The sequence below is a fragment of the Schistocerca serialis genome, chromosome 7 (assembly GCF_023864345.2).
Source record: "Schistocerca serialis cubense isolate TAMUIC-IGC-003099 chromosome 7, iqSchSeri2.2, whole genome shotgun sequence".
Taxonomy (NCBI): Eukaryota; Metazoa; Arthropoda; class Insecta; order Orthoptera; family Acrididae; genus Schistocerca; species Schistocerca serialis.
In genome coordinates this window covers 516,144,110-516,288,288 of record NC_064644.1, presented here as the reverse complement: position 1 = coordinate 516,288,288, position 144,179 = coordinate 516,144,110, and the positions used below count along the sequence as shown (strand labels likewise).

Here is a 144,179-nt window from a genome sequence, read left to right as displayed (position 1 = left end):
CTGAAGAAATTATGCAAAAGTGGAGACAGAACCCTATAAAAATGCGGTATACATCTACCTTTCTCCTTTAACATGATTATTACATGACTATATTGACAGCACTGAGTTTGGAAACACGTTTGCTTGTTGGTTCAAGTATTGCATTTTAGTATTTATTTTTATCGTATTTTGTTGCATAGTTTTAAACAGTGAATCTCTCACTCATTCCTGTACCCCCTTTAGCCAAAAATCCAACTCACGACCTCAAATTTTATCACCAAAATAGCAAAAACTGTTCAAACGTGTGCGAATTCCTCAGGGACTAAACTGCTGAAGTCATCGGTCCCTAGACCTACACACTACTTAAACTAACTTAAATTAACTTACGCTAAGAACAGTGAGCCGTGTCCGGCTTGCGTTCATGCCATTTCTTCTTTGGCATTTTCTCACAATCGAGTGGCGTCTTATTGCTCCCTGAGTGACTACCGTAACGAGCCGCTGACTTGCCTCTGTCAGTGGCAGCAGCAGCGTTTATCGATACTAGTACTGCTTTACCATCTTTGGTGTGACCGCTATATTTCCGTGTGGTGGTGAATGTGAGGCAGTCAGTCCATTGCAACAGAGCAGGGAGGAAGTCTTCACGGCGCGAGGTCAGGCTGGCGGCGTGCATGCGCAGTCCGATTTGTGAGGCACTAGCTGTGAGAGCTGCAAAGGTCGCGCCCACCGAATCTGCATACTGGAGTTGAGTAATCAGTTAACCTGTCATGAAACCTCAACTGCTGTGACATATCTTCGTTCATTGCCATTTGTTCCTTCCTGAGCCATTCCTGCAAGCAGCAACGTGTGGTGTGCTGGAGTCGGCAAAGTTTTGCAGCCGTCTTCCTGTATGGTGTTTAACTAATGAATTTATTGTAACTTATTAGTGAAGTGAACCAGCGCTATCTTCTGCCTTGTGGCCGTTAATGTTCCAGTTACCTGCCCTGGTCGTTAGCATAGTTTTCTGGCTGTGTGTTTTCCTCGCCGTGTTGATGTTGTCTGGCACAGAGTGTACTTCGACAGCCTTGGTGTTGTTCATATTTTTTGAGTGGTTATTGTGATTTGACTGTATTTACACCAGTAACGATGAATAATTTGCCCATTTCTTAGTCATAAATATGGCCTATATTACTAATTTTCATGGCCCGTATCTCAAAAATTCTTAAGGCCAGTTGAAACCGTTATCAGATTTCTTCCAGTATGCCCTTTCATTATTTCTAACGAAATTCTTTCCATAATTGACAATTATTTGTAATACACGCAAAAATGGAGCAGCATAAATTACAATCTATTCTTACCTTTGCCTCTTTTCACTGTTTCCTTTCCAGTTTTCAGTTTGCCGAATTCTCTTCCTGCTTTTTCCTTCTGTAACTGGTAAAACATTTTGTTGCATTTCTCTCAATTAACTGTTAATTATTGGTAGCAATACTGTAAAAAGGATTCAGAAATGAAATATGGGTCAGCACGTTTATTATCCGGCCAGGTCAGTCGCATGTCTGATTTTGGATTTCATGTGGTCATATATGGTCTTACCATTGATTAAAATTGGTTTTTAGTCAGCAAATGTCAAATTTTTACCAATCTGTTGTGTAGGTGTCCATTCTTTAAGTGAACAGTGAAATTCAATGTGTAATTTACCATTCTTGTGTCCATTTCTGAAACATAAGGACTTCCTTACGAAAAAAAGGGGAAAATTCCCTGTCGGAATCCACTGATAACTAAATTTCGACCGGGAGAGCAGATGTCTGGATTTGATACTAAGCTCCTCAGTCAATCATATATAGTCCTGTTAGAAACAAATTCATGATTATTGTGAGACTTCTTCTACGATTTTTGTGAAGGGCTTGGACCAGGAGGCATGGTGCACTTTGTCATATTGTCTGCTTAGTATTCTGCAGGAAATTTTCGATCGTTTTTAATAAAACAATACCCCATCGCCTTACGAACCAAGGATTCCTGCAACGATGAAGCAGCTTGCGTGCATCAGCGATACAGATAGCCATACCGTAGGTGCAACCACATCGAAGGGCCGACCAACCTTTGCTTCCTGGATACCGGCCGCTTCGGTAGCCACGGGGCGAAAGTCTGTATGATTCACTTCACTGGCCTTTTTACATTAGGCAACAGGGTCAATCTGTGTTGGGATCAATAGCTGAAACTAGGGGAAACAACAGCCGTTATATTTCCCGAGGAAACGTTTATGGTATCCTCTGTGGTGAAATATTATCGTGGTAAGATAGCACCTCATTCGGATCTTTGGGCCGTGACTTCTCAGGGGGATGTGATCGTAGGGGAAATCAAAACTGGATTTCTACACGTTGGAGCATGGCATGTTCAATCATTTAAACGTGTAGGTAAGTAGACGACTTGAAATGGGAAATAGATAGACCGAAGTTACATACAGTGGGGATTAGTGAAGTGTGTTCATAGTAAGAACAGGACATCTGGTCAGATGAGTGCAGAAGAACCAACACAGAATCAAATAATGGTAATGGAAGAGCGGATCATCTAATAAATAAGAAAATAGAAACAAAGATAAACTACTACGAACAGTATGGTGTATGGATTATCACTGATAAGATAGGCAGAAAAATCATGACGCTTACAATATTAATGGGACTATCAGTTCCGCAGACGAACAGATCGAATAAATACATGACGAGAGAAAGGAAACTATTCAGTACATTAACAGATACGAAAATTAAATTGTGATGAGCGATTGGAATTCGACAATAGGAAAAATAAAAGAATAGAAATTGTGAGGAAATGTGTGTTGGAGGAAGGAAATGAAACGGGAAGCAAGTATTTTACACACAGCACAATTAAATCATAGCTTATATTTTGTTCAATATTTGATGAAAGGGACACAGTGACAACGAAAGGTTGTAGGTAGGCTACATAATGGCATGACAGAGATTTCTGAACTGAATTTTAAGTTACGAAACATTTACAGGAGCAGAATGTGAACTGTGCTCCATGTCTCACGCGGTGAGATGCCTCACAGGTTCCATATCAACAAGAGAAAAATGTGTAAAATAACTGGACATTGACAAACCAAAAAATTAATAAAAAAGCTCTCTCAGTTCTCTATAGGCATGTACATGGAAAACATAAAAGTGAATTAAGATTATGGGACGTAAGGACTAGTCCAACGAAGTTTCCTATGGGAAGGAAATAGATTTTACTCGGAGGAAGCTGGCCGAATATACTTCTTAGGGGGGTGATGGTGGAGAGATACAAAGTCCCGCTGCAGTGGTTCCTACCGGACTCTGGTTGAGCAGCTAGAATTAGCCGCACATCAGTTGGTCCAGAGCGTCGAAGGAGAATTGACGGGAACAGCGCCGCCATTAGTAGACGGAGTGTGGTGGTATACGTGTGGGTCTATTTCTGCCCACATGGCCCGACGGACGGAAGTAGTCCTCAACGAGGAGGAGTCGTAGTGGTGCTTGCCCTGCCGTCCATCGGTTTCGATGTGACTATCTCCGGTGGCTGAAGTCCTGGGAGGTGACGCCTTGGAGTTATGTATGTATGCAATGCGCCTACGTTCGGAGGGCTGCGGTCCATCAGGTGCATTGGTGGTACACGACAAAGTGATTACAATCTGTTAGTTACGTAACGCAAATTTAAGCTGAAAACATTGCAGAATGATAGGAAATCAAGTTGGTGGGACATGAATAGGTTGGAAGAACAAGGGGTTGTCTGTACAGTGGTAGCATTTGTCGAAAACTGATTGAAATGGGCGGAACAAATAAAATGAAATATGAATGGGAAGTTTTGAAGGATGAAATTGTCATCTCAGCAGAATAAGAAATAGGACAAAAGACACAGTCCAGTATGAATTATTGGATAACACAATGGGCGTTAGATAACGAAAGGAGAAATATGAAAGTGCAACAAATGACACAGGAAAAGGGAAATACAGACGTGAATTGACAGAAACTACAAAACTGAAATTGAGAATTGGCTAGTGGCGAAGTGAACTGCTGTTGGAGCATGCGTGGTCTAGAAAATCAGATGCTGAATGTATGAAACTAAAAACCTCGGAGGAAACAACAGTAGCAGTATGAAAATCAAGAGCCCGTTTGTGAAGCTAGTATTAAGCATAGAAGGTAAAACTGAAGAGTGGAATATATATACTGAAGTGCTCTATGAAGGAAGACGGTATTATAGAAAATGTCTTAATTGTTGTGTCTTTCTTGCACGCTATATGGTTTTTTAGTGGATACTGCAGCGAGAGAAGATGCGGTTCATGAACAGAGAATTCAGATAATAATTTATTCTACATGAATTATTATATAGTAAAACAAATACATAACTTTGTTGCTGTATTGAAAGCGTCAGTTGCTAACAGTAGATTTGAATGTAGAAATATATAGAGATATAAAAGATTTATAAACATGTTATTGTTCAGTACAGTTTCTTTTCAATAAATGGTGAGGCCAGGGCACTAAGAAAGTCTTTAAATGTTATTCAGCTGGCGAACCCACAAAAAGGACTCAGTCCACGAATGTTAGAACTTAAGTACACCCGCTGCTGGAGATCCGGAGAGGGGATGCTTGCATCTCATTGGCAGCAGCGTAACCGTTCCTGGCAGCACTCCAGTGCCGCTGTGGCGGCTGCAGGAAACGCGGTGGCATAATTGTCGGCGAGCGTAATTGAATGTACGGCCGACCGGAATAGCGGCCCATACCATACTATCCATTCGGATCAATTCGAATCACCATGGTGAGAATGCTCAAAATTAAGATGTCATCAGGAAAAACATAACTTCTACAGGTCATACCACAGAATGTTAGATCCCCTAATCGAGAGGATAGGTGGAGATCTTAAAAAGAGGTATGAATACATTGAAGACAGCTATAGCTGAAATTAATGAAGTGCGCTGCAAGTAAGAACACAACTTTTGGTCAGGTGAGTATAGATGAATAAGAAAATACTAGCTAGTATGTTACTCTAAGCAGCTTAGTGAACGCATTATCGTAGCCAAGATACACACGAAACCAACGTCCCCACAATAGCAAAAGTATTTGTGGCTAATGCTGAAGAAACTGAAACAATGTTTGACGAAATAAAAGTATTACACAGATAGTAAAGTCTGACGACAATTTATTGTGATATGGAACTGGAATTCGAGAGTATGAAAAACAGGAGAATGAAAAATAATAGAACATCGCCTGGAGGAAAGGAATAAAAGATAAAGCCGCCGGCTCAGAGCACAATTCAGTCATCTCTAAGACCCTGTCTAAAAATCGTAAAAGAGGAAAGTATAAGTGGACGTGGAGGAATCGGTAGGTTCTCATACGTTATGTAATGGTAAGACAGAAATTTAGAAACTGTAAGATATTTTCAGGGTCCGACGTGCATTCTGAGAATAAATTATCTTTTATCAACTTGAGATTTCACAGAACCCTGAAAGACCTGAGTAGAAACAAGTAATCTAGAGAAGACGTCATTTCCCCAAAATTATTAAGATCATTGGAAGAACATGAAAAAACTGTTCCAGATTTGTAGAATACATCAGACGAGAAATACGGTCAACTTACAAGAAGAACATAAAAATCGTAATACCAAAGAAGGCAAATCCCGACAGATGTGGGTATTAATGAATGATGACTTTAGCAATTTCAAGGTTGCAAAACATTAACACGAATTATCTGCCTGGAGAACGAATGACTCCTAGACGCCGACCTGGTAGGATGTCACATTGGGTTCCAGACAGAAGTCGCAACACGTCGGACGATACTGACCCTACGACAAACCAGAACTCTGAAGTTATCGAGAACAAAATATATGGAACAGAGGTCTACCTGCTGCCTGTGTGGAAACTTAATTGCTGTTTTAAAGAGCCGAAAGACATGAAAGACACAGAAAAATTGAGAATGGGGTGAGATAGGGTTGCAGGCTGTGCCCAGCATTATTCAGTCTGGGCCCCAAGCAAGCAAGGAAAGAAATCAAGGAGAATTTTGATGCTACAAAAGAATGCTGAAGTGTCTGCTAGTAGTTTGAATAACTAATAAAGAGATGCCGAATCGAATTATAGATGAAAGTGCTGTATGGCATCACTAAGTGGAATGATCATATAAAATTAATTGTTGGTAAGGCCATTGCCAGGTTGAGATTCATTGGGAGAGTCCTTAGAAAATGTAGTCCATCAACAAAGGAGGTGGCTTACAAAACACTCGTTCGACCTATACTTGAGTATTGCTCATCAGTGTGGGATCCGTACCAGATCGGGTTGACGGAGGAGATAGAGAAGATCCAAAGAAGAGCGGCGAGTTTCGTCACAGGGTTATTTGGTAACCGTTATAGCGTTACGGAGATGTTTAGCAAACTCAAGTGGCAGACTCTGCAAGAGAGGCGCTCTGCATCGCGGTGTAGCTTGCTCTCCAGGTTTCGAGAGGGTGCGTTTCTGGATGAGGTATCGAATATATTGCTTCCCCCTACTTATACCTCCCGAGTAGATCACGAATGTAAATTTAGAGAGATTCGAACGCGCACGGAGGCTTTCCGACAGTCGTTCTTCCCGCGAACCATACGAGACTGGAACAGGAAAGGGAGGTAATGACAGTGGCACGTAAAGTGCCCTCCGCCACACACCGTTGGGTGGCTTGCGGAGTATAAAGTAGATGTAGATGTAAACGAAGGTATTGATTAACAGTACACATCGTAAGGCATCGAGGTGTAGTTAATATGGAACGTAACGAAGTCAGGGGCGGGAGCAGTGAGTTTGGAAAATATGTTGTTGTTGTGGTCTTCAGTCCTGAGACTGATTTGATGCAGCTCTCCATGCTACTCTATTCTGTGCAAGCTGCTTCATCTCCCAGTACGTACTGCAGCTTGCATCCTTCTGAATCTGCTAAGTGTATTCATCTCTTGCTCTCCCTCTACGATTTTTACCCTCCACGCTGCCCTCCCATACTAAATTGGTGATCCCTTGATGTCTCAGAACATGTCCTACCAACCGATCCCTTCTTCTATTCAAGTTGTGCCACAAACTCCTCCCCAATTCTATTCAATACCTCCTGATTAGTTATGTGATCTACCCATCTAATCTTCAGCATCCTTCTGTAGCACCACATTTCGAAAGCTTCTATTCTCTTCTTGTCCAAACTATTTATCGTCCATGTTTCACTTCCATACATGGCTACACTCCATACAAATACTTTCAGAAACGACTTCCTGACACTTAAATCTATATTCGATGTTTACAAATTTCTCTTCTTCAGAAATTTTTTCCTTGCAATTGCCAGTCTACATTTTATATCCTCTCTACTTCGACCATCATCAGTTATTTTGCTGCCCAAATACCAAACTCCTTTACTACTTTAAGTCTCTCATTTCCTATTGGAGAATATAAACAGGTTCAAATGGATATAACTGGCACTACGTGTGCAGAGATGAAGTGACTTGCACCTATACACTAACGTGGAGAGCTGCTTCATACCAAAATTCGAACTGAAAACCACAAGAATAACAATATTAGAGGAGGTGAATATGAAACAACTCGATGAAGGGCAAATGCTGTAGCTGCTTAAATTTAGCGTAAAGGGGAATCATATATGTCAACTTTTTAGGTTCTGTTATTATCCCTTGTAAACTACAAGTAACTGTATCGACTTCCTCTACAACTTAATTGGGCTGATATTGTTTTGGCTTGGAACTTTAATCTGACTGACGGCAGACGTTTAGCATCTACAGGACATTTAATCACTGTATGTCAAACTGGCTTGGGGCGTGTTTGCTACGGATAAAAATAAAACATATGTAAGATTTAGAAGGTATAGCTATTTTTAAGGAGTTGTTGTTGTTGTTGTTGTTGTTGTTGTGGTCTTCAGTCCTGAGACTGGTTTGATGCAGCTCTCCATGCTACTCTATCCTGTGCAAGCTTCATCTCCCAGTACCTACTGCAACCTACATCCTTCTGAATCTGCTTGGTGTATTCATCTCTTGGTCTCCCTCTACGATTTTTACCTTCCACGCTGCCCTCCAATGCTAAATTTGTCATCCCTTGATGCCTCAAAACATGTCCTACCAACCGAACCCTTCTCCTAGTCAAGTTGTGCCACAAACTTCTCTTCTCCCCAATCCTATTCAATACCTCCTCATTAGTTACGTAATCTACCCACCTTATCTTCAGCATTCTTCTGTAGCACCACATTTCGAAAGCTTCTATTCTCTTCTTGTCCAAACTATTTATCGTCCATGTTTCACTTCCATACATGGCTACACTCCATACAAATACTTTCAGAAACGACTTCCTGACACTTAAATCTATACTCGATGTTAACAAATTTCTCTTCTTCAGAAATTATTTCCTTGCCATTGCCAGTCTACATTTTATTTCCTCTCTACTTCGACCATCATCAGTTATTTTACTCCCTAAATAGCAAAACTCCTTTACTACTTTAAGTGTCTCATTTCCTAATTTAATTCCCTCAGCATCACCCGATTTAATTTGACTACATTCCATTATCCTTGTTTTGCTTTTGTTGATGTTCATCCTATATCCTCCTTTCAAGACGCTATCCATTCCATTCAACTGCTCCTCCAAGTCCTTTGCTGTCTCTGACAGAATTACAATGTCATCGGCGAACCTCAAAGTTTTTACTTCTTCTCCATGAATTTCAATACCTACTCCGAATTTTTCTTTTGTTTCCTTTACTGCTTGCTCAATATACAGATTGAATAACATTGGGGACAGGGTACAACCCTGTCTCACTCCTTTCCCAACCACTGCTTCCCTTTCATGCCCCTCGACTTATAACTGCCATCTGGTTTCTGTACAAATTGTAAATAGCATTTCGCTCCCTGTATTTTACCCCTGCCACCTTCAGAATTTGAAAGAGAGTATTCCAGTTAACATTGTCAAAAGCTTTCTCTAAGTCTACAAATGCTAGAAACGTAGGTTTGCCTTTTCTTAATCTTTCTTCTAAGATAAGTCTTAAGGTTAGTATTGCCTCACGTGTTCCAACATTTCTACGGAATCCAAACTGATCTTCCCCGAGGTCCGCTTCTACCTGATTTTCCATTCGTCTGTAAAGAATTCGCGTTAGTATTTTGCAGCTGTGACTTATTAAACTGATAGTTCGGTAATTTTCACATCTGTCAACACCTGCTTTCTTTGGGATTGGAATTATTATATTCTTCTTGAAGTCTGAGAGTATTTCGCCTGTCTCATACATCTTGCTCACCAGATGGTAGAGTTTTGTCATGACTGGCTCTCCCAAGGCCATCAGTAGTTCTAATGGAATGTTGTCTATTCCCGGGGCCTTGTTTCGACTCAGGTCTTTCAGTGCTCTGTCAAACTCTTCACGCAGTATCTTATATCCCATTTCGTCTTCATCTACATCCTCTTCCATTTCCATAATATTGTCCTCAAGTACATCGCCCTTGTATAAACCCTCTATATACTCCTTCCACCTTTCTGCTTTCCCTTCTTTGCTTAGAACTGGGTTGCCATCTGAGCTCTTGATATTCATACAAGTGGTTCTCTTCTCTCCAAAGGTCTCTTTAATTTTTCTGTAGGCAGTATCTATCTTACCCCTAGTGAGACAAGACCCTACATCCCTACATTTGTCCTCTAGCCATCCCTGCTTAGCCATTTTGCACTTCCTGTCGATCTCGTTTTTGAGACGTTTGTATTCCTTTTTGCCTGCTTCATTTACTGCATTTTTATATTTTCTCCTTCATCAATTAAATTCAATATTTCTTCTGTTACCCAAGGATTTCTATTAGCCCTTGTCTTTTTACCTACTTCATCGTCTGCTGCCTTCACTACTTCATCCCTCAGAGCTACCCATTCTTCTTCTACTGTATTTCTTTCCCCCATTCCTGTCAATTGTTCCCTTATGGTCTCCCTGAAACTCTGTACAACCTCTGGTTCTTTCAGTTTATACAGGTCCCATCTCCTTAAATTCCCACCTTTTTGCAGTTTCTTCAGTTTCAATCTGCAGTTCATAACCAATAGATTGTGGTCAGAATCCACATCTGCCCCTGGAAATGTCTTACAATTTAAAACCTGGTTCCTAAATCTCTGTCTTACCATTATATAATCTATCTGATACCTTTTAGTATCTCCAGGATTCTTCCAGGTATACAACCTTCTTTTATGATTCTTGAACCAAGTTTTAGCTATGATTAAGTTATGCTCTGTGCAAAATTCTACAAGGCGGCTTCCTCTTTCATTTCTTCCCCCCAATCCATATTCACCTACTATGTTTCCTTCTCTCCCTTTTCCTACTGACGAATTCCAGTCACTCATGACTATTAAATTTTCGTCTCCCTTCACTACCTGAATAATTTCTTTTATCTCGTCATACATTTCATCAATTTCTTCATCATCTGCAGAGCTAGTTGGCATATAAACTTGTACTACTGTAGTAGGCATGGGCTTTGTGTCTATCTTAGCCACAATAATGCGTTCGCTATGCTGTTTGTAGTAGCTTACCCGCACTCCTATTTTTTTATTCATAATTAAATCTACTCTTGCATTACCCCTATTTGATTTTGTATTTATAACCCTGTAATCACCTGACCAAAAGTCTTGTTCCTCCTGCCACCGAACTTCACTAATTCCCACTATATCTAACTTTAACCTATCCATTTCCCTTTTTAAATTTTCTAACCTACCTCCCCGATTAAGGGATCTGACATTCCACTCTCCGATCCGTAGAACGCCAGTTTTCTTTCTCCTGATAACGACGTCCTCTTGAGTAGTCCCCGCCCGGAGATCCGAATGGGGGACTATTTTACCTCCGGAATATTTTACCCAAGAGGACGCCATCATCATTTAATCATACAGTAAAGCTGCATGTCCTCGGGAAAAATTACGGCTGTAGTTTCCCCTTGCTTTCAGCCGTTCGCAGTACCAGCACGGCAAGGCCGTTTTGGTTAATGTTACAAGGCCAGATGAGTCAATCATCCAGACTGTTGCCCCTGCAACTACTGAAAAGGCTGCTGCCCCTCTTCAGGAACCACACGTTTGTCTGGCCTCTCAACAGATACCCCTTCGTTGTGGTTGCACTTACGGTACGGCCATCTGTATCGCTGAGGCACGCGATATGATGTATCGCGATTAGGGAGTTAAGCGTCCTGAAAGGTATTCACTCGAAATGTATTTTCAACGATAAATTTAAAATCGCTTCTGACGAAGCTAAGAAATGCGGCAAAGGTTCACAAGACACGTCTCGAGACAACACGGTACAGCAGAGACGGCATCTCATTCTCAGAACAGAGATTCACAGCTGGAAACTGTGTGTAACCTTGTAACTGTAGAGCTAAAACGTTTTTACACAAAGTTTTAAGAAGTACATAAGAAGTAATATGAACGCACTTGTTTCGTGTGTGTGTGTGTGTGTGGGCGTGTGTTTTAGCGAGGACAAACATTCATGATTAACACATAGGATTCACATTTTTTCAGTTTCAGATCGAATAGAAGTCAGCCTGGGAGTTAGGCAGGCCACTCAACTGACGTGGCTGACGTGTGGACTGATAACCCGGCTAATGTTCCTAAGCTAAGGCGTCATGTTCAGAAACAGGAAAGTTTCCTTCACGATGCTGAGACTTGACATTGCAGTTGCCGAGAGTGGCACTAGACGGTGAAGAGTCCGTGGGTTTCCTGCCCAACAGGATGACAGGTTCCGTCACTCTAGCGTTGCAGAATCACCCAAGCATCTTGACACTGCAGCCGCCACACACTGCCAGTCAGAATATGAATCAAAGTAGATAACGACCTTATAAAGAGTTAGACATTTTTGTCGTTACTCACCGTCTACTGGACAGTATTAACCATCGACATATCACAATTTACTGTAAATTTAACAATGATTTAATGCTCCAATGCTTCAATATAGAACAAGCACGTAATGATAGCCTAACCTGTGCCCAATGTGACGAATTCCAGAAAAGCACCCCGATCGGCTAGTATCTACTGCTGTTACACGGTACAGTTTAATAGGCTCGCAGTAGTCTTCGTAATAGATCGCGTAGCCTCGATGTCATCGTAAAATAGGAAGTTTTTCAGTTATTTTAAAAACAATAAAATGTTATCGTTAACTACAGGAGGAGTTCTTCCTCATTAGCGCCTGGCGGTACTACTTCGACAACCAGAATCTCTGTGGTAGTCGCTTATCGACTACACCGCGCTGGTATGTAGCACAATAATACTTTGTTCTTACCCCAGATAGGAAGTCAGCGGTACCAAAGTGATTTATTATTCCCAAAATTTTTGTCTTATTGACTTTTTTAATTATAATTTGCCTCTAAAAATTTCCATCCAACCTGTAATTAGTGTCCTGCACTTGCGCACCACGAAAGGAGTATATACACTGCTTCGGAGGTGGGTTACTGTTGGTTATATGTGTTTATCCTTAAATACCTCCGGGGTTTTTCAGAGGAGGACTGCGTGAAGACAACAACACACACAGAAAAGTAACACATATCAAAGTTTCGATTAGTAAAATGACCATGGGGTAGTTGCACCAGGGGGAAAATTTGTCAGAACACGTAGACAGTTCATCGGCTCCGTAATTTTGCATAATATTACTTCGCATATGCCAGCGGCTTCAATGTAGAACAAGCACGTATTGACGTTTGCGCGTCACAAACCAACCAGTGCCCATGTTGAATACCTGTAATGTGAGTCAAAAAGTTGGACAGATGCTCTATCCACTGATATGTGCCTATTCCAGAACGTCTTGTAATTTTCTGAAACTCCGGAGCTACTTACGAATAACTCTATACATGTAACAGTAGTTTGACTGTGTACTTTCAACGTTCATCTTCTGAGCTCGGTCATCAATGCTACATTTACTACTTTAAGTTCATAAAATGTTATTTCCTCTCAACCATATTTGAAGAATAAACATTCAACATTAGGTGTAGTTTAACATTCGTCTCAACCACATTCAAGATTAAACATTCCACATTAAATGCAGTTTAATATTCGATATATTTTTCTATCTTTTAAATATACACATGAACAGAAGGTTTGCTTCATCTCGACATGTTGTGTAAGTGTGTTGTTATTGTGACTGTTCCCGTTTCGATCTGGATGTCACCTCCGTAGTTCCTTGCAAACACACATATTGTTATCATGAGCGTTACGTACGCGTAGAAGGCCTCATTCGAACGTTTGCAGCATTTCAGTTGAGGACTTACACCATACAGACCATCGACGTTCGACAGGTGCAGAGAATGGCCGACACCTGTGACTTTTGAGGCAAAGGAATAGTGAGCTGAGTGCTCCGTAACTGAATTCGGCGTCCAAAGAGGCTACAGGACATCCGGTATCGCGTGACACTGGTAGGAGACGCTTGCTTGACGCAAATCCGCAGTCCCAACAACCGTGACGAGCCGCGTGTCGTACACCAAACCAACATGGATTGCGTTGTAGAAAGGCAAGAAATCATGCAGAATGGCATCCGGTATTGTCAACGCATGAAACTCCGGTCTGTTTGCACATTGGTAACTGAACTGTGGGAGGTTCGCAATCGATTCCGCGTGCCTCCATTATTGACTTGTGCTGCTGTTGGCAGTGCGAATCGATTGCAGCTTGTCGCTCATTATATCTGGCAGAACGAGTACTAAAGTAGGTCTTGAGCAGCGTTGTTCGGGCAGTAAGAGCAAGGCAGCGAGCGACAGCGAACTACAGGGCATCAACAGCCGAGTTCGGGATGTAGTGTGACAGTCGGCCGTTAGCTCTGTTCATGTCATGACTTGGTGCAACTGGTGAAGTCGGATTTAGGAGACTGAGTCCGGGGCCTACTATCGGCGCATGCTGATTTGCCCGGCTTTCATATTCCATGCTGTGCGGGACCAGATGCTGGGAACCGCACAGGATACTCCCATTATTAGCAAAGACCTGCCACAGCCTACGTTTATGGTCAGTATTTCTCCCACTACGATAAGCCCACCCCTACTGGCTTACTGAAATATTTGCTTGAGCGTAATTATCTGAACTAAGGCTCTGCTGTTTCACATTGTTTATATTTCCGATCAGTCGAATATATTGGGGATTCTCGTGTACCACTAAGAGCTTCATTGTAGTATATTTGTGTTGGCGAAATGCAGTGCGAAAGCATAAATTCAGTGGTTGATCTTAATGTTAGATTTTCCCATTGATATGATGGTCAACTTTCTTGTGTCATAGTACACCCGAAGTGTGTTTTGACAATAATCCATAGCAAAAATTTAGCAGGTTTATTGTAATCTCAAATGTTTTAAGGACTTTACGTTTAACCTTTTATATTTTGTTTGCTTTAAAAGAAATTTCCTGTATTTAATATATGTATTAAAATTGTGCTGTAGATTTCCATATCTAAATACCACGGAAGGAAGCATTGCTTGTTATATCTAGTTATTAAGTACCGCCTCGTAGAGGTAAGCTTGTCATCTTTCCTTACATAACTGTTTCACTCAAGGTTCCTTGCCATGTGTTTTGACTAAATTACTGTCAGATCTTATTTTCTGAGCATTTATTCCCTGTATCAAAGTTTATTCAGCTAAATGGTTTAAGAGACATTACCTTCCCCACGCCTATGCATTCTTGACATTTTGTAAATACGGTTAGAAATAAATTTGATGGCATATTACGAGGCCTTATGCTGCTCTTTCTCGAGAAGGTGGCCATTAATGTTTGCTTAACTTATTTGTTTGCCCTATGTTTCGCCTACTTGGTGTTTGCTAACAGCCCTACCCAGTCTTCTCAGGTTCGCGGCCGGTTTTACAGCGGCTGGTGTTTAGCGGCTGCCTTTGAAGTGCGTTCATGAGTGCCTTAGCGCTCTGGTTCGCGCTGCTTGCTACTAAATTTTAAGCCAAGTAGTGGCGACATTAATTAATGTTCTGATATGTGGAGCCTTATTTAAAGTTGTACAGTTCCTTTGGAATATGCTTGCATTGCCCATGTTATGAATTTCGGGTAACTAAGCTTTTTTTGTAAATTTGCTTAATCACAAGTATTGTCTTGATTATTACGTTACGCGAATATTTCCAAATCATTTAGCCATAATTACGGGTTTGAATCCAAATTTAGATTGTATTTGCCTCACGTGTGGACAAAATTAAACTGTTTTGCTATTTTTGTATTTGATAAAATTTTCAGTACATTTTACGCTTGTTTTAGCAGTGTGTTTGGCCTCCTGTATGGTAAGAGGCTATTGATCCTTCGAATACTTTGAAGCCCTTAAGTGACCTTTTGTTAAACAATCTTAAAGATATCTTTGCTGCTGCTCTTTGAGCAGCTTCCGTTTTATAAGGAAAGAAGTTTAAAAATAATTAATGTTTTATATTTATTCTGGCACTGTATTTTGTGGCTTATTGAGGTAAAACCATTTGTTATAGCCGATTATTGCTGTAAGCAACTAATTAGCATTACCTTGTCAGTTATATTTATTTGCGATTATAGTATTTACTTATTCATGCTATTATGTGGTGCTTTAAAAAATGTAACCATTCAAACGACAAATGACGCTGCTACCCTGGGTTCGCACTTCCAAGCTTTCCTTGTCCTGCCCATCCTGTGTTTAGGGACACAGACAACGTGTTTAGAGACAATCTGGTAACATTGAACGCCTGCAACACTATGTCCCTCACCTGCAACAAGGTGGTGGTGGAGTGGTGTTCTGGGATGACACTGCACGGGGCCACCGTACATCTCTCGTGGTTTTTGAGGGCATTTTCACAGCTCTACGGTACTCACACGAGATTATGCAAGCAAACGTGAACCGTACCGCGAACATTTTGGTGAGAATTTCATCTTGATAGATGGTATCTGGCGTGGGCGTGTTCATCCCGCTGTTGTCGTGAACATGTTCTTTCAGCATGTTGTCATCACCAGAGTCAAATGACTTACTTGTTCCTTGGACACGAACTCAGTCGAACAAGTGTGGGATCGGTTGGAACGGGCTGTTTTCTGGATGTCGACACAGTCGCTTGCTCTGCGCGACTTATGCAGAATCGCCATTGAAGAGTGGGGCAGTATAAACCAGTTCGACTATCCCGTTGACGGTTTCGGATTTAACCCTGCATCCGAGCAACGGGACGTTCCATCAAGCAATTACCTTACTGCGAACCCGCCTTCCATGCGGAAACAGAAGTTTCCTTAGTTCCAAAATTGTTTGCTTTTTGATTTGGTGATCTGGACACATTGCAAATTGATATTTGCGGATGCCTCACAGCCAATTTTTTTCCCCTTGCAATGAATTTCGAAATTTAGAGATGATGGAAACCGTTTGACATTGTGGGTACAATGACAACTCAAACAAATCTAGTATTATAATGTTTCAGCTTGAAAGATGATTCTCATTTGAAAATTTTTTGTACCGCCCTATACAACACACATGTAGTGTATAGCTCTTGGAAAGTCTGCGAAATTTCGGGTCGGTATGGTGATCCATGGCGTTTTTACTACTGCACCGGTACAGGTGTTTCCTGTTGTTAAGTTGCCACCATTGCCGTCCCACGCTAAAGTCTAGTCGTCCCTCAGTGTTTGTCTCCACAAGAACACTAAAATAAAACCATCGCACACTATCTGAATATTTATATTAGTCGAAATATTTTACGTTTTTTTTATTTTCTCACTATATTCTCGTAATTACTTTTGTTTGCAAATGTCACTCGTCAGAACGGATACGTAGAGATACGTCTCGCTAGCCCGTCTATCATTACAAATTCGTAAGAACTCTAATTGCTATTGAAATGTTCGATTAGTATGATGATCGTTCTCTTAGCGAAGGTGCTGAAATTAACAAATAAGGCAATACCTTTAACAGAAAATATGGAAACCCCATAGTAAACGCCTGAGAGAGAGGATTCTCTTGATGTTTCCAGAATGAGATTTTCACTCTGCAGCGGAGTGTGCGCTGATATGAAACTTCCTGGCAGATTAAAACTGTGTGCCGGACCGAGACTCGGGACCTTTACCTTTCGCAGGAGAGCTTCTGTAAAGTTTGGAAGGTAGGAGACAAGATACTGGCAGAAGTAAAGATGTGAGGACGGGGCGTGAGTCGTGCTTGGGTAGCTCAGTTGGTAGAGCACTTGCCCGCGAAAGGCAAAGGTTCCGAGTTCGAGTCTCGGTCCGGCACACAGTTTTAATCTGCCAGAAAGTTTCTGTTCTTCTCTTGATGTATTTGCAAAACGTAAAACGACTGTAAATGTTCGGAAAGTTCGCAAATGATATCGTGGGAATTACTCTTGTATACTCTTGTATTTGATAAAAACAATAGCTCATTGATAGATGGCATGATAATGCGCGAACTGCTAGAAACTGTCATGGCAAGTAAAACTCTCGCAAACCGAGTCTAAGCCTTCGATACTAAGAATGGGGTTCTAGAAGCGAAGGGGTTTTCCATTTCTACCAATGCGATCCAAATTCATCTGATTATGAATACAATTAAGCGAAAAATATCGACAAGGAAATATCAGCAACATTTCGTATAAATCTTTGAAGAGGTACATACCTGCATACAATAATTAATAGTAGGAAACTGGACAAAAGATTGTGCAAGTACTGAAAATTCCGGTATTATTATTGTTATTAACATGCTGACTTGCTCACAGTAAAACTAAATGTGTTGGCTTACTTAATTGGAACTTTTGTTGTATGCATAAAAAAGGCATTTCAGTCATGGCGTAATTTATCTTACAACAGTTACTGTTCTAAAATTTGTGCAGTTCCTTTGTATTTGTGACGGAAATTCACACATCTGGAAATTCTGCTCAATTCATACAAGCCTTTAGAAGAGGTGTATCAGTTAACTCTTGCTAGCTTCCAGTTCCCACATTACGTTATTATAGTTTTCAGTTGTCTCTCAACGCTGCTACATTCCAGTAACATGTGGTCCACAATTTGGTTACCTCTACTGCTTCGAATCATGGCGTCGTGGGTTTTCCTGAATCGGCAATACTAAGTCTTCGGTTTTCCACGTCTGGTTAACATCGCTGTGAAATTAGGAGAGATGGGTAAACTGATCGCCAGTGTTTCGTGCACCGTTGGAAAATATTCTTTAGTAATGTTTTTCTTTTGTGCCCTGCTGCCGTTAGTCCAGAGTTGCTTCACATGTCGTTTGTTCATGAAGGTTTTGGGATATTTCGTACAACTGATATCTTCTTTTTATATACATGCCTCTTTGACACCTATTCTAACACTGTAACCCAGTTATTCTTAAGAAACATTATAAAGTTACTCCTCGTTTCTTAAATTAAATACCGATTCTGAAAAAGAATATTTCCACCATCATTTCCTAACGCAGCTCGAACCTTAGATCCTTTAATAACGTCTGGAACAAGAAACCAGTGACGATGACAGTGCCATGCAACCGGGAATGTAGTTTCATTGAGTAAACTGTACGGAAGATACACCTATATTGCAAAAATAATATTTCCTGGAGAACGCGTAAGTGTGTACAGTACTCAATATTATTTATAAGTGACCTGTTATTGTTTCTCACATCTCACAAGCATGCTGTATGCACGCCTATGCAGTATTACTACAATGACTCTGATATTTAGAAACAGACAGCCCGTGCAGTCCTTCCCCCCTTCATCAGCTCTTGCGCACCGCCTCTGTCAACAAACACCATCGTCCTCCCCTACCCCCTCCTTGACGGTAAAGCTGTGCCACACAAACTACACATGCACCCAGCACTATTAACGATGTTTTGTCAGGCAAACACTAAGTTCTGTTGTCGATTTGGCCGCCCTAAGAAAGTAGATGATATGGATTGCCGAGCTTTAGGCGGAATGTGTTGGCCAGTCACAAGACGTTAATAACAGTTACGCAAAGGTCTCCCAGTTCATCCCACGTACAGAGAACAATGACACAGCGATAAGCCATGAGCCAAAAGAACTTGCGTATCGCGCTCAGAAGACTACTCTCGAGAAGAGTGACCGGGTTACGTCTCCAAGAGACGTGCACATGGTGTCGTCACTGGTCTGTGGAGCTGTCGAAGACCTTCTCATCTAGTGGTGTGACATACATATCTAGACCTGGCGAACGGCGTTTCTGAATGTCTTCTAGCGACAGTGATAGGTAGTTGGACAAATGTGATGGTGGGACTAGCACGTAAGGGACATAAATGAAAACTCGGTATTTTTACACGATCGGTTCCTTCATTAAGAGAAGCGCATGTATAATGTAACCAGGAAACTTTCGTTAATCAGTTCAATGCACATACTGCATTAGTAACTTTGACTGTAAATAGCGTAGAGTACGTTCAAACACAAAAGACATTCAAAATGTAAAAACATTTTCCATCGTGGGACTTACCTCTGACACAAATCTTATTTATCGACTTTTTTCCCTTTGGTCAACAGTTTCTTGTTATTCTTAACAACTGAAAAAAAAATCCTGGCAACTGTAAGTATAAGTCACCACAACTTAAAATTTAGCTTGGAGCGAATTATTAACGACATGTATTAATTACGGATATTTTTTCCCTCTTCCTAAAACAACACTGAGCAGTGTAACCAGCTTAGGAGGTTAGACGTTGTTAATAGTCCAATAAACGATTAATATCTCGTAGCGACTGCTCACCGCCGTATGTTACGTAATTATTGCCGTTAATTCGGAACTGCGGCTGCTATTGAGCCGCGGCGCCATTACGTTAGTTCACTGTTCTGTCTGAAGCCACTAGCCCAACGGTAGCATCAACTATCCCTCATGCGGCCCCGTTGCCAATGTCTATGTGGAAGACTTGGTATCAGTGGGTTGTGTTCTCAGAAGCTCTTTGCTTGCCGATATATATACGGATGGAGGCACCAAGTCGGGGGATTGGCGGTAGCGTCGCGACAAGAGGCGGTCACGAGGTCCGAGCGGCCGAAGCCACGAGCTGCGCAAGGAGGGCCTGCGCAGAACAAAGATACTAGAGTACTTCATCGGGATCAGCGTCGACTACAAGCAGCAGGCCGACATCCCGTCAGTTGGTTGACAACATTCGTGTCGGACGACCGCTCGTGGCCTGGCTGCCCCATTCTATTGTATCTGGCTGCCATCGGCACCACTCAGTAACCGCCGCGACGCATCGTGTATCCATGGAGCTGCTTGCTGATAAAGGGGAGTAACATTCTGTAATCCTCGTGGTGATTGGTGTCATTTTCTACCCGACCTCCTAATTATTGTCTGGTTTGTACCAGACCCTCAGAGTTTTACTCGGTCGTAAATGTAGACCGTAGTATTCTACTAGACACTAGTTTTCGTTTGAAAATTTGTTCTGATATTGTATTGCCCTTCCTTTCTGTTTTAATGAATCAGCTCGAGGTCGGATATACAGTCTGAACAATTGTACCAAGACACAGGTTGCCGTTAAGCAAACAGGGGTCTTGTGGTTAGGTTTAGAAGTTAACCGGTTTAATTTCTTGAATGAAATTTTCACTCTGCAGCGGAGTGTGCGCTGATATGAAACTTCCTGGCAGATTAAAACTGTGTGCCCGACCGAGACTCGAACTCGGGACCTTTGCCTTTCGCGGGCAAGTGCTCTACCGTCTGAGCTACCGAAGCACGACTCACGTCCGGTACTCACAGCTGTACTTCTGCCAGTATCTCGTCTCCTACCTTCCAAACTTTACAAAAGCTCTTCTGCGAACCTTGCAGAACTAGCACTCCTGAAAGAAAGGATACTGCGGAGACATGGCTTAGCCACAGCCTGGCGGATGTTTCCAGAATGAAATTTTCACTCTTCAGCGGAGTGTGCGCTGATATGAAACTTCCTGGCAGATTAAAACTGTGTGCAGAAGAGCTTCTGTAAAGTTTAGAAGGTAGGAGACGAGATACTGGCAGAAGTAAAGCTGTGAGTACCGGGCGTGAGTCGTGGTTCAATTTCTTCTTTGTAATTGCGTTTGGGATAATCTGAACTACCTGTTGTACTAAGCTGTGCGTTCCCGTCTTTAAAAGACCGGGTCATTATTGGTGTATTTTTAACCGGATCTTGTGGTTCTACCAAGTGAGCCCTCTTGTAATAAGTGCGCTTACGTAATGTTTCAAAACGTTCCTTCTGAGCGGCCTTAATAACTGAAAAGCAATTTAACTTTTGACATTTTAACAGCCAAGTGTCAACAAAGCTTTAGTCAGAATAACATCGTCAAAAGGGACGGGTTGGGATCCAATCGCACATCGGTTGCTGATTGGAATGAAAAGATTGCTCGCTTCGTAGAAAGCCTTATGATTGTCATAATTGTTTCCTAATTTGTTTAACCTTTAAGCATCGGTGCGCATCTTAACCCCGAATCTTTCGACAAACAGTGTCCAAATTAAAAAAAAAATTACGTCATCTCTTTGGGTAACTGAAGCACTCTTGTCATCAATATTACTTACACGTTTGCATGTGTTGCCGAAGGGCATTGAATAAGAGAAATTGTGTCCAGGGTGGTAGTAAACACCGCTGTTTCACCCAATAACGGGCGGGCGGCAGGTCCGGGCCCTTGTAATTATTGTCATGTTGTTCTTGTTTCGATTTCGTTCGTAAAAGCTTATTCATTTCACAAATTTGTTAATTTGTAAAGACAACAAGTTTATGATTATACATTGTTAAATAAACAGGTTGTGTGAGAAGAATGTTACATTGTTGGATCCTCCCTTCCGCGTTTTCCTTAATACCAGTAAATACCAGTATCAACTATAGTCTTGTCTACATAAAATGTATTTCATTGTTGTTAAAAGTTTTCAAACTTATAAGGATTCTTGAGTGATACATAAATTGCATTATTTAAGTGACTTTGACAACTGACTTAGACTTCAGTTTAAATAAAGGAAATTCGAACCTAAACGAACTGCCTAATAATAAATAATGTGATGCAGCGGCTGGTCCCGACGGAGGTTCGAGTCCTCCATCGGGCGTGGGTGTGTGTGTTTGTCCTTAGGATAATTTAGGTTAAGTAGTGTATAAGCTTAGGGACTGATGACCTTAGCAGTTAAGTCCCATAAGATTTCACACACATTTGAACATTTTTGTAATGTGATGTACCATACTGTAATCCTGACAAAAGTGCTATAAGACAAATTCATACATCATTATGTCGCTGAGTAATATACAAATCTATAATTGATGTAATTTTGACAGAATTCTTACACAAGCAAGATAGATTACTGGGAAAACATTAAATACGTGCAAAATTTTAACATCAAATATTGCAAATTTTTTCCAATATGGAAACAGTTGGCAACCCTCTCTGGGGCTGACAGGTGGTTTTCACCAGAACCATTAGTTTGGTCGACAGAATATTCAAAAGTACATGATATCGCTGTAGACAATACCATTTTCTTCACCCTCGGGCTGCAATTTGTAATCGACCTTTTCTCTTTTAGAACGGTAATTTTCCTTTCATAACATCAAGAATCCAGCACGAAAGAAAAAACTATCCTGAATTTGGTGATCTGGATAGAAATCTTGTGCCAAAGTAGAAACCAGGCAGCAAATATTACCCTGCTTCTGCAAGAATGGAAAGCAATTCAGCCTTCAGTCCAATGAAAATAGTTGAAATGTCTTCCCAGCAGTTAACAGCTGCAAACTGAGCTAAAAGAGTTCTCACGTACTACAAGTAATAAAACACTTTTCTCAACGGGCAGAAACATTTAGGAACATAATATACAATTACCGAATGAAATTTGTACGTCCTTTTAGAGATTTCCGGTTCACTCAAGATTTATTGATGCTTCAGTGCATATGGTGTACATGAAGTGATTACACTTACAGGTCAGTAGCACAAGGGTTCTGACCTGCTATGTATCGGCCAATGCTGAAATGCCCATTGATGGCGTCAGCGGTCGGAGATTAAGGCAGCAAAGTTCTTATAGATTGGCAAATAGGGAAGGCATTATTTCGAATGGTCAAATGTAATAGTAAATACTGTTCTTCTGTAAAAATGAGTATTGTAAGTTAATATGGGATTAATATAGAACGTATGCGTGCTGCTAGTGTGAAATTATTTTATTTTTCATTTTTCGTCAAAATGTTATCCCGAACTTGCATACTAGTCGTATTAGGTATGCGCGGCGTACCGGATGGTCCCACCGACCCACCCCCTACACGTGGTGTAGGTTCCATGGGCGACAATGCAGTCGCTGACTCTGGCGTCCAGTAGATCATAAAAATGGCGAATACTGTTCGCGGACACATTATACCACGCCTGCTCGACCTGTTCACGTAGTTCTGTAAGAGTTGTTGGTTGACGAGTACAAGAGTCACTTCTCGTCCCATCATATCCCACATGTGGTCGACTAGAGCCCAGTTCGTAGATAGTACAGGCCAGGGAAGTTTCTGCACGTCTTTCAGGGCACTTTGAGTTTGACGGGCAGTGCGAGGGCGAGCATTATCCTCTTGGAATGACTCATCGCCTTCGAGTTGGCAAAAGAACGGTCCTAGCAACATTTTTCACGTACCGAGCGCTGGTTAGCGTCCTCTCCAGAAACAGTTGTAGCTTCACGCATCACAGGCCATAAGGCCTAGTTTGGGGCTAGTGTGTCTTGGACGAATGAAACCTATGAGACAGCGCTCACCAGGTCTACGTCGTCACTTCCATGAAGGCAGAGTTTTCTTTCACAACTGAAGACCTCCGAGTGCTATTCCCAGCGATCCTATGGCGCCATCAGTATAGCCTTGCACGCCGATGCTGTGGCGTGAGTGTAAGACGTGTGTAAGAGGTGTACGTGCGCGATGTCCCGTGGCTGATAACCGGCTCGCTACAGTTCGTGCTGACACGTCTATGCTCACAAGCACTGTCATCCGTGCTGTGGTAGTAGCTGTACGATCTGCTACTGCTTCACTTACAAAAAGACGATCCTGGCGGCCGTCTGTTTTTCATGGTCGTCCAGAACCTCGTCTATGGGTGTAAGAATGTTCACGTGACCACTAACACAAGATTCGTTGCACAACTGACGCAGCACGTCCAATTTGTGTGGTGATTCTCCAAAAAGACCATCCCAGTACTCGTCAGACCACATTTTCACCCCTTTCAAATTCGCTCAGTTAGTTGTAGGAGCACGAGTGCGTCTCTAAGGCGTAGTCGCCTGCTTGCTACGCACGTTTGCATCACACTGAACCTATGATGTGTTTAATGCCAATGTATCGCAATTCCGACAAAGAGCATGTGTTTCTTGTGAAAAAATATTGGATTATTGCGTCAGCGAATGTCTGTTGAACGGTTTGGTGACCAACGTACAATATACACTCCTGGAAATGGAAAAAAGAACACATTGACACCGGTGTGTCAGACCCACCATACTTGCTCCGGACACTGCGAGAGGGCTGTACAAGCAATGATCACACGCACGGCACAGCGGACACACCAGGAACCGCGGTGTTGGCCGTCGAATGGCGCTAGCTGCGCAGCATTTGTGCACCGCCGCCGTCAGTGTCAGCCAGTTTGCCGTGGCATACGGAGCTCCATCGCAGTCTTTAACACTGGTAGCATGCCGCGACAGCGTGGACGTGAACCGTATGTGCAGTTGACGTACTTTGAGCGAGGGCATGCGAGGGCATGCGGGAGGCCGGGTGGACGTACCGCCGAATTGCTCAACACGTGGGGCGTGAGGTCTCCACAGTACATCGATGTTGTCGCCAGTGGTCGGCGGAAGGTGCACGTGCCCGTCGACCTGGGACCAGACCGCAGCGACGCACGGATGCACGCCAAGACCGTAGGATCCTACGCAGTGCCGTAGGGGACCGCACCGCCACTTCCCAGCAAATTAGGGACACTGTTGCTCCTGGGGTATCGGCGAGGACCATTCGCAACCGTCTCCATGAAGCTGGGCTACGGTCCCGCACACCGTTAGGCCGTCTTCCGCTCACGCCCCAACATCGTGCAGCCCGCCTCCAGTGGTGTCGCGACAGGCGTGAATGGAGGGACGAATGGAGACGTGTCGTCTTCAGCGATGAGAGTCGCTTCTGCCTTGGTGCCGATGATGGTCGTATGCGTGTTTGGCGCCGTGCAGGTGAGCGCCACAATCAGGACTGCATACGACCGAGGCACACAGGGCCAACACCCGGCATCATGGTGTGGGGAGCGATCTCCTACACTGGCCGTACACCACTGGTGATCGTCGAGGGGACACTGAATAGTGCACGGTACATCCAAACCGTCATCGAACCCATCGTTCTACCATTCCTAGACCGGCAAGGGAACTTGCTGTTCCAACAGGACAATGCACGTCCGCATGTATCCCGTGCCACCCAACGTGCTCTAGAAGGTGCAAGTCATTTACCCTGGCCAGCAAGATCTCCGGATCTGTCCCCCATTGAGCATGTTTAGGACTGGATGAAGCGTCGTCTCACGCGGTCTGCACATCCAGCACGAACGCTGGTCCAACTGAGGCGCCAGGTGGAAATGGCATGGCAAGCCGTTCCACAGGACTACATCCAGCATCTCTACGATCGTCTCCATGGGAGAATAGCAGCCTGCATTGCTGCGAAAGGTGGATATACACTGTACTAGTGCCGACGTTGTGCATGCTCTGTTGCCTGTGTCTATGTGCCTGTGGTTCTGTCAGTGTGATAATGTGATGTATCTGACCCCAGGAATGTGTCAATAAAGTTTCCCCTTCCTGGGACAATGAATTCACGGTGTTCTTATTTCAATTTCCAGGAGTGTATAAATGCTGCACGCAAAAGTTTGTGAACAAGATGCAGAGCAGTGGAACGGAGTTGGATCTTCAAGGACGGAAGACGGCCGCTGTTTTTGGAAGATTAGGTGACTGACGTGAAACGATTGTTGGCTTCCGCTAAAAAGTCTGTTCTCAGGAATGTGGAATGTCACACAGTACATGTCACATCGCTGCAAAGAAGGCTGACATGTATCCATATGGGTTTATAGTTGATCAGAAGCTGAATGTCAATTACAAAGACAAACTCATTACATTTTGCCATTGGTTTCAGCAATTTATTGCTCAGAGGCCTCGAATATTGCAGTACACATGGTTCAGTGATGAGGCTTGGTTCCACCTCCTTAGCTATGTAAACTCTTAGTGTGGTGTCACGCCAGACACCACACTTGCTAGGTGGTAGCCTTTAAATCGGCCGCGGTCCGTTAGTATACGTCGGACCCGCATGTCGCCACTGTCAGTGATTGCAGACCGAGCGCCGCCACACGGCAGGTCTAGAGAGACTTCCTAGCACTCGCCCCAGTTGTACAGCCGACTTTGCTAGCGATGGTTCACTGACAAATTACGCTCTCATTTGCCGAGACGATAGTTAGCATAGCCTTCAGCTACGTCATTTGCTACGACCTAGCAAGGCGCCATTATCAATTGCTATTTATCTTGTGATGCATGTACCGTCAGACCGATGTTCACCAATTATGGATTAAAGTTAAGTATCCCAGCAGCTACGTACGTTATTGGCTGTATTAATTACCTTGTGCTGTTCCAGACCTCACGCCAGCCTGCGTGAGCTTAAACGCGTGCCTTTCGGCTACCCATCGCAGTGGATTGGCTGTCTTGCCAGTCCACAACACTCAGAATACACGTTTGTGGTGTAATGAAAATCCACACGCTCTTATCGAGCAACCCCTGCACTCACAAGTAATTGGCGTGTCCTGTACAATACCACAGCGTCGCATCATCGCACCAATTTCTTTTTCCGAGTCTGCTGTGAGTAGTGCAGTTTACATTGAAATGTTTCAGAAATCTGTGAAGCAGTTGGTCAATAAAGAAGTTACCAACGGCTAGTACTAATAGTATGGCCCCACATGTTTCATATTCAATCGTTTTTCCTAGGCAGAGTGCCTACGAGAGGACTTTGGCCCCCACGTTCACCTGATTTAACACCAACCGACCTTTTCCTCCGGGTGGGCTAAAAGGCAAGGTCTGGAGGAGCAGCCGGCCGCTGTGGTCGAGCGGTTCTACGCGCTTCAGTCCGGAACCACGTGCCTGCTACGGTCGCAGGTTCGAATCCTGCCTCGGGCACGGATGTGTGTGATATCCTTAGGTTAGTTAGGTTTAAGTATTTCTAAGTTCTAGGGGACTGATGACCTCAGATGTTAAGTCCCATAGTGCCTAGAGCCATGTTTTCTGCAGGAACAAACCACACAACTTGGAAAATTTACGGCAGAACATCATCCGTGAAATCCAGGCAGTGATACAAGAGGTTCTGGCAGCAACGTTGGAGAATCTGCAGCGCCGTGTTCAACTGTTTTTGCAAGTCGAGGGCGGTCACTTCCAGCACCTTTTGTGACACACCTTTATTTCCGAATGAACAAGGTATGATATGATCATTTCATTTCCTGATTTTTGTGCAATACCTTTAAGTGTAATTTAAGCAAATGTTTGTTTGTGGGGCCTCTTTCGAGTTCGACATGCTTCACAAGAATCTGCGGGAAATGACCACCGTTGACGTCCCTGCAGCGGTGTGTTCAATTGATCAATCTGTGAGACACTGCTATAGTTATTCCGGTGTGAGAGGTATATTTACAGACAACTGACCCTCCATTTTGCGCCACACGAAAAATCACAGGCAGAGAAATCAGCGATCGACGTGGCCAGCAAATTGCAGTGCTCTTTCTGATTGTCATCTCCTCAGGTTGTCAAGGATGCGTGTGCTGTTCCTGCATCCTTCTTATAATATAAATACAGGTCTGTGCGTTTATCTACATATGAATTAAAGTTTCTGAACCTACTGGGTAGCACAAACAGTTTGGTTAAATTATGATACGGATACAAGACACTGTGCACCAAACATCGATCTTGAGATAATGCAACGGCTCTTCCAAGTACAGATGGGATTTTCTGATGCATAACGGCGTATTTCACGGTTCACATACCCTGACAGGTTCCATCACTCCTCACAAAAATTTTGGATCCGAAAATCCTGATTGCATTTCACTCAAAAATCACCGGCGGAATCCAACACACGTAATTTCGTATGCATGCTTTAACTCATTCACAACAGTGCGTTTGTAAGAATACAGATTCACGTCCCTTTTTTGACAATGAATCCACACGACGATCTCTTAACAGCGATTTGCGCTGGTAAACGGCGTTAACACTTTGTCGAACTTAGTTCCACGCGTTCCTTTACTGGAGCAGTGTTTTCTGCTGTCCAAATTGTTTTCGGAAAGTTACGGTTTCTGTTCGCTGAAGACACCATTTCATGCTATTTTGGCAATAAGTTTTTTATTTCACACTTTACTACAGGTTTTTCCAAAACCGATCTTAAACTCGTGCGGAAACAGTTCCACATACATTTACCATAAATTGTGCATTGCATAATACTCAACAACAAACTCGGACTGTTTCATCATGAGCGTCATTTTGTGTTGCATTCACCTGATCATCAAACACTTCTACTCCTCTCATTCAAAAGCAATGATCCAGCGAAATACTTGGGACAGGGTAAGCAGAACGGTGCAAGAGCTGTATTACAAATATTTTCCGAGCCGGTTTATTTTGTCAAACTCGTAGTAAAATTTAAAACTCTTATTTCATCTGTGACCATCCTCCTAAATGTACTCTTGTGTAAGTTACGTTTTTAAATTCCTAGAGAGGTGCATACATCTGAAAATAAACACTAAATGATCTAAAACTAACTTTTCTTTGGTGTTTGTGTTTTTCTTCTTCTTTAATTAATATTATTTATGTTATGTGGAATACGCACATTTTATAGCTGTGCAGCTGTTTTTCATGTATTTGTTTTATCATTTAAGTATCAATGAAAAATTAGAGAAACAGGAATATGGAGACTGTTAATGAAAAAATAAGTCTGACTTCTTGTTAGACTGGTGGATTCACGATGCACACAACAATCACGGAAAGTTACAGAAGTCAATAATAGGTATAGACGGTGGTTTAAAGTGAATTAGACTGTCCAAATTCATAGTGTTCGTTTAAAAAGAGCTGTTGAATACCGTAAGTATTACAATGCTGCCATCTGGATTTACTATGAAAAATATTAATTTAGTGAAAAGTTGACTGTAAAGTAATCGGACTTATGAGTATATTTCAGTACGTTTGTTAATATCATTCCACTTTTCTGTTCAATCACTTGGCAATTAGCACGAAACAAAACAGCTATGATAGATGGAAGGTTGATACGGAGTAATTAACAATGTGTTACATTGGATCACATAACGATCCACTAACTTAATAACTACAGTAACCTCTCACACCATCAGGCACGCAAATTAAAGTACTGTTCATTAACTAGTCAATATAATTACTGTTGCAGAGAATACAGAGAAAATACTAAACTAAATAATTCACTGGATTGCCGGAATCAGCACGTTCGTAATGAAAATTTAAATGCCAAAATAATTTGTAATGAAAGGTTGCGAAAATAGTTAATAAAACAAGTCAGTTATTTACGCTGCATTTAATCTTTCAGTTTCAGAATGTGGACGCAAACTGTTAGTGAGAAACTGCACTTTACGATTCAATATCACTTACCTGGACTGTGAAGTAACGTCGCCGTTCAGTGGAAGATAAATAATTTCCACATCCTTTTACTGGCTCGTCACGCGAATTACTACATAGTGGTACATCTCCATATGTAGCCAGATTACAAATATCTCTCCACGTGAATTTCATTAATCATCACAGAATGCTCACGCCGTAGCCATAATGGATGAACTGTCACAGACTACCACCCACAAAGTTGTCGCGATAGAGGAAGTCTCTGCCTAACAAGGGCACCCACATCCGGTTCTAGTGTGCCCCACCTCCCTCCCCCTCCCCCGCCTCATCTCTCAGGGAAAGGTAAAAATGTAGCGTAGTCAGGTGTTTTTCTTTCAAGAAAATGATTTAAAAGGCACTATTAGGAAGGTCTATAACAGCGTCGGAACTGGAACTTTTTATAGGTACTTAATGTCACCCTTCGTCTTCTAAAATATCAAAAATTCTCCGCACCCCCAGTTCTTGCCTATCCCCCAACGCCTTACAAACTATTGTATAGGCGCTGTTCCTGCCTAATTAGTGCAGTTTCTCGTACAAGGACAATCAATGTTGTACATACATTGTTTCATTTGTTTTAAACACCCATCCTGCTTTTCAGTACACTTTTAACTGTTGCCATATTTGATTACACTAAAAATATTACTCCCAAATATTAAAGTTCTAAGTCATAAATAACAGCATTTATACAAAAAATTCTTTATGCTCCTAACAGATGGCGTTACTGGTTACAGGTACAGAAAAGTGGCACATACTTTGAATTATTCCAGATCTAACTATGAATTGAAATCAATAAATTCACAATAGGAAATTATGCTGTGCTCTTACGTTTCAGAAGTGAGTGACTTTATGCTAATGTCTTGACATAATTTTGCCATTGCAGTATCCAATGTTTCACACTTAAGTAATGTTAGTTGAGTGATTGTTTATACAGTGCTGTGGATGGAAGAGTATGTGCAACCAGCTAAATTGTAAGACCTTTGTATGTCCAAGTCATCAGGATCTATCATCAATAAATCAGCGTCCATCATTTTTTTCCAATAGAAAACTCAGTGTGTCATCTATAAAAATGAAACTGGTGGTTGTGCCAATTTAGCATCTTACCATTAACTGCACTACATCAAATCGATTTTCAGAGACACAAGTTAAAGTGATTCGTCATTCATTTGCAAGACATCCAAATTTTTTCAACTACTATTAGATATGAGCAAAGATCGCCACGCTAGCTAACGAAGTGCGGAAGCATAGGTAAGCGGCCCAGAGAACGCAGCACCCTAACCATCTACATATGTCGTCAATTCGGAGAAATTTCCTTACCTGCTTCTTTGGTCGCGAAAAATAATAACACTGAACAGAAGCAAATGAAACGAAATGTGTCACATAGTTATAGTGCAGCAGGCGTTTGTATTTTCAGTCGAAGTGCAGTTTAAAAACTTTCTTTTCTTATTCAATAAAACAAACCATTACTTTACAACCATCCTTAAGCAAAGTTACAAGATCGATTGTTATATTCAACTGGTTGTGAGGAGTGTGTGTGAACAAACAGTGTAATAAATCCGAAGTCCGAAAACTGCATGTAACCTTGGAGTTGGCCGTAATATAACGATAAAGTTCATAATAAACAATGTGCAAAATTCCAACTTTACTGGGAGAAATTGTAGCTAAATTATACCTCTGACAACTTCGTGCACTTTGTTGAATATTATTGTATGTTTCGAATTCAGTTATACGCTGAAGTAAAAATTAGCAGTGGGAAGAAAAAAGGAAGGAAGGAAAGTACCAGGAAAGAAGAAGCGCACAAATATAGTACGGAACAAAAGTGACTGAATTTACCTAATGTCTGACATCGGATACTGAAGTACATCACCATTCATGCATGCAAAATATTGAAAACAGAAAGACATATACTTACCTTTATTTTATGTATATTAACCTGTGAGTCATTATAGTCATAAGAACGTAATTTATCTATGGATGTCGTAATGTCACTAAAATTAGTTGTTTGTCTTGAATTCAGCTTTTCACTGTCATCAGGATATGTTGATTCTCCGGGTACACAAGAACAGGAGTGTAAAATCGATGTAAGTTTATCTCATTCCCAGACGAATCTCCGTATATGCTACCCACATAATGAAATTTAACGTTAGTTTCGCACAGGACAATTCGCAAATTATCTGCCTTTTACGAGTAGTGTTCTTCAGGTATGCATATCTCTTATACATGAGCTGCACAAAGACAAACCATGTCGTTGTACACTGACCCTCCATATTGCCTTCACATATGAAAATCACAGACTTAACAGCCAAGTTATTAAGCGGGGCACTCACGTCATCTTGTTACGTAATATGTCAGTACATTTTAATTAAAAAATGAAAATAACCGATGAAGACACTGCATTGCCAATATTTGTAGTCACATTCACCAGAAAAACTCAAAAATATCATCAATATAATTTGTAGGGCAGACCGGGACATGTTCAAACCTAGGGCACGTTTACGCAGAAAACTTTACTGGAACGATTCTTGTTAGGGCGCTAACGACGATGAAAGATTACTACTGCCATCTACTGAGGTCTCTCACAAACTTCACGCCACCAGCCGGGCGAAAGTTTTATCGCGAAGAACATATTTGTGCTTTTGTACAATATGATTACACTTAGTTAAATGTTCAAATGTGTGTGAAATCTTATGGGACTTAACTGCTAAGGTCATCAGTCCATAAGCTTACACACTACTTAACCTAAATTATCCTAAGGACAAACACACACACCCATGACCGAGGGAGGACTCGAACCTCCGCCGGGACCAGCCGCACAGTCCATGACTGCAGCGCCACAGACCGCTCGGCTAATCCCGCTCGGCTACATTTTGTTACTCAAATATCGAAGCTCCTTGGCAACATATCTTTTAGAATAGAGAATACGTAAATACAATGTTCGTTTACAGTAGATTATTCTACTTTTCAAAGTACATTTGCATAATTTGAAAGCCTGAATGTTACTACTGTAGTTTCGACATTAATTCAGTCATGAAAATAGGGCACGTTTTCTCAGTTCGGTTCGGGTACGTCTACGCACTGTTTCACATTGCCATCGTAACTACACTCCTGGAAATGGAAAAAAGAACACATTGACACCGGTGTGTCAGACCCACCATACTTGCTCCGGACACTGCGAGAGGGCTGTACAAGCAATGATCACACGCACGGCACAGCGGACACACCAGGAACCGCGGTGTTGGCCGTCGAATGGCGCTAGCTGCGCAGCATTTGTGCACCGCCGCCGTCAGTGTCAGCCGGTTTGCCGTGGCATACGGAGCTCCATCACAGTCTTTAACACTGGTAGCATACCGCGACAGCGTGGACGTGAACCGTATGTGCAGTTGACGGACTTTGAGCGAGGGCGTATAGTGGGCATGCGGGAGGCCGGGTGGACGTACCGCCGAATTGCTCAACACGTGGGGCGTGAGGTCTCCACAGTACATCAATGTTGTCGCCAGTGGTCGGCAGAAGGTGCACGTGCCCGTCGACCTGGGACCGGACCGCAGCGACGCACGGATGCACGCCAAGACTGTAGGATCCTACGCAGTGCCGTAGGGGACCGCACCGCCACTTCCCAGCAAATTAGGGACACTGTTGCTCCTGGGGTATCGGCGAGGACCATTCGCAACCGTCTCCATGAAGCTGGGCTACGGTCCCGCACACCGTTAGGCCGTCTTCCGCTCACGCCCCAACATCGTGCAGCCCGCCTCCAGTGGTGTCGCGACAGGCGTGAATGGAGGGACGAATGGAGACGTGTCGTCTTCAGCGATGAGAGTCGCTTCTGCCTTGGTGCCGATGATGGTCGTATGCGTGTTTGGCGCCGTGCAGGTGAGCGCCACAATCAGGACTGCATACGACCGAGGCACACAGGGCCAACACCCGGCATCATGGTGTGGGGAGCGATCTCCTACACTGGCCGTACACCACTGGTGATCGTCGAGGGGACACTGAATAGTGCACGGTACATCCAAACCGTCATCGAACCCATCGTTCTACCATTCCTAGACCGGCAAGGGAACTTGCTGTTCCAACAGGACAATGCACGTCCGCATGTATCCCGTGCCACCCAACGTGCTCTAGAAGGTGTAAGTCAACTACCCTGGCCAGCAAGATCTCCGGATCTGTCCCCCATTGAGCATGTTGGGACTGGATGAAGCGTCGTCTCACGCGGTCTGCACGTCCAGCACGAACCCTGGTCCAACTGAGGCGCCAGGTGGAAATGGCATGGCAAGCCGTTCCACAGGACTAAATCCAGCATCTCTACGATCGTCTCCATGGGAGAATAGCAGCCTGCATTGCTGCGAAAGGTGGATATACACTGTACTAGTGCCGACATTGTGCATGCTCTGTTGCCTGTGTCTATGTACCTGTGGTTCTGTCAGTGTGATAATGTGATGTATCTGACCCCAGGAATGTGTCAATAAAGTTTCTCCTTCCTGGGACAATGAATTCACGGTGTTCTTATTTCAATTTCCAGGAGTGTAATATCCCAGTCAAGGTGACTTGAAGACAACAGCAGTAAGAAACGCAATTTAAAAAATGGAGGCACAGAGGAATAAAAGATAGAAATTGCTGAAAAAGCTATTTACAGCTAATGAATCTGAACCAGAAAGAATTAATTGTATGAGAGCAGGCACTGATAACGGCAACATATTGTTAAAAGCGAGAATAAGAAAAAATGTTGGTAGGCCTACTTTCGATGTTCTGCCCAAAGGCAGGTTTTCACGGGGTAACTCTCCGTGCTCTACTGTCGTCTGCCATCCTCTTTAGGTCCGCATAATTTCTGCTTCCCTTTATGTCGTCTATCATCTTGTATTTCCTCCTTCCTATCAGTCTCCTCTCACAATTTCTTCCAAAGCGTCTATTATCAAGCACTTCGATCTCAATGAATCTGTTATACATCTTTCTTCCTTTCTCTTATAATCTGCAACAGTCTCCTACAGAGGATGAAAACTGCCTTTGTATTTACTGCTTGAAAAGATACGAGCAGTCAAAAGAGAATCAAGAATGGGTCTGTGCTTTAGATGTAAAAGATGGGCTCATGACGACTGTGCCACAAGAAACGCAATATTTTTTGTGTGCATAAATTGCTACTCGGACAATGATGATGAATAGGCATTTAATGCACATTAAAACTTCTATGTAGGCTACATTGTGTTAATAGGCAGAAATTCGCCAAAAAACTTTGTTCACGGCCAGAAAAATGGTTGTGTTTTTGCATGCTGTTAGGTGTAAGTAAGCCTGTAATTTTGTGAGTAAAACATATTTTGAAAATTTAGAAGTCTGTTTTATTTATTCGTTAATGTATTCTATATGTGTAAATGTGGCTGCCATAAGTGCATAAACCTACCCCCATACCTGGAGCCGGTTTACACACTCGAGTTGAGCCTAAATAAAATTATTCTGCAATCCTAAATGTAATGTTGAGTCAGATGTATGCATACCAACTTACATTATGTTACGAAACCAAACAATACTAAACACGATAAATCTAACCAAGAAAATTTAAAAATTCCGAAAATAAATCCGCGTAAATGTACCTATGTATTGCAAAAACTCGCCCGATGTAGGTGTAACGACAAACCGCATGAACATTAACTGATCTGCTTAAACTGAACCAGTGAGAAGGTGGTATTTTAAGAAAGGGATAATATACGTGGGGATACTTTTATTTATCATATTCCACATATTCTAATGCTTGATTTTACAGACGTATGTTGGGAGATATGTACATCTGTGTTAACAGAGAAACGCCATTCTTACTAGTCTTCTGTGACCCTGGTAAAATAGGGTAAGACATTGAGTGGTGCCGAGTAGTTGGTGAGCCAGATGGGTCCCTCTATGACTGGATGTTCGGGGTCCACCTCGTCCGTCCAGTTACCACTGGGCAGGTAGATGTCGCGGCTGACGGCGCCCTCCTCCAGCACTGGTGCCACCAATATGTCCTCTCCCAGCAGGTACTCTGCACACAAAATATTAAAATACGACAAATATGTAAAATCCTGTTCTATCTGATATTGCAAAACAATGATATTTGACTCATCCCATAGGGGCCAATACTTCATAGCGATTCATCGTTCCCGCCAGCTTTCACCACTAGGGCGGTGCACCTTCACTTTGTGTTGTGTTACATCAGCGAGAGTTTCTTTCGCAGTTAGTTTGATGCCCCATACGTATAAAGTGTCCACCGTTCCCGACAGAAATTGGTTATTACAACATTTAACAAGCGCCTTTCTCACCTGCAGATGGTGGCCAGATGGATCGCACAACGTGGTGTCGTTATGAGTGTATGATCGTGCTGCAGACCCGACCAGCATGTGAGCAAGGTATTCTGTTAAATTAGTAGTTGTAATGGAATCATAGAAATAATTTTGACTTGTATTTAATAATGTTGATTATTATATGACTTACTGAGCGCGTCCGAACAGATCCCGGAACGGCAGCAGAGTCACCCTCAGCCGATAGGTGTTTACTGAATGAGGATACCTACAAGCCTGTGGTCAGCACACAACTCTCTCGGCCGTTGTCGCTTTTCGTGAGTTGAGCTGCTACTTCTCAGTCAAGTACCTCCTCAATTTATTTCACAAGGACTGATTGCACCCCGCTTGCCAACTGTGCTCGGAAGATCGGGGACCGGTGTTGCCACAGCGGCAGCACCGGTTCGGGTCAGATCACCGAAGTTAAGCCCTCTCGGGCTTGGCTAGCACTTGGATGGGTGACCGTCCAGGCTGCCAAACGCTGATGATGTGGGGTGCTCTCAGCCCTTGTGAGGTCAATTGAGGAAGTAATTGAGAAATAGCAGTGTGCTGACCTCATCGTGTCCGGTATTCGCAACCAGTGACGCCTATCGGCTGAAGGTGACAAGGTGGCTGGTCCTTGCCTTTGGGCCTTCCGTTGCCTGTTCGAATGGAGTTGTATTGTATTGTATTGTATTGTATTGTATGTTAACCTGGGACCTAGAAACGACGGAGTGGCTCCGTCCCCGCCACAGCCGCAGTGGTCCACAACCCCACGACGACTACCGCAGTCCACTTCAACCCTCCGCCGCCCCACACCGAACCCAGGGTTATTGTGCGGTTCGGCCCCCAGTGGATTCCCCAGGGAACATCTCACACCAGACGAGTGTAACCCCTATGTTTGCGTGGTAGAGTAATGGTGGTGTACGCGTACGTGGAGAACTTGTTTGCGCATCAATCGCCGACATAGTGTAACTGAGGCAGAATAAGGGGAACCAGCCCGCATTCGCCGAGGCAGATGGAAAACTGCCTAAAAACCATCCGGTTCACCGGACCTCGAGACAAATCCGCCGGGCGGATTCGTGCAGGGGACCAGGCGCTCCTTCCCGCCCGGAAAGCCGTGCGTTAGACAGCACAGCCAACAGGGCGGGCTTCGAATGGAGTTAGTCACATAATAGCCCTAATCAACATAGGTAACAGGCGTTTTGGTACCGCTGCTCATTCCTTACATTGCAAGTAAATAATACAGCTTTAAAGCTTGTAATTTGGTTGGAAACCTGAATGTATAACTATAACCATTAAAGAGCAAACTTCAGCAATATCTAAGTACTTGACTCTTTACAGTGGACATACTGCTTCTGTCACCAAAGATATTTCAGCCAAGAATATGAGTGTTTCAGGAAAAAAATGATAACAATATTTTAAAATATGGTTTATTTTAATTCACAACTGAGTTACGAAACTTTAATATTTTGTAATATCTCCTCCATAAGGTCAACATTCTTAGAGATATGAGGTGTAAAAGTAGGTCTATATTATTTAGTACCTAGCAACAACACTATGTTTCCAGGACAAGGGCATTCTTTACGCATGAAGGCATATCATAAACAATGAATAACTGAGACACATTAAAATACATAGTAGCCACATGACATTCCCAGTGATGGCTGAAGGATATGATGTAACCACAGGATTGTCTTTTGGCGTCAGAGTAAACGTTTGCAACTACACCATAGCGTCTCTGCGGTTAAATAGAAAGCTGTTGTCCATTTGTTTCACTGAGTTACTGGGTTCGTTTCCTCTTTTTTAAGTATCTTCAGTAAACTGTTTTGTTTCTTACTGAAAACGCATGCATGTTCGTTTGTAGCAGCTTTTTCTGTGTTGCCTTCCTATAATCAGGTTAGGAAAAACTAATTTGTATAGAATTTAATCAAGGTTTTCACGTGCTTTGGTTACACTTACTAATTTGTTTGGTTCTTTTTTCGAACCTGTGCCGCACTGAGTTATCCAGACATCGCAGGATGTCCGTGAACATTTCCTCATGTACACCTCACGTTTCACTAGCGTGCTGTCTAAAACGTTTCTTTACTCTGTGTGTTTGTTGCATGACGTATTCTCAACCGATAACACTCGTCCTTCTATCCGGTTTTATTCCAGTGGCTGTAAGCAGTTCAGTTTTTGTTTGTTCATAATGTACTGTACAGTGTGGTGGGAGGGGAGGGGGAGGGGCGAGTGGAAACACAGAAAGAGAAGGACAACTTTGTATGGTGAATACGGGTTATATTAGTTTGTGCGTTTTTAAATGGAAGAAAGCTGAGACGGAGGGGTGATTGGTTGAGTTCTGTTTTCTGTGGTTTTATGCTATGCTTCAGCTGTGTTGTTTCAGTGGCCACAGAAAGAGATGAGTTCCTGCATTCATTCTTTTGGTCATTCATGAATTTCTCATTCATTGCAAGGCCTTTATATGAGGAAATTTTCCCGTACTTTAGTATCTTTCTGTTACGATTTTCCATTGTTATTATTTATAACTTGTTTCATGTTTCTTGGTTCTTGCACTTGTGTTGTAATGACCAAAGTCTGATAGCTGTATTTATATTGCAGTCTTCTTAATTGTACCTTCTACCTTGTTATAAAATTACTGTGTGCCATCCCCGACCATACTGCTTTGCTGTCTACGTCTGAGGCGTTGCGAGCCATTCCAGTGGTGCCATTGTGAATCGTTCTCGGAATAAACCCGATGTACATCACTATTAGCTACACTGCTGCTGCAAACTGGCTGGGGAAACGAAGTGTAGAAAATTTCCAGAAAATAAATGATGTGGAAACGACCACATGAAGGCTCACAAGTCTACTCCTCCCCGAAGTTCAGAGGTAGGTTGGAAATGCATCATGTCAACCCTAGTCGAGGCATGATACATCTTTGGACAGGACACAGTCCTTATGGCATTTATCTCTTACAACTCGATCTTACGCAGAGTGGCGTCTGCGAAGGCGAAAATGAAGAAGCTCCAGAATACGTTGTCTTCCACTGTGCATTATTTAACACCTCTAGATAGAACATCCCAGATACATCCTATCTATGCACAGCTGTAAGAGCACCCCGAAGTAATTTTCAGTTGACGGTCTAGCAAAAATATCTCAAAGCGATAAATAGCTAAGTACAGGAAACAATGTCACCACGGACTCCCCAGGGTGGAATGGATGCAAAATAGAGAGAAGGACTATAAAGTGAGTGCGAATTAAGAGAGAGAATCAAGCATCGATGATGACGTGTTCAGTCGCGACGTGAGACAAGTCGAGCTCACACCTCAATGGTTAGGTGTCCACATCCACAGCGACACCCTATCTGTTCCTACAGATCAAACTCATAGTTTGCTAAACGATACATTAGTGATACATTTATAATACCAGTAGTTTTAAGATGATATCAGTGCAAAATTCAATTGAAACTTTACATATAGTTCACCTTTGTTAGCAGCAACATCAACCCTGCAGGGGTAGGAAAAGGCTTTAAATCTAAAGAGCCTGTGTCACACCTGCAGGCTCACTTGGAAATGGAAATAATAATAGTATGTTAGTAACCTGTCATAGGGTGCACACTCGTTGTGTATTCAAAGACCAAAACCCCAGTCGGCTGCAAAGGGACGTGCTCAGTTTCATTTCACAAATTTTATTCTTTATTTTCGCGGTTTATCTTTTACTTAGATCTCTTATATTTTTCACATTTTTCATATAGAAAATGGGCTACACAAACCGCTAGTAGAACTGTTACTCTTCATGGTTATTGCACTTTCCAACATTTGACCTTGCCGTTGGTGGGGAGACTTGCATGCCTCAGCGATACAGGTAGCTGTACCGTAGGTGCAACCACTATGGACAGTTGTCTTTTGAGAGGCCAGACAAACGTGTGGTTCCTGAAGAGGGACAGCAGCCTTTTCAGTAGTTGCAGGATCAATAGTGTGGATGATTGACTGATCTGGACTTGTAACATCAACCAAAACGGCCTTGCTATGCTGGTAGTGCGAACGGCTGAAAGAAGGGGGAAACTACAGCCGTAATTTTTCCCGAGGGCATGCAGCTTCCTGTATGGCTAAATATTGATTCCGTTCTCTTGGGTAAAATATTCCGGAGGTGAAATAGTCCCCCATTCGGATCTACAGGTGGAGGAAGTCGTTATCAGTAGAAACAAAACAGGCTTTCTACAGATCGGAGTGTGGAGTGTCAGATCCCTTAATCGGGCAGGTACGTCAGAAAATTTGAAATTGGAAATGGATAGGTTAAAGTTAGATATAGTTAGAATTAGAGAAGTTCGGTGGTAGGAGGAACAAGACTTCTGGTCAGGTGAACAGAGGTTATAGCTACAAAGTCAGATAGGGATAATGCAGGAGGGGTGTAATAATGAAAAGAAAAATAGGGATGTAGGTAAGCTACTATTAACAGTACAGTGAACGCATTATTGTAGCCAAAGTAGACACAAATCCCAATCCTACCACAGTAGTACAAGTTTATATGCTAACTAGCTCCGCAGATGCTGAATAGATTGAAGAAATATGTGATGAGAAAAAAGAAATTATGCACACAACTGAAGGAAATGAAAACTTAATTCGATAATAGGAAAGAGAAGAGAAGGAAAAATAGTAGGTAAATATGTACTGCGAGGGGGGGGGGGGATGAAAGAGGCGTCTGCCTGGCAGAATTTTGCACACAGCGTAATTTAATCATCGGTAACACATGGTTTAAGTATCACAAAAAAAGATTGTGGAGGGGGAAGAGACCTGGAGACTCCATAAAGTTTCGGATTGGTTATATAAAGGTTATACAGAGATTTAGGAACCATATTTCAAACTGTCAGACACCGCAGAGGCAGATGTGGACTCTGACCACAATTTATTCGCTATTAACTGTAGATTAAACTGAGGAAACTGCAAAAAGGTAGGAATTTAAGAAGATAGGACCTGGACAACCTGAAAGAACCAGAGATTGCAGAAGGCTTCAGAGGGATCATTAGGGAACGATTGACAAGAACAGAAGAAAGAAATACAATAGAAGAAGAATGGGTAGCTTTGAGAGATGAAATAGTGAAGGCAGCAGAGAATCAAGCAGGTAAAAAGACGAGGGAAAGTAGAAATCTTTGGCTAACAGAAGAGATACTGAATTTAATTGATGAAAGGAAAAAATATAAAAATGCAGTAAACGAATCAGGTGAAAAGGAATACAAATGTCTCAAAAATGAGATCGAGAGCAGTGGAAAATGGCTAAGTAAGGATGGTTGGAGGACATATGTAAGGATGCAGAAGCATACATCACTGGGGATAACATAGCTGCCTACAGAAAAATTAAAGAGTCCTTTGGAGAAAAGAGAACCACTTGTATGAATATCAAGAGCTCAGATGGAAAACCAGTCCTAAGCAAAGAAGGAAAAGCAGAAAGTTGGAAGGAGTGTACAGAAGGTCTAATACAAGGTCGAAGTACTCGAGGGCAGTAGTATGGAAATTAAAGAGGACGTAGATGAAGATGAAATGGGAGATATGATATTGCGTGAAGAATCTGACAAGTCACTGAAAGACCTAAGTCTGAACAAGACACCGGGAATAGACAACATTCCATTAGAGATACTTATAGCCTTGGGTGAGCCAGCCATGACAAAACTCGTGCATTGGTTGAGCAAACCGTATGAGACCGGCAAAATACCCTGAGACTTCAAGAAGAGTATAATAATTCCAATCGCAAAGAAAGCAAGTGTTGACAGGTGTGAAAATTACCGAACTATCAGTTTAGTAAGTCATGGCTTCAAAATACTAACACGAATTCTTTAGAGACGAATTGAAAAACTGGTACTAACCGACCTAGGGGAAGACCAGTTTGGTTTCCGTAGAAATGCTGGAACACGTGAGATAATACTCACCCTAAGACTTGTCTTAGAAGATAGATTAAGGAAAGGCAAACCTACATTTCTAGCATTTGTAGACTTAGAGAAAGCTTTTGACAATGTTGACTGGAATACTATCTTTAAAATTCTGAAGGTGGCAGGAGTCAAATACAGGGAGCGAAAGGATATTTACTATTTGTAGAGAAACCAGATGGCCGTTATGAGTGTCGAGTGGCACTGAAAGGGAAGCAGTGATTGGGAAGGGAGTGAGACAGGGTTCTAGCCTATCCCGAATGTTATTCAATCTGTATATTGAGCAATCAGTAAAGGAAAAAAAAGAAAAATCTGGAGTAGGAATCGAAACCCATGGTGGAGAAATTAAAAGTTTGAGGTTTACCGACGGCATTGTAAATCTGTCAGACACAGCAAAGGAACTGGAAGAGCAGCTGAACGGAATGGACAGTGTCTTGAAAGGAGGATATAAGATGAACATCAACAAAAGCAAAACGAAGATAATGGAATGTAGTCGAATTAAATCGGGTGATGCTGAGGGAATTAGTTTAGGAAATGAGACAATTAAAGTAGTAGATGAGTTTTGCTATCTGGGAAGCAGAATAACTTATGATGGTCGAAGAAGAGTTGACATAAAATGTATACTGGTTATGGCAATGAAAGCGTTTCTGAAGAAGAGAAATTTGTTAACATCGAGTACAGATTTAAGTGTCAGGAAGCCCTTTCTGAAAGTATTGGTTTCGAGTGAAGCTATGTATGGAAGTGAAACATGGACGATAAGTAGTTTAGACAAGAAGAGAACAGAAGCTTTCCAAACGTAGTTCTACAGAAGAATGTTGAAGATAAGATGGGCATATCATGTAACTAATGAGGAGGTACTGAATAGAATTGGGAGAAGAAGATTGTGGCACAACTTGACTATAAGAACGAATCGGTTCGTAGGACACATTCTGAGGCATAAAGGGGTCACTAATTTGGTAATGGAGGGTAGCAAGGAGGTTAAAATCTTAGAGAGAGACCAAGAGATGAATACAGTAAGCAGATTCAGAAGGACGTAGGTTGCAATAGTTACTCAGAAATGAAGAGGCTTGCACTGGATAGAGTAGTATGGAGAGCTGCTTCAAACCAGTCTCTGGACGGAAGACCACAACAACAAACAGAGTATATATATGTGTGTGTGGGGGGGGGGGGGGAAGGGGGGGTGGTGGGGGGGTCTTGGCACACTACTAGACATACACCTGTTCTTTATTTGTGTAAATGGCGATGGCGTATCTTTCTTGTTCTGTGTGCTATGTGAAGATCTTATTTCCTCAATATATTTCTTATGTCATGTGTTGATTTGCGTGGTTAATGTACACCATTTATCCTTATTAGTCTTCATAACAATGTTTCTGCTTTCTGTGCTTGTGTGTGCTGAAGTGTCGATGTTTGTTGGTGGGGTTTTGTGATCCTTTTACCTTCTGCACCATTTCTTTTTCTTACAATAGTGTTTTGATTTTATTATTTAATCAATATACTACATCAGTGTTATCTTCATTGTTTATGGGTATCTGCCGTTTCTAGTTTTGTTTCATAATTTTTCTGTGAAGGGCAATTTTATTCAGTGTGCCATATGCTGATGAACTGCTAGTTTGTGGTTTTGTGGCTGGGTTCATGTGGGTTGTATAACTGTATCTGTTGCTGCTGGTTTTATTTAGATGTCATAGTTGATATCTCCCTTCATTGTTATATACAGAAAATGTAGTTGTTTCCATAAGGAAATGAGAGTTTTATTTGTTCCGTTTATGTCTGCAAATTAATACAATTGGCATGTACAAGTCATTCATAGCACAAAAAGCAAAATGTATAAAACATGAAACAGTGCCTCATAATTTGTTTCATAAGTACCAGCCTCTCGCCAGAGAGTGCAATGGATTTTGTTGACACTGACTTAAATTGACGCTTGAGAAAGTATGACTTGTGAGTACAATCATTTTCCTTTTAAAATTTTGTTGAATTTATTGACGAAAGTACAAAACATAAAAGTGCAGGCAAAAGGCTATAATGGCGCCTAAAAATAATATCGTCAAAAACTTTATAATGGCAAACCGGGAATGGTTGAAGAATAAGTAAAATATTGTAGAAAGATGTGTGGGAAACATAGACGCCATATATAGAAAAATTAAAGCAAAGAGAAACAGTTGTATGAGTATCAAGAGCTCAGATGGCAATCCAATGCAAGTATACAAGAGAAGACACAGAGGTGGAAGGAATAGTAGAAGGACTATAAAAAGGAAACAAAATTGAAAGTAGCATTATGGAAAAGGGAAGAGAACAAAATGACTATGAGATAGCAGAAATCATAATATGAGAAAATTTGTTAGCTCACTGATAGACCTAAGGCACCTGATCTGGAAGACATTCCCCTCAGATTATCCTCAGGTGAACATACCATGATGAAACTATTACAGCATCTGCACGATATATTAGACGGGCGAAATACCTTCATATTTCAAGAGATACATTCTTTATAATTAAGATGGTAGAATGGATCAACTATAGGAAACGAAACTTTATTTATTGTTTGTAAAGAAACCGGAATACAGCTAAAAGAGTCGAGGAAAAGGAAAAGGGGAAAGTGGTCTACACATTATGTCAACATGAGAAATCGTGTAAGAGAAATGATTTACATTATATGTATCAATTTGTAATGCCCTGTGGTGGTCTCCTGCAAGACACATTGCAAATCTGCTGCAGATCTGTTACATTTAACAGGGAGGGAGTGATGAAATTCGCCTGTTTCTTTTCAGTTTCATTTTTATTTCACAATTTTTTTTTCAGTCAAGAGTTGTCTTTGAAATGCTTTGCAAGTTTATGCTATAGTCAGCTTCGGACAGTCAAATAAGCGCCACTGATGCATTTCATATCTGTCTAGGACCTGTATATCTAAGCGTGGATGTTTATTCACTGGAACTGCAACTTTCCGATACAGTATAACTTGAATTTGTTTTTTAGTTTCAACTTTACATTTTTGGAATTAGGGTGTTCTTTGTCAGCAGGTCGTTGCACCATAATATAGCAAATTGTGTAATTTTGTTTGATGATTGATTTTTGTAATTTGAAGTGTAGCGTAAAGAAATCACCTACACTGACTACCTGTGCCCCTTTCTGCATATGTACATGCTGAGGAGGAGTTTATTAAGTCAGGCGTTTTCATCTGATTAAAGAGTGCTCAATATGTTACGATACATGCAAGCCACGGACTTAGAAAATTTTGTGAGTGGAACATATCCGGTGTAGTGCTGAGCATACTAAAGGGAGTTGGAACTTTCTGTCCTTCTGTGATCATTCAGATGATTTCATTTCTGTGGCACTATTTTAATAAATTCTGAGTACTTCCCATACCACATTTTCTTTAATTAAAATTCTGGAGCTTCTATGCGGTACTGAGAAAAGATTTTGAGCAGTGTTATTCTTTGTCTTGGTGATCTGGTAGAGTAGTGGGAGGTTTAGTGGACAATGTTTCACTTTTTCGTATAAGTTGTGCCTGTTAAATTTTGTTGGAATTGACAAATAACGAGTCAGTTTGAAGTTTTTGCTTAGTCATTGGTGGTTTTATTGTTCATTGTATGATTGGAGAACCCTACAGGTAGTCAAAGAGAGGCAAAAAGTGGTCGTTTTTGGAGACATCAAGAGAGAAGGGAGAAGTGTCTTATTCTGGAGCTCTGTGCAGTGTTATTACTCAAGGAAATGAAGGTGTGTCTTATAGTAATTAAATCAATATATCAATTAGTTATATAGAAAGTGATGCAGCCAGTGACACCAATGTTGTAACTCAAGAAGTCAGTGGTGTTGCCATGAATGAAGATGCAGTTGTTTCTGGAGTGGTCTTAGCAGGTCCTTCTTCAGCTTCTGCAATTTTCTCCATTCAAAATGAACAATAGAATGTTAGTTCAGTATCAAAAGCTATTTGTGATATAAATAGTATACAGATGTTACAAGTCATACAGAAGAAATTGTAATCTGGTGCAATGTCACTGGAGACTGAGGTAAAGAGACTTGGTGAGCGATTAGAGGCTAATGGAAAAGAAAACAAAGATGATAACAGAGAAGTTGATGAGAGAATAGAAGTGAGTGTAATGGAATTAACTAAGAGACTGGAAGAAGATGCAAGAGAACAACAATCCAATGTTATTACTGCGCAGGGACAGATACAAAGTTAAGCAGAGAAATTTGAATCCATTGTAAAAGACGCTGCAAGGTAATACAATGTGCATACTGCACAAAGAAAAAGTTAACGGAAAACTTAACTTCTGGTATAGATGAGAGGGATTTTACTGTTGAGAAAAACTTGCTAGTGCTCAGAAAGGCCAGGTTAATTTTTAGACGATTGCCTCTGAACAGAAAAAGTGAGGAATATGAAATGAATAAGACAGATTTCTGAGCAAGGTTAGTTTTGAGGTCTGTTCAGAAGTTGAAACGAATTAAGTGAGAAGGTATCTCAAACCGAAGAACAACTAGGAATTGTATCTGAAGTTGAACTAATCAATGATAAATCATGCTTAGGTGATATTGTGCCAACAGATGATCAGCAAAATGCTGATGGAGATATACATAATGATGTAAATGAGGCTGTGCCTGATGATGTTTAAATCAGTTACTAATGCAAGAAGTAGAATATGTAGTGACAAACCAAGACTTGGAATTAGGTTTGCAACATGGTAAGGACAATTGTTGAAAGTGACATGAATACTGTAGAACCTAACTGGTAGGGAATCATGCATAAGACTGATGTTATACAGTCTGGGAGCAGAGATGTCCTCAGTGTATGAGTCATTGGCACCAATAAAGTTCTTAAATGGGTGTACACTGCAGGGGGTCTCCAGTGTCTTTCATTTGTACACTAGTCCATAGTTTTTCTTTTGTGAGTGGAACCATGCAGTTTACATGTGGTTTTTCTTGAAGTGTTTTCAATTAATATTTTATGTGAGTAACCAGCCAGTTATCCAATGTATTTCTTGTTTTACCTTTCTTTGTGTGGTAAGATTTTTGTGGATGATAAGGCACATATCATGTGGGTGATGCTAAATTTACAAATGGAGCTGCCACATTTGGGGTGAAGAGTGCTGGTAATTTTCAGATGATGATTAGTGTTCTTGTGATGGATGTAGTTCTCATGTATTTTTGTGTATTTCCTTGGTATTAAAGTTATATTCTTTGATAAGCTGATTTTCTGTGTAATTGAAATCATTTTTTCGCACTGCATGTGAAATCTGGTATGTTGAAGATGAGTAATACTCTATATGGTGTCTAAGGTTTTCATAAGTTTGCCACAGATGTTTGATTCTTGATGCATGTATTGATACAGTGATAGATTATTTGAGTATTGTGTGAGCCAATGATTTATTACACAATGGTTTGTTTTGATTTATGTTTCTAAATTACTGATAATCAACCACAGTAAAGAGTGCTTTCTGTACACTGAGATGTCATTCATGGTGGATGTTGAATAATAAAAAAGAGTACTAATAACAGTGTTTATTGACTGACTTAGTGTGTTTGTTTGTGCATGAATGTTGAGCAGGATCTGACAGTGTATTGACTGAAGCGCAGATATCAAATTGAACTCTCAGAGGGCCATAGACATGTTTGGCTAGCAGTAAATTTGTAACTGTTGAAACAGGATAAACTTATTTTATTTGCTCTTTCTTTGGTTTGGTTCTATACCTTTATGACAGTGTTCCTTTTTCTATAGCATCGTTGACGCAAAAGTTGTATGAGACTTTATATAAGTGTGTATCTGCATAAGTGTTTGGCAGGCATGGGAGGTTTTGGTTTCCTGATGTGGTTTATGATTGAAACTTTTGAAATGATTAATTGGTTTGAGAGTTCTTGTTCTGTGGTTTTATTGTGTTGTATTGTGTCATGGGTGTTCTGTACAGACTGTGGTGGAACAATGAATGAAAGTCTGTAAAGTTGTTTTCAAAACTGGATTTTATATGAGTTTTAAATGATTCCCTCCTGGTGAGGACAGTATTGTGTTTTTTTAACTGTATTGTGTTACTCAAGAGATTATTTGAGATGCATATGGATTAATAGAATCCCTCCAGAGGTAGAGAACTCTTAGTTTTCCTCAGGCAGATGTGCTGTGGAATGATTTTGTAAACGGATAGTGAGTAGAGTTGGGCAGTAATCACAGAGGGCTGTTAAAGACTTCCAGTTGTCAGCTGAACTGATGATTGCCAGTGCTTAATGAGAGGGTTGTGATTAATTGAGTAATGTTGAAGTACCTGAATAGCTATTGGCCGGAAATAATAGGATCATGCCTAACTTTTACATTTTTGTGTAGGTGTTTGCTTATGAAAGTTGCATTATAGCACTTTAAGATAAACAAGGAACAGTGAAGATGTGACCCTTTTTCTCATGTAGATCTTTAAGGAAATTTCTAGATGGGGGGAGGCTAATGATATTTGGTATTCACACTGAGGCCACATTATAATATTATTTGAAGGACTGCAAGTTTTGCAGCTTAGTATATTAAGAATACTGAAGACAATAATTTGAAAGTTTTGGTACATGATGACCATGGTGATTTCTTGGGATAATATATAACCCTCTATGATGACACAAATTCAAGTTTTTTCGGAAGATTTTGTGAGTATTTTCAGTGTGCTGTGGCTTATGTGCAACTATGTTATTACAGGAAATGTAGAAGGCATGGAATGTTGTGTTGTATTAAGTGTAATTTGAGCCATTAAGTATGTAGGTCTGTGTGTACACTCCTGGAAATTGAAATAAGAACACCGTGAATTCATTGTCCCAGGAAGGGGAAACTTTATTGACACATTCCTGGGGTCAGATACATCACATGATCACACTGACAGAACCACAGGCACATAGACACAGGCAACAGAGCATGCACAATGTCGGCACTAGTACAGTGTATATCCACCTTTCGCAGCAATACAGGCTGCTATTCTCCCATGGAGACGATCGTAGAGATGCTGGATGTAGTCCTGTGGAACGGCTTGCCATGCCATTTCCACCTGGCGCCTCAGTTGGACCAGCGTTCGTGCTGGACGTGCAGACCGCGTGAGACGACGCTTCATCCAGTCCCAAACATGCTCAATGGGGGACAGATCCGGAGATCTTGCTGGCCAGGGTAGTTGACTTACACCTTATAGAGCACGTTGGGTGGCACGGGATACATGCGGACGTGCATTGTCCTGTTGGAACAGCAAGTTCCCTTGCCGGTCTAGGAATGGTAGAACGATGGGTTCGATGACGGTTTGGATGTACCGTGCACTATTCAGTGTCCCCTCGACGATCACCAGTGGTGTACGGCCAGTGTAGGAGATCGCTCCCCACACCATGATGCCGGGTGTTGGCCCTGTGTGCCTCGGTCGTATGCAGTCCTGATTGTGGCGCTCACCTGCACGGCGCCAAACACGCATACGACCGTCATTGGCACCAAGGCAGAAGCGACTCTCATCGCTGAAGACGACACGTCTCCATTCGTCCCTCCATTCACGCCTGTCACGACACCACTGGAGGCGGGCTGCACAATGTTGGGGCGTGAGCGGAAGACGGCCTAACGGTGTGCGGGACCGTAGCCCAGCTTCATGGAGACGGTTGCAAATGGTCCTCGCCGATACCCCAGGAGCAACAGTGTCCCTAATTTGCTGGGAAGTGGCGGTGCGGTCCCCTACGGCACTGCGTAGGATCCTACGGTCTTGGCGTGCATCCGTGCATCGCTGCGGTCCGGTCCCAGGTCGACGGGCACGTGCACCTTCCGCCGACCACTGGCGACAACATCGATGTACTGTGGAGACCTCACGCCCCACGTATTGAGCAATTCGGCGGTACGTCCACCCGGCCTCCCGCATGCCCACTATACGCCCTCGCTCAAAGTCCGTCAACTGCACATACGGTTCACGTCCACGCTGTCGCGGCATGCTACCAGTGTTAAAGACTGCGATGGAGCTCCGTATGCCACGGCAAACTGGCTGACACTGACGGCGGCGGTGCACAAATGCTGCGCAGCTAGCGCCATTCGACGGCCAACACCGCGGTTCCTGGTGTGTCCGCTGTGCCGTGCGTGTGATCATTGCTTGTACAGCCCTCTCGCAGTGTCCGGAGCAAGTATGGTGGGTCTGACACACCGGTGTCAATGTGTTCTTTTTTCCATTTCCAGGAGTGTATATGCTTGTGTTGTCCTCCATTGGTGTATTGTTTGTACATGGATGATATGATGTTTTGATGATGAGTATTTATGTGTATTGGAGCTAATGATGTAATAAAGTTTTTTCCCAGATACCTAGTTACCTTAGCATTGTACATATTTAATGTCAATAATTTGATACTTTTATATTCCTTGGAATGTGCTCTCTGATTCACCTGTGCTGTTATACATGCTTTATACTTGTGTTTGATGAGTTCTGTCATTGAATTGCATAGTTTATTTCTAGTTTGTTTGTGCATTGTGATCACTTTCAAATCTCCTTTGTGTGGAGCTCTTTATTTAGTGATTATCCTCGTTAGCTGCTCTTTGTGTGGTCATGTTTCTTTCTTATTGCCTTATTCTGTATCCAGGGAACAATTAATTTTGTGTATGTATTGTAGACACTGAGGCTGTGCCTAGGAACCAACCAATTTTGTGTGTACATGTACTAAGCAATGTTAAGGAATTCTTTTGTATCATATTTATGTTAAAATATCCATTTGTTTGGTTTATATAAGTACAGAGGATGTATTTATGACCCTTCTCTTTTATTTGTGACAACTATAGATTATGAGGTATATTTTGCTGTGTCTGTGTGTTGTCATTATTTATGGTGTCAGTGCATGTGATATTCTTGCTGTTATAGCTTGACATTGCGAATGATGGAAAAGGACGAGTACTGTTACTTAGCACTTCATTTTGTTTACTATGTTAGCTTTTTGTTTGCTCTACCACTGAATATTTGGTATAATTTATTGTTTTTCTTGGTAATACATTACAGAGGGAGATACCATGCAATGATTGTGATTTTTTTAAATGAAGCTGAGTTGAAGGCTGGGACCAATAATGAAATTAACTTGTTCAATAATCCAATCTTCGTTTGGACTGCTGTCAACAGGAAAATTTGTATCTGTCTGATCTTATCTGTTTTGTGACATTGTGTGATCAGGTTGATTTTTCTTATGTTCTTCAGGCAAAAAGGAATTTGTAGGGAGAAGATATTTCTTGCAAAATTAAATAGAGATGTTGCAGATGATGTTATGAATAGCTACAAGTAGTGATATTTAGTAGTTATATAGTATTGAAGAATGAAATGATATTCATTTAGATTTTTTGTTGAAATAAAGAGCTATGTGTAGTCAGTAAAAGAATGACTAATCAACCCATACATACATGACTGATCATTTTCACCTTGAATTTTAATTATTGTTTCCATGTAATATCACAGTTTTGTACTGACGAGTCATGGAACTTGCCTCATACCATTGTTGACATCACTTGTCTGTCCATACGAGGTACTAGATTTGTGATTAGTACAAACACAAGAAAATGTGATTTCTGATCCCTTTAAATGCTTCTGAAAACATATAGTACTTGAGACATGTTAAGAACTGCCCAACCAACAATGGCATGTTCTACCAGTTCTGAAAATCAGCCACAAAGGTCAAAAAGATTTTCATGATCCACTGTGTATCACCATAACTACAGTATTGGTCTATGTGAGAAACAATAATTGTGTGTACATTCCCATGCACACTGTACAGCATCAATACATAGTGTAGCCTGAATGCAAAAAGTTTTTGGCAAAACAGTCCCCAGAAGAAAATGTTTTTGTTAAATTTTTTTTGCACTAATTTCTAGGGAAAACTCATGCAAAAAATGTAAACATAACTTGACATTCACAGCATGAATTTGTATCACTTTCAGAGAAATTAATGAAACCTTATATTACATATACTACCTTACCACAAATTTCTAAGACTGAAAGTAATAAAAAAAGAGCTGATAATTTGTGTCCTGTAACCAGTTTCTGTGGTAAAAAATACATATTATCTTCTTACTTTTTCTTCTTACTTTTCTCATCATTCTACTTGAATTTTGTGTTATTCTGTACTCAGTTTCATGTGTTGTGCTACAACTGATATATTTCATTGGGAATAATTAATACGTTTCAACATATATATGGACAATATTCAGGAAATGTCAGGAATAATTATTCGAAACAAAAACGTCAAGTAAACATGTGCTTAATACGTACATTAAGAGCTGTGAGTAATTCTTGATCTCCCATACTGTGAAACAAATATCTTCTGCTGCAAGGTCTTTGCTTTCCATATTTTGAGGAATGGTGGTATGGACCAAAACATTAAACATGTGCTCTAAAATGCGTACCTTAAAAGTTATGAGCACTTATTCATTAGAAGGGTTGCATATCAAAGTATTGAAGATAAACAAATGCTCATAACTCTTAATGTATGCATTTTAGAGCACTTGTTTGACAGACATTTTATTCTTGTTTTGCTCCACACTACCATTTCCTAAAATATAGAAAGCAAAGAGCTTGCAGTAGAAGATATTTGTTTCACAGTATTGGAGATCAGGAATTGCTCATAGCTCTTAAGATATACGTTTTACAGCCCATGTTTACTTGACTCTCTTTCGAATGTTCGAATGATCATTCCTGTCACATCCCTGAATACTGACCATCAGTTCTGAAACACCCTATATATATATATATATATATATATATATATATATATATATATATATATATATATCTGTGTGTGTGTGTGTGTGTGTGTGTGTGTGTGTGTGTGTGTATAGGGTGTTTCAGAAATTACATATATATAGAGCCAAGAGGGCCGGTACCTCTACTTAATTAATTTAAAAATCATTTTCATTAAATTTGTTACCAATTTCCATTTTTTAATGTGCTCTGGCGGTCTTCTCTGGAACACATTACAAATCTGTTCCAATCAACAATGTGTGAGCGATGAAAGTGACTGTTCATTTGCAGTTTCATTTTTTGCTCACAATATTTTTGGTTTTCTTGGATTGGGATTGTGTTTGAAGTACTTTTCGTCTTTGTGTTATAATCAGGTTTGATTACTCAACATTAGCTCTTTGAGCAACCTCTCTGTGCCTCCGCTGATGCATTTCCTATCTTTGGAGGCCGATTTAGGCCATCAGCTAATCGGAGATGACTGTTTCTGGCACGACGAGGTGCTTTATTTCAATTTGTATTTGCCTTAGTAGTATTTATTCTCATTAAATTCTGTTCTGCTTCATTTGGGAGACAGTGTGGCTTTGACTGGTGTCGATGGGAGCTAGTTTTGAGTTTCTGAAATGATGACTGAAACTGATGAGTTCTTTTCTTCTACATGCCATGGTGACCAATCAGCAAATGTATAGGTTATTACCGAAGTGTATTCCACCTATTTCAAAGTTAACTTATGATTACTTCCCATTCATGCCTGTGATAATACTCTTCTGCATGGTGAAATGGAAGTGCAACAGTTGCTCACTTCTTGTTAAATGTGTGTTGATTACAGGACCAAATATTATCTTTCAGTCCACGATGCCGTAGACTAAAAATTATTATCCTATCCTACATTATAAAACAATTTTTTTTCTTCTCACATGTTTTGTATTGACAGCTCATAACTCTGTTTACGCTTTGCAGGAATCTTTTTAGTATTTCATATTTTGAAGGTCCATGTGGACTTTCTAAACCAGTATCTTTCTCAAAATTATTTCACTCAGTTCAAGTCACTTCATTTATTATTTGTATTTGATGCTGCTAAATGCAGCCACGTTACCATATTTTGTGTATTTATTACCACCACCTTCGTCACATAAATGCTCTAAGATGGTACAGACAGTTAATCACAGTCTGCATTTGCAGACCATCAGTAATAAACTCACTTTTTTTGTATGGAGTTTGGTTTCAGATGGGGAAAGGTATGTCACTGGCTCCTGTTTTGGAAGATTTCTGATTTCTGAATGCAGTGTGAGAGGCTCTCTAACTGCTTTATTAGGAGGATTTTACGCTCTGATGCAAGAAAGTATGGGCTTAACTGAAGTCTAGATTCAGCGAGTGCAGATAAGATGGGACATCGTCATTTCTACTGCTTGGGTCTATAAGCCAAAAGCAGACAAAGTCTATCGTAAAATTACTTATTGTTTAATTTTGGGATAGTCAGCTATGCAAAATTCATTTCTGTTGCGCGTGCATTAAGTAAATGAGTATCTGTGGCTTTTCGTGGTCAATTAGCATTTCCAGTTAGTTTTCTCGACCATGCAGGTGCATGTATTACAGCATAGCTTAACAGTTTTTACTTAGTAACAGTTCATGGAAGTACGTTAGTTTTCATCATAATCACACTCGTGTTACAAATTGCAGATTAAATTTTAAAAAACTGCATAAAAATAGTTAATTAAGGAAGTGAGGTCTGTATAAGCTGAAGGAAATGGATGTTGTTGAGAATTTCAGAAGGTGGATTAGGCAATGTTTGATTGAAGCAGGAGAAACAATACAGTAAAAGATGATTTGGTAGTTTTTAGGAGTGAAATAGTGTAGGCAGCAGAGAATCACATAATTAAAAAAAAGAAGGTCTAGTAGAAATCCTTCGATAACATAAGAAATATTTAATTTAATTGACGAAAGAAAAAAAAATGTAAAGGCATCGAATAAAGCAAGCAAACAAGAGTACTAACATCGAAGACATTAGAATGGCAGAAACGGTAAAATTTGTAAGGAGGAATATCTAGAGGACAAATGCAAAAGTAGGATTCAGTAACTATATGAAAAATAAATACCGCTTGTAGTAAGTTTAGAGAGGCCATCCAAGATAAAAGACGTAACTCTATGAATTGAGTATCAAGAGCCTCGATGGTAAAACAGTAAAAAGCAAGGAAGGAAAAGCTAAAACGTGAAAGATACAAAGGTAAATGAAGACAATATCACAGAAAGGGAAGAGGAAGCATATGATGACGAAATAGGAGACATAATACTGGAAGAACAATTTGGCAGAGCACTGAAAGAGCTAAGTGCAAACAAGACTCCTGGAACAGACAACATTCCCTCAGGATTTCTGAGATCCATGCGATATCCAGTCATGAGAAAACTATTGAACGTAATGTGCAAGAATATGAGAAAGCTGAAATACCCTCACAGCTGAGGAAGAATGATTCGAATTGGGAAGAGCGCAAGCAGTGACAGGTGTGAATACTACCGACCGTCATTTCAATACGTCACGTTTGCAAAATATTGACACGAATTATTTCCAGAAGAAAGAAAACATTGGTAGGCGCCGACCTTGGGGAAGATCAGTTTGCGTTCTGTAAAAATGCAATACTGATTCTACGAGTTATCTTAGAAGATGGTTTGAAGAAATTGAAACCTACGTTTACAGTATTTTTAGATTTAGAGGAAGTGTTTGACAGTATCGTCTGGACTAGACCCTGTGGAGTTTTGAAGATAATAGAGGGTAACGTACGGAGAACGAAATGTTATTAGTAACTAATAGAGAAGCCGGACTGCAGTTGAAAAAGAAAGACATGAAACGGAAGCAGTAATCGAGGAACAAGTGAGATTGTGTTGTAGCCTATCCACGATGCTACTCATTGTACATTGCGCAAGCTTTGAAGGAAACGGAGAAGAAATTTGGGAAAGGAATTAAAGTTCAAGGCGAGGAAATAAAAACATTGCAGTTTTCCGATGACACCGTAAGTCTGTCAGAGACAACTAAGGATCTGGAACAGCAGATGAACGGTATGGACAGTGTCTTGAAAGTAGGCCATAATATGAATACCACTAAACGTAAAAGTATGGTAATGGAATGTAGTCTAAGTAAATCGGGCGATGCCGAGAGAATTCGATTAGGAAATGAAACACCAAAAGCAGTAGATGAGTTTTGTTATTTGAACAGCAAGATATAAAATGCAGACTGGCAAAAGCAAGAAAAGTAGTAATAATATTCTTCTCGGGTATGCAGCAGGATCGTAACGTCTTCATGACACCATATTTCCGCGGTCCAACTGGCCGCCATATTATCAGTTATTACGCCGGGAAAGCGTTCGTAGTCGCAAGAAAAGTAGTTCTGAAAAAGAGGAATCTGTTAACGTCTAACATAAATTTAAAAGTAAAGAAGTCGTTAGTGAAGATATTTGTCTGGAATGTAACCTTGCACGGCAGTGAAACGTCAACGATGGACAATTCAGGTCGGAAGAAGACAGAAGCTTTTGGAATGTCATGCTACATAAGAATGATGAACATTAGATGAGTACATTGAGTAAGAAATGAGGATGTACTGAATTGAATTGGGGAAAAAAATCTATTGTACAACTTGAGCAAAAAAAGCGGGTGGTCGATAGACACATCGTGGGTCATCAAGGAACTGTCAGTTTGATAACTGAAGGAAGTAGGGTGGGGTAAACGTTGTAGAGGGAGGCCAAGAGACAAATAAAGTAAGCAGGTTGAAATGGACGCGGGTTGCGGTAATTCTGCGGAGATGAAGAGGCTTTCACAGGATAGGGTAACATGGAGAGCGGTATCAAACCGCTCTTCAGACTAGAGACCACAATTATCCTTACTGCAAGACTTAAATAGAGCAACAAGGTTCGCGTGGGATTATAAACATGAATGTGACAGCTAAGGCTCGGAGATAAAACCACTGCAAAAGGAGAGAAATAAGAAAAAACTCGGCAGATGGAGAAAGAGAGTGGAACTCGAAAGACAGCGTAGAACAACACGTGCGACGGGGGAAAGCTGTACACACGGTACCTGAGTTAATGCCCTGGGCGGTGGTGTCGTTGGCGGCGATCCACCAGATAGGCGGGTTGATGAGCGTGCCGTTCTCCACGGCGGCCTCCATCAGCTCGACGATACGCGGCGCGTAACGGGCGTGCAGCTCCGCCAGATCCCGGCTGATCTCCACCGTCTGAAAGACAGGTCGCCCAGTACAGAACGTACGTTACCTCTGCAGTACAATGTTCAAAGAAAAGAATGTTTGCCCACAGAGACAGCATTTTAATCTACACTACTGGCCATTAAAACTGCTACATCAAGAAGAAATGCAGATAATAAACGGGTATTCATTGGACAAGTATATTATACTAGAACTGACATGTGATTACATTTTCACGCAATTTGGGTGCATAGATCCTGAGAAATCAGTGCCCAGAACAACCACCTCCGGCCGTAATAGCGGCCTTGATAGGCCTGGGCATTGAGTCAAACAGAGCTTGGATGGCGTGTACAGGTACAGCCGCCCATGCAGCTTCAACACGATACCACAGTTGATCACGAGTAGTGGCTGGCGTATTGTGACGAGCGAGTTGCTCAGCCACCATTGGACGTTATCAATTGGTGAGAGATCTGTCCTGCTGGCCAGGACAGTAGTCGAACATATTCTGTATCCAGAAAGGTCCGTACAGGATCTGCGACATGCGGTCGTGCATTATACTACTGAAATGTAGGGTTTCGCAGAGATCGAATGAAGGGTAGAGCCACGGGTCGTAACACATCTGAAATGTAACGTCCACTGTTCAAAGTGCCGTCAATGCGAACAAGATGTGACCGATACGTGTAACCAGTGGCACCCCATACCATCACGCCGGGTGATACGCCAGTATGGCGATGACGAATACACGCTTCCAATGTGCGTTCACCGGGATGTCGCCAAACACGGATGCGCCCATCATGATGCTGTAAACAGAACCTGGATTCATCCGAAAAAATGACGTTTTGCCATTCGCGCACCCAGGTTCGTCGTTGAGTACACCATCCCAGGCGCTCCTGTCTGTGATGCAGCGTCAAGGGTAACCGCAGCCATGGTCTCCGAGCTGATAGTCTGTGCTGCTGCAAACGTCGTCGAACTGTTCGTGCAGATGGTTATTGTCTTGCAAACGTCCCCATCTGTTGACTCAGGGATCGAGACGTGGCTGCACGATCCGTTACAGCCATGCGGATAAGATGCCTGTCATGTCGACTTCTAGTGATACAAGGTCGTTGGGATCCAGCACGGCGTTCCGTATTACCCTCCTGAACCCACCGATTCCATATTCTGCTAACAGTCATTGGATCTCGACCAACGCGAGCAGCAATGTCGAGATACGATAAACCGCAATCGCAATAGGCTACAATCTGACCTTTATCAAAGTAGGAAACGTGATGGCACGCATTCCTCCTCCTTACACGAGGCATCACAACAACGTTTCACCAAGCAACGCCGGTCAACTGCTGTTTGTGTATGAGAAATCGGTTGGAAAGTTTCCTCATGTCAGCACGTTGTAGGTGTCACCACCGACACCAACCTTGTGTGAATGCTCTGAAAAGCTTATCATTTCCATATCACAACATCCTGTAGGTTAAATATCGCGTCTGTAGCGCGTCATCTTCGTGGTGTAGCAATTGTAATGGCCAGTAGTGTAATTACTTCGAGCTTTTTGACAAGTAGGATAGATTGAGTAACATGTAGGTCAAAATAACATTCTATCCCATACATATACGGTGGCTAACTAACAGGGAGGGAAAAGTTTACTTCTTTCGCACCGCACATTTAACCATTTCGGGACGCGAGGCCCCCAACGTGGTCCGACGTGGCGGTCGCTATGGGACACGAGGCCCTTATACGTGGCCCGACTGTCGCGTGACACACCCAGCGCTGTACCTTAGGGACTGGCTTCGAGTATCGACAAGGGACCGGGCGCATCCTGACAAAAGGGTAATTGTTCTGACTAATTTCAGGTGAGGATTGTGGTGTCACCGCCAGACACCACACTTGCTAGGTGGTAGCTTTAAATCGGCCGCGGTCCACTATTACATGTCGGACCCGTGTGTCGCCACTGTCAGGGATCGCAGACCGAGCGCCACCACAAGGCAGGTCTCGAGATACGGACTAGCACTCGCCCCAGTTGTACGGACGACGTAGCTAGCGATGCACACTGACGAAGCCTCGCTCATTTGCAGAGCAGATAGTTAGAATAGCCTTCAGCTAAGTCAATGGCTACGACCTAGCAAGGCGCCATTAGTAACATCGCATGTATCTAAAGAGTCTCACTTGTATCGCCACAATCTCCAGATGTACCAAAAGGATGGATTAAAGTTAAGTATTCCAGAAGCTACGTACTTTTCTTTATAGCATTCATTACGTATCCTGTTTCAGACCTCACGCCATCCTGCTTTAGCTTAGCGCGTGCCTTTCGGCTTCCTCTCATTGTGTCTAGGCTGTCTTGTCTAGACACAACAAGGATCGTCAACACTTTCTTGTTAGATGTCGTGATAGCAAAGAAATGAGGAGAGACACCAAAGAGTCATTTGCAGTTTCGGAAGAGTCTCGTCAAGGAGCTTGTGGGCGACGTCAGGGCTCAACCAACCCATCGAGGAAGAGGCCACGCTCTGAGCATGGTGACCTACAGAGCATGGACGGCCTGTACCATGTTATCGCAAGAATAGACACCGGGAAATAGGGTGACTGTGTTGCTGCATTTCATGCCCCTCAACTCTTATAACTGCCATCTGGTATCTGTACAAATTGTAAATAGCCTTTCGCTCCCTGTATTTTACCCCTGCCATCTTTAGAATTTGAAAGAGAGTATTCCATTCAACATTGTCAAAAGCTTTCTCTAAGTCTACAAATGCTAGAAACGTAGGTTTGCCTTTCCTTGATCTTTCTTCTAAGATAAGTCGTAAGGTCAGTATTGCCTCACGTGTTCCAATATTTCTACGGAATATGTACATATACAGAAGACAAAAATATGATGTTCATATGTAGATTTAATGACGAGAAATAGTTTCACAAATTGAGCAAAACAATAACTCGTTAGTCCACCTGTGGCCCCTGTGCGGGCAGTCATTTGTCATTGATTGACAGAGGTGTTAAGTGTACTGCTGAGGGATGTCGTTCCAAATTCTGTCCAGTTGGCAAGTAAGACTGTCAAAACCCGAGACGATTGGCAAGCCATGTCAGTCCGGGACGTCTTCAGACATATCTCAATGATTGGAGTTGGACTGTCTTCAGTGATAAGTCCCGCTTCGAATTGAGTCCCAATGAACGGATTTCTCCCCAAGTTAGAACGTTTGGAGAAAATATGGGCAGGGACCTCCAACCATCTCAGGAGTTTGACGATCTAAAGCGCCATTTTTACAGACTTTGGCACAATATCCCTCAGGAGGACATCCAATAACTTCATCATTCAATGACAAGCCGAATAACGGCTTGCATAAGGGTCAGAGGTGGACCAAAGCGTTATTGACTTGCTCAGTTTATGTAGCTCTTTCTCTTGAAAAAAAAATCCAATTTTTCTGAAATTGTTATCATTTGGTTGTCGGTACATGTATATTCCATCATAACACACTCTTCCGTCTCATTCATATAATTTCTTCATCGTGTGTCTTTGCTTTTATAACACTAGCCAGCCTATATCATTTTGTTATCTTTTTGATTTGTATCAGTTATCATATTTTGTAATAATGTAATTATATAAAAATATTTGAAATGCATGTATCATCATCATCATTGCGCAGTTCCAGTTTCCTGGGTACTGTTAATGAGCTTTTCCCGCTACCTTCTGTCCATGCATAACCTGTCACAGAGAGATCAGCACCATTCTTCCTCTGGTGGCGCTGTCATACTTTATCATCTCTGTCCAACGCCTTTTGATCAGGACGTTTTACTTCCACTTTCTTTCTAAATTTATTATGGTTGCTTCTGTTGACTACAACCTCAATACACCGTACCACGTGGATAAAAGGAATGAATGATCCCATGTTTCTTCCTCACCTCTTTGACTCCTCAGCTTACCCCTCTTTGTCTTTTGGAAGGTGAACCTAAGTAATTTGCTAATGCCAGTGGTCTTTCTGACTCTCTGTTCATGAGGATGCTTGTTTCCATAAGATAGATCAATACTGGTATGAAGTTTCAATGGAACGTCAGTGATTTTGCTTTTGCTGGAATCATGTCGTCTCAAAACAACGTGTCAGACTCATATATCTGACCAAAACTCTTTTTGATGTATCTGTATGTACCATTGTTATAACAGAGCGCATTTCGATTACCTAAAGTGAACATGGAGAGATGCGGTTGAGTTTGGACTAGTTGATTATTGTTGATCTAACGACATGGCTAGCTGGTTGGCATTAGGCTGAACGACAAGGTTAAAACATTCAAGTTACTATGTGAGCCAAATCAGTGTGAACAGCAGAAAGACAGTTGCAGTTACCGAGAAAACTCACAACTCTGCGCTGTGCACCACACTGCAGCTGCCACAGTATCATTCCGTGGAAGACGTACGTAACGAGTCTGGATACATTATTTTTAACGTAGAATCGTGAAATACCGGCTCTGCACATCTTTGTCGTCAAACTTCTCGGAATCCCATTACGCGCTGAAGTGCAGCCAGGGGAGAGATTTTTGAAACAGAATGCTGAATAGGATCAGCCTTTCAGTTACATAAAGTGAGTACTGTCTTCTGTTTCCGCGGTGGCGCACGGGCTGAAGCTGTTGAAATCAGTAAAAGCTGTATTTTGTATAGAACGAAAAATGGTCCTCTATTTTAGAATTGCATGTAAGACAACCAGAGAATGGGTAAATAAAACTTCTATGGAACTGATACAGGAGGAGAAGATCAACAGGACGAAGGGGGCGCTGGATGAGAACTTCTTGGGATGTTCTGCGCCTCACTGGCTGCAGTTTCGCCTCACATGTGACGTCATGGTGCTGTGACGGCAGGGTGCATGGGCGGTCGGGGTGGCACGGTCACATACCGTGCAATAGGAGGAGCAGGCCTGACGATCCCCAGTCGTGATGAGAAGGACTTGTAGAAATGGCTGGTTCTCTCCCCAGATCCACGTTCCATAGGGTGGATAACGAACACAACTTTCTGTGCAGGCAGTATATAAATTAAAAATGAGGACACGCAGCAAAATCTCGAACGATATCAGTAATTGTGGTATCCTAGGAAAACAGGGAGTTTTGATAGCTGTACTATCAACACTCTGCATCATTTTCAATTTTGTTATTTATTTAAGCATTTTTCATCATATCGTTTACCTTTGTTAATTTTATAGTTATTTCGAAGCAAAATTGTGAAATTATTTTTACTCTTAGTGAGAAAGAGATCGAAACGGCAGCTTCCCAAAAAGTGTTGTAGTTGGACAGAGAATGTTATGCACGTAATAAAGAAAGGACACGTTTCATGAGCATCTCCACCACCTGTCATGAATATACCCCGTCGACAAGCAAGATGCACCGTGCCTCAAGTACTGTACAATGCTCCTCGCAGTCGACGCACCAGTGTGGACATCGATTCCTCATTTATGGCCACATTTATCCAAGTTTTTGTATGCCCATCTCCTTGACTGGAGATCTTGGGGACTACAGCCGTTCACTATTGTAAGAAAATGAGACACCTACAGCTGCCCTTATGATGTCATTTATTGTACAGCTACCAGAATCGGCGCTTCAGTGCACCATCTTTAGGACTTAGCTGACGCTGTGATATTGTCTCTCGAACTGTCAACAGTCGATGGTCGGAGAGACAACACCACAGTAACCGGTAGCCTACCTAAACCAAATATGTTTGCCACTGATGCATTGGTTTGGTGCTAACCCCTTCAGCATCAGCTCTGAAGATGGTTCACTGAAGGGCCGAAACTGGTAGCCGTACAATAAATGACATCATAAGGATAGCTGTGGGTGTTTCATTTTCTTCACTTACCCAAGTATCGAGCGATTTAGATTTTTCTGGAATCCTGCTAATCTGTATGCCCTGATCGGTAAGCAAAGTCATGCGAGTGACGCTGTGACACCTGGACCCCGCAACGAGAAACTGGTGTGGCAGCTCACCGGTTGCTGTTGGTGTTCGTCATTGATCCGGCAAAAATTTGTCGCTCTGTGGACCGTATATTCGCTCACGCAGCCCACGAAAATCCTCAGAAGCCTCTGTCGTCAGCACGTTGTTGACTTCGGCAGTCAAGTCTGTTCGCGTCGGTTGCTCCCCGAATCGAGGTGGTCGCAGTGGGAAATGAAAAGCCCATCGCATCCGTCGAGCAGTCAACATTGCAGGCCGCCTAGTGCGCTGAGGTTGGGCGTCTTGCAATTCTGCGGCCGACCGAGCGAGGTGGCGCACTGGACTCCCATTCTGGAGCATGACGAGTCAAATCAGTCCGACTATCCACATTTAGGTTTTCCTTCATTTCACTAAAATGCTCCAGGCAAGTGCCAGGATTGAGCTGGCGGGGTTGCTGGCGTCGCCTTTTGAATCCCTGGTGCCACTAGCTCGATCTGTCATGTGATGTCCATCTGGTCTGAGGCCAATAAGATCTTTCGAGAATGAGATTTTCACTCTGCAGCGGAGTGTGCGCTGATATGAAACTTTCCTGGCAGATTAAAACTGTGTGCCGGACCGAGACTCGAACTCGGGACCTTTGCCTTTCGCGGGCAAAGGTCCCGAGTTCGAGTCTCGGTCCGGCACACAGTTTTAATCTGCCAGCAAATTTTCAATCATCTTTGTTCGAGGTTGTTGCCTTTCGCGGGCAAAGGTCTCGAGTTCGAGTCTCAGTCCGGCACACAGTTTTAATCTGCCAGCAAAGTTTCAATCATCTTTGTTCGAGGTTGTTGATGGGGGACGGGGCGTTTTATGGCGTGGAGAGATTGGGAGTGGTAACAGAGCTAGGAGGGCGGTGTGAGAGGTCCACCCGGCGACTAAGGCGGGAACGAGTGGTTTCTGGCCATATTTGTGGGCCGATTTGAATCCTTGCCTGACTGCTACTGCCGTCTCCGTGACTAGCCTTGCCAGCCAACTCTGGGAGTGGCACACCGATCAGAGAGTCGAAGCCAGTTTCGCTGTGCTGAATCCCGGGCCCCCTTTGGAACCGACAAGTCTTCAGGTAAATTTTGGATTTTGAGATCTGGACTGTTATTAAAGAAGGTCTGCCTGTTTTCCGTTTGGTGACTTCATTTAACAGGAGCTGTTATTATTGAAGGCCTGCCTGTTTTCTATTTGGCAATTCTACCTAACTGAAGCTGTTAGCATTGTAGGCCTGCCTGTTTTATATTTTGTAATTCTACGTAACTGAAGCTATTATTATTGAAGGTCTGCCTATTCCCTTTTAATTAAATTAAAAGCTATTTCATAATTTTGGTTAGCTGAAACTTTTATTAATCAAGGCCTACCTGTTTTTATTCCCCCCTATTGAGAGCTGGTATCTTACTCAATCTGTGTTGTAATTAACTGAAATTGTGATTGCCAAAGGCCTACCTGTATCAGAGGTATTTACGTCAATAAGGTAGTGACAGGGAATGAAACATGATGGTACATGGACCCTACCCTTTCTCGTCATATGCCTTCATCCATAAATGTAGGTTTCAAGCGTGGTTGCTCTGAAAAGGCACGGACGATTTCCTTCCCCATTCGTCTCTAATGACCTCGATGTCAACGGAACATTAAATCCTAGTCTTTCTTTCGTTCTGCGGTAGGCTGTCTGTGGCTGCCACATAAACCTCCGACCGCATCCCAGCACAAGTCGAGCCCAGTCAATACATTCCCATTGCTAGCAAGTCACCACCTCTTCACTTCATCCAAGCAGGTATACATGTACAGTGCGAACACACAGTATACCGAGGATGTTTACGCTTAGATACGAATAACTGAGCACAAGCCAGGAAGACTTGGAAAACAATCTTACACCAGTCAACAGAGTAAGGACTTGAAGAGAGGTGGAACAAGTAACAAAAGATGTCTGATATCCAGAAAGCTACGTACCTCTTCGTCGAAGTCCCAGGGCACGTAGGAGAACTGTATGGCCGGCATGAAGACGTTGGCCTGCAGCCAGCGAATGAAGAGCTCCTTGGTGAGGACGTCACTGCCGTAGCCGTTGCCGCCCACCATGTCTGGCAGCACCAGAACGTAGCCCACCATGTTCATCTGCAGCAGCGTCGTCACCAGCGTGGGCAGTCCGTTGTCGAAGGTCCACTTGGTGTCCTTGTCGATCATGCGAATGTAGACTGGCAGGTTCTGCGTTCGCTCGCCCGTGCGCACCTCTATCATGGGCCCGAACTGCGAGACCGTCTGCAGGTAGTCGACTGAGAACTGTATGGGGTTCAGGTCAATGGGCTGAATGTCGGGCAGCTGGGGCAGCCAGCTGGTCTCGCCGGCGTCGAATTTGTACGAGTCGATGCCCGTCTCCGCGAGAAGAGCCTTGAAAGAGAAGGCAGAAACTGATAAAAGGTGTAGCAGTAGTTTTCACAAACCACGAACACCACATACGAGGGCTGTTCAATAAGCAATGCAATACACTTTTTTCTCTAGCAGTTTCGGCTGAAAAAATGCTGAATTGGTTGTGGGACATCGTGGAATATTCCAGCTTCAACCCCTATAGTGTCACGAATTGTCGATAGGTGGCGGCGCTACGTGTTGCCTTAAAAATGGCGTCTTCAACGGAGGTGCTTTCCAAGAAGAGGGCTGTCATTGAGTTTCTTTTGACGGAAAACCAGAGTATCGCAAATTTTCATAGGTGCTTCCAGAATGTCTACGGAGACTTGGCAGTGAACAAAAGCACGGTGAGTCGTTGGGAGAGGCGTCTGTCGTCATCGCAACAGGGTCGTGCAAGCCTGTATAATCTCCCGAGTGCCGGCAGGCTGCACACAGTCGTGACTGGAAAAATGCTCAAGTCACATCAATACCCAAAAAGGGAAGTCGGAGTAATCCGCTGGATTACAGGCATATATAACTAACGTCGATTTGCAGTGGTTGGGAAGGGAGTGAGACAGGTTTGTAGCCTCTCCCCGATGTTATTCAATCTGTATATTGAGCAAGCACTGAAGGAAACAAAAGAAAAATTCGGAGTAGGTATTAAAATCCATGGAGAAGAAATAAAATTTTTGAGGTTCGCCGATGACATTGTAATTCTGTCAGAGACAGCAAAGGACTTGGAAGAGGATTTGAACGGAATGGATAGTGTCTTGAAAGGAGGATATAAGAAGAACATCAACAAAAGCAAAACGAGGATAATGGAATGTAGTCGAATTAAGTCGGGTGATGCTGAGGGAATTAGATCAGGAAATGAGACACTTAAAATGGTAAAGGAGTTTTGCTATTTGGAGAGCAAAATAACTGATGATGGTCGAAGTAGAGAGGATATAAAATGTAGACTGGCAATGGCAAGGAAAGCGTTTCTGAAGAAGAGAAATTTGTTAACATCTAGTATAGATTTAAGTGTCAGGAAATCGTTTCTGAAAGTATTTGTATGGAGTGTAGCCATGTATGGAAGTGAAACATGGGCGATAAATAGTTTGGACAAGAAGAGAATAGAAGCTTTCGACATGTGGTGCTACAGAAGAATGCTGAAGATCAGATTGGTAGATCACATAACTAATGAGGAAGTACTGAATAGGATTGGGGAGAAGAGAAGTTTGTGGCACAACTTGACTAGAAGGAGGGATCGGTTGGTAGGACACGTTCTGAGGCATCAAGGGACCACCAATTTAGTATTGGAGGGCAGCGTGGAGGGTAAAAATCGTAGAGGGAGACCAAGAGATGAATACACTAAGCAAATTCAGAAGGATGTATGTTGCAGTAGGTACTGGGAGATGAAGAAGCTTGCACATGATAAAGTAGCGTGTAGAGCTGCATCAAACCAGTCTCAGGACTGAAGACCACAACTGTGTTCGAACTTTATGAAGTACCCCGATGAAAACGATTTATTGACATATAGTCAGCACGGATTCAGAAGATATCGTTCCTGTCAAACACAACTAGCACTTTATACTCATGAAGTAATAAGTGCTACCGACAGGGGATGTCAAATTGATTCCATATTTTTGGATTTCCAGAAGGCTTTCGACACCGTTCCTCACAAGTGTCTTCTAATCAAACTGCGTGCCTACAGAGTATCGCCTCAGTTGTGCGACTGGATTCATGATTTACTGTCAGAAAGGTCACAGTTCGTAGTAATAGACAGAAAGTTATCGAGTAAAACAGAAGTTATATCCGGCATTCCCCAAGGAAGTGTTATAGGCCCTCTATTGTTCCTGATCTATATTAACGACATAGGAGACAATCTGAGTAGCCGTCTTAGATTGTTTGCAGATGATGCTGTCATTTACGATTTTGTCATCAGTTGATCAAACGACTTGCAAAATGATTTAGATAAGATATCTGTGTAGTGCGAAAAGTGGCAATTGACCATGATTAAAGAAAAGTGCGAAGTTATTCACGTGAGTACTAAAAGAAATCAGCTACATTTCGATTACACGATAAGTCACATAAATCTGAAGGCTGTAAATGCAACTAAATACAATTACAAATAACCCAAATTGGAACGATCACATAGATAATATTATGGGTAGAGCAAACCAAAGACTGCGATTCATTGGCAGAACACTAAGAAGCTGCAACACGTCTACCAAAGAGACTGCTTACACTACGCTTGTCCGCCCTATTCTGGAGTACTGCTGTGGGGTGTGGGATCCACATTAGGTTGGGCTCACGGATGACATCGAAAAAGTAAAAAGAAGGGTAGCTCGTATTATCGCGAAGTAGGGGAGATGGTATCACAGACGTGAATCGAAGTGGCAATCATTAAAACAAAGGCGTTTTTTGTTGCGATGGGATCTTCTCATGAAATTTCAATCACCAGTTTTCTCCTTCGATTGGGAAAACATTCTGTTGGCACCCACCTACATAGGGAGAAATGATCATCACGATAAAATAAGAGAAATCAGGGCTCGCACGGAAAAATTTAAGTGTTCGTTTTTCCCGCGTGCCGTTCGAGAGTGGAACGGTAGAGAGACAGCATGAAAGTGGTTCATTGAAACGTCTGCCAGACACTTTATTGTGAATAGCAGAGTAATCACATAGATGTAGATGTAGGCTGCAGCGCAATTCGATCGTGCGAACACTCTCATTGGAGGTGATCGACGGACTACATTCAAACACCTCGCTGCTCAAACGGACGTCACTCATGCACCAGTTTGGGTGCTCAGAAGTGTGTGCCCGCTGTGCTGCCTAACAGAAAACCATAAAGTGCAACGGAGGACCATCTGTGCGGAACAGCTTGCGCTGATCGTGACAATTTTTTGTCGAACATCGTCACAGGCTGTGAAACATCGGTTCATTACTTCGAACTGGAAACAAAACGGCAATTGATGGAGCGGCACCACACCTCTACTCCTCTGTAGAAAAGGTTCGAAGCCGCATCCTCAACCAGTAATGTCATGGAGACGGTGTTCTGGGGGTTACTCTGTTTGATGTCCGCCCACATGATGCAACATCAAATATGAAGTGTATTGTGCTATGCTCAGGAAATTTAAGAAGTGACTTTAGAGTGTTCGTCGGCACGAATATGAAAAAGAACTTCTCCTTCCCCATGAAAACGCAAGGCCTCACACAAGTTTGCGCACCCGAGAGGAGCTCAACTGCATTAGACTGTTCTTCTTCTTCATCCACCCTACAGCCCGGATCTTGCATCTTCCGACTTCCATCTGTTTGGAAAAACGAACGAAACACTCCACAGGAATCAGACGTTCACTGGGACGTTATTGATGCAGCAAGGCGTGGCTCCGACATCGACCAGTAGAATGGTACCACGAGGGCGTACAGGCCTTCCCGGTAAGGTGGGTTAAAATGGAATGTCCTGTGACTAGGGCCTCCCGTCGGGTAGACCGTTCGCCGGGTGTAAGTCTTTCGATATGACGCCACTTAGGCGATTTGCGCGTCGTTGGGGATGAAATGATGATGATTAGGACAACACCCAGTCCCTGAGCGGAGAAAATCTCCGACCCAGCCGAGAATCGAACCCGGGCCCTTAGGATTGACATTCTGACGGCGAACCACTCAGCTACAGGGGGCAACGGTAAGGTGCGGTAAGGCAGTCGCACTGGAAGGACATTATGCTGAATAATAAGATTTTGTAGCGAAAAGAGTGGGGAATAATAACGTGTACTGGATTCCTGAATAAAACCAACTTGCTTTCAGAAAAAAATTGTGTTGCATTACTTATCAAACGCCCCTCGTATATAATAAAAGTGAGACTTTCTCACATAACACTAGCAACTGATTGAAGCCATCCGCCGCCTCTACCTCTACACGAATGATAGTTAACAGAATTAGCAGTTAGTAATACAGCATGTAGTTGCAGCTGTAGCTGTTCTAAAGCTAAGTATTGACAAAGCTGTTTGTGCACTGTATTCGGTTTTTAAATTTAGTAGTTTCCAACGGTGCCTCGTGCTGTTTCTTGTGATACAACGGTTTAATAAACTTTCGGAAACTATTCCTTACTGTGTTTCATACATTTTTTTGTGCGTTGTAGTCATTTATTAAATTTGGTACGGTAGTTTTCAGTCGGTGTTTCTCGCTGTTTCTAGTGAAATACTTCAGTAAAAAGTTTCGTTCGTTGTGTTTAGTTTCGTTGTGTGTTGTATTGGACGCTTGAACTTTTGGTTTTGGACAAGAAATTGTGTGTACTTTTGTGCTATCGGTATTAATCGTGGTTTAGCAATATTAAGAGAAGGTGTTTGCTTTCTTAGTAGAGAGAGAAATTAGACATCACCATTCTTGATTCTTTACATCGTTCAACTGCAGTAAACCGAGCGAGGAGCTGTAGTGGTTAGCACACTGGACTCGTATTCGGGAGGACGACGGTTCAATCCCGCGTCTGTCCATCCTAATTTAGGTTTTCCGTGATTTCCCTAAATCGTTCCTGGCAAATGCCGGGATGGTTCCTTTAAAAGGGCACGGGCGATTTCCTTCCCCGTCCTTCCCTAATCCGATGAGACCGATGACCTCCCTGTTTGTCTCTTTCCCCAAACAATCCAATCCAATCCAACAGCAGTAACTGATCTTAGTTAACTTACATGCTTAGTTTTTTGGTAACTGTTAATATTTTACAATGAGTGAGAAGTGTGGGCTTTGTCGTAGGTTTGTATTTTCATCGGGGGGGGAGGGGGGGGGGGGGTTGCAGAGGAGAAGCCAGGGCGTTCTAGCGAAATCCTCCCATGGAAGTGCAAAAATTTGTAGCATAAATAAACTAATAGAGGATCAGGAGAGTAAGGTATGTGTCCTGCAGCTGCAGTTACAAAACGTAAAGGAGGAACTGGATAAGATGAGGTGGGGGAGAAGGATGCTGGAGAATGGAAACTGGCAGCTGGTAAGAAGACAGCTAGGAGGAGGAGATATTCAGACAGTTGTACTTTGCATATCACCAATGGCTTTGATCAACTATCAGTGGAGAGGAGCCTCTTGTAGCTTTAGGTGTAGGAAACATGCAGCAGACCTCATTAATTAAGTAGCGTAAGACAGTTTCAGTTTCAAACAGAAAGAAGGAGGTTATGCTGTCAGGTAGTCCACATGGCAGAGGTGTGGGCCAGCAATTGCAGGAAGTGTTAGGGGATGAGTACCAGTTCACCAGCATTGTGAAGCCTAGTGCATGGCTGGCTCAGGTGACTGTTAACTTAGCGGAGTTACATACGAATTTTACGAAAGAGGATCAGGTAGTGATTGTTGGTTTAGCTGGGAATAGTCTTGAAAGGGACATGGAGTGTAATGTAGATGGTGACCTACTGCATTAGTGCACTTCGTGCATCTGTTTCAGCGTCATGATCAGCCTCGCCTTAGTGTTGATGTTAGGCGTGTCAACATGGGGCTTCAGTAGGTATTGATGGCGTTGGGAGTGGCTCATATTGGAGTAATGCCAGTTGCGTCTATCAGTAGACTGGGTTTCACTTGGCTTGGGTTGCACCTCAACAGGTATGGGAAAGGGAGGTTGACAAAGCTTATAGATGACAGTGTGGTGGTATAACTCATGCGAAAATTTTATACTGAAGTCAGCTGATAGGTATCCATGCTTAAAGGAAGTCTCCCTAACAACGGGACCACCTTCAGAAAAGACCAGGTATCCAAGCAGTGAAGGAATTATCATGGTTTATCAAAATATAAGAGGTATTAGAGATAAAGTTAGTGAACTGACTCTGACTTTATTGGTATATCAGAACACCACGTAAGTAATGTGACAATTCAGACTCTTCCTTTACGAGGATACAGACTAGCTGACTGTTTTTCAAGGAGTTCTTTGTGAAGTGTCCATGTGCATAAAAACCGCTATTCCATTTGGTTCCATAAACGCGTCAAAGCACTGCATTGAACAGGCATTTGAATGCTGTGCTGGGGTAGTTGAATTTAGTGAAACTAAATTTCTAATTGTTATTATTTGTAGTTCCCCTAACTCCACCTTCAGAGAATTTCTCCAGTTCTTGCTTCACTTTAAATGAAATACCAAAAGTTAGTGGTGCGTGGTGACTTAAATATTAATTTTGTATGTGATTGTGGAAGAAAACGTTGGAAAATCCCCTAAATTCACATAATCTGATGTAGACTGTATTTTCACAAACAGGGTGCACGGAAACAGTAGCACAGCCATAGACAATATTTTTATTCTTTCATCATTATTGCTTGTTCATTCTGTTCATAGACGTATGAAGGGTCTCTCAGACCGTGATGCACAAATTTTAACGCTAACAGATTTTTGTACTCAAAAAATGTTATATATAATTACAAATTATGCAGAAGAGCTAATCCAACGGCAATAGAGAGTTTTCTAAACCTCGTCAAGGAACAAGAGTGGCAGGATGTTTATAGTACTGATAACAAAGATGACAAATACAGTGCTTTCCTTAACACATTTCTCATGCTCTTAGAAAGTTGCTTTCCATTAGAACGTTCAAAACAGGATACCAGCAGTAAAAGACAATCTGGGTGACTGACTAGTGGGATAAGGATATCATGTAGAACAAAGCGGAAATTGTATCAAAATGTTAGAAGTAGTAACAATCGAACTACAGTAATGCAACATGCTTAAAAATTTTATTAGGAAGGCAAAGAGTATGGAGTACACAGATAAAATATCTATTTCCCAGGATAAAATTGAAACCTTATAGTCATTCGTTAAGGAAGTGTCTCGTCAGCAGCACAAGCTCGAGGGTGTAAATTCGATACATAGTAAAAATGTTTCTGTTGCTGATAAGCCATATAAATGTACAGTATTTAACAATCTGTTTTTCCTTTGGGAATGGCCAATTTCCTGAACGATTAAAGTGCTCAGCAGCAAGGCCGCTTTATAAAAATGGGGAAAGGGATAATAAAGACAATTTTACACTTATTCCTATGCCATCAGTGTTTGCTAAAGTTACCGAAAAGGGTGTATTTGTAAGTATAATAGATCATTTCATATTAGATAATTTGCTGTCAAATGTATTTGGTTTTAGAAGTGTTTTAACAACTGAAAATGCTGTATTCTCTTTACTCTGTGAGGTACTGGATGGATTTAACAAAAGATTTCGAAAGCTACGTATTTTTTTTTTTTATTTAACTAAGGCGTTTGAGTGAGATGGCCACAAAATGTTGCTCCTGAAATTGAGCCATTATGGAATACGGGGAGTAGCTCACAAATGGTTCACATCTTAATTTAAGACAGACTACAAAAGGTCATTCTCCAAAGTATCGGAATGGCTATGGTGTGGTGTCCAAGTGGAGTGCGGTTAAATGGGGAGGGGTGGAGGGGAGCGGGCGGGTGCTCTTGTTCCTTATTTATGTAAAGGACATGCCTTCTAATATTACAGTTGATTCTAAAATACATCTGTTTGCTGATGACATTAGCTTGGCAGTAAAGGATGTTGTGTGCAACATTGGCACCATTTCAAATAGTGCAATTCAAGACACGAGTTCATGACTTGTAGAAAACAAACTAACGTTAAATCACAGAAAGGCTCAGTTTTGTATAGTTTCCAACACACAATCCAACAAAACCTGATGTTTTAATGACACAGAATGGACATATGATTAGTGAGACTGTTTGACAGTTCGAATTTCTTGGTATTCAGGTAGATAGTAAATTATTGTGAAAAGCCCTTGTTCAGGATCTTGTTCAAAGACTTAATGCTGCCGTTTTTGCTGTTAGAGCAGTATGTAACGTAAGTGATAGTTCGATACGCACTGCAGTCTAATTTGCTTGTTTTTATCAGCTTATGACGTATTGTGTTATATTTCGGGGTAACTCTTCCCATTCTCAAAGGGGCGATTTAGGCAATAAGTGGTGTAAATTCACGACCTCTTGTCGATTCCTGTTTATTAGTCTCGGTGTTCTGACATTGACCTCTCAATATGTAGACTTTTTAATGTCGTTTCTTGTTAACGGTGCCCGCTTATTCCCAAGAATTAGCTGCTTTCGCTCACTTAATACTAGGCAGAAATAAATTTGCATTTGGATAGCACCTACTTGACTATTGTGCAGAAAGGCGTGCAGTATTCTGCTGCATCCATTTTCAGTGAGCTACAACAAGAATTCAAAAATCTTGGCAGTAATCCATACGCGTTCAAATCGGAAATGAAGAGAATCCTTATGGGTCACTCCTTCTATTCTGTCGCCGAGTTCCTTGAAAAATTAAGCTGATTCGTGTGTTAAATTGGTGACTGCATTTACATTAACTTATAGCATTTCGTCTTTTAGGGACTCATAATCATTTTAATTTATGCACTACTATATATTTCTGTTGTAATTTCATATGACACGTTCCATGACCATGGAGATTTGCTTCTCTATTTGGTCCTAGGGAACTAAACGTGAAGAGTAAAAATAAATAAATACTCGAATGAAAATTCTTTTCAGAAGCAACAGTAGTGTCGGTATTCGTCAAAATATTATTAAAAATATTAGCGGTATTGTAGGAGTCTACGCTATTTAATTATTTGTAAACAATTTAAATTCGGAAAACTTCGGATGCTATCTTACATCTAATAAGACATCTTTAATGTGTAACATTTTAACATTCATAGCAAATAATAATAATAATAACAATACAGTAACATTTACAATATGCATATTTTATTAGCAGCAGATTAGGACATTACTAACGATAATATTCGTATTATTCATGATAGATCCCACAGTTGTGTTGAAGCTTATATGTTTCCTTCATTTTTATTTTTATTTTTATAGTGACTAGTTTCAGTCAGTATGTGGTCATCTTCAGATCTGTGTGGTTACATAACTACACAAGTCATAAGATGTTCTAATACTGATCAAAACTAGTCACCCTAAAAATAAATGTGCAATTGGGACGTTAAGATAAAGGAATACATTTTAAAATAATGCTTATAATAATAGTAATAATAATAATAATAAAGAAGAATGAATATTGGACGAACATATATGTTCAAATGAGAACTAATTCAGGTTGTGACCAGCTCCTTAGTTGGCCAAAATGGAAGTGCAAAATAATAATAATAGCTATAGTAATGAATATATGGAGTTTAAGAAGTTTCGGTTCTGCTAACACTCATTACGTTCTTGTCGACTGCGAGTATTTATATCTAACAGAAGCACATATCAGCAGTAAGCAAATCATCAAATGTCGAGAAAAAGCTGACTGGCCAGATGAAAAACGAGAAATAAAATTTGTAAGGTTGGTAGATGAGGCTGAAAGAAGAAAACAGTAAAAGATATAGGTATCGACAATACAACAGAGCTACTGGTTCACTTCTGGTTAGAACAGAACAGCTGGGATATTACGGGAGGGCAGCTAAGTGGAAGATAACAGACAGCTCTCCTCTTGAAATGAGAATGGTTTCGAGTAACGACGCAGGTTACTGTGTAGTTTCTTCCACAGTCGTATGGCTGGAATGCAGAAAGAGATACAGGAAGATTTAGAGTTAGGACTGGTAAAGCCAATAAGCAGGATTTGTCCGGTTCGGTATTGTAGTAATGGAATGATGGTAAGTTTACCGACTATCGCTCCTACCAAACGCCAATCGCGACTGGAACATGGAAGGATGAATCAGACAGTGATTTCAGAAGTACCCACCGCCACCCACCGTATGGTGGCCTCAGCAGTATAGATGTATGTACTGGTATGCGAGGAGCCGTGCTGAGGACAGCACGGTCTAAGAAAGTTATTACGGAAACAGTGAGTCGTTCAAGCTGTCATATCCACCACAACAGAGCAGAGAAAGGACGGATGTGCTCAAACATCCGAAGGGTCACGCATTTAGAGCTAGGTCGAGTCCGTTGAGCTGCATCACATCAGTAAGGATTTGGCGTAGCTATAGAAAGTCTAATTTTTGTTTTGTTTGAGGTGGAAATACTGTAAATATTTAGAGTTCATAGAGGCAATAGAGAGATTTTTCCTACTTGCTGTGAGATTTTGTTCTCGCTAATTGTGATTTTAATTCAAAATTATGCTGATATTCTGACGCAAATTTACTGTTTGTTGATAGCGTGAACGGATAATACCATAGAAGTAACTGAGAAACTGTTTCACAAACATGTCCGCTGGCCAGTTTCCGGTGTGATACGGATACTATGTGATGTTGGTTGGTTGGTTGGTTTGGGGAAGGAGACCAGACAGCGTGGTCATCGGTCTCATCGGATTAGGGAAGGAAGTCGGCCGTGCCCTTTCAGAGGAACCATCCCGGCATTTGCCTGGAGTGATTTAGGGAAATCACGGAAAACCTAAATCAGGATGGCCGGACGCGGGATTGAACCGTCGTCCTCCCGAATGCGAGTCCAGTGTCTAACCACTACTATGTGATGTCTTAGAGTTTAGTTTAAGACCTGGGTTTCGTGCTCATTGTGATAAGGAACTGAATGTTCTTAGATCTGCATCTCTAGATACAACTCTACGTCGTTAGCATACATACAGAGTTAAAGGAATGTTGAACTTGAGTGGAAGCTGTGATAGCAGGTATGAGTGCCACAAATGGTATTTTATTCGAGGTCGATTTCAGCTTGCAACGAAGTGACCCACAAAACATGATCTGGGAACTACATTCCGTAGCACCAATGAAGAGAGGTGCACAGGTTCTAGTATCGTGACTACAACGGACTGTCGCAAACTCGAAATGGCATTTAGTTGCATCCCCGCCTGGGATGCAGATGATGTTCGAGGGTTATTCAGAAAGTAAGCAACGGTCGATTGCGAAATGGAAACCACAGCGAAAATCAATTCTTTTTCTAACAGTTAACTACAACATTCAGCTGCTTCTCTACCTGGGCGCCGCTACGAGTAAGACTTTTACCGTAGCATTGTGCCACCTTTCCAATACCCTCGTCATAGACGGCAGCCGCCTGCGTTTTCTGCCAATTCTCTACGCCGATCTGCAGATTCTCGTCTGTGCCAAAGTGTTTTCTTCATAGCCAACGATTCATGTGAGCAGAGATGAAACTTAGATCGAACCAAGTCCGGGTTGTATGGTGGGTTGTAAGGGGTCAACCGCCCTCACATATTGAGAACAATATGTCTTCTCCTCACACAGGTCGCAGTAGGTACTATCGATAGTCGAGCGCCCAGTGCACCAGAGAGTAGTCAATGTTGAGACTCCGAGCCAGTAAATTGACTGCTAAGCGAGTAGGGCGGATTTCGATACGACGGCCGACCACGTTTACAACTGTTTAACGTCTGTGTGTGTGTCACCCAAAGCCGTGGGCCTGACCTCCAGCAAATACGTAAATGGCGTTAACTGAGTGATTTGTTTGATGTGTTTAAGTGTTCATTTGTGCACCGTGATTACGCAACAACCGCGCAGGACACCCGCGATTTGGACTGCAGTGAGGATTGTGCATTCAGTGGCACGTGAAGAATATTGGCGTGTGATAACATTAATAGGCGACTTGTGGTGAGTTAACCGCAACTACTTTGTCAGACGAAGGGAGTAACTGCCTGATTTGTGCTGTTTAGACAAAAGATACAGAGCATTAACAACGAAGTATGTACTGATTATTGCTATCTCACATCCTAATTAGCTTTGTTGGATTTGATACGAAACAACTACCGTGCAAATATTAACCACTCAGCCTTTATCAGTTGCACACGGTTAAACTTCTTTAAACGGTTAGGCTATAATCCACTAGTCAATAACGGTGGGTGAGCCGTAGTTGTGTCCGGCTCTTCGAAAAGCGCTCCAGGCGGAGTGCTTTCGCTTCGCGTCTAGTGTTTGCGGTGGCGCTTTCGGTTTGGCGCGCTGTTTGGATCGCTACCGCCCTCTGGCGGGAGGTGGAGCAAGTGTACAGTCGCGTGACGATCGAGGGGTACGTACTGGGCTGTGACCGAGAGAGGTGGTGGCGCGAGCGGGGCCCTGCTGTTGGGGGTCGTCAACTGCTCGCCACGTGCTTTGGCCCACCTCTTGGCTGTCAGGGGCTAAGTCTGCCTTACCCACATGTACGTGGCTTATGAAGCTTAGAAGCCGTGGTGCAGGAGATCAGCGTGTGGGACCGTGTGTCTTCTTATCGGCCGTTGAAATCACTGGCAGCGGCTGGCTATGACGAGCATAAGGAAGTGCAACGTGTTCCCGGCGCTGTGGTGGAATCTGAGAAGTTGAGTACTGTTTTTATGTAGAGATAAAAGGGGTTTTTCAAGTTGTAGCGAAGTCTATGAGTTTCTTCACCAGTGGTTTTGTTGGGGTCTCCCCACCACAAATTGCGTTTCCCTGTCCGCGGGAATGTGGTAATTGCTTCTTGGAAGGGCCGTTTCATTCATACCTTGATTGGGTGATTTAGGGTCGGTGTTGTGTGTCTCTGTGGTTCAGAGTCTGTACATCTTCTGGTTTCGGGTAACTCGGGAAGATGGTGGCTTGTAATGCAAGTTTTTGGGGCTGATTTGCTGTGACCACCAATAACTATTCCGATTATTGTGATCTGGGCCCCTTTAGACGTGTCACTCGTTCACCGAGCGAAGAAAATTTTTTTTTTTTTTTGGAAACTGCCTTTAATGTTAAGGTTTGTGCGCTGGCTTATTCACATTTATCTTGGAACAACTGACAAGTGTAATATAAGTTATTTCACTGGCAAGAGATAACTATTTTAACTTTAGTACAAACTATCTACTTAAAGGTTTTTTTTTCTTTAAGGAATATATATATATATATATATATATATATATATATATATATATATATATATATATGAGAAGTTTAAAATCTTATTAATGGGAAGTTGTTAACGTCATACCTTGCAATCTCCTTTTCATAAACAAAATTAGTCAGCTATTGGAAATTCTTCACTTAAAACTTCCGGGCTGGTTGGCCGTGGTCGAAGTATAAAACTCTCTCCTGACGTTTCGTCTCCGACTGCAGGAGACATCCTCGGAGGTAAAGCGGCGAACTGCGAAGAGACCTCGAGGAAGCGCTGATTATATAGGCAGTACAGAGGGCGCCACTGACGATCACGCGGCGTCGGCTATGAGATTGTCTCTGGTAATGCCAACATTCTCGATTGAAAGTAATCGATCGTTATGCTTGCGGTGCAACACTAACATCCAATTTTTATCGTCTTTTCTGTTAAAATTGTTACGATGTTTATCAATCTCGATAGCCTCTCAATACAGGCGTGCTTAATAATGCGAGGTTTTTGATATGACGCTCGTCTCGCTGAATTTTATTTCTTGATCACCTTCCTGGTAACCATGTTCCGCTACTGCCAATTTATTCGTGTGACCAAGGCGGCAATTCCTCTTATGTTCAACAAGACGGGTGTTCACACTTATCTTTGTGGTACCGATGTAAACCTGTCCACAACTACGAGGAATTTTATATACCCCCGGTGTAGCCAAAGGGTGTCGTGCTTCTTTTGCCGACCTTAAAAATTCTTTTATTTTCTTGGTGGGTCTGAAAATAGTTTCCACCCCATACTTGCCTAAAACTTTCCCAATGCGATCTGTGACCTTACTGATGAACGGAAGAAAAACTTTGTCCTTGGGCGACTGTTGTTCGTCGTTACTCCTGATTCTTTGCCTAGAGCGAAGTGCTCGATCTATATCCTTGCTAGAATAGCCATTCTTCACGAAAGTTGACCGTAGTGTTCAAATTGTTTTTGGGATTGTTTTCTTAAAAATGTCAGACTTAAAAATTTATTCTTGAGAAAGTCTTTAAAATAAAAAGGTATTCCCCAGCACCTCCTGCCCCTACTTCCACGATAACGTTTTGGAATGACATGTGTACTTGTTGTTTGTGAACCGCCCTAATTAATGGTTCAGTGGCTTTAATATAGAGGTGATCAAACACCTCCCATCGAAAACGCTGAAGGTGCGTTCTCATCGCCGCCGCAGTGTGCGGCCGATAACTGTCACGAAAAACGAAAATCGTGACAGTTATGTAGTGTGGGCTGCATGAAATCACGCGGAATCTCTCACAGGCACTCATACTGCAGGCGTGACTCTGTTTTCTAGGCATCTTTAAGTGTTCACTGTACTCTCAGGACTGAAAAGAGCGAAGTGACGCGATCGACGGTTATACTAGAGGCACCGTTCATCACGTCTACAGAATTGTCCATTGATAGTGGCCGGGCCAAATATCTCACGAAATAAGCATCAAACGAAAAAACCGCAAAGAATGAAACTCGTCTAGCTTGAAGGGGGAAACCAGATGGCGCTATGGTTGCCCCGCTAGATGGCCCTGCCATAGGTCAAACGGATATCAACTGCGTTTTTTTAAATAGCAACCCCCATTTTTATTACACATTCGTGTAGTACGTAAAGAAATATGAATGTTTTAGTTGGGCCACTTTTTTCGCTTTCTGACAGATGGCGCTGTAATAGTCACAAACGTATAAGTACGTGGTATCACGTAACATTCCGCCAGTGCGGACGATATTTGCTTCGTGATACATTACCCGTGTTAAAATGGACCGTTTACCAATTGCGGAAATCGTGTTGATGTATGGCTATTGTCATCAAAATGCCCAACGGGCGTGTGCTATGTATGCTGCTCGGTATCCTGGACAACTTCATCCAAGTGTCTGGACCGTTCGCCGGATAGATACGTTATTTAAGGAAACAGGAAGTGTTCAGCCACATGTGAAACGTCAACCACGACCTCCAGCAAATGATGATGCCCAAGTAGGTGTTTTAGTTGCTGTCGCGGCTAATCCGCACATCAGTAGCAGACAAATTGCGCGAGATTCGGGAATCTGAAAAACGTCGGTGTTGAGAATGCTACATCAACATCGATTGCACCCGTGCCATATTTCTATGCCCCCGGAAATTGCACGGCGACGACTTTGAACGTCGTGTACAGTTCTGCCACTAGGCACAAGAGAAATCCCGGGACGATGACAGATTTTTTGCACGCATTCTACACTCCTGGAAATTGAAATAAGAACACCGTGAATTCATTGTCCCAGGAAGGGGAAACTTTATTGACACATTCCTGGGGTCAGATACATCACATGATCACACTGACAGAACCACAGGCACATAGACACAGGCAACAGAGCATGCACAATGTCGGCACTAGTACAGTGTATATCCACCTTTCGCAGCAATGCAGGCTGCTATTCTCCCATGGAGACGATCGTAGAGATGCTGGATGTAGTCCTGTGGAACGGCTTGCCATGCCATTTCCACCTGGCGCCTCAGTTGGACCAGCGTTCGTGCTGGACGTGCAGACCGCGTGAGACGACGCTTCATCCAGTCCCAAACATGCTCAATGGGGGACAGATCCGGAGATCTTGCTGGCCAGGGTAGTTGACTTACACCTTCTAGAGCACGTTGGGTGGCACGGGATACATGCGGACGTGCATTGTCCTGTTGGAACAGCACGTTCCCTTGCCGGTCTAGGAATGGTAGAACGATGGGTTCGATGACGGTTTGGATGTACCGTGCACTATTCAGTGTCCCCTCGACGATCACCAGTGGTGTACGGCCCGTGTAGGAGATCGCTCCCCACACCATGATGCCGGGTGTTTGCCCTGTGTGCCTCGGTCGTATGCAGTCCTGATTGTGGCGCTCACCTGGACGGCGCCAAACACGCATACGACCATCATTGGCACCAAGACAGAAGCGACTCTCATCGCTGAAGACGACACGTCTCCATTCGTCCCTCCATTCACGCCTGTCGCGACACCACTGGAGGCGGGCTGCACGATGTTGGGGCGTGAGCGGAAGACGGCCTAACGGTGTGCGGGACCGTAGCCCAGCTTCATGGAGACGGTTGCGAATGGTCCTCGCCGATACCCCAGGAGCAACAGTGTCCCTAATTTGCTGGGAAGTGGCGGTGCGGTCCCCTACGGCACTGCGTAGGATCTTACGGTCTTGGCGTGCATCCGTGCGTCGCTGCGGTCCGGTCCCAGGTCGACGGGCACGTGCACCTTCCGCCGACCACTGGCGACAACATCGATGTACTGTGGAGACCTCACGCCCCACGTGTTGAGCAATTCGGCGGTACGTCCACCCGGCCTCCCGCATGCCCACTATACGCCCTCACTCAAAGTCCGTCAACTGCACATACGGTTCACGTCCACGCTGTCGCGGCATGCTACCAGTGTTAAAGACTGCGATGGAGCTCCGTATGCCACGGCAAACTGGCTGACACTGACGGCGGCGGTGCACAAATGCTGCGCAGCTAGCGCCATTCGACGGTCAACACCGCGGTTCCTGGTGTGTCCGCTGTGCCGTGCGTGTGATCATTGCTTGTACAGCCCTCTCGCAGTGTCCGGAGCAAGTATGGTGGGTCTGACACACCGGTGTCAATGTGTTCTTTTTTCCATTTCCAGGAGTGTATTTAGCGACGAAGCGTCATTCACCAACAGCGGTAATGTAAACCGGCATAATATGCACTATTGGGCAACGGGAAATCCACGATGGCTGCGACAAGTGGAACATCAACGACCTTGTCGGGTTAATGTATGGTGCGGCATTATGGGAGGAAGGATAATTGGCTCCCATTTTATCGATGGCAATCTAAATTGTGCAATGTATGCTGATTTCCTACATAATGTTCTACCGATGTTACTACAAGATGTTTTACTGCATGACAGAATGGCGATGTACTTCCATCATGATGGATGTCCGGCGGTTGATATGGTACTGAATAGCATATTTCATTACAGGTGATGTTGGTCGTCGAAGCACCATACCATGGCCCGCACGTTCACCAGATCTGACGTCCCCGGCTTTCTTTCTGCGGGGAAAGTTGAAGGATATTTGCTGTCGTGATCCACCGACAACGCCTGACAGCAGGCGTCAGCGCATTGTCAATGCATGTGCGAATATTACGGAGGGCGAACTACTCGCTGTTGAGAGGAATGTCATTACACGTATTGCGAAATGCATTGAGGTTGACGGACATCATTTTGAGCATTTATTGCATTAATGTGGTATTTACAGGTAATCACGGTGTAGCAGTATGCGTTCTCAGAAATGATAAGTTCACAAAGGTACATGTATCACATTGGAACAACCGAAATAAAATGCTCAAACGTACCTACGTTCTGTATTTTAATTTAAAAAACCTACCTGTTACCAACTGTTCGTCTAAAATTGTGAGCCATATGTTTGTAACTATTGCATCACCATCTATCACAAAACGAAAAAAGTGGTCCAACTAAAACATTCATATTTCTTTACATACTACACGAATATGTAATAGAAATGGGGGTTAGTATTTTAAAAAACGCAGTTCATATCCGTTTGAACTATGGCAGCGCCATCTAGCGGGCCAACCATAGCGCCATCTGGTTTCCCCCTTCAAGCTAGACAAGTTTCGTTCTTTGTAGTTTTTTCGTTTGACGCTTATTTCTTGAGATATTTGGCCAGGTCCCGATCAATGGACCACCCTGTATACAAAGCTTCATCAGTTCTCACTGCGGTATCCTTTCGCGACCGATCGGCCCTTACTTCCAGAATAGCCCTCTAAAGTTGCATTGCCTACCTTATGGAGCATCAAATTTTTTCCAGCCACTTTTATTTTGTCCACACCGTACCTTTCCGGCTAGAAAGTCCATAATATCAAGTAAAGAAACTTTTGCATGACTAGAAACTCTTAGCCTGTCATGTAGGCATACCAGGTATCACACAGTATGACGCAGACTGTACTCACCGACAGCCGACCCGCCCACCAGGCCGCCGCTTCTGGGTTTGTGAAGTCGACGACACTGCCGTCGCCGTTCCACCAGGTGCTGTTGGGGCTGCCGTCGGTATTGGTGACGAAGTAGCCGTTGGCCAGCGCCTCAGAGTGGTAGGGCTCGCAGTCCAGGTTGATGAACGGGTGGACCCACAGAGTGACTCGGAACCCCAGGTCATGCAGGTCGTCCACGAGCGACCTGACGTCAGGGAACTTGGTCGTGTTGAACGTCAGGCTCCCGTAACACGTCTCCCACAGGTCGTCTATCTCTATCTGACTGTTGTTGAAGCCGTTAGCGAGTATCTCACTAGCCAGCTCCCTCACTGTAGAATCGTCAATGTCTCTCTTGTACCGCGCCCAGGTGGACCATATGGGGTGTGTGGTCATTCGCTCGTCAGGTATCCCGGTCGGCTTGCCCAGGAATCTCTCTACAGCGTCCTCGTGTGCTTGTCTCGCGTCGTCGAAGTCGCACGTCAGCATCTGGAAGACTATGTCAGTCCGATCGACTGGGTAGGGGGCCTGGTTCTCAGCGATGAGACACAGCGCGTCACCCGATTCGTTAGTATGCTGGTCTATGAACAGGGGCACATTGGGAGAAACGTGCAAGTACCTACCATCAGAGAAAAGCCAATACCTCTCGGCGATGCCAACATTGTCCTGCTGTTTCGTGACATACGGGTAATTGCTGTACACATTTTCCTCTATGGGCCACAGCTGGTTGTACTGCTCGAGTCCGCCATACATATAGCTGCCTTGATGGTTATGGCAGCTTAGGATTCTAGCACTACCTGGGCCAGGGCTCGAGACAGTTATGTTGATACATGGCCCAGCGACCTTGGTCGAACTCCTGATAGTGGTTTGGGAACTGCGCAGTTGGAAGCAGTCTTCGTCGGGAACCATATCAGTACAGGGCTCTGGATGACCCTGATCGCCATCGATTTCGACGTAAGCGATGTCCTCACTGTAGCCATCTGCAAGCATAAAAAGTGGCCATTTTCCCTCAAAGCTGTGTGCAGATCTGAACTGCGAGAGATAATTTGCTGGCAGAAAAACAACACAATTTTCAAAGAAGTACACATTTCACTACATTTGTGGTTCGTGAGAGGTTTCTCCCTTTTTTTGAACTATATAATACCGTTGTGTATTACTCCAGATCAACGAGTACCACTTCTTACAGTGTTTTTTACAGCATCTGTATTGCATCTCATATGCTGACAATGGCGTTTGCTGTTTTCTAACCTGGGTTACAGTTAAGATGTAGCTATACAGAAACCAAAGGGAAGTTAAACAACAAGGCTGTCTGAGAGAACAAGAATAACAACCTTAAGACAGGGCATGTAGGAATAGACGTTAGTAGGAGCATCTGCTTAGAAGATATCATCCCATCCCCATAAACATACAATAGCATTATTCAAAAATGCAGTGCATTGGACTAATACCAAGCCCTAAGAACAAGAATGAGGAAAACGTTTATAAAAATAGCGGTAGAAAATTGTTTAGAGGCAGGTTTAACAAATAGATTACGTATATTGAAGATGTAGGGGGAGAAAGGAAAGGAAAAGGGAGGAACTCATGATGTCACTTCATGCGGATTCAGCAGTGACGAGTGAAAACGTGTGCCGGACCGGAATTCGAACTCGGGACCTCCCGCTTACTAGGCAGTTACGTAAACTGCTGCGCCACCAGGACGCATTGGTCCCTGTTAAGAATCCTGGTCCGGCACATACCATCACACGGCGCCGCAGACTCGGCAAAAGTCCCGATGGATTTCATACATCTTTCCTCCCTTTTCTTTCCGTTCTTGCCGTCCCCCACCTCTCAGCTTCAGTTTATATAACATGTATCAAAGTTGCGGGTTCCATGATGTGTCCTAAAGGGCGGACACCAAACATTCATGTAATTAATAGGTAGAATTCATGTAACGGTAGGACACAGAAAGGAACAAGCGATGTAAGTCTGAGGAAACATAGAGTCATGCCATACTTCGAAATTATCTCATAGCAACTGGCGAGGTTATTCGACAAAGAAAGACTTAAAATTGCATTCAGGATGACAAACACTGGAGGCTGAACCACAAGATTCAAACAGATGAGAACTATATGGCGAAGACAATAGTTCATGAAATAGTTGTTGTGAGATGAAGTGTGGCGGTCAAACATCAGGAAACGTTGGAATGGAATTTAAAGAGCATAACAGCAAAGAGAATGGTTCTTCGGCGTTGGCAAAGCACATCAATAATGTGCAGCATTCGTTGGGAAGCATCAAAGACAATATGAATGTATTGCAATTTGAAGATAAAGGGTGGTGGTTATTGTATATAGAAAAAAATGGCATCATTTTGTGCTTTATAACAAGAATGCCTCAACGTGTTAAATGAAAAGGCAGAAGTGGCCAAGGGGTATGGGGTATTTCTGGGCCCAATTTAGTTGTTCCCTCGTTGAGAAGCAGCCACCGATCTCATCTAAGTAGTGGCCGTCAAGTTTTAATATATAATGCTGGTTATTCTGTATAGACGCATCATAGATACAGCTTTGGCCTTTAGGAATTGCTGTCACTTGACACATAAACCTTCAAGGATTTTACTGAAGACAACAGCATCATTGGAGGCTTGGATGGAAATGTTACATGATAGTATAAATTTTGATAAATGAGGGCAGTTGCCTTTTAGTTAATAACATAGCTTTTTTGGGGGGGGAGGAGGAGGGGGAGCGTGTAATGCACCAACATGACATGTTCCAGAAAGAGTTTTTTTTATGTTGGACAGTGCATGTTTGCTGCTGGCATTTTACTTGGCTTAATGCCATAGTAACTTTAAGGCTTGCAATACTACAAGGGAATACACATAGATCTACATGATTGTCAGAAAGTGCAGTGCAGTACTGTAGTGTAATTATTTGTGTTTTCTTTCACTATGAAGCTTTATAATGGAATAATGTAGGCCCAAAACATTTTGTTGTAAATATCTCGCACATTTTCGACAACTAGCACGTAGCATTCTCAACAACAAAACCAAGACAAAGTTACATTATTTAGTTGTAATCTGTAATTGTATCTTAACGTGATTGTTTTTGTACTTCATTTATTTTTTTAATTTTTGCTATTTAGGAATTTTTGTTATTGGCTCAAACGATTCAGAACTATGGGTCAGCTGTAACAGCATCATAGATTGCTTTGAAGGACAACTTCTTTCTATAAAATCCAATTTTCTTTAACAAAAGAAAGTTCAGTTCTAATTGAGGCCTCAGTGACGTCATATTCATCGCGCTAACACTTCTAAATGACAATTACGCAGTTTGTTTTGCCGGTGAAACAGATCGGTAGTAGCCGTCCGTCAGCATCTTCGTAACTAGGCACAGGTAACTGAAGCGAACTGTGAAACAGATCGTTTTATTAAGGGAAACGAAAAAAATAATAACGAGAAAGTAAAACATTTAAGCGGACATTTCTACATGACCACAAGATATTCTCGAAAACAACTACTTATTGTCTACATCTACAGCATATGGATACTCCGCACTCCACCTTAGGGCGCATGGCAGAGGATACCCCGTATCACTACTAGTCATTTTCTTCCCTGTTCCACTCGCAAACAGAACAAGAGGAAAACGGCTATGTATATGCCTCCATATGAGCTCTAATTTCCCACGTCTTATCAAATGGTTCGAATGGCTCTGAGCACTATGGGACTTAACATTGTAAGTAGGCTGTTTATGTTTTCTCTATGTAAGTAGGCTGTTTATGTTTTCTTATTGGCAACGTTACGTAGCGCTCAATATGAAAATCACTGGCTGTGATGTGTGCAGTCTGTGGCTGCTTTGCATTGTTGTAATACTCGCCATTGTAGTGTTAGGCAGCTGGCTGTGAACAGCGCGTAGCGTTGCGCAGTTGGAGGTGAGCCGCCAGCAGTGGTGGATGTGGGGAGAGAGATGGCGGAGTTTTGTAATTTTTCATGAACTGCTATATTTATATATGATGATATCAAGGTAAATACATTGTTTGTTCTCTATTAATATCTTTCATTTGCTAACTATCCCTATCAGTAGTTAGTGCCTTCCATAGTTTGAATGTTTTATTTAGCTGGCAGTAGTGGCGCTCGCTGTATTGCAGTAGCTTGAGCAGCGAAGATTTTTGTGAGGTAAGTGATTTGTGAAAGGTATAGTTTAATGTTAGTCAGGGCCATTCTTTTGTAGGGAATTTTGAAAGTCAGATTGCGGTGCGCTAACAAAATATTGTGTGTCAGTTTAAGCACAGTCATGTATAAATTGTTGAAAGGGGACGTTTCATATGTCGACCCTTAGCCTAGGATACCTCACTGGAATCTTCTGATTTTTCTTGTAGTTTGTGTAATTAGTGTAGATGTTGTTTACTGCTAGCGCGTAATTGTAGAGAGAATCTCCTTTGTAGTTGTAGCCTTTCATTGTTGTACAGTAAAACAGTTGTGGCATGCATGTAGATTTGCACCAAGTATTTCGCAGCTGCGCTGGCAATTAAGTAGACATTATTTCCATTGCTATGTTATTTTATTTTGCTCTTCAAATTGTGCTTTTCTGTGTTATCGTGTGAAATATTGTGACAATTATGGCGTGTGAAAAACGTAATACTAGGCTCCAAAGTAAACTGAGAAATGACAGTGAAGACGAAGGCAGTGTGTTAGCGCCGCAGAGTAATGAATTAACTAATGTTCAAAGTAGTAATTTGGTAATTGCGCATAGGGAAATGGAGCGGGCGGCAAACAATGGTGTAGACAGTGAAACAGGTAGTGAACAGGGAAGCGTTATCGATCGATTGGTCGGCAACAGCTCGCCTCAGGAATCGGGAATGACAGAACACAATATCGCAAATACTGTAGAGTCAGGTTTTGGGTCATCACCGTTTTCTCAAATAAGTCAAGACACATTTTCTGCTTGTCAAAATGTGAATGTTGCCGGTGCAAATGCACTGCCGAAAAGCACTGAGGAACATGTTTCAGACACCAATGCATTGTTATTACAATTAATACAACAAATGGGACAGACACAGCAAAAGCTTCAAAAGTTAGACACAGTGGAACAAAATCTTAAAAAGTTAGACACAATGGAACAACACCAGAGACAAACACAGCAACAGTTAGACGCAATGGAACAAAATCTTCACACCACGCTTGAACAAACACATGAAGATTTAACTACTGAGTTACATAACATTGAATCGAAATGTCAAAAAGTCTGTAATGACGTAAAAACACAAATTTGTGAGCATTTTCAACCTATTTTTTCGCGGCATGAAAATGCATTACAGAATCACGAAGCAGCCATAAAAGAACTGCAAGCCATTGTTCATGAAAATCATGAGACCTTGTGGGCTAAAATTGACTCAGTTGCATCTACCGATTCGGTTACGCAACTTGCAATAACTCAGGAAAACTTAAAGGACACAGTAGATTCGATTTCAACACAAATGGACACTCTGAAACTTGGTTCAGAAAAACACACTGAGGAAATGTGTTCACTATCGGAGAAAGTAGCCGAACTTTCGGATCAGGTCACTAACTTATCTACAAAGGTAGATGATGATCTGAATGACACAAGACCTGTAGCCTTCACTGACACTGAAGAGTGCGAACAAATTAGGAAATTCAAACAAAATCAGAATCAGATTAATACGCAACACCAAAGAGAAATCCGGGAAGTACAAGATCAGCTGACACAGTTAATACAAGAATTACGTATTTCAGAGGATACTCGCGCCCCAATACGGGAAGAGGGACACAGAAATACGGAACAGCCACAAAATAATAACACAGGGCATTTCGGAAGTTATGAAAGAAATTGGCAATGTGCACCGAATTTTGAGATGGAACGGCCGACACGACCTAATAATGACCGATATGCGACTCGCCGACATGACGATTTTGACTATAAGCTGTTCATTACTACACGTAAATTCAAAACATTTAAGAATTCTGTCAACGACATTCATCCACAAGCATGGCTCCATCAATTCTCTCATTGTTTTCCTCCCAACTGGTCGTTGGAACACAGATTAGAATTTATGTGTGGCTACTTAGAGAATGAACCAGCTGTAAGAATGCGATCGGTCATTCACGATTGCCACAGTGAAGGAGAATTTTACCATGCCTTCCTCTCAGCGTATTGGTCTCAAGCCACACAAGACCGCCTAAAACATGGTATCATAATGATGAAACATTTCGAACAATCTGAATTCTCCAGCCTTGTGAAATATTTTGAAGACATGTTGCACAAGAATCAGTACCTGTCAAACCCATACAGCCCCTCAGAACTCATCCGCATTTGCTTAATCAAATTACCTGAACATTTACGACATATTATTTTGGCAGGACGTTGCAAAGACATTGAAGCTTTTCAGGGACTGTTACAAGAACTGGAAAGTGACACTGACAATCGCGGAACGCAGGAGCACAACAATTACAAATCACATCAGTCGCAATTCCGCGATGAAAGAAATAATAACTGGACGCGACAAGGCTATTCTCACAACACAAATCGTGACCGAAACAGACACCACCCGTATTACAACCGTTGGCAGAGTAGTAATAATTACAGGGAAAGATCACCTCTCCGCGGTAGTGACTATCACAGAGACAATCAGAGAAACAGACAATTTGGGAACCAAAATAATTATTATCAAGGGAGGCAGAATAACTTCAGACGCAACAGTTCGGCGCAGAGTTACGATTCAGGGAGAAATTCTCCACCACATGACCGACAAACAAGAAACTATGTAAACTACCGACAAAACGACAGACGTGAATTGCATCAGAACTGGCGGGATTCAAACAGAGCAGGGCCCTCTCGGCAAGGCGAATTTGTAGAAGTTAGGTCTCCGAACCCGAATAACGGCGCGCGCCAACAAAGAGACAGACAATGACTCGCACAGCAGGCAGCCGCGTGCGCCCGCTGGCTCAGGGAAAAATAACAAAGACGCTAGCCTTGAGAAAAGATTTAGCATTCTTTACCGATGTAAACAACATGATAATTGCTTTGAAGTTGAAAGTCTGCGTACTAGGAAGAGTAAAGGATTGCACCACACTTCACATGTAAAACCGATTATTGAAAGATAATCTGCTTTTTTAGCTTTTTCTTTGCCATAAAACTTTTCAATTGACGCTACTAGTATGCTTTGCCAGATTTAGAATCTGTTAACATGTAACAATGTTTGAAGTGAAATATCCAGTCTAGAACCTAGGGAACATTTTTAAACAGAAATTACGAATGCATTGTTATAGTGAACAGACGACACAGTGTTGTATTTGTACATTCTTGCTTGTTAGTTGCACTATTACGTAACGACTATCAGGCTTACATACTTAGGACACATACTGGTACTGCTAATGAGATTTTAATGCAACATTTTGGTTTACTTGAAAATATATTCTGGATTTAAAGTGCTTTCTGAGAGATACCAGATGACACAGAGGTTAGTTTATGTGACAGCTACACGATTTTTATCACGACGCTACTAATGGGTGACAATTTACAATGTTGCTTTTGCGGTGTATCTGTTTTATATCTGCACAGTTTTCTGAATTCTTCTGGAAATCAAAACATGTTTTATTAGTAACTTTTGTGGTATAGCTACAATGAAACTGCCTTTTCCATAGCACAACAATACGTTACAGTACAGTACTTTCTTCATCACGGCAATAAGCGTAATAACTAAGACATTTATACGCAAAGCATTTCACTTTTGTGTATTATGAAGTAAGTACATTGACTTCTGCAGAACTTAGCTTTCGGAGGACGATAACTACGACACTTCCACAGAGATTATGTTGCGACAAGATGCACAGTTTAGCGCTACAGTACACGCATTTGAGTGATTAATCTTATACTTAAAACACTTATTTTTAAAGATTTTTTTTAATTACAAAGAAAGTTTTCCGTGATACATTTCATTCCATTGCGGTAATTTGTAACACCTGGGAGTATAATTACATTTATCCTCAGGGGGGTACATGCTTACTTTGTGTACCATGTGTGTGGCAACCACAAGGAACCCTAGCTAATATGGTATTTGCTTATACAACTTTACACATCGGTACCATATTTCTCTAACACACAAATTACACAGCTATCTGATCATTTAACTGAGAGATAAACTTTTTTTACTACATCAGTGACACATGTTTACGCAATTTCACAGTTGGGTAACTTCACACTTATGAAATTGCATTTTGTCTGTACTTTGTGAAATGCTCATATTTTTCGGAATCATTGTGATACTATGAGAGCTTTGAATGACGTATTTCATATGGGGTCATGATTTTTAAAGTACGTTTCAGGCAGATGACACTATTGATATGAGCAGAGAATTTTTTAGGTTTTGAAATTATTGGAGGAAGCTACGACGATTTTGAGATTTGACTGAAGTTTTATGATATTATTATGACGACGATGTGTATTATACTGTTGAGGTATGTTTATGATCAATAAGATGATGCTACCGTATATCAGGAATAAGAAGTATGTTGGAAACCAAGAATCGTACTTTAAGAGTTATTAAATGTGTGTAAATGTGTGACTGTATCACAATGCTGACGAATTTTTTTGGACACTGTTATATTCATAGGATTTTGTTTCTACACATTTGCAAAGTAAAGTCTCGACCTGTGAAATTTTGTATATATGACTGTCACTGTAGCGGAAACTGCTGTCGTAAATATTTCCGTACGAAAGTTAAGTGACCACCTGCACATAATGCGTCGTGGGCACCCAGGTGTGTCAGACGCCTGGAGAACAAGCCATTAGTGTGAGTGCCTCGTCAGAAGCACAGGTAGAAAAAAAAGAAAGGGAAGGCCATTGTCCGCGCTACTGACATCTCCTTGTAGAAAGCATACTGTGGAGCTCGTAATTTATGATATTTACTGAAATGCCTAATGAAACGATGAGAAACATTTCACAGCTATTGCCTTGCTAGTTAAGAAAAATGCCATATGGCTTGCTTTATGTATTTATTTACACATTTTGTTTAATATCAAGTTTCTAGCTGCACTGCAGCATTGGTTAAAATAAAATTTTATAGATGTACTAATATAAATATTTTCTGTCTACAGATCGAGTATATAACAATTTTTTTCAAAAAAATGAGGGAGCACAAAGCGACATTTACCTTCACAGGAACTGCATCCATAATTTTCTTTTCAAGTACTTGGTAATTTCTTTTGTAGAATAAATTGTGATGCATCACTCTAATGTTAAGATGTGACATAGGTATTAGACATGGCCATTTTAGTGTAATATTTTTTCTGCTTGCGCTATGTCATGTTTAGGTATAAGTTGCTGCTGTTTGCCAGGCATAGTGTTATTGAATTTGACTTTTGCTCATTTATGCTGCTAGCTTTGCCAATTTGCATTTTTTGCATTGCTGTTTGTGTTGATTTGTTATGTGATGCTGCATTGCCTCGTCCCTTAGTTTAGCATCTGAGCTCAGTAGATTTAAGTTAGCTTAAGAGGGGGTAGTCTATAGAAGAGAATGAGTTGCGATGAATTGGAAGAAATGCATTGAGAATATATACGAAAAAGGTACAGAAAACAGGTTTAGGTAGGATTTTCTTGGAAATAAATGTTGAGGTAAGAAATGTGTGAACATATAAATACAGAAAGCATGCTTAGCTAGAATTTTTTTGGTGGAAACAAAGGATGAAATAAGAGGAAAGATATATGAAGTTTTGGGATGGACTGCAGTACCAAATGTTACACTGAAAACGAACCCTGTCCTTTCCTTTTGTGTTATCCCAGTACGTGTTTGTGTACCCTTGTGTATTTGTTTTCTTCCTGTCTCTGTGCAGTTTCATAGAATTTTTTTCTCTTTTAATATTAAGCTACATTCACTATGATGAGGAATACTGTTATCCTCAAATATAATTTGCATTAATAATATGTTATTTACCTTGTAAATATGCTTAGACATTATTTATTCCGGTTTGTTGCTCACATGTGAAGGTGATGTTTCAAAAGTTCTTGTGATCTTTATGTATTTACTTATGTCATAATTCCTGTAACACTGACGTATATGTCTATTTCTATTCTTTTGTAACGCCTGTTTTACTACAAATGTTATCTGTATTGTTATGTTCTTTAATGATGTATTTTGTACCTTTGTAATTGTATTTTCATGTTGTAAATTTATAAAATTGTAATTGTCACCAGTTCATGATATTATTAACTTGTAAGTTACATTTCACTGCACACGTTTCTGTTGGTCATAGTATATGGACAATATGTGAGAAGTAGGGACTGTTAGTGTTTGCACGTGTGTTAATAATTCAGCAAGGGACTGGATAACAGCATTGCTGGTTCTAAGGACAATTCCAAAAACTTTGTGAGTGCACAAGTGGTGGTTTATGGACTTGCTATATTCTCCGCAAGACTCTTTGATGGTGAATGTGCACCTGCACAATCGCAACAGATGGCTGCTGGTCATCTCTACCAGGACTACAGTGGGTCTGCTCTGTGATGACCTACCTACCAATATTCTTCCAAACTTCGAATGACTCTGCTGTGGGTTTGCTCTGTTGTGGCCCATTACCTGTATGCATGTCAAGAGTCAGCACTGTCTTTCCGTTGGAAGGACAACACTACTTCTTCAAGACTGCATGGAAATCCACTACTTCTGTGTGCAATTTCTTTTACTAATGAGACTTTGTGAAAAAAAACCTGTAATTACTGTTATGATGAATGATCAGGACTATCTTTATGGACTGTGAGAAGATTTTAGCTTTTGACCAACATTGTTTCAATAAGTGTGTGCATTCTATATCTTTGTTACTGTAATTGTGAAAAATTTTTGTCAAATCTGTATTGGCCAGTGCCCAACACCATTTGTAAAAATTTTTTGTGGGGAGCATGGGGGCTATGTAAGTAGGCTGTTTATGTTTTCTCTATGTAAGTAGGCTGTTTATGTTTTCTTATTGGCAACGTTACGTAGCGCTCAATATGAAAATCACTGGCTGTGATGTGTGCAGTCTGTGGCTGCTTTGCATTGTTGTAATACTCGCCATTGTAGTGTTAGGCAGCTGGCTGTGAACAGCGCGTAGCGTTGCGCAGTTGGAGGTGAGCCGCCAGCAGTGGTGGATGTGGGGAGAGAGATGGCGGAGTTTTGTAATTTTTCATGAACTGCTATATTTATATATGATGATATCAAGGTAAATACATTGTTTGTTCTCTATTAATATCTTTCATTTGCTAATTATCCCTATCAGTAGTTAGTGCCTTTCATAGTTTGAATGTTTTATTTAGCTGGCAGTAGTGGCGCTCGCTGTATTGCAGTAGCTTGAGCAGCGAAGATTTTTGTGAGGTAAGTGATTTGTGAAAGGTATAGTTTAATGTTAGTCAGGGCCATTCTTTTGTAGGGAATTTTGAAAGTCAGATTGCGTTGCGCTAACAAAATATTGTGTGTCAGTTTAAGCACAGTCATGTATAAATTGTTGAAAGGGGACGTTTCAACATCTGAGGTCATCAGTCCCCTAGAACTTAGAACTACTTGAACCTAACTAACCTAAGGACATCACACACATCCATGCCCGTGGCAGGATTCGAACCTGCGACCGTAGCGGTCGCGCGGTTCCAAACTGAAGCGCTTAGAACCACTCGGCCACACCGGCCGGCCCGCGTCTTATCCTCGTGGTCTTCATGCGTAATGTATGATGAAGGCAACAGAATCGTTCTGCAGTCAGCTTCAAATGCCATTTCTCTAAGATTTTTCGACAGTGCTCCTCGAAAATAACGTCACCTTTCCCTCCAGGGATTCCCACTTGAATTCCTGAAGCATCTCCGTAGCACTTGCGCTGTGTTCGAATCCAGCCCGCCTCTGATTCGCTTCTGTCTCGTCCTTCAATCCGATCTGGTACGTATCTCAACCACCCGAGTAGTGCTCAAGAACATGTCACATTAGCGTCCTATACACGGTCTCCTTTACAGATGAACCACTCGTTCCTAGAATTCTCTCAATTAACCGAAATCGACCATTCGCCTTTTCTACCACAATCTTCATATACTAGTCCCATTTAATATCACCTAGCAACGTTACGCCCAAATATATTGCGGTCATTTGGGCATTTTCTATTTCCTTGGAACAGGTCGTTTAATGAAATATGTATGTATCCCAGCATAGTACGGTTACGGAAGTTGCAGGCAATAATGAGACATGGATGTAAACAAGGTCACACGCTCGCAGATCTACGGCACCTGTTAATAATATTTCAAAATGTAAGCCGACTGTAAAATATGGATGTGCAGTAACATTCGCACTTCTCTTTCGTTACTGAGTAATTTTAACAGTATGATGCTTTATCTCGGCACGAGTTGGCACAAAATTAGGACACCGAGCACCTACTCAAGAGAGGAGAGGTTCGAATACAGTGCGGCCATTCTGATCGATATTTTCTGCGATATCTAATCCCGCTTCCTAGTCAACGCCAGGTGAAAGCTGGGATGGAGTTGCCGCAGACATATTTCCCCATCCTTTTCTGATTGAGCTGGTTCATTTATTCTACTGACCACGTTGTCGAAAGGTTACCTTCCATCTCCATGTATTTTTCGGACAGGCTACAACATAACCATATCTTACATGTGTGGTTGAAAGTATTTACGGCGTAAATTTAAGATCCATAAGATCTTTGGATATTTGACAGAAATTGCGAACTGCTTTGTAAGCAAGTTCTCAGGTTTTCCAGTCAAGTGTATTCGTACCGGGTGGAAGACTATGATGTAAAGTTTGTATTAGTTATGGAGCTGTGCATGCATGAAGAATGAAACAAGAGAATGAAAGTCTAATGCTTGTTCTCCTACACCTGTTTAGTGGTACTAAGATGGCTGTCTAGCTGAGTGAGTCTACATCACAGGTGTATCATCACCTACAGCATCCCGTATCGGCATTCCATGAAGTGCTGGGGAACAGGGATTTAATCCAGAACACTGACGCAGCATTTGTTGATATGAGAGAGTACGCCATCTTCTCTCATTTTGTTGGTGGAAATATCTTTATCGTCCACATTAGAACCATCTAACTACTTTGAGTTCAACCAAGAAGTCGAATCCTTTATTATTTGTGAGGAGGTGATGTGAGTTTATGATACTATGTTGTAAAGCGTCTGTGCACACGTTACTGTGAATTTCTCGTACATGGCGACGAGATTCTCAGTGACACCGCAGAAACAATTCACTTTGCTTCAAAAGTTTTGAATTTAGATACCGACGTCAATTTGAGCTGTAGAAAAACATATTATTGAGCTCCTCAGAAAGCTAAGTTCAGCAGTTCTTGCTCCTGGTATAATTTCCAGATATGAAAGGAAGCAAATCCCATTCCAACGTGTTATATATTTCTATTCACAATTTGTCTGTGATGTAATTCCGTGGAGTAACCTACCACTTAGAACGGGAATTTCAATCGTAGGACAGATAAAAGCGAGGACACTGTGTATTCTTCGCCCAGACACACATTGTAGGAACCGTGATAAGGAGATACATATGCTAATTGCGCCTTGATAGAACATATATTCGTTAATGAAATTTTTTAGACAATGCAACATCCTCTGGAAAAAATGGTAATATCCACAACAAAAACACTATACAAGAAAATTATCTTCATACTCGTTTACTAAAAATTTTAATACTTAGTAGGCAGCAAAACAAATGTTAGATACTATCTGAAATCTTTCCTTCTGGAGAAGTTCTTTTGTGCTATAGATGATTTTCCACTAAAATTTTGTGGAAACTGTTATATATAATAGAAATATTTCTATTTTGCTCTCAAATTTAAATGTGTTTCACAAATAATGTGTGTCGTGTCAAAACACATGGCTCATGGCGCCCATGGCAGTGTACGTGTCTTCCCCACACGTCCTACAGCTGATTTTAATACATTTGAGACGAGCACAAGATTGCCTGTAGGTCGATCATCAAGGAAGTATGTCTTCAACACATTTGTGCCTCTGTGTGACCTATCAATCTATAAATGCTCAGTATGTAACCATAAACACAAATACGTCACGTCTATGTATCCTGCAAACCGAGACATCGAATATCATTTAGATAAAACTCATGTAAATAGACTATGGAACTTTGAATTAATTTTAATTGCCAGTGCAGTATTTTAATAGAAGTCAACAATTGAAGTCTTGCCGCCAAAATTATGATGTGTCGTGTCGGAATGGTTTGTGTGTTTCTGAAGCAGATTTCCAAAGAATGAGAGAATACAATCACTCTGAGAAACATTGTAATATATTCGGCTTATTAAAATGATTATCATCGAAGTCCTTATGAAAGTCCTTGCGTAATGCCGGGGCAAGTTAAACGCCTTAACACTTCACAATTTGCACTGACCAGCCAGATCATTATGACCACCCACCTAATAGCCGCTATGTCCATCTTTGGCACTGATAAAAGCGGCTACGCGTCGTGGCGTGGAAGCAATGAGGCCTTGGCAAGTAGCTGGAGGGAGCTGACACCACATCTGCAGACACAAGTCACCTAACTCCCGTAAATTCCGGGGAGGAGGGCAGTGAGTTCTGACGCCACGTCCAGTAACATTCCAGATGTTTTTGACTGGGTTGAGTTCTGTCGGGTTGTTTGTGTGTGTGGGGGGGGGGGGGGGGGATGGAGGGGGATGCAGCATATCAATTGGAAGTCGCCACTCTGTTCCTCGAACCGCTCCATCGTACTCCTGGCCTTGTGACAGGGCGCGTTATCTTGTAGAAAAATGCCACTGGCGTTGGGAAACATGGTCTGCAGGCTACGTACGATATTCTTTGGCCGTCATGGTGCATTGCACGAGTGGCACTGGACCCATGGGTACCCATGTGAATGTTCCCCAGAGCATAATGGAGCCGCCACCAGCTTGTCTCCGTCCTGCAGTACACGAGTCAAGGAGCTGTCGACCTGAAAGATGGCGGATTTGCTCTCTCCCATGGGCATGATGAACAAGGTACTGGGATTCACTAGACTATGCAACGCCCTGACACTGCGCCAATGTCCACTGCTGATGGTCACATGCCTATTTCAGTCGTAGTTGTCGATGTCTTGACGTCAACATTGGCTCATGCATGGGTCGCCGGCTGTGGAGGTCGCTCGTGAGGAGTGTTCGGTGCACTGTCTGTTCAGACATACTTGTACGCTGTCCAGCGTTAAAGGGTGATGTTACTTCCTCCACAGTTCGCCGCCTGTCCTGTTTTACCAGTCTGCCCGGGCCGCCCAACAACACGACTTTTGGATGTGGTTTCACCTTTCGTATATCCATATTTTTGAACAGCAGAACTGGCATTACGTGTGCTGTCCAGGTTCAACACAAAATTGCCTGAGGGTTGAACAGCAATCAGGCAGTGTCCAACTTACGTGCGTATAGAGCAATGACGTTCCCACACTGTGACATGGCAAGATTACAGAGCTGCGTGGTTTAAATTGTTCCGTCCTTACGGTTCAGCGAAGGCGGAAATCCGCTAAACGATGGCGCGTTACTATCATCGTGTATTCCTGCAAATCGTCTCTGGCACACACAGTAGAGCAGAACCTCTGCCTATTGTTAAAACAGTACACTTTGGCCGCGACTATATTTTGGTCTGGAGAGTAGTGATCAAATAATGAAGATAACAGATAAAAATCTAGCCGGACAGACGAAATTTCCAAGCAAGATAACGCTTCGTATCGCAAGTGAGAGTAGTCAGGAGAGCATAGCCAGGCCCTATTCTTGGGATATTCACTAGGCGTGACCTACCCCACACATCCTCATGTTGATTTCAATACATTTGAGAGGGAAATTTTTGTAAAGTCACACACACACACACACACACACACACACACACACACACACACACACACACACACACACACACACACACCAATGCCCGAGGGAGGACTCGAACATCCGCCAGGACTAGCCGTACAGTCCATGACTGCAGCGCCTTAAACCACTCGGCTAATCCCGCGCGGCTCTCTGTAATTAATATTACCTATGTTATGTGAAATATGAAACTTTGTACGTATGTAAGTATTGTGCATCTGTATTTTCGGTTGTATGGATGCTGTGTTCAGAGAGATTAACGTCTGTGTAAAGTCAGATGAACAAGAGTTGAACGACTAAAGAATTAACAGGTAGTGAAAAAGGCGTATAAATGTGGCGTACTGAACGTGTAATTCCAATTGATTAACGCTGGTCAGATTCTGCAAGCGATTGATTGAGGTAAAGGAGTTGATGTGCAAATTTTAAATGACGGAAGAACGTGGCTTCTGCTGAACCATGATGCGTAATGAATCCATATTAAAACACATTTTTTTGCGACAGAATAACACTTTTAATTGCTTTCTTTTCTCTGCAATAAAATATCGCGCTTCTACAATTTCACACTAGTGGACGAAACTTAAGGACGAAAGTGATTTTCTCATGATGTGACACTGCCAAGTAACATAGCTAGATGAAACTTGTGAGCCGTGCGCGGTTTGTGTTCATGCTGTTTGTTGCGTTACAGCTTCCCTTTACGGAACTGTCGCCTCGTTTCTTATTCGATTTACTGGCGTCACTAAGTTGCTGGCTTGCCAGCTCGTGAGTGGCAGCAGCAGCGCGTATCGATAAGGGCACTCTCGTATTATCTTTGAAGCGACCGCTAGTATTCCGGCTCTTCGTGTGTCGGCGGTTGGGTCGGGACGCAGCGCCAGTGAGGTCCAGACAGTCAGCACTCGCCGACCGTTGGCCACACACCTCTAGTGTCCGGCGGAAGGGGACTGGAGCGGGAACGACCGTTGGTTGGTCGTTCGGTCGGTCGTCTCATCGGGCGACGTGTATTTGGTCTTTTGAGCGTTTCTGGGCCTCGTCAGTTGGTCATCTTGCCGGACGTGGGTCGGTTCCTTCCTTGTGCAGAGATGTCGGGTGGCCAATAGGCAAGTGTTCCCTCTGCATGGTTGGGTCCGAGCCAGTGTGCCAGGGTTGCCGTGTCTCCCAGATCCGAACGGACATAGAGTTGAGTCGGGTTGGAGCTTGTAATGGTACTTGAATTACGTAACCATTACGGGACCTCACCTCAACCTCTCGATACCAGCAATATTCTACTGTGTTTCTGTAAAATAGTTAACATATTTCTGTGACATCATTCAGATTTGATTTCATTAATGTAGAGGTACTTCGATACATCGATATGTATATATTGCAATGATATTATTTTTATGTGTATTCTTTCTTTTCAAATGGCTCTGAGCACTATGCGACTTAACTTCTGAGGTCCTCAGTCACCTAGAACTTAAAACTAATTAAACCTAACTAGCCTAAGGACATCACACACATCCATGCCCGAGGCAGGATTCGAACCTGCGACCGTAGCGGATGCTCGGTTCCAGACTGGAGCGCCTAGAACCGTACGGCCACTCCGGCCGGCATTCTTTCTTTTGTCACTATGATCTTTGACGTACTTGTAACTCTGATTTATTACTTGTAACTCTGGTTTATTACAAAAGTAATAAAAAATAAGTGTAACTTAAAATCGGAGTGCTGATTACTTTTTTACATCACCATTGTCCTAACTTGCAAAAGTTTAATCTTCAAAAATGGTTTATGAAGCACATCTGTAAAAGTTTTGAATATCGCAGTATAACATCTAGGCCTCTTCGTATGCGAGTTTGGAATCATCACCACCTAGATTTTCGACGATTGAGCCATGAGTTCACAACGAGACCAGCGTGGGAAACACGAATGCCTAGTTTATCCATTATTTCAAGAAATGACTTTATTAACGGTGCTCTTATGACACCTGCCCCATAATATAATTTTGTTTTGCCCGAAAATGCAATATTTAGTAGCGTGAGTAACACTACAATCATAATTAATTTTTGACCTTTGTTGTGGTAGGGTTGTTAGAAGCTGCAGCGAGCTCCGGATAGCCAAGACTCGCCCGACCGTTGCCGACACCATAACTTGCGTGGGGACGACCTTGGTAGGTCGTTCGGTCGGTCGTCTCATCGGACGACGTGTATTCGGTCGCCGACCGCTTAGGGAAACTCTGTGTGTGTCGACTTGTGATTTCTCATTGTTCTTCCACAGTGATAGATTTTAGAAGTGTTCGAGTTCTTGTGGAAGTGTTTTCGGCCAACTCTGTCTAGCTTGTGTGATTTCGTCTGAGCAGTTATGTTAATGCTGCCCGCACACTGGAGTTGTCAGTCGGTCGGTTGGGACAGAGCCCGGCACGGCGTGTTGTTCATATTTTTGAGTGGTTATTGTGCCTTGGCTGTTTTTAGACGCCACTTTTGAAGACGTAGTGCTGCTGGTATCTTCGTCCTCGGCTGATATTTTAAGTTGTCGTGCCATTGGTCGGTTCTTCAGCCGTCCGTGGGTCAGGTTGCCATCTGATTACTTAATCTTATTCTTGGCTGCCTGTCTCACTGAAGCTTATATTGGAGTTATCTCCTCAGGCCGACCCTTGGAACGCTTCTGAGCACCACTGTTCTGTTGTTTTTAGATTGTGATTTTCTTGTGTCTCAAGTACTGTGCGAGACCCTCAGCCGTTTGTTAGTTTATTTTGTTTTAATTTTAAAATAAGGCCTTCGGCCGACTTAAATTAAGGTTTCAAGATGGAATTGTTTAAAATTTATTTGAAAAAAGGAGATTTTTCTCTATTTTAAATCTTTCTTACTCAGACCTTAAGCCTTCATCAATGTTTAGTATGTGGCCTTCAGCCGAGTATATATGATTTTTTTTTTTTTTTGCTAAGGGCTTCAGCCGTGTGTATTCCATAAAGCAATTTTAATAATTTGTGTTCGGGTAATTAGCCGTATTGTTTTTTAATTCTTTTAGGGCACGTGTGATTAAGTGTCTTAAGGAAAAAAAGTTTGTGTGTTTTGTACAACTAACAGCAACTGATCTTGGCCTCTTTCCAAAACCATAACCTGATCTGCTATGTCCTGCGAAACGCAGATTCATCTTGGACCATACATAGAAAGAAAGGCTACACTATAGAACAGAATGTAACTGAAAGAAAGACGCAATCAGACGAACAGAAATGTCACTTTTATTCATAGATGGTAATTACACTGACGTCACCGCAGTTCGTGTTGGTTTTCTGGATGTTACAAAAGGCGAAACATGGTTATTAATGAGATGTGTGGTCACCACGGTCGGCAATGCATCCTTTGCGACGCACTCACATGCAGGCCACAAGGTTGCTAAGAAGTTCTTGTGGCAGGGTGTTCCATTCCTTCAGGAGCGAGGCTGACAACTGCTGTATAGTCGTTCGTGACACTAGACGTGCTACAGTACGTGTCGCTAACACTTCCCACACGCGCTCGATGAACTTAGGCGGAGGAACAGGCAGGCGATCAATTCCCTGAATATCCTCTCGTCCAAAAGATCCTCAACTTGCGCTGTTCAATGATGTCTCGTATTCTCACCCATAAAAATGTAGTCAAGGCCATATGCATCCCTGAAAAGACTCACGTGAGAGTACAGTGTCACATTAACCGGCGAGTGTACTTGTACAAAGATTTGGCGGTCAGCACGGTCGTGCAACATCATGCCTTCCTACATCATACGACCTGGTCCACCAAAACGACCATTTCGTCCTTGAGTTTCGCGTACTTCGGGCACAGAGAACAAATATGACCGAAAATCGATGATTGTGAGCAAATTGAAACATTAGTGCCGCCTGGATATCGTTTCATATGCTGCTCGAAATTTATTTTTCTTCAGAAATTCTGCTGGACGCAAGCCAGTTTATTGCTGAAAGCAGTCGGTAGTTACTTTAAGGAGAGGTTTACTATCTTTTGATTCAAAAAATAGATTTTAATTGCATTTTTGGATCCATAAAAGTGTTTAGAATCTACCCCTGAAACGGTTTTTCCGAATACGGAACCGAAATGTTTGTTATTCGTGGTTGAACAAAAAAATGCACCTGCCTGAAATTGGCCTTTTTCTCGCACCAGGTTTTTTCTTGCAGAGGACGAGTTATTGTACCGGTGCTTGGGAGGAAACACACAAAATTCAAATGAAAGTTAGAACGCCTGTGTTTGAAAGTTAGCCCCCAAGTATTTGCATTCTGGTGCGAAGAATGTGGAGATTGAGACTTTGCTGACAGTGAGCAGCTTCAACGAAGGGTGTTCAGCAATTCTGAAGACCATGACGACGATGGACGTCAACCTGGGACTCTATTCGACGCAGTTCACCACGCATTCGGACGACCACCGGATTCAAGCGGCCGAAAACCGCTTCTTACCGGCTGTACGAGCGGCTCTGGAGCAGTGCAGGATGGCCCAGATCGTGCATAACTCCCTCTATGAGGAAGAGGAAGGACTACTTTATGGACCCGGAATAGTAGATTGAGCGTTAAGTTGCATAATATTGGATTTATATGTAGTCAAAACTTCAAACGCGCAGTATGGTAACTTCAAATCTACTGACCGATTGGCATGATTCTTTGTTTCCGATGAAGCTAACTAAATTGTCTAGCAGTTGTACCACTTTTATTCCGATCCATCAACTGTAAATATTTTTACTTGGCCGACGAAGTCAAAAACCGATGAAAGAAACCCTGTTTTTTTTTTTCAAATGGCCGCCATTTTGTTCCCTATGGTCAAAATAACTTTAGCGAGGCACAACTCCTAAAGAATCTTATATACTTCGCTAACGTCAACTCAACTTTGCTTTCAGACGAGCCGGCTGTCCTGTGACATACCACGCGTGGAGGTGTACACCGAAATTTTGTTTCGTTCCGACGGCACTTCCGCCTTTGCTCTTGTACATTTCCGGCTGAAAAAATTCCAGTTTGTAGAGGAAATATCAATAAACATTTTGACCAAATTTGACATTGATATCTATAACACAACCAGAGAAAAAAAATCTCAAAGAACATGCTTTTTTCGGGTCAAAGACAGCAAACCTCCCCTTAATGTATATTGACAAAAAAAAAGGAAGAAATACACCACGCCGTCTTAACAAAATCAGCGTATGCAAAGACGACAGCATCGCTCACCACAGTTTTCATACGCCACGGTCTAGGAGAGGATTATTTCCATATACCTTAGGGCATAAAAATTATTGACAGCAAAAGGGAACAAACAAAAAGTATCACAGGAGCACTGCAAGAATGAAAATATCGTCCAAAGACTGCGTTCTCTTAAGAAAAAAAATTATTGAGAATGAATATCGCAAACAAAATAACTGGACAGTTTATAAATTTAGCCTAATTGTTTGTGATGGGGCTCAGATGTTTAAAAAGTTGCAAATATTTTACAGGCCAACCTATCGAGGCTAACCGTTCTGACAGTATACAACATAACCAAGGAAGAAACACACAGATCTTCCTTTGCATGTGGCGCCGTACATATCAATATACGATAGAACTGTACATAGAAACTGCACCGCGCACACCCATGCATCAAACAAATAGTCAAAGCATTTCCAGCGCGATATCGACCTTAGACGAGCTGAAACCTGATTGAATTTCGCATCTCAAATAAACGTAGGCGCAGTCATTTGCGTCGAAATAAAAGGTCGATTTTTACACTCCCACCACAGAAATAGAAGAGGAACTCACGAGAGAAAGATATAAATGTGAACGAGCTCTCTGAATTCGATCAAGAATGATATCCGTGTACGCCCCAAATATCCGAGTGCTCACAGGGACAGAGGCACATACAGTGCACAGAAATGCTCAAGATGCACAGGTGATCTTTTTAACGTCGAATGTGACACAAGCGAAGATAACAGTAACTGCACGAACTGCAGGAGCGAGTACACGCTTGCGAGGTACTCGAAAAGACCATCGTTCCAACGAACCTAAATCCTACATAAACATAAAATGTATTGATAACCAGACTGCCAGTATACCAAAAGACAAAATATACACCCCTCGGGCATAGGTGTGTGTGTTGTCCTTAGTGTAAGTTAGTTTAAGTTAGATTAAGTAGTGTGTAAGCCTAGGGACCGATGACCTCAACAGTTTGGTCCCATAGGAACTTACCACAAATTTCGAATTTCCTCATAACCTACGATCTAATTGGGATAGTCACAACAGCCCCTGTCAATATACTGCCGGAAAGAAAAACGAATTCTGAACTATCAAAGAATAATCTAAAAAGCCTTTGCAAAACAATTAGACCTTGTCCTAACTGGCAATAAGCCACACCTCCACATACAGTCCACATAGAAATTTATGTTAAAAAAACACAAAAAATCTGAAGAGATAGAGCAGACACCAAAATGTACTCCACCACAACCATCTCACAAGAAAAGCCGACCACTAATCGAGCTATAGCAGACGAGAAGCTGACGACTCAAGAAGTCGAAACATCACTGTCCAACTTTAAAAGCAGGTACCGCATAGACAGAGTCACTAAGGAAACATCATCAAAAAAGACAAAAACTACAGGAAAATAAATGGAGCAGTCCTAACGAACCATAGAACAGCCATGGAAGAGGGACTTCAGAAAAATATCACTGCTGACTTTGTCAGTACCAGCGACATCAGGGCAAGGCTACTGGTATTAGGACAACTAATCATCAGTGAAAAATTAGCCGCGCTAGGAGTCTTAGAACAAGGGCTAACAGCCTTAGACTGATCCTACACGTTTACGTCAGCTATGAAGTGGACACAGCGCCAGTATATCATGACTTACCCAAAAGCGGAGTGATAGTATTTCACAGCAAAATAATACTTACCATTAGAATAAACTTAGCAGCGTAACACTCGGACATCCAGGGAATCAACCTTAAGTTACAAACACATTCCAACAAAAAATTGCAGCTAATAAAGATGTATGTACCGAAACAGGAGCAATTATTAGTAATACGTCACACTCCTGGCATAATTTATAATTATGGACAACATAAGCGCAAGACCTGAAAAATTTTGAGATTCCAGAAGTAATAAGAGCGGAACTGCCCTAGAAACAGTACTGGAAGACAACACAAACTAAGGCACCATCCTTCATTAATCATGTAGGAACGTCTACAGTTGATCATACGTATGTTCAATCTCATTTTATACTTATCTCAACATATCACGGAAGGGAGTCAGCATCGGTAACGACCACCTGCTCCTAACAATAGGTACACATGTACCGGCATCTCCGAAAATCGAAGGAAACAAAAAAGCAATATTTTTAGTCAAAGAAAACTTAAATGTAAAGAACTACCAAATTGACCAACGGGCAATATCTAAAAATATTCAGCAAGCCCAAGAAATAGCAAACGTAGAAAAAGTAGAAAAATACGATAAAAAATTGTTCAAGCAATATCAACAGCGGCATCCGAAAACGCTGTAGTAAAAACAACAAAACCTCATGTAGAATGGATCCAGCAAAGAATATTAAACACAGAAAAGAAAAAGTTGAATTTGCAACCGCTTAAAAGTAACCACCGTCGCGAATTCATAACGGAATGGAGGGCCATCTCAACTTAGGTAAGCTACGTCTAAGAGAATAACGAGATGAAAAATGCTCTGGGATGGACAAAAACCTTGACCACAAGCAGATCAATAGGTGGTGGCGCACATTCAGAAAAGTTACTGGACCGTAACATAAAGCTGGTCCCACTCTATATCATCAAGAAACCACGGTAACAGAAGACGAACTTCGTGAAAATGTTCCCAACCACCTAAAAGGCTCGAATCGCAGCTGAAATCACGAAGAAATAGTAAAACAAGAATAGTAAAGCACTCATTACCTCTACCCTCGCAGAGTTGTTAGAATCATACGTAATTCTTACACAGAAATGACAGACTCGTATATTACCCGAACACTGAGAACTAGTTCATCAAAAACATGAAGAATGAGTGAATAAATTGTTCACGGAAAAAATTTCCTGTAAATGCAAGTGTCAAGGTTCTGCAACCATTTTTAAGTATGATGCAACTGATGAAGTTCTTCAGAGAATCTTGGTAAACAATCTCAGGTCGAGCTACACTTTATCTGAGATTAGGCCTCCAGTTCTCGAACAGTGCGATATCAGTCCGTATGAAGGAAACTGGCGGATAACGAGCTAAATACTTCATTTCTTTTACAGTTGTAAAGTTTCTGCCACATCACAGAATTAATGAAAGAAAGATATTTGCAGCAGGGAAAATTCCAAATTCGAGATAGTATTTTCATGTGCATTAATGTTAAGCGGAGTGCGTGGGAATGATCCAACTGTATTCTCGGTAACAAATGCAGCAAATGAAATGTGCAGCTCGATCGTCTTTTCAAAATTATGTCGGACGAGAAAGAAAATATTACTATTGCCTCCTGTTTACGCAGTTCATGTGATGTTGTGACCATATTATTGCCGGCCGCGGTGGCCGAGCGATTCTAGGCGCTCAGTCCGGAACCGCGCGACTGCTACGGTCGCAGGTTCGAATCCTGCCTCGGGCATGGATGTGTGTGATGTCTTTAGGTTAGTTAGGTTTAAGTAGTTCTAAGTTCTAGGGGACTGATGACCACAGATGTTAAGTCCCATAGTGCTCAGAGCCATTTGAACCATATTCTTACGTCTTCTTTATAGACTTTTTTTTACAGTCTGGGCCATTGGACAGAAGAGCTTGAACTGTCTACATATAGAACAGTGACCAACGTCGTTTCAGGATAACATATATGCAACTCAACACAAAACTTATTTTTCACGTATCAACAGAGATTCTGGTATGAAGACAGCTTAGCACACTTTCTGTGTCGCCTATTATTGTATTTAACTGTGTTAAATTAGATCCTGCCTCCATGGTATACGGAAACTTTCAACCGATTCATATTTTACTAGGGATTCTCCCCGGCTTATCACATGTGTTATTCATTATCTACGACTTGACTACATATTTATATACACAAACTTTCCTCGCGAATGTGTCTGTGTACTCGTATTAGTGAGAACGGAATCAAAAACCCTCTATTGTTCCGGATATTAGCCGTCATATAAATACAGAAAAATGCAGCGGGGGACTTTTATAATATGAATATGCATAGATATACATTGCCTGACAAAAAGCGAAGCACACGAAGCTATGATCGGAAGTCAATGTAATTTCGTACACGTACACAACAGAGGCAGGTATGTAAATGACGACAGTTGCCGTTCTCTGTGACAGGTAGAACGCCAACTGTCATCGTATGAGGAGCATTAATAGCGTCAGATGTTGAGTGATCACTATGAACGATACGGAGACGTGAGTCAGCGTTATCAGCACCTGACAGATTTTGAAAGGGTCCTCAATGGGGGGCTTCCATTTCGACGGCCGTTCAAATAACGCAGTATCCAGATTTGTGGAGCATTCAGACGTGACAGTGGCCTGATGGTGAACTACATAGAAAGGGGAGGGTAGGCATGCTCTTCGGTCGACCACATCTGACCACCATTCAAGGGAGGATAACCCTCACATCTGCACCTGCCTTCCGTGATGGACTCTGTGCAACATTATGTGTCGTCCTGCACAATTGGTCGGACTATCGAATTACCGTCCCACGTGCATGCAGCCGTTAACTACACAACACAAACGACATTGTTTGGATAGCACTGTGAACGGGAGGCGTGGAATTCTGATGTACGGCGTCGAATTGTGTTCAATCATGAATCTCTCTGTTCTGCACTACCCCAGATAACCATCACCGGAGAAATAGGTGGTGACGTGGGGAGACTGCCCATTCTTCCAATGTTTTGGAGAGACATAGCAGTGTTACTCCTGCCGCCATGATGTGGGGAGCAAGCAGGATGACTTACGACAGAGGCTTAAGCACACCGATACAGCATGGACATTCTGTGCCCTCATGTGTTACACCTCATAGGACAGTATTGTAGAAAACAATCACCGTACACACATGCTACGTGTCTCTGTGGAATGTCTTGCGTGATGTTTAGGTACTCTTATGGCCTGCCAGATCCCCAGATTTGGCCCCATTAGAACGTGAGTGTGGTGATCCCGGACCTCCATGCTGTCCCAGCACCATTAACCGGAATATCACGGAGAGGTTACAACAGGTGTGGGCCAGGTCACCTCAGGAAACGATACAACTGCTGTATGGCACACTCCTCAACCGAATCAGTGCGTACACTCGGGCCGCATTGGGTGTAACATCGTACAGATAAGTGGGCCCTTACAGTCATGTTCTTTGCAAATGTTTCTCGATATTGTGATCACCGAAATAATAATACATACCCTCTCAACCCATAAAGTTTCCTTCCTCCTTCGTGCTTCATTTCTCTTGTCAGACAGTGTGCTATTCTCATTGCATGAAAAGTAGGCGATACCGGTCCTTCCAGTTACATGCATGAATGACTACACAGAATGAATCTTCTTCTCACTTCATCTCAAATGCTTGTCGGTTTGTTAAGCATAACTTTTCGCGACTGCTACACTTCCTGACTGCCTGTCATCGTAGATGATAGACGACCGATAAATTAACGGAAATAATTCGATCAGCAAGTTGGACATGACTTGTTCAACTTGCTGATCAGATTATTTCCGTTAATTTGACAAGTTAAAGAACAGCTGCGTTACGTGGAGAGAGGCCTTGTATAAATCACTGAGAAATTGCACACATTATATATATATATATATATATATATATATATATATATATATGCATGTATACCTGTGCGCTCTACATCTCCCCCATTGGGCCGATTTCGACTAAACGTGGTGCACATATCATTTACGGTCTGGATAGAATCTCTGTGAGGATAAGAACCACTTGCCTATCAAAGGGGTGGGCATGGGGTGAAAAAGAAGCCTACTACAAAAGCTTCATTCTTCCAGTATTTGAGACTGGTACACTTGGTAACTTACAAGCTTTACACATAATTCCAAACATTCACAACACTTTTTCTCGTTGACAATTCCCATAAAATAATGAAAGGGAAAAAGTTTATAGACTACTAAATTTAAGCTGCTAATGCACTAAAACAGTCTCATTAGACATGAAGGTTTACTTCTTTGCTACTAACTATATTCGTCAAACATTTTGCTGGCAATATTCAAATACATCAGTGAATGTACCTGAAAAATTATGTCGTTACATGACACATAGTTCAGAAGAAATAACGTCATAAACTCCGACATTCTTGAAAAACTGCTGGTTACAGCTTGAAGTTGAAATTTATTACTTCTTTGCTGCCAACTCTATTCGCAACACAATCCGCACACACTATGCATATATACCGCTGAAACTACTTACAGAATTATATCACTTTACGACTCATAGTTCAGGAGATGTTATTGTTGTTGTGGTCTTCAATCCGAAGACTGGTTTGATGCAGCTCTCCGTGCTACTCTGTCCTGTGCAAGTTTCTTCATATCCCTCTGACTCTTGCTTACTTTATACCTCTCTTGGTTCCTTTCTACGATTTTTAACCTCCATCCCTCCATATTTCCCTTCAGTACTAATTTTGTGATCCCTTCACGTTTCAGAGTGTGTCCTGTCAACCGATCGCTTCTTTTAATCAAGTTATGCAGCAAATTTCTTTTCTCTCTATTTCTCATCACTGCCTCCTCATTAGTTACACGAGCTAACCATCTGATCTTCAACATTGCACAGTAGCACCACATTTCAAAAGCTTCTATTCTCTTCTTGCCTAAACTGCTTATCATCCATGTTTCACTACCATACGTGGGTACACTCCAGAAAAATGCCTTAAAAAGGCTTTCTAACACTTAAATCTGGGATTCGATGTTGAATATTGATACTGTGTATTCAAGTTATTAAATTTCTCTTCTTCAGAAACGCTATTTTTTCCATATACAGTCTATATTTTATATCCTCTCAACTTCGGCCATCATCAGTTATTTTGCCGCCATAACACTAAAGATCACCTACTACTTTCAGTGTCTTGTTTCCTAATCTGATTCCCTAAGCGTCACCAGATTTATTCTTATTTTGCTTCTATTGAAGTTCATCTCCTACATTCCTTTCGAGACACTGTCCTTTCAGTTCAACTACCCTTCCAAGTCCTTTGCTGTCTCTCACAGAATTACAACGTCATCGGCAAACCTCGAAGTTTTTATTTCTTCTCACTTCCCTGTACTGCTTACTCAATACTCAGATTGAATAAAGCAGGGGAAAAGCTACAACATTGTCTCACTCCAACCCAACCACAGTTTCCCTGTTACGCCCCTTCAGTCTTACACTGCTGTCTGCTTTATGTACAAGTTGTAAATAGCCTGTCGCTCTATGTATTTTAACCCTGCTACCTTCAGAATTTCAAAGAGTCCCAGCCAACATTCTCAAAAGCTTTCTCTAAGTCTACAAATGCTAGAAACGTAGGTTTACCTTCGCTTAATCTGTCTTTTAAGATAAATGGTATGGTCAGTTTTGCCTCGCTTGTTCCTAGCTTTCTCTGGAATCCAAAATGATCATCCCCGAGGTCGGCGTCTACCAGTTTTTCTATTCTCCTACAGAGAATTCATGTTATTATTTGGAACCATGATTTATTAAATTGATAGTTCTATAATATTTATATCTGTCAATACCTGCTTTCTCAAGAATTGCAAATATTACGTTTTTCTTAAAATATGATGGTGTTTCTCCTGCCCAATACATCTTGCACACCAAGTGGAATAATTTTGTTATGGCTGTTTCTCCCAAGGTTATCAGTAGTTCTGACGGAATGTCATCTATTCAAGGGGCCTTCTATTGATTTAGGTCTTTGCTCTGTCAAATTGTTCTCGCAGTATAATATCTACCATCTCCATGTGTATCCTCTAACTTTCAAAAATATTGCATTCAAGTTCATTTTCCTTATATAGTCCCTCCATATACTCTTTCCACCTTTCCGGTTTCCCTTGTTTACGTAGTACCGGTTTCCATCTATTCAAGGGGCCTTCTATCGATTTAGGTCTTTGCTCTGTCAAATTGTTCTCGTAGTATAATATCTACCATCTCCATGTGTATCCTCTAACTTTCAAAAATATTGCATTCAAGTTCATTTTCCTTATATAGTCCCTCCATATACTCTTTCCACCTTTCCGGTTTCCCTTGTTTACGTAGTACCGGTTTCCCATCTGAGATATTGATTTCATACCCTTGCTTCTCTTTTCTCCAAAAAGGCCTCTTTGATTTTCCTGGAGATAGTATCTATCTGTCCACTAGTGATACATGCCTCTAAATGATTACATTTGTTCTCCAGCCACTCCTGCTTGGCCATTTGTACTATCTGTGAGTCTCATTTTTAGACGTTTGTATTCCCTTTCGTTTGCCTCATTTACTGCATTCTTATATTTTATCCTTTCATCACTTAAATTCAATATATCCTGTGTTATCCAAGAATTTCTAGTAGGCCTTCTATTTTTACAAATTTGGACCTCTGCTGCCTTTACTATTTTATCGTCTTTCCTGTATTCTCTCCGTTGTTGTAGCCAATCGTTGCTTAATGACCCTATGAAGCTCTCAACAACCTCTGGTTCTTTCAACATATCCAGGTCCCGTTTCCTTAATTTCCTAATTTTTTGCAATTTAATCTACAGTAAATTGTAATCAGAGCCCACATCTGTCCTGGAAATGTCTTATTCAAAATCTGGTGCCGAAGTCACAATCTCACCATTATAAAATCAATCTGAAATCTACCGGTATCTCCAGGTCTCTTCCACTTATACAACCTTGTTTCATGATCCTTAAACCATATTTAGTGATAATTAAATTATGCTCTGCGCAAAATCCTACCATTCTATCAGGCAGCTACCTCTTCAATTCCTTTCGGCCAGTCCATATTCACTTATTATTCTTCCTTCTCTTCCTTTTCCTATTATCGAATTCCTGTCCCCCGTCTCAATTACATTTTCGTCTCCTTTGACTACCGGAATTATTCCTTCTGTATCACCATATATTTGTTTAATCTCTTCATCATTTGCGGAGCAAGGTGGTCAGCATGGGCTTCTTGTTTATCTTGTCTACGGTAATACATTCACTGTTCATAGTAACTTACCCGCATTCCTGTTTTCTTTTTCATTAAATCTACTGCTGCATTAGCCCTGCACTCAGCTGACGGGAAGTCCTGTTCCTATTGCCACTGAACTTCACAATATTTTAACTTCAACTTATCCATTTCCCTGTTTGAATTTTCTAACCTGCGTGTCCGATTAATGGATCTGTAGAAGGACAGTTTTGTTTCTTCCGATGAGGACATCCTCCTAAGTATTGCCCACCTGGAGACCCGTATCCGTGACTATTTTACCTCCGGAATATTTTACCTGAGAGGGTGCCATCATTATTTAACTATACAGTAGAGCTGCATGCCCATGCGAAAAACTACGGCAGTAGTTTCCCTGTGCTTCCAGCCGTTCGCAGTACCAGCACAGCGAGACGATGTTGGCTGATTTTACAAGGCCAGATCATTCAATCATCCAGACTGTTGCCGCTACAAGAACCACGCGTTTGTCTTGGTTTTCTACAGATACCACTCCGTTGTCGTTGCACTTACGATAGAGCTACACATATCTTTGAGGCATGCAATCCGCTGCACCATGTCAAGGACCATAGTACGTAAAAGGGGGGGGGGGGAGGATTTGAGCTCAGAAAACGATCCTACAGGGATTCAGAGTGCGGAGGAGGAGATGGACAGAGGAGGAAGGATAATGTGGACAGAGAGGAGAGGAGCAAAAGGACAGAGAGAGGTGGGAGTAGCAGATGGACACAGAGAGATGAGCAGGAGGATGTAGAGAGTACGGCGTCTTGGCGGTGTATACAAACAGGCGGGAGAAGGACATGGTTAGACGGGTGGGGGAGGAGAGGTATAGAGAGGGGAAAGACTAATAGAAATGGAATAGATTTACACAAGAGCAACGCCGGGTACTCAGTAACAACATAAAAACATGCCAGATGGCAGGGAAACGTTGATGGCTACCATCAGTACGGAATTAGCGCGGCAGGTGGCTACAGACTCACACTTGTCGGAGGAGATGAGGAGGCGTCCACTGATCTCGTCATAGCGCGCCTCGAGGTCAGCCGCTGCTGTTGACACCAGCGTCCCAATCACCAGAACCACCACCAGCGGCAATGGCGTCGCCCACGTAGCTGCAACACAGACGTGCTGGAAATGCTGATTTTCATGTAGTCTTGTTCAGTGTAAGTGCTTATCAGTTATGTACCACAGCATACTCTTAATACAGAAATACTAATCAAAATATTTGAATACGTAAATATGAGGTTACTAACTATAATAAACTTTTAATTTCTACTACGCTCCCCACAATAGAATCTACGTTTATTTACTGTACGTTTTCACCTATTGCCTATATTTATATAATAGGTCGCGTTTACAAAACCATTTGTAAGCATTTACGTCAGAATTACAAGCTTATTCCAAGAAACTGCTCTCGGCACATATAAGCAGGTTTCCTACGAATGTGACGATGATTTTCGAACTGCTGTGGACTGAAGTAATAAATCCGGCGTGCTATACGATAAGGCTAGTGCAACAAAGATTTCTCCAAAAGAAACGAAATTAAAACAAAATTGATTACCTTCTTCTACTGCTTACTGCCAAAATGCAATGCGGTAAGGCTTAGAAAATCCACGACCAATTCATCTGGAATTCTATCACAACATCACATTCCTAATTTCATTAATAAGCTTCTAGTGTCAGTGCAATAGAAGTTCACTGTGTCACTCATCAGCATTGTACAATAATTAGAGTGTGGAAGTCTTTTATCGACTTATCGTCTTTCGGCTGATCTGATACTTTCTCCAGTCGTGATCTAAGCATTTTACTCTGCACTCGAAATAATGGATGATCGAAACAGCCGTATCTCTTACTATGGTGATTGTACAGTGCGTAAGAGGAATGATTGTTGTCGATAGTTCGCGCGGCTACGCAGAAGTGTTGCAGAATGTAGATTAAGGCACTCCACGTTACAATTACACTGAAAAGCGTCACTCACATCGCTGTCAGAATCTGGTTTAGAACAGTTTTCCGTTGCACCGTTCGAGCAGATGAACACTGAGGTGACTAAACTCATGCGACAGCAATACGCACGTATACAAGTGACAGTAGCATTGAATACACAAGGTATATAAGGGCGGTGCGTTGACAGAGCCGTTAGTTGTACTCAGGTGATTCATTTGAAAAGGTTTCCGACTTGATTATGATCACACGATGGGAATTAACAGACTTTGAACCCGAAATGGTAGTTGTAGCTAGACGCATGGGACATTCCATCTCAGAAATCGTTAGGGAATGCAACATTCCGAAATCCACAGTGCCAAGACAGTACCGACAATACCAAAATTCAGGCATTACGTCTCACTACGGACAACGTAAGGTCGACTGCCTTCACTTAAAACCCGAGAGCAGCAGCGTTCGTGTAGAGTTGTCAGTGCCAGCAAACAAGCAACATTGTGTAGAATAACTGCAGAAACCAATGTGGTGTGTACGATGAATGTATCCGTCAGGACAATGTGGCGAAATTTGGAGTTAATGGGCTATAGCAGCAGGCACCGGATGAGAGTGCTTTCGCTAACAGCATGACATCGCCTGCAGCGCTTCTCCTGGGTTCGTGAGCATATCGTTTGGACCCCAGACGACTGGACAACCGTGACCAGGTCTTATGAGTCAGTTGGTGAGAGCTGGTGGTAGGATTCGGGTGTGCCGCAGACCACATGGACCCATGCTCTCAGGTTGTCAACAAAGAACTCTGCAAGCTGGCAGTGGCAATGGCTTCATAACCTGTGGGCTGTGTTTACATGGAATGGACTGCGTCCTCTGGCCTTCGATTACTTTGAGACCATTTGCAGCCATTCGTGGACGTCATGTTTCCAAACAACGATGGAATTTTTAAGGATGACAATGAGTCATGTCACTGAACCACAGTTGTTCGTGACTGGTTTGAAGAACATTCTGGAACAATTTGATCGATTTCAAGAAAATGAAACACCTACAGCCGTCTATTATGATGTCAATTATTGTATAACTACCAGTTTCGGCGCTTCAGTGCACCATCTTCATGCGTTTGTCTCTCTACCATCCAACTGTCAGCTCTGTGAGTCGTCATTTGATGGGTGGAGAGACAATATCACAGTCACAGGTAGTCTGCATAAAGCAGTGATGTTGTCCACTCATGCATCGTATACATGGATCGTGATAATCCCTCCAGCATCAACTAAGGCCTGAAGATGGTGCACTGAAGCGCTGAAACTGGTATCTACACAATAAATGACGCCATAAGGACAGCTGTAGGTGTTTCATTTTTCTTACAGTAGTGAACAGCGGTAGTCTCCCAGACCTCCAGTCACGAGGATGGACACACAAAAATTCGAGAGAATGGTTTGATCACACAGATCGCCGATATGAATCCCATCGAATGTTTATGGGACATAATCGACAGGTCAGTTCGTGCACAAAATCCTGCGCCGGCAACACCTTTGCAGTTGTGGGACGCTGTAGGAGCAGCATCAATCAATATTCCTACAGTGACTTTCCACAGCTTGTTGAGTCCATGCCATGTCGAGTTGCAGTGCAACGTCGGGCGAAAGGATGCCCGACACGATATTACGAGGTATCCCATGACTTTTGTCACCTCATTGTATAACTAAATTATTCTCATAGCCTTTCAGAATGCCGTTGCTTTTGGCCGCATCTCTGGTGACGCTTCCAGTAGTGTTCACAATTTTCATAGAGGTCTCACTAGTCATTTGACTGAGAGCTTTCGCAAAGAAATTCTCAACTTCGGATACGGTGAATTTATTGTTGTTAGCAGTAAGGTAATTTTTTTATTTGTAACTATACACATTCAGTAGCAGTATCAATGTGACTGAGACGATGGTCCAGCGTATGGGAAGATCGAGGATTCAGATCCTTGCACGACGAGCCCAGTTTAGGTTTTCCGCTGTTTCTCTGCGTCACTTCAGGAAACGTGGGGGAGGGGGGGGGGGCTGGTTCTTCCATGAGAGCCATGGTACACTGTCTTCGTCCTTCCCGAATTAGTGCTTCGTCTACAAAGAGGACGGGAAGCGTCAGTGAATTATTAAACTCAATTTTTTTCTTTCATTCTCCCTTTCTCCCTTCCCACCTTTCTTTAGCGGTGAAGCGCATTCTTCGCCAGCTAACGAAGTGAAACTGATCTACAAAACAATGAAGCATTCGTCTCACTGGAGGAAAGTGTAAATAGTGGATACACGGAGTAAACGACTCTGAAGGATAAAACAGAAAGAAATTATTTCTGCGGGGAGTTTCTAAACCCACTACATCACTGATGGATCTGCCACAAAACCTTGTAGTCTCTGCTGATATTTGACTGTTTCGATTACCTTAAATTGCTCTTCTCCATTCGTTTATGTTAATTCGAACCAGTGGCGTTCTCGAGCCAGAATATTTTATGAAGTAAGCGAACGTTAAAAAAAAGGCTGTGCAGTAGATTTGATACTCATTCAGTTCGATATTCCCATCATTAAGATCTAGTATCCTATTAGAATACCAACATACAAATACACACATCTTTTACATTTTGTTCACTTGCTCTTCTCACCTGTCCACATTGCAGCGCAGTGACGGAATCGTGCACACTGTTGCCGCACTGTCCACTGTCAGACGGTACGCTGTGCGTTTATACCGTTAGGACTTATCAGCCTGAGTATAACGACTCATATCAGGTCGTTGATCGACAGATTAAATCAATACGTTGAGCCACTTGATTGAATCTCTGCTTGCTGTTGGAGAAATTATAAAAACACTTATCTTAACCACACGGTTTCCGACATACGACACATTCACCTTGACTCACCTTGTAGAGTACCGTAAATTACTTGAAAGTCTTCAAGATGACTCGGCCTACCATTCCGTTATAAAATACAACCGATCGGATGATGTATAAAAGAGATTAAGGAACTTAATTTTATTACCATGTATCTTCAGAAATCCTTAAAAATTATAACTTTCGAACTAGCACGTTGCTTTTTGGTAGTGTAATGGTCTCGTAGCTGTCATTTCGATTATATCACATCGTACAACACATAAGAGAAACTCGTATGAGACTTCGTGCCCCCGTGAAATCATAGACCTTGCCGAGGTGGAGTGGCTTACGTGCCTCAACGATACCCGTAGTTACAGGGGAACAGTCTGGATGATTTCTGATCTGGACTTGTAACATCAGCCAACATGGCCTTCATGTCCTGGTACTGCAAAACGCTGAGGACAAACTACAGCGGTTATTTTTCCCGATGGAATGGAGTTCACCTGCATGGTTAAATGATGATTGCATCTGCTTGAGAAAAATATTTCCAACGAAAATAGTCCGCCATTCGGACCTCCGGACAGGGACTACCCAGGAGGATCATCAGGAGAAACAAAACTGCTGTTCTATGTGTGGCAGCATGGTATGTTAGAGCCACTAATCAGGTAGGTAAGATATACAATTTAAAAATGGAAATACAATAGACATAATTTAGTTTAAACTTGTTAATTTCATGTGTATTTGTTTATTTATCAGACAGAGTTTCGCAATTTATATTCTATGTAGTGCACAGTGTTGTGTTGGCAGAAGAGCCAACACCGTGTTACTAGAGGAGGCCGAAATACACGTGTTTTAGCTCACGCAGGCTGGCGTGAGGAGGGAAGAACTACACTGACGTGAGGTCTGGAACATGACAAGGAATGAGAATTCAGAAAGCGGACGTAATTAGTTTCATACTTAACTTTAATCCATTAATGATGGACGTCGCTCTTGTCTGTACATGATTCACAATATTATCTGTTCAGAATAGTAACTGAATATGGCGCCTTGCTAGGTCGTAGCAAATGACGTAGCTGACGGCTGTGATAAACTACCGTATCGGCAAATGAGAGCGTAAGTAGACAGTGAACCATCGCTAACAAAGTCGGCTGTACAACTGGGGCGAGTGCTAGGGAGGCTCTCTAGACTAGACCTGCCGTGTGGCGGCGCTCGGTCTGCAATCACTGATAGTGGCGACACGCGGGTCCGACGTATACTAACGGACCGCGGCCGATTTAAAGGCTACCACCTATCAAGTGTGCTGTCTGGCGGTGACACCACACATAGTACCACTGGTTGCATCGTACCAGCCATTTTTTGTGTCTGAAAAGCCACTGCAGTAGTTACAGGCCTCAGTCTAGTGCTATCTTTCGTGACTGCAACACGTCAGGGGACAGCGTTTCTTTTTGTGAGTTTGTTACAGATACTCATAAGAAGCGAATTATCTTAAATTTCCTCTGAGCTCTTTAGTTTAAACTAGTTAATTTCGGATGTGTTTATTTATCAGCCACAGGTTCGCGTTTATTGACTGTCTAGAGCATATTTTCGCTGTCTGTAGTATGGATAGGAACTGTAATTACTGCAGTCAGATGTGAGCTGAGTTGGCGACATTTCACTCGTGACTCCAGGGGGCGCTGGCTTCGGCCACACAGCTTGCAGCTGCCTCCAATGGGCACCCCTGTAGGGGGCCGAACGTGTGAATGCAAAGGACGTCCAGCACTTCCTATTTGTCCCTCAGAGTCCACTACTGCGGCCTCCCCACGTATTGCCTGCACTAAGGTTGGCCCCTCACGCTTGATCCAGTGGGAAGTCGTTCCAAGATGTGGCAGCCAGCGAAGGACTTTGAGGGGCCTATCGGAGGGCCTCCCCGGTTCATCTATCAAACAGGTTTTGGGGCTACCTGTGGCTGACAGGGTGCCTGAGCCAAATGCAGTCGCTCGCCCTGTTCCAGAGGAGGCCTCTCGGCCAGCCACGCCAGAGTATTCAGAGAGGATGGGTTTAATGGTAGATGATGTAAGACGTGTGTATTTCTATTGTTTATTGTCAAATCGCAATTTATGAAAGATGTTTATATTTTATTAATAGGATTCAGTAGGAATAATTAATATTTTTCATGTTGGGAATAATTGTGATAGCAGGGAATGTCTGCACCAGAGTATTGTTGACAAGAGAAACCGCAAATTGATATAATTTTAAAAAGGGTGGGAGGGACCGCGAATGGATAAATTTTAAGAAAAGAGCGGGAAAGACCGCGCATTGATACATTTTGTAATGGTAGCAGGGATTGTCTGCACCAGAAAGCATTGTTGGCAGGAGAGACCGCACTTTAGCGTTCGTAGGAAGTCACTAGTAAGCGAGAAGTGAAGAAAGTCGGTAGCAGGTCTGAAGCGAGAGGTTGAAAGGAGAGGTGTGCCTGCCAGCCACTAGCTATGATTTACATGAGATTATAAACGGATGTACAGAGACATCAGCTAACTATTATAATAAGATGAACTAATATTATTGAATTAATTTTTTGAGAAACTCAAGACTACTGAAGGTATGTTTGCGCATTGCTAGTTGTAAGATTATTGTAAAAAGTAAATCCCATTTGTACGTTTGTAAAATCATTTCATTCAGAATATAATTAACTTTTGCCAGCAATATTGCATTTCTAATTATAATCCATCCCAAAAACCATCGACGCAAAACTTTTCAAAATTTTATTGTTGTCAAGAAAAAGTTTAACTATGAATTACGTAACTTCAGTCTAATTAATTAAAGAATAACGTCAGCTTCGCTATTAAAGAATGACGTCACCTTTGGTAATAAATACAGCCACTTATTATGAAAGCCCCCCAGCAGCTAATAGAATATAGTAAAGCAGAGTAAGTATATTCATGTCGCAGTTCGATGTAGCAGTCAGATGGCGATCCAGTAACAGTAAAAAAGGTAAGGAACAGTTTTGGGTTATTGCAGATAACGACTGAGGGCCATGACGACGACACATTCGTCGAAATAATCAGAAAATTACTTTTAATAAGCAGCAATTAAATTTGTATGCGAAGATAGAGAAAGAGAATAAATTTCAAAGGGAAGATTTCATTTCTTATTATTAAGCAAGAGATAGAAATCCTAAGGAAAGGTTTCATAGTTTATTGTAAAAGGGAAGGTTATGAATAACAAAAGAGATATAGAGGAGACGGTTATTGCGTAATAACAAAAGAGATATAGACGAGACGGGAATGTTTCAATGGGAGCTCCAACGTTAGTCTACAGTAGGGCGCCTTAGGGACAGAGCTGCCAAGGAGGAGAAGGAAACTAGAGTGTAATGTGTGTGCATACCGGGAGAAGTCATTCCAGATGTCGAAAGGATGCCTCCAGATGATACGAAGAGGACAGAGTGCAGAAATTGCAGGATGTGACTCATGTCAGTACCAACATGTGTGTCACTTTGCATCGGAAGAGATTCTCATTTGTTTCGGGCAGCTAGCTGACGTGGTAAGGACTGCTGGTCTTGCTTGCGAGATGAAGCCGGGTCTCACCATCTGCACCATCGTCGACAGAACCGACTATTGTCATTTGGCACAGAGTGAGTGGAGGTTCAAATGGTTCAAATGACTCTGAGCACTATGGGACTTGACATCTGTGGTCATCAGTCCCCTAGAACGTAGAACTACTTAAACCTAACTAACCTAAGGACATCACACACATCCATGCCCGAAGCAGGATTCGAACCTGCGACCGTAGTGGTCACGCGGTTCCAGGCTGAAGCGCCTATAACCGCACGGCCACACCGGCCGGCAGTGAGTGGAGGGTTTGAATCAGAGGATCAGGTGATTCTGCAACCATGTAAGCTGAAGATCCCTCGACTTGCTCTATCGGGTGGTGGGTTTCTGGATTCCGTTTCATAGGTCAGGGCTCCACTACACAGAGCAAGCGGCTACGCAGGTAGCGGTGGGGGGGGGGGGGGGGGGGGGGAGGGACTGTGTGGAGAGGAGTGGGCGTGTTTTTAGATCAGAGGGTCTCGGGAAACTATAGAAAGGGTACAAAGGAATTAGTGACACTAGTTCGCAGGGGAAATTGTTTTAAATCAATGGATGAAATTGAAAATTGGTTCCACACCGGAATTCGAATCTGAGTCTCCTGTTTACTAGGAAGATGCACTGACCACTGCGTCATCCGGACACGGCAGTCATTGAAACTCCACATACTGTCCTAGCACGCCTCCCGTCTGAGCCAAACTCTCAATTTATCCTCACACTATTGATGTGGTGTCCCTAGCCCACTATTTTCATAACTCGCGACATATCGCCGATTCGCATAAAAGTTCTAGAGTGGTGTGCATCCGCATTACATCTACATCTACATGATTACTCCGCTATTCACAATAAAGTGCCTGGCAGAGAGTTCCATGAACCCCCTTCAAGCTGTCTATCGTTCCACTCTGGAACGGCGTGCGGGAAAAACGAGTAATTAAATTTTCCTGTGTGAGCTCTGATTTCTCTTATTTTATCGTGATGATCATTTCTCCCTATGTAGTTGAGTGCTAACAGAATGTTTTTGCAATCGGAGGAGAAAACTGGTGATTGAATTTTCATGAGAAGACCCCGTCGCAACAAAAAACGCCTTTGTTTTAATGATTGCCACTCCAATTTACATATCATGTCTGTGGCACTACCTCCCCTATTTCGAGATAATACAAAACGAGCCGCCCTTCTTTGTACTTTTTCGATTTCATCCGTCACTCCCACCTGAAGCGGATCCCACATCGCACAGCAATACTCTAGAATATGGCGGACAAGCGTGGTGTAAGCAGTCTCTTTAGTAGACCTGTTGCACCTACTAAGTGTTCTGCGAATGAATCGCAGTCTTTGGTTTGCTCTACCCACAACATTATCTATGTGGTCGTTCCAATTTAGGATATTTGTAATTGTAATCCCTAAATATTTAGATGAATTTACAGCCATCAGATCTGTGTGACTTAACGCGTAGTCGAAAGTTAGCGGATTTCTTTTAGTACTCATGTGAATAACTTCACACTTTTCTTTATTCAGGGTCAACTGCCACTTTTCGCACCATACAGATATCTTATCTAAATCATTGTGCAATTCGATTTGGTCATCTATGACTTTACAAGACGGTAAATGACAGCATCATCTGCAAACAATCTAAGACAGCTACTAAGATTGTTTCTTATATCCTTTACATAGATCAGGAACAATAGTGGGCCTATAACACCTCCTTGGGGATCGCCGGATATTACTTCTGGTTTACTCGATGACTTTCCGTTTATTACTACGAACTGTGACCTTCCTGACAGGAAACCACGAATCCAGTCGCACAACTGAAGTGGTCATTGGCCAGCGTCGCCTCTGTTCTTTCGGCTATGTTCGAAAGCAAAGACACCGCATACAGAAAGCGCGTCAGTCAAAAAAGGTGCATGGCAAACACAGGAAGGGAGACCTTGTAACTGCCGGTACTGTAGTTGTAAACGGTCGTAGCTGTCGTGTTGATAAATCGGATTTCTGCCTGTTATTCGCGTCTTTCCTGCACGATATTTCAACTGCATGTCCTGCATTTTTCTTCAGGTGCTGTCTGATACTGATTGCAGTCTGGAACGAGTCCGGTATTTTCGCCTATGTTATTCTAGGCGTTTCTTCTGCGGTCCGCTTCGCGTCCGGCGCTCTGTACGTGGCTGTGCACCGACCAACAGCAGCAGCTGTAGCGTTTTCTTCTATCCGCGGCTGTTCCGAACGCTGTGCGCGTATTTTATGGTTATTATCCGCTGTCAGTACTTCCGAATTAAGTTCTGAATGACGTCCAAGCCGTGCTAGGCGTTTTATCTCCTGACTGTCGTCATTTGAGTCTTTCCGTGTACTGGGGCTTTCTGTTACCTTGGTGTGCCGTGTTAGGACATCCATCAGAAGTCCTTTCCCCCCAGGAGCGACTGCTGTGTTATTTTCAGGCCTATTGAGCTCAAATTGCCGCTTGAGACTCGGAAGAACGCCCTCAGGTATTGTGTCTGTAGTCAGAGGTACCATTTCACGTACGCCCTCAGTTACATGTACTGGGCTGTTATCTCTAATTCTATCTTCATAGTTGTGTCCCTTGGGATTTGGATATTGCCTCTGTTGCGCCTTCAGAAGGTCGAGTGCTGGGTTCCAAGCCGAGATCAGCTGAAATCCGGTCTACGCGACCTTAATCTCAATAGATTCTTTGATGACGCTGTCCCAGTACCTCGATGTTTGTGTTAAAATCTTGATTTCATTACACTTCATAGAATGATTGAGTTCTAAACAACGTTCGGCAATCGCTGACTTGGTTGCCTGTCTCAGTCTGGTGCGCCTTTGGTGCTCTTTGCACCTGACGCTGACGATCCTGGTCGTCTGGCCGATGTGTGCCGTACCACATCAACATGGTACGTGGTAAACGCTCGGTTTCTGTAGACGCAAGTCATCCTTCACACTCCCTAGCAGAGCCTTAATCTTGAAGGATGAATGGAACACGCTTTTAATGTTATGTTTGAGGAGAACTCTGCTGATTTTGGCAGATATCGACCCAACATACGGCAAATACGCAACCTTATGCGTAACTTCTTGTACCTCTTCAGGAACCTCTGGCAGGCAAACAGGGTGCTGCGTTCAAAATGCAGAACGTCCTAATTCACAGAAGGACTCAAATAACGGCAGTCGGAAGACAAACCGTCTAACACGGCTTGGACGTCATTCAGAACTTAATTCAGCAATACTGACAACTGATAATAACCAAAAAGTACGCGCACAGAACTCGGAACAGTCGCGGCTAGAAGAAAACGCTACACCCGCTGCTACTGGTCAGCGCACAACCACGTACAGAGCGCCAGACGCTACGCAAACCGCAGAGGGAACGCGTAGCATAACATAGGCATAATACCGGACTAATTCCACACTGGAATCAGAAGGAGACTGTTGCGCGGTGCTAGAGATCGCTGCTTCGTTGCTCGCTCGCCTACGCAACCGACATGACTGGACGCGGAAAAGGAGGCAAGTTTGCTGTCGCACTGGAATTCCTGGTGGAAGTGATCGGGAATGACCGCGGCCGCAAACGGCGCACGAAGAAGCGCACGAAATAGCAATGCTTCAAGTGTCAGAAGATGGGGCACATAGATAAAGCGTACAGGGGCACTGTTGCTTCAAGTGTGCCGTGGCGCACGACACACGCACATGCCCCAAGCCTCGTGGTGCGGCTGCCAAGTGCGCGAATTGCTGCGGTGCCCACGCCGCAAACTCGCGCAGCTGCAGCTACGTAAAATGCTACAGAAGCAAGAAGGTCGCCTCACGCCTTGCAGTGGTTCCTGGTGACAAGAGGGCCGTCCCGCCCCCCTGCTCTTGCAGGGGTGGTGAGCAGTGCTGCCGTGAAACCGCCCGGATTGGCTATCAACGCTGCCCTTGCGGCCGAGAAGTCCGCCATGAAGGGAGAACTCGTAGCAGTCCACTGTCAGCTCCAACAGCTGCTCGAGGAGCTGCGGGTGCTCAAGAAGACGCCTTTCCCTGCCGCCGTCTCCACTGTGAGATAGCAGGTTGGGGTGGACGCCTCCACACACACGGGGCCAGCTACGCCCCCAGCCAACGCGCGGGATAGCGTGTCGTCCCCGATGGATTTGGGGACGTCTGCTCCCGAAGAGGAGGACGTGCTGCAGACACGACTAGGGGACGCACAACGAGACACATCCGCTTGCTGTGACGGTGCAGGCATGCTTGACGGTCGCTACTGAGCGCAGCGTGCAACCCCTGTTGCAGAAGGTTGCCGCGTCTACATCTCCATCTACATGATTACTCTGCAATTCACATTTCAGTGCTTGGCAGAGGGTTCATCGAACCACAATCATACTATCTCTCTACCATTCCACTCCCGAACAGCGCGCGGAAAAACGATATTGCTTATTGCTTCGGCTTATTAGGGCTATAAAGCTAAACAGCTGTGATCATGGAAGTTTTATTTCCACTGAGGTTTCACACCACTGTAGATCATCTTTGAGAGTATTGTCTTCTAGTGTTTGGAATGTAGATGATGTCAATCATTTCGCGTTATTTATAATTGTGTAGTCATAAAAAGGGGTAGATTTGCGCAATTGATCAGTAATATTAGTTAGGGAATTCATTTGTGTCTCGTTATGTCCATTGGACGTTGACATATAAACATTTGTAATATATAAAAGGGATTTTAATTTGCGATAAATGTATAAGCAGAATCGACATTTATCAATTTGTAGTTACTAGTTCCCTTAATCATTCGTTTATGTAATTTATATGTTAAACAGCAACAAGAAGAAAATAATATCACCATTAAGAGATCCTAAGATCTGCTTCAGGGAGTAGTCAGACAGGGCTAAATCTTCATTTTCGCGTTCAGTGTTTTCCGTTGCGCACATTAATTATAACACCCGCCTGGAGTAGCATCTTCGATATGGCTTACCCTGCCAGGATCAGAGTCTTCTGATAGTAGTCATAAAGTGGCCTGAAACCTCAGAAATTTTCAAAAAAAGTTTTTCCCCTTTATAACGTTTAGGTGTTATTGATAGTGATCAACAGCTTGCGTGTATAGTTTGCAGTGGTAAAGTCACGTGATAACATTAAAAATAATATGTGTGTATTTTATTGTATTTCTTTTCAGAGGCGTTGCGCTTCAGCCCGCTGGCTGAAATTTATTGATATTTTTGTTATGTCATTTGTCATCGTATTTTGTTCGTATTGTAACGACACTACTCGTTCACGACTTTGCCACTATTTTAGCTTATTTGTTATAGATATTTTATGTTACATGCCCGTTACATAATAAATGTGGGTATTGTAAATTGTGTGTACTTTTAAGAGAGAACTGTTATCAGGAAAGATTCCATGATAACTAGGGCGAAAGCGCGCTTAGTAGCACAACGGAGCACTAGTTGTAACAATATAGAAATGGCAGACACACGGGTAGTCAAGAAAGCCTATGGCAAGAGAAAGAGTTAGCTTTGTTAGCAGCACAAGGTACAGGTGAGGAAAATACCGCTCCAAGGGAAATTTTGAGGATGATAGACACAGTCAAACCCGTGGTGGGCAATCTGACAGCGAAGATGAGGAACAGAGACACACTGAGGAAATCATAAAGATACAGGACTATAATGCAGTGAGTCGAAGTGAACGCGTAACAACTAAGAATTGTGGTAGATCGCTGTAAATGACATCGTCATGAGGCAGCATATCAGTGGCGCGCAGGGATGACTTTCTTGAATACCAAGAAATGGAAAGGCAAACGGCGAGAAGGTCACCTAAGAGTAGAGCAACAGAAAGTCACAATAGGAGAGAAGAGAGAGATAACACAGGTGTGTTGGACATCCTTGCGTACCTAAAAGCAATGGGAAGTGAAATGGGGAGTAAAATACAGAAGGTCAGCTAATAAATGGGAAATAAAATTCACAATGTCAGCTCTGAATTGGGAAGCCAAATAAAAAGGAGGAATGATGAAGCGCGCTCTGAAATTGGAAGTAAAATTCAAAACTTCAATGCTGAAATGGGAAGTAAAATTCAAAACGTTAGTGTCGCAATTCAGTCCATAAAATGTGAAACGAGGGAAGTGAAAAATGAGGTAGTGACGCTCCGAACAAAACTAGAACGAGAGATGGCGGAGGTCAGAACCGCGAACGAGGCGCGATTACTATGGGATTGCCCTTGAAACATTAGAGAAGACAGAAAATATACTTGAAACAAGTAGAAACAACGCAGCTGCAAAAGGAAATTCCGCCAAATAAGGCATTGTCCGCGGAGCTCTCACAATTCAAACAAAACGTAAAAAGCGAAATTAAGCAATTATCTCAGGAAGTCAGGTCACAACCTAGACAAAAATCACACCTCAGAAAAGAAACAGTAGGCGATTTGGAAATAACAGAGGCCGAAAGAGCCAGTTCAAAGTCAGCACTATCATCTCCAAGCCCGGACGATACTGGAATGTGCTTGAATGTAAGAGTTGCTCGTCAACTACAGACTGAAAGCGTATCTGCAGAGCAACGAAATATCGCTAGAGATATGGCCCCTGCGTCTACTCAGGGCACGACTGGGTAGCAAATTGCGAATACGGAGAACAGCAATGAGATATTTCATATGCGTAGTTGTTACCCGATAATGCACACCATGTGACATTTTTCCAGTGATGAAAACGTGACAGGGAGTAGAAGAGAGGATGCCCAAAGTAATGGTAGACCGGAAACAGCGCCAAGTGAGAATGTGGTAGGCCGAGCCGGAAGAAATTCTAATGAAATTTTAGATTTTAAGCATTATGTCTCTGTACGAAAATTCCAGCATTTCAAGGACGAGGGTAATGTTTTACACTCAAAAACTTTCATTCGACAAATTGATTTATAATTGTCTCCTCACTGGCACCTGATGTACAAACTGGACTTCGTATGTTCACATACCGAATGCATGCGGAGCATTGCAGAAATGTTCACGTCATACCAAGAGTTTCGTGACGCATTTTTAAACAAATACTGGTCCAGGGAGACACAGGACAGGATCAAACAAAAAAATAATGATGAGCAGAGATTTAGAGAGTTCAGGGTTCCGTAGTCCAGTGTTCGAAAACCCGACTAAGAAAAATCAGTATTTGGACGACCCATGCACACCGACTGCGATCATAAGATTGTGTTACATGAAGTTGCCAGTTTCCTACCAGAAAACGCTCGTCTGCCGATGTGGAAGTGATGTAGAAGGATTCAAAGGTCTCCTAAGAGAGATGGAGTTCGCTTTCAATGAGCAGCAGCCACGAGAAAAAAGTAGACAGAGAGACATGCAAAGTGAAAGAAGGGAGAACAACGGAGGGAATAATAGATGTCATAATTGGCAAAACAATGTAAATCGACCACCTCACCAGTACATGGACCATAGATATCGTAGTGGGAACAATGTACAGTGGAAGAACTATGGCAGAGAATACAGGCAACAAAATGAATGCAGATGGGAGCCACAAAATAATGGCGCATCATGGGGCGACGATAGAGAAATTCGTCAACGGGCTGACCCAGGATGGAGTGGAATGAATAACATCAGGAATCGGGAACAATAAATTGAAATTAGACCACCTAACCGTAGGAGAGAACGCCAAAATGACTTAGAAAGTGAACAATGACTAGGCCAGACGACGGGCACTACTGAAAATGCGACCGTAAACCTATCGGAAGTAATAACATAAATATTACGAAACATGAGGAAATGAGGGAGATATTACTTGATGAAAAGGAAACGTCACCGAAACAGGAAATCTATCCGGTGGTAAAAGTGCAAATTGGAGGTATTAGGGGTACTGTTGTAATAGATAGTGGAAACGAACTCTCAGCTATTTCAGATAGGATGTTCGCTAAATGCAAGGATTCAGTTAATCCATTGATGCTCACAGTACAAAAACAAAGGTACGAGGTGCGTTAGTTGGAAAGGGTATGGAAATATCCCAACAAACACGTCTAGATTTTGAATGCCAAGATGAATGCCAGATGACTACAAATCTGTTCATAATACCGAAACTAACAGCTGCTATATTAATCGGTGTAGATTTTGTTTCAGCGCAGAAAGTTATCTTTGGTCTAGCAAGAGGGGAGTTAATTTGGGGCGTTGACACCACTAAAAAGGGCGGCTGGTGCAACTGTGAGTAGAGCCTTGTGCAAAGACTTCATAAACCAAGTGGGAACTGTAGATTGTATTATATCAGATAATGGAACAGTATAAATCTGAGGTAAGGAAAAGAACACTAAGAAGGTATAAAATAAAGCCCACATTTACTAGTAGATTTCATCCGAGTTCGAACCCTGTGGCGAGAACGATGAAAGATTTGAGTAATTTATATAGACTATACTGTGGAAAGAATCATGCTCGCTGGGATGTATTTCTTAACGATTTTCAGGATGTGATAGATGAGCTCCCCCACAGTACTACATTGATGGTTCTGAAGAATAGGGATCCTCCACATAAAATTCGATGACTGATCGATTTTACACAAAGGACGCGCCGACAACATAAAGTTATAGTGGAGGTGGCTTTGCGCAATATTCGGATCGCTGCGAGAGGCGCGCAGACCAAAAGGTGCACATAAGGGAATTTGTAGTTCGACAAAAAATCTCAGTTAAGTCTTACAGGTTGTAAGTAGGCTGTTTAGGTTTTTTTATTGGTAACGCCACCTCTGTATGAAAATCACTGGCTGTTCTGTGTGCAGTCTGTGGCTACTTTGCATTGTTGTAATACTCGCCATTGTAGTGTTGGGCAGCGGCAGCTGGATGTGAACAGCGCGTAGCGTTGTGCAGTTGGGGGTGAGCCGCCAGCAGTGGTGGACGTGGGGAGAGAGATGGCGGAGTTTTGAAATTTGTCATGAACTGCTATATTTATATATGATGATATCAAGGTAAATACATTGTTTGTTCTCTATTAATATCTTTCATTTGCTAACTATCCCTATTAGTAGTTAGTGCCTACAGTAGTTTGAATCTTTTATTTAGCTGGCAGTAGTGGCGCTCGCTGTATTGCAGTAGCTTGAGTATCGAAGATTTTTGTGAGGTAAGTGATTTGTGAAAGGTATAGTTTACTGTTAGTCAGGGCCCATTCTTTTGTAGGGATTATTGAAAGTCAGATTGCGTTGCGCTAACAAAATATTGTGTGTCAGTTTAAGCACAGTCATTTGTAATTGTTCAAAGGAGACGTTTCATATGTCGACCCTTAGCCGAGGATACCTCACTGGAATTTTTTGTTGTAGTTTGTGTAATTAGTGTAGATTTTGTTTATTGCTAGCGCGTAATTGTAGAGAAAATCTCCTTTGTAGTTGCAGACTTTCATTGTTGTACAGTAAAACAGTTGTGGCATGCATGTTGATTTGCACCAAGTATTTCACAGCTGCAATTAACTAGATATTATTTTCAGTGCTATGTTAATGTGTCCTCTTATTTTTGATCTTCAAATTGTGTTTTTCTGTGTTTTCGTGTGAAATACTGTGACAATAATGGCGTGTGAAAAACGTAATACTAGGCTCCAAAGTAAACTGAGAAATGACAGTGAAAATGAAAGCAGTGTGTTAGCGCCACCGAGTAATGAATTAACTGATGTTCAAAGTAGCAATTTGGTAATTGTACATAGGGAAATGGAGCGGGCGGCAAACAATGGCGTGGACAGTGAAACAATTAGTGAAGAGGGAAGCATTATCGATCGATCGGTCGGCAACAGCTCGCCTCAGGAATCCGAAATGACAGGACACAATTTTGCAAATACTGTAAAATCAGGTTTTGCGTCCTCACCATTTTCTCAAATGAGTCAAGACACATTTTCCGCTTGTCAAAATGTGAATGTTGCCGGTGCAAATTCACTGCCGAAAAGCACTGAGGAACATGTTTCAGACACCAATGCATTGTTATTACAATTAATACAACAAATGGGACAAACACAGCAAAAGCTTCAGAAGTTAGACACAATGGAACAAAATCAGAGACAAACACAGCAAAAGCTTCAAAAGTTAGACACAATGGATCAACACCAGAGACAAACACAGCAACAGTTAGACGCAATGGAACAAAATCTTCACACCACGCTTGAACAAACACGTGAAGATTTAACTACTGAGTTACATAACATCGAATCGAAATGTCAAAAAGTCTGTAATGACGTAAAAACACAAATTTGTGAGCATTTCCAACCTATTTTTTCGCGTCATGAAAATGCATTACAGAATCATGAAGCAGCCATAAAAGAACTGCAAACTATTGTTCATGAAAATCACAACACCTTGCAAGCTAAAATTGACTCAGTTGCATCTACCGATTCGGTTACGCAACTTGCAAAAACTCAGGAAAACTTAAAGGACACAGTAGATACTCTGAAACTTGGTTCAGAAAAACATACAGAGGAAATAATTTCACTATCGGATAAAGTAGCCGAACTTTCAGATCAGTTCACTAACTTATCTACAAAGGTAGATGATAATCTGAATGACACAAAACCGGTAGTCTTTAATGACACAGAAGAGAGCGAACAAATTAGGAAACTCAAACAAAATCTGAATCAAATTAATACGCAACACCAAAGAGAAATCCAGGAAGTACAAGATCAGCTGACACAGGTAATACAAGAATTACATATTTCAGAGGACACTCGCACTCCAGTACAGGAAGAGGGACATAGAAATACGGAACAGCCACAAAATAATAACACAGCGCATTTCGGAAGTTATGAAAGAAATTGGCAAGGTGCACCGAGTTTTAAGATGGAACTGCAGACACGACGTAACAATGACCGATATGCTACTCGCCAACACGATGATTTTGACTATAAGCTGTTTATTACTACACGTAAATTCAAAACATTTAAAAATTCTGGCAACGACATTCATCCACAAGCATGGCTCCATCAATTCTCTCATTGTTTTCCTCCCAACTGGTCGTTAGAACACAGATTAGAATTTATGTGTGGCTACTTAGAGAATGAACCAGCTGTAAGAATGCGATCGGTCATTCACGATTGTCACAGTGAAGGAGAATTTTATCATGCCTTCCTCTCAGCATATTGGTCTCAAGCTACACAAGACCGAGTAAAACATGGCATCATAATGATGAAACATTTCGAACAATCTGAATTCTCCAGTCTTGTGAAATATTTTGAAGACATGTTGCATAAGAATCAGTATCTTTCAAACCCATACAGCCCCTCAGAACTCATCCGCATTTGCTTACTCAAATTGCCTGAACATTTACGACATATTATTTTAGCAGGATGTTGCAAAGAGGACATTGAGGCTTTTCAGGGACTGTTACAAGAACTGGAAAGTGACACTGACAATCGCGGAACGCAGGAGCACAACAATTACAGATCACATCAGTCGCAATTCCGCGATGAAAGAAATAATAACTGGACGCGACAAGGCTATTCTCACAACACAAATCGTTACCGAAACAGACACCACTCGTATTACAACCGTTGGCAGAGTAGTAATAACTACAGGGAAAGATCACCTCTCCGTGGTAATGACTATCACAGAGACAATAAGAGAAACAGACAATATGGGAACCAAAATAAATACTATCAAGGGAGACAGAATAACTTTAGACGCAACGGACCAGCGCGCAGTTACGATTCAGGGAGAAATTCTCCACCATGTGACCGACAAGAAAGAAACTATGGAATCTACCGACATGACGACAGACGATATGATCGTAACGACAGACCTGAATTGCATCAGAACTGGCGGGATTCAAACAGAGCAGGGCCCTCTCGTCACGGTGAATTTGTAGAAGTTAGGTCTCCTAATCCCAATAACAATGCGCGCCAACAAAGAGTCAGACAATGACTCGCACAGCAGGCAGCCGCGTGCGCCCGCTGGTTCTGAGAAAAATAACATAAGACGCTAGCCTTGAGAAAAATTTTAGCATTCTTTACCGACGTATACCACATGATAATTGCGTTGAAGTTGAAACTCTGCGTACTAGGAAGAGTAAAGCTTTACACCACATTTCACATGTAAAACCGTTTATTGAAAGATAATCTGCTTTTTAACTTTGTCATTGCAATAAAACTTTTCACTTTACATTACTAGTATGCTTGTCAGACTTAGAATCTGTTAACATGCAACAATGTTTGAAGTTAAATATCCAGTCAAGAACCAAGAGAACTTATTGAAACAGAAATGACGAATGCATTGTTATAGTGAACAGATGTCACAGTGTTATTGTGTGTGTACATTCTTGCTTGTTAGTTGCACGATTACGTAACGACTATAAGGCTCACATACTTAGAACATTTACCAGTACTGCTAATGAGATTTTAATGCAACATTTTGGTTTACTTGAAAATACATTCTGGATTTAAAGTACTTTCTGTGGAATTAATGATGACTTAGCATTTGGTTTCTTTGACAGATACACGATTATATCACGACGCTACTAATGTGTGACATAATTTACATTGTTGCTTTTGCGGTGTATCTGTTTTATATCTGCACAGTTTTTCTGAATTCTTCTGGAAAGCAAAACATGTTTTATTAGTAACTTTTGTGGTATAGCTACAAGGAGACAGCCTTTTCCATAGCACAACAATACGTTACAGCACAGTACTTTCATCATCACAACAATAAGCGTAATAACTAAGATATCTCTACGCAAAGCATTTCACTTTTGTTTATTATGAGGTAAGTACATTGACTTCTGCAGAACTTAGCTTTCGGAGGAAAATAACCACGACACTTCCACATAGATTATGTTACAACAAGATGCACATTTAGCGCTACAGGACACGCATTTCAGTGATTAATTTTGTACTTAAAACATTTATTTTTAAAGATTTTTGAATTACAAAGAAAGTTTTCCGTGATACATTTCATTCCATTGCTGTAATCTGTAACACCTGAGGGTATAATTACATTAATCCTCAGGGGGGTACATGCTTACTTTGTGTCCATGTGTTTGGCAAACACAAGGAACCCTAGCTAATATGGTATTTGCTTATACAACTTTACACATCGGTACCATATTTCTCTAAAACATAAATTACACAGCTATCTGATCATTTAACTGAGAGATAAACATGTTTTTTACTACGTCAGTGACACATGTTTACGTAATTACACCGTTGGATAACTTCACACTTACGAAATTATATTTTGTCTGTACTTTGTAAACTGTTCATATTTTTTTCGGAATCATTGTGATACTATGAGAGCTTTGAATGATGTATTTGGTAAGGGAGCATGATTTTAAAGTACGTTTGAGGCAGATGACACTATTGAAATGAGCAGAGAATATTTTTTATGGTTTGAAATTATTGCAGAAAGCTACGACCTTTTCGAGATTTGACTGAGGTGTTATGATGTTATTTTTATGATGACGATGTGTATTATGCTGTTGAGGTATGTTTATGTCAAAGATGATGCTACCATATATGAGGAATGTGATTACGTGTTTATATGTATATGAATAATGAACAGAAGTTAGGGACTCTTGACTTGTGAAACAGGATGTTGGAAACCAAGAATCGTACTTTAAGAGTTATGAAATGTGTGTAAATGCGTGAATGTATCACAATGCCGGCGAAAATTTTTTTGGACACTGTTATATTCATAGGATTTTGTTTCTACACATTTGCAACGTAAATTCTCGACCTGTGAAATTTTTATATGAGACTGTCACTGTAGCGGAAACTGCTGTCGTAAATATTTCCTTAAGAAAATTAAGTGACCACCAGCACGTAATGCGTCGTGGGCACCCAGCTGTGTCAGACGCCTGGAGAAAAAGCCATTAGCTCGTGCCTTTTCAGAGCACAAGGAAAAAAAAAAAAAGGGAGGCCATTATCCTCGCTATCGACATTCCTTTGTAGAAAGCACTGCAAATACGACACGCTAATTACTTGGAAAGATACTTACATCTGCACACCTGATTATGACAAGCGTTTTTCTCGAGAATTGAGAGAATTTTTACTGCCTTATGAAATGCCATATGGTTAATGAATGATGTTTCATGCCGTCCTTTTTACATATTTGCTCGTTTTCTTTAATATCTAGTTTCTAGCTGCACTGCAGCATTGGTTAAAATAAAATTTAATATATGTACTAATATAGTTATTTTATGTCTACAGATCCAGTCAATAAGAAATTTATGATCTACTTCCAAGAAAATGAGGGCACATAGACATTTCCCTTCACAGGAATTGCATAAAGAATTTTTTTACGATTTGGTAACTTATCTGCTAGTGTAAGTTCTCGTGATGCATCACTCTAGTATTAAGATGTGACATAGGTATTAGACATGGCCATTTTTAGTGTACTATTTTTTCTGCTTGAGCTTTGTCATGTTTAGGTATAAGTTATTTCATTTTCTGTTGTTGGTTGCCAGGCATAGTGCTACTGAATTTCAATTTGTGTTAATCTGCTAAGCCAGATTTATTTTTCTTGTTTGCTGCGCATTGCCTCATATTAGTTGTAATGTTGAATTGCTTGGTAATTTAGATTTACTGTAGCTTGCTTTGCAAATTTCCATTTTTTTCATTGCTGTTTATATTAATTGTTTTATGTGATGCTGCATTGCCTCGTCCCTTAGTTTAGCATCTGAGCTCAGTAGATTTAAATTAGCTTAAGAGGGGGTAGACTATATAAGAAACTGACTATGGAGAATAGGTAAAGAATGCATTGCGAAGTTATATGAAAAAGATTTGGGCCCAAATGAGTATTGTACAATCAGAAATAATTATTTTGAAAGAAATATGAACAGAATACAGAAAGCAGGCTTAGATAGGACTTTTTGGGAATAATGATGAACAAAGGGAGATCTCCATGCAAAATACTGCAGTAAAACAAACCCTGTCCTTTCCCTTTTGTGTTATCCCACAATATGTTTGTGTACCCTTGTGTATTTGTTTTCTTCCTGTCTCTGTGTAGTTTCATAGGATTTTTTCTTCTTTTAATATTAAGCTACATTCACTATGATGAGGAATACTGTTATCCTCGAATATAATTGGCATTAATAATATGTTATTTACTTTGTAAAGATGTTAGAAATTATTAATTCTGTTCTGTTTAATGCTCATGTGTGAAGTTGATGTTTCAAAGGTTATTGTGATCTTTTATGTATGTACTCATGTCATAATTCCACTGATGTATATGTTAGTTCGATTCTGTTGTAAAGCCTGTACTACAAATGTTATCTGTAGTGTTATGTTCTTTAATGATGTATTTTGTACCTTTGTAATTGTATTCTTATGTTATAAAATTGTAATTGTCACCAGTTCATCATATTATTAACTTGTAAGTTCCATTTCACTGCACACGTTTCTGTTGGTCGTAGTATATGGACAATATGTGAGAAGTAGGGACTGTTAGTGTTTGCACGTGTGTTGATAATTCAGCAAGGGACTGGATAACAGCATTGCTGGTTCTAAGGACAATTCCAAAAACTTTGTGAGTGCACAAGTGGTGGTTTATGGACTTGCTATATTCTCCGCAAGACTCTTCGATGGTGAATGTGCACCTGCACAATCGCAACAGATGGCTGATGGCCATCTCTACAAGGACTACAGTGGGTCTACATCTTTGATGATCCATCAATACCATTATTTCTACAAGGACTGCAGTGGGTCTGCACCTCTGGTGGCCCACCAGTACCGTAATCTCTACCAGGACAACAGTGGGTCTGCTCTGTGATGACCTACCTACCAATACTCTTCAAAATTTCGACTGACTCTGCTGTGGGTTTGCTCTGTTGTGGCCCATTACCTGTATGCATGTCAAGAGTCAGCACTGTCTTTCCGTTGGAAGGACAACACTACTTCTTCAAGATTGCATGGAAGTCCACTACTTCCGTTCCGTGTGAATTTTCTTCTACTGTTCAGACTTTGAGAAAAACACTACTATTTTACCGTGATGAACGATCAGGACTGTCTTTATAGACTGTGAGAAAATTTGAGCTTTTGACCAACATAGTATCAATAAGTGTGTGCATTTGATTTCCTTGTTATTGTAATTATGAAAAATTTTTTCAATCTTTCATTTGCTAACTATCCCTATTAGTAGTTAGTGCCTTCAGTAGTTTGAATCTTTTATTTAGCTGGCAGTAGTGGCGCTCGCTGTATTGCAGTAGCTTGAGTATCGAAGATTTTTGTGAGGTAAGTGATTTGTGAAAGGTATAGTTTACTGTTAGTCAGGGCCCATTCTTTTGTAGGGATTATTGAAAGTCAGATTGCGTTGCGCTAACAAAATATTGTGTGTCAGTTTAAGCACAGTCATTTGTAATTGTTCAAAGGAGACGTTTCAAGGTTGTCCAATAAACAAATGATGCTATGTCAAAAGTTCTTCACGAGATACAGCGGCCTGTACGTATAAGACTAGCGCACGCAAATGTGGTTTAAATTGAGTCTGTGACATCAGGAAAATCTTTGGGACTGCATCTACATCTACATCTACATTGATACTCCGCAAGCCACCCAGCGGTGTGTGGCGGAGGGCACTTTACGTGCCACTGTCATTACCTCCCTTTCCTGTTCCAGTCGCGTATGGTTCGCGGGAAGAACGACTGTCTGAAAGCCTCCGTGCGCGCTCTAATCTCTCTAATTTTACATTCGTGATCTCCTCGGGAGGTATAAGTAGGGGGAAGCAATATATTCGATACCTCATCCAGAAACGCACCCTCTCGAAACCTGGCGAGCAAGCTACACCGCGATGCAGAGCGCCTCTCTTGCAGAGTCTGCCACTTGAGTTTATTAAACATCTCCGTAACGCTATCACGGTTACCAAATAACCCGGTGACAAAACGCGCCGCTCTTCTTTGGATCTTCTCTATCTCCTCCGTCAACCCGACCTGGTACGGATCCCACACTGATGAGCAATACTCAAGTATAGGTCGAACGAGTGTTTTGTAAGCCACCTCCTTTGTTGATGGACTACATTTTCTAAGCACTCTCCCAATGAATCTCAACCTGGTACCCGCCTTACCAACAATTAATTTTATATGATCATTCCACTTCAAATCGTTCCGTACGCACACTCCCAGATATTTTACAGAAGTAACTGCTACCAGTGTTTGTCCCGCTATCATATAATCATACAATAAAGGATCCTTCTTTCTATGTATTCGCAATACATTACATTTGTCTATGTTAAGGGTCAGTTGCCACTCCCTGCACCAAGTGCCTATCCGCTGCAGATCTTCCTGTATTTCGCTACAATTTTCTAATGCAGCAACTTCTCTGTATACTACAGCATCATCCGCGAAAAGCCGCATGGAACTTCCGACACTATCTACTAGGTCATTTATATATATTGTGAAAAGCAATGGTCCCATAACACTCCCCTGTGGCACGCCAGAGGTTACTTTAACGTCTGTAGACGTCTCTCCATTGATAACAACATGCTGTGTTCTGTTTGCTAAAAACTCTTCAATCCAGCCACACAGTTGGTCTGATATTCCGTAGGCTCTTACTTTGTTTATCAGGCGACAGTGCGGAACTATATCGAACGCCTTCCGGAAGTCAAGAAAAATAGCATCTACCTGGGAGCCTGTATCTAATATTTTCTGGGTCTCATGAACAAATAAGGCGAGTTGGGTCTCACACGATCGCTGTTTCCGGAATCCATGTTGATTCCTACATAGTAGATTCTGGGTTTCCAGAAATGACATGATACGCGAGCAAAAAACATGTTCTAAAATTCTACAAGAGATCGACGTCAGAGATATAGGTCTATAGTTTTGCGCATCTGCTCGACGACCCTTCTTGAAGACTGGGACTATCTGTGCTCTTTTCCAATCATTTGGAACCCTCCGTTCCTCTAGAGACTTGCGGTACACGGCTGTTAGAAGGGGGGCAAGTTCTTTCGCGTACTCTGTGTAGAATCGAATTGGTATCCCGTCAGGTCCAGTGGACTTTCCTCTATTGAGTGATTCCAGTTGCTTTTCTATTCCTTGGACACTTATTTCGATGTCAGCCATTTTTTCGTTTGTGCGAGGATTTAGAGAAGGAACTGCAGTGCGGTCTTCCTCTGTGAAACAGCTTGTGAGCCATCTCAAGCCATTTATAAAATAAACAGGAAGAATTGAAATGGACATGTAAGTCAAAAGTAAAAGTATCTTGTAAATAGTTAGCAAGTTGAGTTATTGCACTGAAGGGCTATGTACATTTATCATGTTAAGAGAGGTACTACAGTTCATAAAAAGGGCAGGATGTTGAGGGTGAGAAAATTAGGGGTATATTTCTTTGTGCAGGCTATAACTATGTGCACAGCAAGCTGAGCGTACAATTTAAAAGGTGTTTGGAGTTTAAGATGTGCTAACTGTCCATGAAGGAATAAAGTAAAAATGAGAAACGTGTGGTACTGCAAAAATGTTGTAAAGATGTGTGAATAGGTAAGTTTGTTACCTAATTGATGAGGAACGTATTAGCAGAGAACGTCAGCATTTTGAAAAAATTTTAGAACTACTTCATGAAATGTGTATTTTCCATGTTTAGCAACGGGATCACAAATGAGTGATTTGCTAGTAGTGGTTTGCGGTGACACGCAGGTATGTCGCAAAAGTATGATTTGTCTCCATTCAGAGAAACGAGAGTTCACTAGATGGCGTGCTCCACGTGGCTACGCAAGAGCACACCGTTATTTGTATGTGGAAGTGTTGTATTTATGTCTGTTCAGAGAAATGGAAGAATTGTGTACATGGTGCCCAGTTCTGCGGAATACTGTATGAGTGCACCGAAATATTGTTTGAGTGTTATAGCGACATGAAATGGAAGTAATACAGAGATACAGACATGTACAAATTAATAAATGAAAGTAAGAAATGCTATACGTTCAAAGCACATGATGTCGTTGGTAATACATTAGGGCATGGCAGTCGTGTTGATCAGCAGTGATTTTATAAAATGCACTAAAATTTTTACATCTGCAGGTACCACTACTAAAATAAAATGTAACTTTGTTAACGTAAAAGGAAGAGTTAACGACAGATAAAGGTAATAGCAGCAGCTCCGGAAAAAGGACAGTGAGGGAGAAGGTATTACTGAGTAAAAACATGAAAGATGGTACTTGTCAGTATGATTAAGGAAATTATTAATAATTTTGTACTAAACTTGCTATGTAGTTTATGACTGTCCACAGGAAGCACACCGAAGCATGAAATGAAGAAGAGGCCCACCTAATCATTCGTTCATGTATATTTTGTGCAGACGGGCACTTTATTGTTCACAGATGTTCACGACGACATCCACAACAAAACCAAGAGCCATGAGATTGGACGATCTTGTGATACCCAACGATAGTGTAGTACTTTGAACAGGGTTGTAGTTAGACCACTATAAACGTCCTACTGGCCAGTAGTTTAACAAGTAGTTTAACAATTAGTATCTGCAATTATTAACATTGGGATCTGGTGATGACCATAATTCTATTATTATGTTTATTTTTTCATAGGTTTACAGGTGCTGACAGATATTTAATAATTAAATTATATATGTTGAGGAATATGTTCATTTATAATTAACATTAACTTCGTACATGAAATTTTGATCAGAATAATAAGAGTAAATAAGTGGGCATCTTGGTTGTTTTTACAACTAGAACAATAATAAATGCAAAAATAAATGACCTCATTGGTGAGTGCATCTTTTAAAAAAAAATAAATTTCATAACAGAAACATGTCAATGATTTTGTGTGATGTATTGTACAGTATTTGTGAAAATCGGAAACTAATTGTATGTGATAGTGGATACAGGTTTCACATAAAGAAACTTTTGCGAGACACACAGGAAGCAACAACATGATGTGTGTATGGAACAGGAGGCTAACGGCACATCTGCAGAGAAAGCAGAAGCAAGGGACACCGTCGATAAGCCAAAGCCATGTCGTGGATGTGGGCATACAGCAGGACTATTCAAATGCGGCTATCTGAAGACTTTGGGCGGCAGCGACGACTCAGTGAGCAGGTAGTATGCGGAAATCTCCGGCAGACCTGCTGGGGTTGGGCCAAGATGGGTGTTTAAACAGCCACTAATGACTTGTCTCCACTGTTATACTACACGATGGAGGAGAGATAAACAAATTGCACACATGATACAGTCAGTCAATCCTACAGCGCAACTGCTAATAGCTATACAGAACTGTGAACTCTATTTGCTTTTCCTTGTGCTGTTCTCTACCAGACAGAGCATCATAAACATCATAATCTGTAGCGGTCAGTCACCTGGCACTGACTTCTGAGGAATCTGAGTCACACACAACGACTCAAGTTCCATGTATAGTGTCACCAAACAGATAACCTACCTGTCCACAGTTACCGATATCATTATCCAAAATACAATATTTATATCAAGAGAAAGAAGTGACATGAAGAACAAAAGAGTAGGAACACGAACATAGTAAAAGGAAGAAACACAAAGAACTGAAGACTAGATACCATTACACTTCTCTTAGCCAATGCAGAAGAATTTTAGGTGACCTATAAAGATCCTACCTGACAGTACCTCCCTCATACTATGTGAAAATTCGACGAAAACTTGGCTGTTTCAAAACATACACCTACTTACCTTGCTGCATATTCCGAGGAACCTTCCACATCATCAACTCTGAGGAGAGGCTTGTAACCTGACGGGATCAACAATGGGCTGACAGTCCAAAGACTGACTTGCAACGCCACCATGACCGATCTCAAACAGGTGTTGAACCAGTCTTCGCTCACTAAATTTCACAAAAACTGTAGCTTCCATCGCCATACACGAATGAAGATGGAAGTGTGTTGTGAAATCCGAATCAGTGTGTGACTTTTGATAAAAAAGGTGTATAATTTGATGAATACTGATCAGTTACACCCACAAACTAACAGTTTCCGATATATTTATCATTTTTGTAAACATCTTGTACTTATTTTTCAGGGTAGTCTTAAGAAAATATTTGTGTATGTATTCATGTAAAATTATTGTTTGTCATTCTCTTTGATAATGATGTGATGTGCTTCAACATTATTAAATATTTGTGTATTTATTTATGTAAAATTATTATTTATCATTTTCTTTGATAATGATGCTATGGCTTTTAATGTTTTAATCCATTACATTTTTATACACTGTGAACAAGAACATTAGTTAAAATTATTGCAAAAATTGCAAATATCAATTGTCACAGTAAATGTAAAGGCAGTTTGTCAAATAACGCTTTAGAACATAAGATTTTTGAAATGTTTAAAGAGTATACACATTAGGGAAACATCACACTTGGACAATCAGTTTGTGAAATTATGTTTTCTTTATTTTTAATGCAAGCCAAAATCATAAATATGACCACGTAAAATTTATGCAGGATGTTTCACAAAATTTTATATAATTGTGTAATGACCAATAGATAACCTCTAGAATAACTGACTTAATTACTTGTTTTGGATATTACTAGCTAAACACTTCCGCTGGCCACCAAACGCCCCAGACATGAATATTATTGAGCATATCTGGAATGCCTTGCAACATGCTGTTCAGAAGAGATCTCCAACCCTTCATACTCTTACGGATCTATGGACAGCAATGCAGGACTCATTGTGTCAATGCCCTCCAGCACTACTTCAGATATTCGTCGACTCCATGTCACATTGTGTTGCTCGCAGGGGCCCCTACACGATATTTGGCAGGTGTAGCAGTTTCTTTGGCTCTTCAGTGTATATAGGCACAGAAAGAGATTAGTACATTAGTACGTGTGTCACCATGGATAAATACGCATGCATGTCTGGAGCTCAGTCTGACAGGATGGGTATGCATAGACAAAACATTCTCTTGTGCATGGACGCGGAACTTAAAACACTCAAACGTAATGTTGGAGGAGTATGTAAGGAACAAGAATAGCTGTTACTTATAAGGGGGTGCAGCACAAGGAGAAGAAGTGCGAATATACAAAACCTCACGCTGCACCGAAGTCCGATTAGTATGCAACGAATTGTCGACTAAGCATAAAGTCACCGAGGCACGGAAGGCAGTTCGAGAGAAATTACTGTTGTTGAGGTTAGCACATTTGAAGAGGGAGCAGGCACTGCGAGAAACCTTTAAACCAGTTATTGAATCTCTCGATGAACTCTCAGCGAAATTCCGCAACGACGACGATGACGCTATTGTCGGTTTCATTAACCGTCACAGCGACGCTAGGATAGACAAAACATTCGGTGTTAGTGGTGAGAAACTATACACTTTGGGCACACAGCCTACAACTTTAAATGAAAAGAACGATACACACTGGCGATAAACAATTTCAAAGATCACTCGGTCTGCTGAACCTTATTTTCCTAAGACCCACAAAAACTGTAAATTATTCAGCTAAAGATGTGGAAATGTATCGTGAAATATTGCTTTTAACTGATCTGCATAAGAATGCAAAAAGTCGAAGTAATGTGAAATGCAAATCCATTATAAGACCCATTTTGGATGGTGAAAAAAACAACAGTGGTGATGGTATTGACATTCAGCATAAAAGAGTGAGCAATCGACTCCCGCAGTATATATATTACGACGACCCCAATGAGCTAAGAGACCGGCTACGACTGCTCATGTCATCAGCTGATGCTGGTTATACAGCTCATTCGAATGAAGCTGTTTCAATAATTTCTGAGCTTAGAGAGAGAGACATCGTCGAATAAGTATGGAGACTTGTTCGAGAACTGCACAAACCAGGGCGCAAAACATACCCTCGAAGATAGGTTATGACTAAAGCTTGGACGACCTGTGTCGCAAATATTGACGACATGAGGGAATATTCACGTATGAGTAAAGGATTCAAATGTACCTGGACATTACCCGTGAAAGCGAAAACGGGGAAGGATGTCACTCAAGTGTTTAATCGATTGCTGCAGACGGGGACGAATCGAAGCCCAGACAACCTTCAAAGAGATCATGGCGGTGAGTTTTACAGTAGATATTTCAAGACCGTGATGAAGCAGTAGGGAATACTTCGCTATTCGACATTCGCACACCTGAAGTCGAGTATCGTGGAAAGTCTGAGCAGAATAGTGGAAACCCAAATGTGGATGCTATTCAATTGTCATGGCTCACACAAATGGACCGATATCCTCCCGCAAATAATTGCGCAGTATAATCGTACGAAATATCGCACAATAAAAATGGGACCATCGATGTTGAAGGTAATAGACATATAGATACAGAATGGAATGGTATTAAAATGGTAGATCCACGCAAACAGCAATTTAATGTAGGCGATTTAGTATGTATTCAAAACACAAGACCGCATTTGAGAAGTCATACATGCCAAACTGGTCAACAGATATATTCAGTTTTCAAAGTGGAGAGAACGAATTCTAGAACCCACCCATTAAAAGACAGCAGTGGCTCTGAAATTGCAGGATGCTTTTACACACAAGAATTAGAGAAGAACTCGGAACCAGATGTGTGTCTCGTAGAGAGGGTCATACGGCGTCGAGGCAGTAGTGTGTTAGTTAAATGGCTTGGTTTTCCCGCTTCACAAAACAGCTGGATCGATGCTGAGGATTTTAGATATTACACGGTGCGCAGATCACAACCACCCCAGGAGAATAACATACATAATAGGAGACGCATTAGAGGAGGCAGTATTCTCGACAAACTACCAGTCTAATTCCACATTCATGGATGTGACGACAGTGGACCTAAAACAAAAC

General features: G+C 42.0%; 1 protein-coding gene across 1 annotated transcript; it reads right to left on the bottom strand.

Moving 5' to 3' along the window:
- Positions 1–35,184: 35,184 nt before the first annotated feature.
- LOC126413185 (myogenesis-regulating glycosidase-like) lies at positions 35,185–116,827 on the bottom strand. The gene is made up of 6 exons (XM_050083080.1): positions 116,818–116,827; positions 113,240–113,368; positions 82,383–83,377; positions 64,287–64,721; positions 56,305–56,461; positions 35,185–35,384 (listed from the first exon to the last, which is right to left on the bottom strand). The coding sequence occupies exons 1-6, from the start codon at positions 116,825–116,827 to the stop codon at positions 35,185–35,187; spliced, it is 1,926 nt and encodes a 641-aa protein (XP_049939037.1).
- Positions 116,828–144,179: the final 27,352 nt, after the last annotated feature.

Excerpts from the sequence above, each read along its gene's own strand:
- LOC126413185 (XM_050083080.1), bottom strand. Across the intron at positions 64,722-82,382 it reads GGTGGGCGGGTCGGCTGTCG|GCTCTTCTCGCGGAGACGGG; the intron begins GTGAGTACAGTC and ends TTCTCTTTCAAG. Across the intron at positions 35,385-56,304 it reads CGCCCAGGGCATTAACTCAG|AGTACCTGCTGGGAGAGGAC; the intron begins GTACCGTGTGTA and ends TTTTGTGTGCAG.